Here is a 144,179-nt window from a genome sequence, read left to right on the forward strand (position 1 = left end):
TGCTTGCCACACAACAGGCCAATAAATTGAGAGACAAGGGGTTGGGGCAAGGAATAGTGATCTTATTTGGAAAACCAGGAGACCAAGAAGATCGTGGACTACTGTCCCCAAAACCCATCTCACTGGAGTTAGAGTTCAGACTTCTTTTATACTAAAAAGGGAGGGGTTGTGGCTGGTTGTTGCCAACTTCTTAGCGCTGGCCAGACCCTGGGAAGGGTGTGATGATCCTTTGTTCTTACAGCTATCTATATAGGTCTGCTAACAAAGTTCCTGAAAACCTCCAACAAGACAAATGTTCTCTGTTCCATGACTTTTTATCTCTATATGAATGAAAAGTGTGATACCTTTAAAGGCCTGGGAGGAAGAGCCTTGAGTATGGGCTATTATGTATATTTCAGGCTATGATAGGAAGCATTCCTTTACAAAGCTGCAGAACCAGCATGACTAAGCACAGGCAACAGAACAAGAAGGTTAGAGCTAAAGGACTAGATCCAATGTGGAGTCAGGTTTGTTCTTTGTTAGAGAATTATAAATGGTTCAGACACTTTGGAAAACAGTTTGGCAGTTCTTCAAAATGTTAAACACAGAGTTACTATATGACTTAACAATTCCTCTCCTAGGTATGTACCCAAGAGAACTGAAAACATGCAACCACACGAAAACCTATACATGAGTGCTCATAGCAGTATCATTCAGCCAAACAGTAGAAACAACCCAAATATCCGTCAACTGATTGGATAAACAAAATGTGGAATGTCCATATACTAGAATATTACTCAGCCATAAAAAGGAATGAAGTGCTGGTATATGCTACAGCATGGATGAACCTTAGAAACATTATGCAAACTGAAAGAAGCCAGTCACAAAAGACCACATGGCATATGATTGTATTTATATGAAATATCCAGAAAAGACAAATTCGCACAGATAGGAAGTAGACTAGTGGTTGCCATGAGCTGGAGGGAGATGAGGGAGAATGAGGAATGACTGCTATTGGTACAAGGTTTCTTTTCGGGGTGATATAACTTTAATCCCCTCAACCACCTACGAGGTAGATACCACTGTTATCCCCATTTTACTGATGAGAAAATTGAAGTAGAGAGAGATGGAGCTGATATTTAAATATAAACCTAAGTATTATCCTTTGATAACACTTTATAACTTTTCAAAGCTCTTTCATGAAAATGGAATAATATACGCAGAAGTGCTTTGTGGATGATAAAGTACTATGCAAATGAAAGTAATTATAACTATTTTAATGTAATCTGATTTGACCTCCATGGTATTGCTGTGAGAGAGATAAGGTGTGTAATATTATAACATTCTGTAGACAAAAGCAAACACATGCAATTGTGAAGTGCAAAGTAAAGTGACTTGCCCAAGGTCACGAAGTTAGTAATGGTATATTCAGAACTGGTACCCACATTTTTAAAGTTTTGTACTTTTTTTAGGATGATAAATTCTGTAAGTATTTTTCTTGCCAAGCGTATTAATAACTAGATTAATTATTAGAGTTAAAAACAGGTTAGTGCTCATAAATAAATCTTCAAATTGTCCCTTCTTCTGTATTTTCAATTCCACTCACTCCAGAGGTACCTTCCTTCTCCTCCCCATTCTTTCCCTATTCTCTAACTCCCAGTCACTAATAGACCTTCATATTCACACTCCAGGAATCAGGGAGGAGCCATCAGCCTTCAGATCCCTCTTAGTTAACACAGGGAAGAGATATTCATCAACTTAACAGAATGAGACCAGATCTTAGCTCTTAAGATAGAGTCAGAGTGCAGTTACTAGGAGAAAGATGAATGTCTTAAGGTGACTACACAGCATTTGAAAATCACTATTCAAGGTGATTAAATGTACTTGATTTTAGATGCTAGAGATCAGAAGGGATTAGCAATGTCCCCAAATGTAAGACCCATTAAGTACAGATGAGGGAATTCCCTGGTGGTCCAGTGGTTAGGACTCCATGCTTTCACTGCTAAGGGCACGGGTTCAATCCCTGGTCAGGGAACTAACATCCCGTGAGTGGCGCACCCCCAAAAACAAAAAAAAACCCAAAAATCTAAGCCCCCCGCCCCAAGCACACACACACATAAATGATAGCATTTATTCTTCCCTTCATCCATGAGACCAGAGTTGACCCTTCACTGGCCATTGAGCACCAAAGCTAGAGGCTATGAGACTGTAAGATTTCAGAAAACCCTGCAGTGGGGATTTGGTTTGTGAATGCTGCCTGGGGGCAAAGTGTTTGGTTAGGGAACTGAGGATAGGTACCTTAACTACACTCCTCCCTAACTCCCATCCTCTGTAAAGCTTGGTTCTGGACTTCTCTCCTGGACCTTTGAGTAAACTATTGCCTAAACCTTCTGTAGGGATTGGAGATAAGGCTGTATCTAAAACTGAGGGGCCCCTGCTTGTAGGCATGGGAAGTTCATGGCTGACCAGGAGGGGCCCAGCCCCAGAGGAGATCAGCAGGGGTGATTTATATAATGTTCCACCCAGAAGAGCAGCTAGAAACATCTTATGAGGGATAGAAAACAGAGGGACTGAGAGCATGTCATATAAACATGGCAAAGTCATCCATGTTTAAAAAGAAAAAAACCTCAGCAATTGGTTCTCGCTCAGTCTCTCATTCCCGGTCCATGCCCCTTCTTCCAGCTTTCGTTCCTATTCTTTCCCCTCCTGACAGAACAGTGCAGATGCTTGTCTCTGTCTTTCCTTTTCCTTCTAGTCATTACACACTGGCTTCTCCCCTCCCAACTACTCCATTGCAACTACTCTTGATAAAGTAATCCATCGGTGGCAACCATTTTGCTAAAACTACTAGACCAGCATTTCCCAAAGTGCATTTCTGTAGACCCTTGTCATGCCTATTTTTTAAAAGGAGACAATGGTCAAATAATTTGAGAAGCCTCATCTTAGAGATTTACATTCTTATTCACAGACCAAAGATTTTGGGGTGTACTACAATCCCCTCTCTTCTCCGAGTTTTCTCTCCCTGCCTGATTCCAGTTTAGGACATCTTTATCTGACACCTTCAAGTGAGGGGTGAATCACAGCAGCTCTCACATTGTATTAGTTAATCCGACCGTCCAGCAACTCTTCACTTGTTCTTACGTTCATTTATTGGAGATGGAACTCTCTCTGAAGCACCTGGGGTTGCCCTCATCGCTGGTGTTGGAACACATAGCATTGACAGCCTGAGCAAACTGACCTGAAATTAAATCTTTTCTTCCTTTTCCCCTTTTTTATCCTCCTCACGCTCTGTCCATTTTATTAGTGATATAGTCATAGAATTTGCCCATAGATTCAAGTCCAGATTCCTTATTCTGATTTGATCTTCAAACCCTTTACAAACTGGCTCCATCATTATCATCTTAATTCCATAACTGGGTGACTTTGCTGGGCCAGAGGTGAGAGTCAGATACTCTAGGAGAAGGAAGCCTGGTGACCCTCTTCACCTTGTAGCTATTTGCATTCACTGACATGCATCACAACTGGGGAGCCCTCTGGGCAAAGTACTTGAACCCTGTCCACAACTGGGGCTAAGACATATACAGACATGTCTAATTAACTGGGGGTTCCAGGTAGAAGCTAGGTTTCTGGGAAAGCACACTGGTAAGTAAGAGGAATCTGGTGCAGGGAGCAGGATAGGGATTGGAGGCAAAGAGGAACATCTCTGTCCTGGAGTCAGACTGCTTGGCTGACTGCTGACCACTTGTGTGTCCCTGGGCATATTTCTTTATCTGTTTAAGCCTCCCTTTTCCTCATGTGGAAAATGGGAGCACTGCTAGTCCCTACTTCATAGGGCTGTTTGAGAATGAAATGAGCTAAAGTATGTAAAGCACTTAGTGAATATTCCTGTTGTCAGCCGTAAGGCTTTAGCATTAAGGAACCAGTAGTGAGCAGTTCTGGATAGAGCGGTGGTTGACCCTGGAACTTCCACTTCATTTGTGTGCTCTGGGGACAAGGTGCCTATGTGTGTGGACTCAAGGTTCTGTGATCCTTTGGCGCTCAAGAATCCTTCCTGTGGACCGCTCCACTTGTTCCTCTATCCCCACTCTAACTTCAGAGAACTCTACTGCCATCACCAAATCCTGGACAAACAACATAGTAATACTAGGATATATTCTTTTTGCAAAAGCAATGGCATGGATTTCAACAATCAGATGCCCAGGATCTAGCATTTAGGCAATGACAGCAGTGGTGGTGAGGGCTGGGCAGTGGCCTCTCTGGGTTCTGTTGTAGTCTAAACCTGCAGGGTTGTAACCTAATGAGCCATGGCGGAGAGCAATGAGCAAGTCCAAACTGGTCACACGAGAGAGCTCCCTCTTTTGCATGAGGCTGGATTCCCTACGGCCTGCCAAGCAGGGACGAAGAGCCGTCAAGACTGGGTGAATGATATAAATGAACTTATTTACAAACCAGATACAGACTCACAGATTTTGAAAACAAGCTTATGGTGATCAAAGGGGAAACATGGCGGGGGAGAGGTATAAATTAGGAACTTGGGATTAACATACACCCACTACTATACATAAAATAGATAACCAGCAAGGACCTACTCTGTAGCACAGGGAACTCTACTCAATATTCTGAAAAAAATCTGAAAAAGAGTGAATATTCTATGTATAACTGAATCACTATGCTGTACACCTGAAACTAACACATTATAAATCAACTATACTCCAATAAAATTAAAAAAAAAAAGATTGGATGAATGAACCCAAATCTGGTGAAGCCCTGCACACTTGGGCTACAGTTGTATAGTTGTAACAATCATTTGTTGAAGACCTACGGTTGCCAGGCCCTGGGCCGGGCAACCTGTAATTTACTAAGCACACACACACAAAGTCCTTTGTATTTCACAGATGAAATTAAGCCATTTCCCTAAGGTTACATAGGTAGTAAGTGGTAGAGCCAGGATTTAAATTTTAAGCTGATTTGGAAACCCAAGCTCTTACCTTCTATGCTACCCTGCTTTTCTCCATCTACACCCTGGCCATATTTTTCAGTATTGGACACAATCTTTAGTTGAACTTTGACTATCTCAAATCTGTCTCATCAGATTTGGTCTGCAGTTCTTTCCGCCTGTGTTGCCTCAAACACCATTAATTATTTATTTATTTTTTTGCGGTACGCGGGCCTCTCACTGTTGTGGCCTCCCCTGTTGCGGAGCACAGGCTCCGGACGCGCAGGCTCAGCGGCCACGGCTCACGGGCCCAGCCGCTCCGCGGCATGTGGGATCTTCCCAGACCAGGGCACGAACCCATGTCCCCTGCATCGGCAGGCGAACTCTCAACCACTGCGCCACCAGGGAAGCCCCTCAAACACCATTTTTACGATGTTCACTAAGCTTTGTTGTGCCCTGCCTACATGAGAGTCACAGTCAACTGTCCCTTCTATCTTAGTTTATTTGCCATAGCTATATATACTCCTGCTTTTATTTATTGACACTAGATTTGGGGGACGATCTACAGCTTTGCTACTCCAAGTGTAGTTTGTGGTCCAGTAGCATAGGCATTACCTGGAGCTTGTTAGAAATGTGCACGCAAAGATCACACTCTGGACTTACTGAATTAGAACCTTCATTTTATTAAGATTCTCCATGCGATTCAAATGTGCATTGAAATCTGAGAGGCACTAGTCCAAATCTTTGAGCAGAATCCCTGAAGCCACCAAGCTTTGGGGTAGTTCCTGATCTAGTCCAGAGCTTTCAAAAACTAATAGGCTGCTGGCGTCAGTAGAACAAGAGCACTCAAGATCACCTGATAATACTTCACCTGCCCCAATACTTAAGTCCCCAATATTTAAACAGGATGTAGTTTTTCATGATGATGGAAAGCAACTGCAATAGGAAGAGACTGTGAAAAGTGCTTCAGTATGAAGAGGGGTTTAACTTACATAAATGATTGTACTGGTTTTAAAATTTGGCTGCCAATTGGACTCACGAGGGAGATAGGAAGGAAAATTCTGATATAATTGATATAGGGAATGACCTAGGCATTGGAAATCCCAAGTGGTTCTTACACGCAGCAAAGTTTGAGGACCACTTACCTACTGTGAATACCTTCTTCTTTCAGTTAATATAATTCTAGGGTCTATACTGTATTCAAAGATAGTTTTATTTTATTTTTTTAAAATTTGTATTGGAGTATAGCTGATTTGCAATGTTGTGTGAGTTTCTGTGGCACAGCAAAGTGAATCAGTTATACATATACGTATATCCACTCCTTTTTAGATTCTTTTCCCATATAGGTCATCACAGAGTATTGAGTAGAGTTCCCTGTGTTATACAGTAGGTCCTTATTAGTTATCTATTTTATATGTAATAGTGTGTTTTAAAACGAGGTTTCCCATACTTCTTTGATTTTAGGACTCACCTGGAGTAATTGCTAAAAATATAACAACCATGCTTCCTCCCCAGCTAACTGTGTCAGAATCGCCAAGGGCCTGGGAGCTATAATTTTAACTAGCACCTGGGTTCTCTGCTCCTCCTCAGAGAGGAGGTTTGGAAAACACTGCCTTCAAAGACCAGTGAATCAGGAGCACTAAAACTTGCAACAGCTGCCTGATTTTGTCATCTTCCTGTTTCTGGAAGGGCACCTGATCCTCACCCATCAGGAACAAAATGGTTATAAAAGAACAGAAAAAGGGACTCAGCATCATTCCACAGCTTTTATTTTTAAATTTAAAAAAAAATTTTGGCTGTGTCGGGTCTTCATTGCTGTGCACGGGCTTTCTCTCGTTGCAGCAAGCGGGGTTGAGCAGGGTCTACTCTTCGTTGAGGTTTGTGGGCTTCTCATTGCGGTGGCTTCTCTTGTTGCAGAACACAGGCTCTAGGCACGTGGACTTCAGTAGTTGTGGCACATGGGCTTCAGTAGTTGTGGCTCGTGGGCTCTAGAGTGCAGGCTCAGGAGTTGTGGCGCATGGGCTTAGTGGCTTCGTGGCATGTGGGATCTTCCCGGACCAGGGATCGAACATGTGTCCCCTGCATTGGCAGGCGGATTCTTAACCATTGTGCCGCTAGGGAAGTCCCCATTCTACAGCTTTCTGAAGGGAACTGTTTTCTTATAAAATGCTCAGGCGGATGGTAATCTAAAGCCTAGCACAGATCTTGGCACAGGGTCACAAATATTTGTGAAATAAATGAATGAGTGGTTAAATAACTCTGGAAAGGAGCACCAGAGGGCTGGAGGAAGGAATCAGCAAACAGATGGTCTCCCTTAACTCCTGACTTTTGACCTTCTGCTCAGACACAAATTATAGTCACACACATCTAACCACTACAACATATGTTGCTTCAGTAAACTCAACATATGACAAACAGACAAATTGGGAAGTGGTTAGTCATTGTGCAAAAGGATGATTTGATTTATAAAAATGATTCACTAAAACAGTGTGGTTTCCAGACTAGCAGCTTCAGCATCACCTGGGAACTTGTGAGAAATGCAAATTTTCAGGCTGCCCTTTACCACAGCCTGATTCAGAAACTCTGGGGGTGAGGCCCAGCATTCTGAGCTTTAATGAGCCTTCTAGGTGATTCTCCTGCAACTAAAGTTTGAGAACTACTGTGCTAGAGCATTTCTTTAAATGAGAAGCTCCCCACCTGGTAAAAGAATGTTCAAGAACATACTTACTGTCAAAGGAGACCTTATCAGTATTCTATGATTGAGCTTTTCTATGCATCTTCAGAAATCTTCCAGACCGTAGTTCAGTGTTTCTTTCTTTCTTTCTTTTTTTTTTTTTTGGCGGTACGCGGGCCTCTCACTGTTGTGGCCTCTCCCGTTGCGGAGCACAGGCTCCGGACCCACAGGCTCAGCGGCCATGGCTCACGGGCCTAGACGCTCCACAGCATGTGGGATCTTCCTGGACCGGGGCACGAACCCATGTCCCCTGAATCGGCAGGAGGACTCTTAACCACTGCGCCACCAGGGAAGCCCCAGTGTTTCTTTAATAAAGCATTTCACACATAAGTATAATTTATTACATATACATTTAATATGAATAAATGTATAGTGTACGATAGAAAAATATCACACCACATTGCACATGGTGAGGGTTAAGTATTCTTTTATGACACTTGTACTGAGCCATAACGTAAAATATATCTCTTGCTACGAATAATGGTCAAAAACAATTTTAAAAGCACATATGGCACAAAGTTTGGTAGTTCTTATCCGTACGAACAGGTGAATAGGCATACAGAAGGGCTAATTATAAGGATCAAATTGGTAATCCCTGCTAAGGAAGAGCATTCCTTAGATTCTAAAAAGGCTTTTTATTTCTGTGGTCCTGTCTCAGACTCAGGCAGTGAGTTTGATTTCATAGGCTGGTTGGTTGGCTGTTTTTTCCTCAGTGTCTAGGTTTTAGTGGGAGTAGAGGTAGGCACTTGGCAAATCATGAAGATGTCTATGCTAGACTACTACTATGTGTGTAATACTATGTATACCTAACAACTGTTAAAAGCAATTCATTTAGTATTTACATAATGTGGAAATAAGTGAAGGTCTTCCAAATGAGAATAAACAAAGGCTGTTTATTCAGACCTTGCTATAGCAAAAGTTTCTGCCACCATTGCTTGGGTTTGGCAGAGACTCGAAGCCAGGCAGGGGAGTGGGGAAGATTTACGGTGAAAAAAGGGAAGGCTTCGGTGTGCTTTGATGGAGAAGCTAGAGACAGGCTGACTAGGAGTTGGGTATCCTGCATGACTGATTAAGGCAGCACATTTGGCTGGTTGATCCTAATTAGCAAATGGGGGCAAAAAATTGGGAAGCTAGTCCTGGTGCTCTGGGCCAATTGCTGAAAAGGTTGTGTTTTGGCTTCCTGGATTGCTTGCTGTAAGCGTTGTGGGTTAGAGTTCTATTGTCAGATTGGTCTGGCCATTGTCTCACTACCCATAAAGCAAGGCAACTACTGAACCTGGAAGACAAGTTTATTCATGTATTTAATATTTATGGTCTCTAGCCAACCTGTCCAGTGAATCAGAGATTAAAATGAGGGTTGAATCTAGTCAGCCTGTAGGTCAAAGTTTCCCTTCCTTGATCTGATTATTTAACATTGGCAGGGAGGGCACACACCAAACTTTTGGTGAACTGGAAATGCTTGCTGTTGCTGACACCTCCTCACTGGCTATCAGTCGGCTCTAGGATGGCTACTCTGAGTCCGTGCTAATCTGACTGAGCCATGAGAGCTGAGGACCCCACAGTGACCATAACAACTCAGCCCTGTGCAGGCCAGCAGTGAAGTGTAAATGGGTCTTGTCTCTACTGTTTTTGCAGCTTCTTGTGAATCTATAATTATTTCAAAATAGAAAGTTAAAAGAAGAAAAGGATCCCTGGCTGCTGTGTAGAGAACAGATGTGAGGCAGGAGAGAGGTGGGAAAGCAGGATTGGAAGTAGAGAGTGAACACGATGTGAAATATAGGAGCCAGCAGAGTGAGGTAAGGTATGTCAAAGAAATCTTTTTGGGGACATAACTATTGTATTAGATCTTCAGATTTGATTGATATCAAAGAGTGGAAACTATATGCTGGGTAAAGGAGGAAGAAGAAAATAGTAGAAATCATGACCTAGTTCACCCTCTTGTTTTCTGCAGGCCCTTACTTAAACCATGCTAGTTAAAACCATTTCTTTTTTTCTCTCTCTTTTTTTTAAGGTATCTAAAGGAGACTGCAATATCTCCCACTTACGGACTCCTTTAACAAAGCTCCTTAAATGGCAATACTGCTAACATGTTGCCTGTAACCTGGAAGCTGGACTTAAAAAGTATTTTCCCACTTCTGTGATTGCCATTTACAACCAGACTGGACTTCATGCTATTCTTCAAATGTTCTCTGAGCTGATTCCACCTGGAATTTTTCCTTCAATTTCTATTTAAGTTTCGAGGCCTAGCTCAATTACCACCTCATCCTTGAAGCCTTCTGATTCTCTCTGCCAAGAGAAAGGACTCTTTCCTATGAACCTGCAAATAACTTTATTTGTATATTCCTTACAGCATTTATCAATTCCTTCCTCTGGTTTTTGTTACTTATTGAAAAAAGTATGCCCTTCTCATTAGACTGTAGGCAAGTTTCCAGAGGTCAGAGACCCTGTCTTAAACATTCCTGTGCTCCCCACCCTCGCTAATAGTATATGTGATTTCAATGAATGTTAAATGTTGAATGACTGATTTTCTTCCTTATAATAATCTGTATATTTGAAAGTAAGGGGATACATTCATTTTGGAGCTAGGGTGATATTTTTATGTAGTTCACAGTTACTTCTGTGTATAGTTGTTAGCGCTTCCAGGAATACTTCTTCCACCTCTACCCCTGGGGCAAACTTACTGAGCATGAAAGAGTGCAACATGAAAGAGTGATACATCTTGATTCATGATATGAATATATTCCACTAGGCCTGGTACCTGAAGTATGTAGGTAATAGAGGAGAAATATTGTTTGAAACGTACAGAGTCAGAAACTACTCTGTGGAAAATTCTTCCACTCATGAGATGTTAAAATTGTAAGCAGAGAATTTGGTTGTCATTGAGCCTTGTCAAAAAGGAAAAATCTCTCTCAGTAGAAATATATTCAATATACAGTTTATACAATTGTAAATGTTACCATATTAAAAAGAATCCTGATGGAAATCATGCAAAAATAGAATTTATCAGAATTCTTTTGTTTGTAGAACACAAACCTATAGCAATTATAATTATTATAAATATTAGCTTTTTTTTTTTTTGCAGTACGCGGGCCTCTCACTGTTGTGGCCTCTTCCATTGCGGAGCACAGGCTCCGGAGGCGCAGGCTCATCGGCCATGGCTCACGGGCCCAGCCGCTCCGCGTCATGTGGGATCTTCCCAGACCGGGTCACGAACCTGTGTTCCCTGCATCGGCAGGTGGACTCTCAACCATTGTGCCACCAGGGAAGCCCAATATTAGCTATTTTTTAGTAGACTTTCTTTAGAGCAGATTTAGGTTCACAGCAAAACAGAGTGGAAGGTACAGAGATTTCTCATATATTTCCCACTCTCTCCCTCTCCTGGCCCCAGAGCCTCCTCCATTTTCAACATCCCCCACTAGAGTGGTACATTTGTTACAAATGATGAACCTACCTTGACACATCATTATCACCAGAGTTCATAGTGAATATGAACTTTTGTACCTAATTTTATAATCATAATTTTATATTTTTTATTAATTAAGGCTCCCCAATTTTATAAACTTCAGGATCCACAAATATTTGTTTTTCAACAAGATGATTTATGTTTTCCCTTAAGTTCTAATCTCTGTTGAGATTTTTTTTTTCTCCTTACGCAAATATACAAACTTGAAATTGCCCATAGTGATCTCTCCTGTTTATTTATGGCCACTCTTACAAATTATATTTCAATCTGGGCGGAAAATTTCATTAAGTGCTATTTTATGGCTCACTGTGAAATGTCAATCATTTTTTCTTTAAGCAGTTTAGTTATGTTGGTAATGCATAAAATTAATTCATAAAGGAATAACCTAAGTTTGTTGATACATCATTGACAACTGGTTTTAGTACAATAATTCTCAGCTTTGTAATCACAAAAGTAGGTATAGAACAAGAACAATATTTACAAGTCCAACATACTCATGAAAAGAGAGGAGCCCAAATGCAAACCTGATCCCAACACTAAAGAAAACCACAGCCCTCAATTCCTCTTTTAACATTGTTTTCATGATTTCAGAGTGGAGCATAATCCAGTTCCAATGTCTTTGTAACCCGTACCTCCCTTCACATTCTCTCCAAGTGTAAGACTGGGGTTTCATTGGGTCATAAGGGCCTTAGGAAGCTAGGGAATGAAAGGATTGCAATGGGTTAGTACCTTTTACCTAGTCAAAGTTCCAACATGTGGGTCGTGCTTTGAAATTTCAACTGGAATAATGCTGAGGAAGTTTTTTGTAAATAATAAATGTTGTACAAAGGTTACTTTGTTGATGTTACTGTTGTCATTATGATGGGCATAACTTTTCATTTCTGTAAGATCAAATAAAAAGAATTGTTCATTTTGTATCAGAAGAGATTTAGCTCTTAATGGAGAAAATCCTGGCACTGAAACAAAGTAATAAGAGGCATAACATTAAAGATGATTTGCTAGGCTTTGACAGTGAAGGTTATTGTAGGGTAGAGAGAGGGGGAAAAGACTGGAAATAATTGCATGTACCTACTTATTTATTTGGTTCTTTCCAGTCTCTTTGAGGCTAACTACAAAAAGCAGAAAATTAAATCATGTTGACTATAGCTACACAAATGTATTTTGGTATGTATAAATGTTAAGTCAACACCAGTAGTTACAAGCATGACTTGCAAGGAAGGAAAGATTCACTTTAAGGAAAAAGCAAATTATTAGGAGGAACCAAAAAATCGTCAGGTTTTCTACACTTGAGAGGAAATATCTACCTAGAAATTAAAATGAAATTGATTAAAATAATCCTTTACAGACACATATAGAGAAAATACAAAAATGTCTTTTAACATGTCCTATCAGACTAAACAAAATGTGTTTGTAGCTCTGGTTCTACCATATTCACTCAGTACTATTAAATATTTCACTGAAATGATATCTTAAAAGAAACAACTGTTTAAAAAGCAATTAAAAAAATCAGTCAGAAAAAATTGTGATTAATTAAAGGTATGATTCAGATTTGCTTTGGGGAATATTTGGGTGATCTGAGTTTATCTATGATGAATAGCATTAAGTTCTAAGACAGACTGTGTTTATACATTTTCAAATCTTTAATCGTTTAATTTGGTTAAAAATTCATATTTTAGATAGGTATGGAGTTTAGCAAATAAATGAGATTTGTTCAAAATTTGGTTTCATGGTTCAGTTCTGTACAAACCACTCATATGCATGACCTCAAACTGCAGGGAAAAGATTACTCCTGCAGAAAAAAAAGTCAGAAGGGGAATATTTATCATGAATAATTTATATTGACACAAGGTTATAAAACTGATGTATTATCTTTATCCAAATGCAGAGTAAAATGTATAATCAGGGTAATAAAAAACAACCAGTTCAGCATTATTGAAACAAGACTTAATAACAAATTCAGCATAAACAAAAGGAACTTCAGGATCCTACGCACTGCAGTTGAGCCAATTTTATGACAGACTTGTTTCTGAAGCAAGTCATATTGTTTTGGGCATATCAGCCTTGGGTGATCACAGTGCTGTGCTGACTTCATTGTCCAATCCTCTCCCCCTCACCTCTCTGTTTTATTTCTTCCCCTCTAATATAGTCTTTGAAAACTTCACACAGAAAAAAGTGAGGAGGGGAATGCTGAGCAAATGATTTTCTGAAATTTCCTTTCAAAATGGGTAGTTAGGACATTTGAGAGGGAAGACAGAATACATGTGAATATAATCTATTATGAAGGAAGTCGTCACTGATTATGATAAATAATATTTTTGAGGACATGAAATAAAAGATGACATGTGACCAGAGTTCTCTTCCAACACTGGAAGGCATATTGAAAGGAACCTAGTAAATAGACTATATAGCCTTAAAATGAGTTTTTAAAAATACAGTGTAATATTTGTTTATTGCATTGGTTTTCCAGTTTTCACTATAACTCCCTTTAATCTTCACAACGACTCTGTGAGGTGACTCGGGTGGGCCTTTCCTTTTGGTCCCCTGAGGGGAGGTGGAGATGCTGGGATAGGCTCCAGCCAGGGCTGCCGCGGGACCGTGGGGGTCATTCACGGATCAGGGCACCAGCCCCCTCAGCTCCCAGCTTAGCTGACACCAGCCTCTGGGATCTCACAGCTGGCGAGGGCAGAGGCCGCGGAGAGCGACTGCTCCCCCAGCCGTCTCTCCTCGCAGCGCGGATTCCTGCCCACACTCCGCACGCGAGGGCCGGCCGCTCTCAGGGAAATGCGAAGGTCGGCGACGAGGCGGTGGTCAGCGCACTGGCTTTGTGGCGTCAGCGTGATCTGGGTTTAAATCCCCAGACGTTTCTTTATTGTGCTTCACTTTAGGCAATCTCTCTGAGCCTCCATTTCCCCATCTGGAGAGCGGGCATGCTTTGATTCATTCCAAGGGGTTCGCAGACCATTGAATGATTTAAAGCAATAAAAGTCTTTGCCTACTGCCTGTGTCGAAGAAAATGCTATAAATATTATTAGCTCTGGGATAGGTAGGTGACCATCTCTACCGGCTTGGGGAATCTCCATCTGCAAAATGGGCGCAATGTAGATTGCAGTCTCTTAATAGCAAACGTTGCTTTGCCAGAAAACCCCTACAGCCAAACCCCTCACCATCCCTCCCCACCGCCCTGCTCCCGCGCCCTATTCTGACCGACCAGTGTTTCCAAACTGGAGGAGCGGATCCGGAATTTAAGGAAACATTCTTATCAACCAGGGAAATTGAAAAGTGAGAGTGCAGGACAGGGTGGGTAGGGATGGGAGACAGGGGAGGCAAGGAAGCCTCACCGGTGCTTCGAATGGGTGCGAACCCGGTCGCAGTCAGGTGAACCGCCCGCGCCCACTGCTCGGCCGGGAAGCCTCGGCTGGGACCCTGTAAACCGACCCTCAGGACCCGGAGCTGGACCCTGGGAAAGGAAACTGAAGAGGGAGGGGGAGGGACTTTAGGGGTAGGGGCGGGGCCTTCAGGGAGGGTCTACCAGAGCTTGAGGGGCGGAGCTAAGGCTAAGCGGGCAGGGCTAAGGGCGGGAGCTCGCAGAATTCTTCGGCTGCGCGCGCCACGTCTCTCTCTGCGAGCTGGTTGGGGAGCGGCGGGGGGCAGAGGAGGGAAAAACCGCGCGGGGAGGGAGCTATCTCTTCTCGCGAGAGCTGGGACCGCAGCGGCGGTGGCGGCGGCGGGTCCGTGAGAGTAGCGTGGGGGCGGGGAGGAGAGGCGGCGGCGGCGGCGGCGTAGGAGCTACGCCACACGCGGCCGGGGCGCTGGGAGCTCGAAAGCAGAGCGGGGTCGTGGCGGCGGTGGTGAGACGAGGGAGGCGGAGGAGGGGGTGCCATGGCGGGGCAGCAGTTCCAGTACGATGACAGCGGGAACACCTTCTTCTACTTCCTCACCTCCTTCGTGGGGCTCATCGTGATCCCGGCCACATACTACCTCTGGCCCCGAGATCAGAATGCCGGTGAGTCCTGCCGGCAGCAGCCCGTGGACACGCGCAGGCTCCGCCGGCCCCACCGGGCCGCGCCGTTCCCACCCGCTCTTGCCCAGCCCGCCGCGCCCGGGGTGATACCGCCCGCGCGGCCGGGCCTCAAGTCCAGGCGTCCGCCGCTGGCGGGGCCCGAACTCGGCGGTGTTTCCCTCTGTGCCTCTCCGGGTTCCTCTCCACCCCCTTCATTGTCCTCCTCGGGAGTTTCGCTTTGCACCCTGTCCCCCATTGTTCTGGACGCTCCTTGCAGCCTCGTTTTGCCTCTTTGTCTTCTCTGCCTCCAGTTTTATTGGGTATTTTTCTTTACGGAGGGAGCAGGGTGGGATAGGGAGGATGGGAATTGGGAGGTGAGAGAAGAGTTGGCCAAGGAGGAAGCCGAGCGTGCAGGCTCCACTCTGAGCCCCCAGGCCACGGTCTTCTTACCCCCACAGCCCAGTTTCCCTGTTGCAGCGGTCGTTACAGATGTTTCGGGCACCGTGTGAGCTGGGTGGCAGGTATAGGACTCCATCTGAGCTCGCCAACCGCCCCTCCCCCCGTGCCTTTCCCCCGTTGCTTTTTCATTTGTTCACTCACACTGGGGGGGGGGGTTGGAAGCAATGCCGTTATTCCCCTTAGGAAAAATTAGGCTTTTCTCTCTATTTCCGTTTCTTTGGAGTTTCCTGTTGTTTATGGCGGAAAAAGTGCAAGTATGAAGGAAGGATTAAGTCTTCTAGGTAGTCCGGTTGTGAGGTAGCTGGTACGTTTGCTTTTAGTTCTGAATCTTTTCACATTAAACAACGTCGGATTAGAACACAGAATTATTTAGATTCTTTGCAAGGCATTTTATGTTTGGGTTTTGGATTCCGTTTGTTGCACTCTACTAGGATATATGGCAGGTGATATTCTTAAAACCGATAGAACTGCAAGGCCTTAGTAGGTTGTTTGTGGTAGCGTTAACAGTAACAAGTAGCTTTTGAGTAAGAACATTTAGGGAAGGCTTTCTGTTTCACAAGAGCTATGCTAACGTGAGTAAACAGATTCTCTCAAGTTGGGTGTGGTGGGAGTCTGGGTTGTCCAGGTGGTATACTGTACTTTGGGGACACTGTTACCAGTGAAGCATGGAATCAAATCGGAACTTGTTATGCTTTAAGACTGATTCAGTGCTTTTAGCTACTTACAGTTTCACAGGAAAACTAAGTAAGCTTCAAAAATCAAATATTAAAATATCCTGTTGTGTTATTCAAAATTACTACTACAGATCCACATGCTTTATTCAAAACGCTTGAGGACAGGTATGCTACAGAGTTTTTCAAATTTTAGAAAGATAGTACCTACCCTAACAAGCCTTTAAGGGTCTAAAACAGCACCAATAATCAAATTAATATCCCAGCAGCAAAATATGACTATGAATAAAGGTTATAAGTAGCCTTCTATCAGTCCAAGTCACCAAATTATGTTCCTGCAAACATCTAGGCATGTAATTTTGAATTTCAGAGTTCTTATGGCAATATTGACTTTTCAGGGGTGTCTTCTATATGAAAGCATAAAAAGATTTACCCAGCAATTGTACAATATTAAAGTTGAGTTTAATCTTTGTTTAGCTTTTTTAAAAGATGACACATTTGGGGGCTTTCAGTTTCAAGGTGACAGTTGTTTCAGTGTTGCTCTTTTGGAATTTTTGGGCTCTTGAGTCCATCAGAAAGCATGGCGTCATTTCAGATTGGAAAATGTAGGGTTTGACAAATAGAAATAGCTTGGTCATTGGCATATTTGACGTGTTAATTGAAGTTACTCTGTTATCCAAAACATTATCATTGGAATCCTTTTGCCTTGATTTTTGTCTAATCCGTTGGGCTAAGTGTGCTTATAATTAATACCCCTTTTAGTAGTTGAAGGGTCCTATTTATCTCACTCTCTTGGTTGTTTGCAAATTGGCTGAATAAGATGACTGAATACTTTTTCAGACCTTTATGGGCAAAAGCTCTGTGTGAAGTAATAATATGGAGGGTTTGGATTTCCTTAGAATAGTGGTTCTTAAACCTGACTACTCATTAGAATCACTTGGGGGACCTTTTAAAAACACTTAGACCCATCACCAGATATTGTGATTTAGTTGGTCTGGAGTGGGTGCTATGTATTGGTTTTTTAAAAGTCCCTATGTAATTGTAAATTGTAACTAGGTTTGAGTAGTGTTGCTAAGGTAGGTAGTGGTCTTTTGTTGGAGTTGTCATTTTGGGAGGTGGTGTATTTCTTTTGATATGTGCACTTTCCTGAAAACAAAAAAACCTCTAATGTCTTAGCTTTTTTATTTTACAAAGCTAAGAAGTACTTACTGTAGAATAGGGCTGTAAAATTCTTGTAGTTGAAAGTAGAATATTTTTGTTAAAGCAACTTTAATAGGTTTATAGTGATATTTGACAAGAGAAAATAACTGTTTCTAATTATTAGAAATTCAAATAATCCAGAGAGGGCTTTTATTCTTTCCATAAGTTAAGGATTATAGATCCTTTGAATTGAGATAAAATATATCACTGCTTTCCCCAGATTTTGGAGGTTTTTTTCTTTGACTCCTTGATCTTACTTTTTCAAAACTGCCTAGTTTTGAAACCTGGATCTGCCAATTACTGTGTTATCTTAGGCAAGTGATTTAATTTCTGTGTTTTAGTTTACTCATTTGTGAACTAGAGACAGTAGTTATCTGTTTTATAGAATTAAATTAATAAAATAGGTATATGTAAAATGTTTAGAACAGTGTCTGGCACATATTGGGGCTCTTAGCTCCTGCTGTTTTTGCTGGTTACTTAGACTTTGTGGAACAGTTTGATTTGGTACACTTATGTACTCAGATTTTTTCCCCCATTGTTTGAAAGGATTAATGAAACTTTTAAAAAAAAAGTTACATTCCTTTATTCTTCTTTGCTTGCGCCCTCTCAAATAGTGTACAAGTGATTTAGCTCTCTGACTTGGGAATGTGAGTAGGAGTTCACTTTTAGTGTTTAGTAGTAAAGTAAAAAACGCTGTATTTGAAGTTAGAAGTTTTGGTTTTAAGTTCCAGTCTAGTCCCTGTTTAGTTGTTTCTGAACTCTCATCCTCATTTTCTAGGGGTGATAATAATAACCTGCCCTACCTACCCAAGAAGTGATTATGAGAAGCAAAGAAATAAATGCATATAAACATGCTTGCTTGTAAAACTAAATATGCTGTAGAATTTTCTTCATTTTGCAAGTATTTATAGAGCATAATACTTTGTGCTAGATGCTGCTTCTAGGTGATGGATCAGATTTTTTTTTTTTAAAGCTTTCTTTTTATATTTATTTTTTTATTTGGGGCAGCATTGGGTCTTCGTTGCTGCACGTGGGCTTTCTTTAGTTGTGGCGAGCCGGGGCTACTCTTCGTTGCGGTGCGTGGGCTTCTCACTGTGGTGGCCTCTGTTGTTATGGAGCACAGGCTCTAGGCACACGGGCTTCAGTAGTTGCAGCACGCAGGCTCAGTAGTTGTGGCTCGCGGGCTCTAGAGCATAGGCTCGGTAGCTGTGGCACACAGGGCTTAGTTGCTCCGTGGTACGTGGGATCTTCCCGGACCAGGGATTGAACCTGTGTCCCCTGCATTGGCAGGTGGATTCTCAACCACTGCGCCACGAGGGAAGGCCGATGGATCAGGTATTTAAGGGCTTATAGCTTTTTTCTTAGTAAGTTGCATATACTCAGTGCAGAAAAGATCAAAGGAACAGAACAAAAATTGCTTGTAATTCCATCACCCAAATCACCCAGAAGTGATTAAACATTTTGGTGTGTGCATCCCCTTGGGATGACTTTAGACATAGTCCCTTTTCTTGTTGGGGGGAGACCCCACATCCTCCTCCAGTCTTAGACAGATAATTGTGATCCTCACCTCAGCTTTGCTGCTGTTCATTGAATGTTGACTAGCCTCAAGGATGGGTAGTGCTGAATGCACTCACTATAGCACTTTAAACTAGACTCAAGTGTTATCCCAATTTTATTAATGAGAAAATTGAGCCCTAGAGGAGGTAACCAACTTGTCTGAAGCTATATTGCTACTAGGTGGAAGATTGAGTGTTGGACCCAAATCCATCTTATGCCAAAGCTTCTCTTGTTAGCCACTACCTTATACTCTCTCCTGTAATTACTATAACACATTATAATAAGTATTAAAATGATAAGTGGAAAGTGCTGTGGGAGCACAGAGGAAGGAGAGAATAATTCTGTTTGGGGATTTGGTGTTTAATGTAGAGGAGTTGATTTGAGATAGGTCTTAAAAGTTAAATGGGAGAAGTGCATTCCAGTTGTAGGGGAAAGCATATGCAAAAGCGTGGAGATGTTCAGTAAGTGGTAAAGATTTAATGTGATTGGCACTTAGGAGCAAATCAACCATTTTATACTTCATCCTATAAGTTATTGGGTAAATAATGGAGGTTTTTAAGTAGGATAATTTACATGGTCAGTTTTGCTTTTGTGGAGCTTTGAGTGGAGAATGGTTTGGTGGGAGGTGGTGGTGTCTGGGTGGGGAAAAACTAGATGGAGAAGGAATCCATTTCAGAGGCTTGTTAGTCCTTTGAGATGTCAGCATATAGGGGAATGAGCAGGTTAGAAAGAGAATTCTAAGATAGCATGGGCTGTTTGTGGAATATAAGTACCGTGGAGGGAATGAGAGAGTGGAGTGCAGATTTTGTTTTTTGTGTTTTTTTTGCGGTACACGGGCCTCTCACTGTTGTGTGGCCTCTCCCGTTGCGGAGCACAGGCTCCGGACACACAGGCTCAGCGGCCATGGCTCACGGGCCTAGCCGCTCTGCGGCATGTGGGATCTTCCCGGACCGGGGCATGAACCCGTGTCCCCTGCATCGGCAGGTGGACTCTCTACCACTGTGCCACCAGGGAAGCCCTGGAGTGCAGATTTTGAATTTTTCATTCATTTCTGTTTTGTTTCTCTTCCTCTTAAAAGCTGTTTGGTGATTGGTCCAATAATAACATATTAACTTTTATCAGTTTTAGGGTTGAGTGCAGGGAAAAGGATGGGATGAACATTTTTATTTAAAATGAAATGTTGGCTTTATCTATTGATTTATCTAGATAATTTGTAATTACAGTAGAGTTATCTCAATCTCTTGTTGAGTGGATTTTTTAACAGAAAAAACTAGCTAGTTATCAGTTTTGTGTTCAAAGGAGTATATTTTATGAATGTTCATATTCCACTTAGAACATATAGTCTTCCTAAGATTTTAGATTTTGAAGGGGTATTAGAGATCTGAGAAGTTTGAGTCATTTTAAAGTAGTCATTCCCTCTGGGTTCTGTCTGGACAGAAAAGGTATCAGACGTGAGCATATACACATTTAAGTCCCACGTCATAGAGGAAACTTGGCAGTCTGAATTATAGTACAACATTTAGGTTTTATAAATTCGGTGACAGACATTGGATTAGTAAATGCATTTATAAAATTGTTTTTAAAGGCTATCTTGCATTCTTGCTTGATCTTGGAGAACCTGAAAGACAAAGATAGGCTTACTTTCATATAAAATAAAATTTTCAGATGTTCATTCCCTTAATTATACTTTACAGGTCATAACAAATATATCCATATTGTACTCAGACTTCCTTTTAAAAAAACGTCCCATTACCAGACTCTGTTCATGACAAATGTTGTTACACCATCTCACCGTCACATTGTTGAAAGGCATTATTGTTCATTCTCTTAATAAGCGAAACCAAGTCCCCCTAAACCCCGAGTTCCTCTGCCGAGTTTATGATTAACCTATCTATTCAAAACGTTATTCCCTTTCTTGTCCCATATCTGTTCCCCTCAAGATTGAGGAGTATCAAAGGAAAGGGGGATTGAAACCAAGCAGGACCCTGCCAGGTACAAAAGCCCCTCCATGTCCCCCATTTCTTGTTTGTAGAAAAAGACTTTAGTCTCCTAGGCCTTCCTTGAGTTCCAAAGAGTAGGCATAGGTAGCTACTAAGTAGGGAAGTGAGGGAATGCAGAAACAAAGGAAAAGCAGTTAAACAAGAAAAGTAATGACAATAGTTCAGGGATAAAACAGAGTCCTAGTTCCTCCTCAAGGGTTATACAGAACTATCTGAAGGATCTCTTGGAGTTGTTCTTCAGGAACTAAGACCTGTCCCCCGCCCCCAACCCTGTGGTGACTTGCAGCCCTCACCCCCAGATGCTGCCTTTAAAAACCCTTGCCTGAAAACAGTTGGGGAGTTTGGGTCTTTTGAGCATAAACTACCCTACTCCTTGCTTGGCACCTGCAGTAAATGCTGTACTTTCCTTCACCACAACCCAGCGTCAGTAAATTGGCTTTGCTGTGGCAGGTGAGCAAACCCAAACTTGGGTTTGGTAACATAAGGTGTTCCTTACATTTTGGAATTATATTTGTCAGTATGGATGAAGGAATTTTCTTGTGTAGATTCCAGATGTTTTTCACTTTAGATTTTTGCCTCTTTAGTTAAATCTAGTAGTTATTGATTGAGCATTCACTGTTTGCCTGTACTAGGAGCAGCAGATGGTACAAAGACGAATGCAGTGTAAATATAGTCTTTTGATAGAGTTTATAATCTGGATGGGGTGGGAGAATTAGGATTAGACAGATACACAAATTATTATATCCAAAGCACAACAAAGAAAGTGTAAGAGAAGTGAAAGCAAGTGCTATGGAAGTTAGTTGGATAAAGTATTTGCATCTAGTTGGGGGTGGTAGTGGGTATCTAGAGGTGAGAAAAGGCTCTTCAGAGTAAGTTGATTTTGACTGGACTGTTAAAGGATGAGAAGGATTTAATGGGTGGAGTGGAGGGAGGAGGTGCAAAGAAGAAGTCACATGAGCAAAAGTGTAGAGCCTGGAAAGCATGAAACATGTTTAAAGTACAGATCAAACCAGTTGCAGCAGAGTTCCCAGAGTGAAAAAGTGTGAGAAAAGGCCAGAAAACTTGATTAAGTCATATAGAAAACCTTGTATGTTCAGCTGAAGAGTGTATATGTCATTTGGTTGACAGTGTGTCATTTTGAACATTTTAGAACACTTTTGCAACTGTGCTATATGCCAGTTAATGTAATAACATCTCATAGGATGAGACAGTATAGAGATCGAGAAGCAGACAAGAAATAATATGGGCCCAAACAATGGTGGTAGCAATAGGAAGGTAAGGGACATACTTGAGATATTACTTGATATATTACTTTTCTTTTAAAATTTTTATTGTGGTAGTATGTATATAAAACATAAAATTTGTAGTTTTAACCATTTAAAATGTACAGTTCATTAGCATTAATTACATTCACAATGTTGTGCAGCCATCATCTTTCCAAAATTTTTCGTCATCCCAAATAAAACTGTGTACCTGTTGAGCAATAACTTCTCATTCTCTCTTTCCTTCAGCCCCTGGTAAACTCTAAGCTACTTTTTGTCTCTGTAAATTTGCCTATTCTAGATATTTCATATAAGTGGAATCATACAATATTTGTCCTTTTGTGTTTAGCTTATTTCATTTAGCATAATGTTTTCTAGATTCATCCATGTTGTAGCATGTATCAGAACTTCATTCTTTTTATGGCTGAATAATATTCCGTTGTACAGATATACCACATTTTTATTCACTCATCTGTTGATGAACACATGGGTTGTTTCTGTTCTTTGTCTTTTGTGAATAATGCTGCAGTGAACATTGGCATTCAAATGTCTGAGTTCTTATTTTCAGTTCTTTGGGGTATATTCCTAGGGGTGGAAATCCATTTGTTCAAGCAGTATTTGTTGAAGAGACTGTTCATTTTTCATTGAATGAACAATAGCCTTTTCAAAAATCAGTTGGCTCTAGACATGTGGGTAGTCTCTATTTTTGTGGGATAATTTATTGAGCATAGTTTACTAGTGAGGACCTCTTAATTTTAGAATACCTCAAGGCTGAGTCCTTGACTTCTTTTCCATCCACACTTATTCCTATGGTGATCTCATCTGGTCTCATGGCTTTAAATATCAGCTGTGTGACTCATAAAAACTTATATTTCCAGTCTAGAACTCTTTCCTTGAACTCCAGCCTTCTGTATATGTAAGTTCCGAGTCCACATTTCCATTTGCATATCTAATGGACATCTTAATATGCAAAATACTGATGTGATTTCTGTCTCCCCTCTCCCCAACCTTCTTGACTTATAGTCTTCTCCATCTCAGTTAATCACATCTGTTTTTTCAACTGTTCTGGCAAGAAGCCTTAGAGTTATTCTTGGTTCATCTCTTTGTCTCATATGTCACTTCCAGACTTTTAGTGTGTCCTGTTGGCTCTACCTTCAAATTATTATATCTAGTCTGACCATTTCTTACTGCTCCACCACCACCACCACCCCGTTTTATTGCCTGGATTATCATTAGCCTTCCAACTAGTCTCATTGTTTCTACCCTTACTCCTTGCAGTCTTTTCTCAAAATAGTAGCAGAGTGATCCTTTTAGAACTGAAGCTGGCCCATGTCACTCTTCTGCTCAGAACCATTTAAGCCTCTCCCATCTCAATCAGAGTAGAAGCTAAAGTCATTAGAGTGGCCTGTGAAGTCCTTCATGAGCTTTTTGACTTCATTTCTTAATTTTTTTTTTTTTTTTTTTTTTTTTGCGGTACGCGGGCCTCTCACTGTTGTGGCCTCTCCCGTTGCGGAGCACAGGCTCCGGACACGCAGGCTCAGCAGCCATGGCTCACGGGCCCAGCCACTCCGTGGCATGTGGGATCTTCCCGGACCGGGGCACGAACCCGCGTCCCCTGCATCTGCAGGCGGACCCTCAACCACTGCGCCACCAGGGAAGCCCGACTTCATTTCTTATACTTTCTCTCTTGTTTCTTCCATTCCAGTCATACTAGCCGCTCTGCTGTTCTTAGGGCACATGAGGCACACTTCTTTTGAACCGTTATAGTTGCTGCTCCCTATGCCTGGAATGCTTTTTCTCTAGGAGCCACATTACGACCTCCCCCATCTCCATTATGTCCTTGCTCAAACACCATCTTCTCAGTGTTGCCTTCTTTGAGCACCTTATTTAAAATTCTTAAGTTTTTTTCTACCTTCAAAGAAGCTCTTCCCTTTTTCTGTTTTATTTCTCTTCATAACACTTATCATCTTCTAATATACTATATAGTTTACTTAATTTGTTTATTGCTTTCTCCTCTGCTAGAAAGTATGGTGTGTGAGAGCAGGGGTTTTTGTTTTGTTTTCTGCTGTATCAGCGTCCAGAAACATCCAGGCACATAGTAGGTACCCACCAATATTTATTTAATAAAGGTGTTCTCTACATTCTATACAAATATTTATGTAGTGCTTGCTATATTCTTGGCAACTGGAAAGGGCAGGGCTGATTATGTATATGACAACAATGTCTGCCTTCAAGAGTTTGAGTACAGGTTAGTAAAAATTGGATTTAATACTGGCTGCTGAAGAATGGTGGTGCCATTCATGCCAACTGCTGAAAAGAATGTATAGTCCTACTTCCTTTTTTAGAAGAAAGCTATAAAAATGTTAAAAATTTTAAATTTAGTAATTCCACTTCTGGGACACTGTTCTAAGGATATAGTTCTAAATACTCATAGGACCAAAGAAAGATACTGTGATATTGTGACTTATAAAAATATATTTTGGTCATCTGAATGACCAGATGTATGGTTCTTGTATATATTTGGTCTTTGTCCACAGTTCCTGCTCACAACTTCCAAAATCCTTGGAATTTCCTAAGTGTTAAGAGTGATACAGGTATCTTTTGTTATGTGAATGAGGTGACTTTTGGAAGCACTGAAAAGGGACCCTGCTGGTCACCAGGAGAACCAACCATGTGATTAGGGGGTTGGAACTTTCAGTCCTACCCCTGATCTCCAGGGATGGTAGAGGGGCTAGGGATTGAGCTCAAATGCCAATGGCCAGTGATTTAATCAACCGTGCCTATATGAAGCCTCTATAAAACCCCAAAAGGATAGGGTTCAGAGAGGCTTCTGGCTTGGTGAACACATGGAGATTTTGGGGGAGAGGTGCACCTAGAGAGGGCATGGAAGCTCCTCACCCTTTCCCCAAACCTTGCTCTATGCATCTGTTCCATTTGGCTTTTCCTCAGTTGTATCCTTTTTTAGTAAACCGGTGATATAGTAAGTGAAATGTTTCTCTGAGTTCTGTGAGCCACTTTAGCAAATTAATCAAACCAAAGGAGGAGGTGGTTGGAATCCCCCAGTCTATAACCTGGGCTTGCGACTGGCATCTAAAGTAGGGGGGCATGGATGTACAGTCTTGTGGGACTGAGCCCTCAACCTGTGGAGTCTGATGCTAACTCTGGGTAGATAGTGTCAGAACTGAGTTGAATTTTCGGACACCTAGCTGGTATTCCAAGAATTACTTGTCGAAGGTGTGGGGACCCTCCCCACCCCTACGTTGGAAATTGAGTCTCAGAACATCGTATTTAAATGCCCATAATACCAAAAAATCAGAAACAGTTTGTATGTCGAATTATAGGATGGTAGGTATATTATGGTGTCAATTCATTTGGTTATTAGTAGTCATTAAATGATGTTTACATTGAGTTTCTAAACACGGGAGATATTTAGAAATTAAAAATTACAGGTAATGTGATTTTAACACAAACTTTAGCTTTATGTGTTTGTGTCTGTCAGTTTGTACGCTGGTACATTATAGAGTGCTGCCCTTAAATTAGCATTTGTATGTCCTGCTTGTTCTTCTGTCTGAGAAACTATCTCTTGGGCATCTGCTGCACTGGGGAGAAGTAGTAGATGTCATCATTACTGCAGAAGTGTTCTTGAGGGCCTTGATTGAAGCAGCCCCACAGCCCTCTGATTGAGGGAAGCACATTGCCCCTAGAAATTAGTTGCTGGAATTATCTTGTTCATAGAGAAGTCTTTCCTGAGTATGTAACTTCAACCTTGCCAACTTTCCTTTCTTCCTTCCTCCTTCCCAGATGTTCTCTGAAAGAGGACTACAAAGGAAACACATTAAAATGTTATTATTGATTATTATCTGGGTGTCAGAATGGTGAATACTTTCTTCCTTCTGCTCTTATGTATATGTTCAGTTTACTGTATGAATTTGTATTAATGTCTAAAAGCTTATTCAAAGAATCTTTGGCTAGATTGGCTATGATGGAATGAGCCAATCATAGCCATAGAAGGAGGAAGACATTCTCTGTACCTCTTATGTCTGCAGGCCCTTTCAGCTCAGTGAATTGTCTTTACTTTGGGGTATGTAGTGTTTAAGGTCCCAGTGGGACATACATCCTTGTGTGTTTTTTTTTTTAAATTAATTAATTAATTTTATTTTTATTTTTGGCTGTGTCGCGTCTTTGTTGCTGCGTGCGGGCTTTCTCTAGCTGCGGTGAGTGGGGGCCACTCTTCGTTGCAGTATGCGGGCTTCTCATTGCAGTGGCTTCTCTTGTTGCAGAGCACAGGCTGTAGGTGCACAGGCTTCAGTAGTTCTAGAGCGCAGGCTCAGTGGTTGTGGTGCACGAGCTTAGTTGCTCCGCGGCAGGTGGTATCTTCCCGGACCAGGGCTTGAAGCCTGTGTCCCCTGCATTGGCAGGCGGGTTCTTAACCACTGCCCCACCAGGGAAGCCCCATCCTTGTGTTTTAAATTGCCATTTTTTTTTTAAAGCTAGTATTTCTTTACTGTAACAGTATTTGAGTTTCTCTATTTCTTTTTCTCTTGTTTTGTCTTAGAAATAATTAACCTTTGACTTGGGCTATGGATTATCACTTGAGATAAAGGTGAAAAGAAAAATAGATTGGTAATGGTAGAGGAATGGATGAAAAGTAAGGTAGCTAAGAGAGTAGCTGTGCTGTTGGCTGATGAGATGGCAGGGTAGAGGGGACCCTTTAATAGGGTCTTGGGTCATGTTTGAGAGTATGCTAAGGAGACATAGCATCCTTCTCGGGGACCCACTTGCAGCACACTATAGTTCGTTTAGAATTCTCCACTATCTTGCACCTCTAGTTCAGTTTAAGAAATGTAATTTGAGGGACTTCCTTGGTGGTCCAGTGGTAAAGAATCTCCCCTGCAATGCAGGGGACGCGGGTTTGAGATCCCTGGTCGGGAAACTAAGATCCCACATGCTGTGGGGCAACTAAGCCTGCGCGCCACAACTACTGAGCCCGTGCACCTCAACTAGAGAGCCTGCGTGCCACAAACTATATAGCCCACGAGCTGTGGAGCCCGCGCCACAACTAGAGAAGAGAAAACCTGCACGCCACAAAAAGCCCATGTGCCGAAGCAAAAGATCCTGCATGCTGCAACTAAGACCTGATGCAGCCTAACTAAATAAATAAAATCTGTTAAAAAAAAAAAAAGAAATGTAGCTTGAAATGAATCGTTCCTGCAGTTGAGACTCCCCTTCTTTCCTTAGTATTATCTTCTGGCTTAGAGACAAATGGCTCACAAAAACCCCTGTGTCCTACAGATATGAGGGATGGTTTGCTTTTCTTTTGGATCGTGACACTTCTGTAGCAAATTGAGCTAAAACAAACAAAAAAGAACTGGTTTACCATCCCCTCCCCCTCAAATTTATGTGCTACATTGCCTTGTCCCACACTCTTTAATACTGAAGTCCTTGTGGCGGTTTTATTTGTAGTACTTTTTTTTTTTTTTTTTTTTTTTGCGGTATGCGGGCCTCTCACTGTTGTGGCCTCTCCCGTCGCGGAGCACAGGCTCTGGACGCGCAGGCTCAGCGGCCATGGCTCACGGGCCTAGCCGTTCCGCGACATGTGGGATCTTCCCAGACCGGGGCACGAACCCGTGTCCCCCGCATCGGCAGGCAGACTCTCAACCACTGCGCCACCAGGAAAGCCCTGTAGTACTTTTTTTTTAAAATAAATTTTTATTGTTTTTTTTTTTGTTGTTGTTTGTTTGTTTTGGGCCATGCTGCACGGCTTGCGGGGTCTTAGTTCCTCCACCAGGGATTGAACCCGGGCCACGGCAGTGAAAGCGCCGAGTCCTAACCACTGGACCGCCAGGGAATCCCTGGTCTGTAAACTTCTGTTTCAGAAGTTTAGAGGTGTCATCTAATCAGTTGTTTTTAGCTACTCCTTGTTCTTAAATATTTTGACTTGAATTTCTTCGTATGACATTTTCTGCTTCGGAGATACAGTCTTGTCTGGTTAAGTTAATGAGAATAGAGACATAATATATTTTAGCTGCTTTTGAGAATTGTCAAGGCAATCTAACTATTCTTTGATTAGGAAAGACAGTTAAAGTGATTATGTGCACAGGCCTATGAATTTAAACCTGGACACAAGTCTCATCTGTATTCTTTAGTGGTTATTTGCAATTCCTTTGGTACCGTCTGTAACTTTGGGCAAGTTACTTAACCTCACTGAGCCTCAGGTTTTTTTGTTTTGTTTTGAAGTACAATCATCCATCCATACATACGTACCCCCAGGGTGGTTGGGAGGTCTAAATGAAGTAATTAAAACATTCAACAAATATTTGTTAAGCACCTACTATTTGCCAGGCATTATGTTAGGCAATGGAATATGGGAGTGAACAATATAGACAGGATCCCTGCTCTCTTGAAGCTTACATCTTAGTGTGGGGGAGATGATTGACATCTAAACAAATAAACAAACAAAATCAGACAGTGATAAATACTGTGTGGAGAAGTAGAATATTCAGAGAAAATTTTCCTGAGAAAGTTTCTTCAAGCTGAGTGACAAAAGGGAGCCAGCCATTCAAAGATCTGATTTGAGTGGAAAAGCCTGTTTCAGGCTGGGGAAACAGTGTTCAAAGTCTTCAAGGGAAGAAAGAGTTGGACATATTCCAGGAACAGAGAAGACCAAAGTGGCAAGAGTGTGGCAGGTGAGGAAAAGAATCAGGGATAAAGTCAGAGAGGGAGCTGGGATGCTGATAACGTCTGTAAGCCTGGTACGAAGCTTAGATTTTATTTTAGGTGCAGTTGGAAGCTATTGGAAGTTTCTAAGCAGAGAAGTTGACAAGGTCTCCTATTTCTTAATGAGGTGAAAAAAGTTTTTTGCCCAGCATGGATATATACCCTTTAAAGGATGAAGTCGTATCTACTTAAAATATTTAAAAATCATATACTGTAAAATATAGTACTTAAAAATACAATTTTATCCCCTTACATTTCAGGAAACAATTATTTTCAAACTCCTCATGTATTCAACCTCAGTGTCTTTGTGATCACCAGAGCTATTTTAGGAGTCATCTAACAGTTTTTCAGAATGTATATGTTTCATCTGCGTTTGTGATATAGCACTTTTGGGCTCTGAATATGATACCATCACTGGAAATTTTATTCCAAGCCACAAGTGCAGTATTATATAACATTAGGTGTTTGATCATCCTGTAAGTATATATTTTTAATCTCCATAATGTAGCCACTTGCTAAATTTTTTAAGTGGTCTTTACAAAGGTTGCTTACAATGACAGCTTAACACTTGTAATTGTGAGATATACCCCCAGGGATAATTATGGAATATCTTAATATTTTTGCCTTCAGATGACCTCTGAAGTGTGCTAAACTACTATTAATTGAGATTGTTGTGGGCTTTCTTCCTCCAGCTTTTTTTTTGTTGTCTGGCTTTTTTCTTCTTTTAAAATAATCAAGCTCCCCAACCTCCCCCTCCCTCAAGGTGTTCATAAGTACTCAAATATATAGTGATTCCCTTTGCCTGAAGGATACTTGTAGGGGAATGGAAAAAGAGAATTGTTGCCTTATCACCTCTGTTTATTCTCCCAACCTTTCCTTTCTTCTCCCTGTGTCCCTGGTCTTCAGGCCATATCATTCAGCTGCTTTCCATGACCCCGCTATAGCCATGTGTTTTGGTGTGTGTGTGTTTAATATTGTCTCCAGTGGGGAGGTGCTCTTGGCACCTAGTGGGTAGAGACCATAATGCTGCCAAACATACTCTAATACACAGGGCAGCTCCCCACAACTGTTACCTAGTCCAAAATGTCCATAGTGCTGAGCTGAAAAACTGCTCTATAGTACTCGTTTCAGTACTCTAAAGGGAAAATAAAATTGAGGTGGGTAAGCATATGGTATAGTTGTATGCTGCTGTCCAGTCAAGCACCAGCTGAATCTATTTGAACCACTTGGTTTGTATTGGTTTGCACTTACGTTGCACTTATATAATCCTTAGGCATTCCTGAGGATTATGAACTTTGGTTCTGGTGGGGTGGTTCTACTCTGATCCAAACATTTTCAGCTGCTTTCTGGGTTTCCTTCTCTGTTGCCAGGGTATGCATAGGGGGGTAGGTGGCAACTGAACCCAGGTTTCTGAAATCCTTCCAATTTAGGTAATCTGTGATTGTGTGCACTGGGTGGTAGTGATGGTGAGTAGCGTTAAGTGTCTTATCTATCCCAAATCCAAACAGTTCTGACCTGGCCTTGAGAATGACACACTATGGCTAACTATTCAGATTCAGGTTAAGAGCATAACAGAAGCTTTAGTCTCTGTTAGTCTGTTTTGAGATTAGGGTGACTAGGTAAGCGATAGTTTTGGAGGTCTGGAGCACTGAATTCTGTTTTTCATTTCCAAATGATCATTTTCATGCCTTTTCTATTTTGAAGTATTCTAGGAACCAAACTGCACTATTACAGTGAAACGTGTTTTCCTGTTTTTTTTAAATAAAAGAACAAAATTGTCCCAACAACGAGTGAGCCAGGGTCATCACATTGAGGTAATAATATATTCTCAACTAGCTGCAGAGAGACTTTGGGTAGCTAGAAAACTGATATATAATGTATTCTAGACTTTTTGGGGTATTGAATATAACCTTTTGATTCTTGGTACTATTTTCTTGGACCCCTTAAGGGATTTAGGAATAGTTTTTAGGAGTCACTGAATTTTAGAAAGAAGTGTGGTACATTTTTTTCTTTTAAGTAAATTATGTTATCTCTATATCATTTAGCTTTATTAATTTTAGTAATCTATTTTGCAAGGTATATTCTAAAATTTATTTCTCAGTGATTTTTATAATCCTCAAAATATATTGATATATTTATTTGAACTGAAAAATGAAGTCAGACTTTTTGGACCAAGTTTGGTTTGCCTGATTGGTTTAACAGTGAGGACTGCCTTTGTCAGTTAGGTTATGGAGCATGTTTTTTCTATAAATTGAATAACTGAAGATAATCTGCAACTTCCAAGTTTTGAAAAAACATACTTAAAGTAAAAGATAAAGCTATTTTACCTAACATTGTGCCATATTGACAACAGTGTACTTTTTATTTTTAAAACTAAGTTTCAGTGTTTAGACTTTCAACTCTTTGAACATATGGGATATTTACAAGTTGCTTATAAGTGAAAGCGTAACGGATATTTTACTCTTATTTTAGTAGTTTATCAATTTGTAATATTTATGTTGCCTTGATAACACACACACACATACGGATAAAAGTAGCAGCAGAAATTTTAGCACATAAAAAACCTTACGGATGTGTTAAACTTCACTGTGGTAAAATTACTGATGTTCTTTGGTCATGCGTGCCAAAGCATTTGGAAGTGAAGTGTCTTGATGTCTGCAACTTATTCTAAAAAAAGGGGAGAGGGAGGGAAAGAAGGAACTAGAGATAAAGCCAAGAGTTGCAGGATGTTAATAGTTGGTGGGTTTAGGTGAAGGGTATTGTTCATTGTAATATTCTTTCAACTTTTCTGAAGGCTTGAAAATTTTCAATATAAAAATTTGGGAAAAATAGTCACAGGGAATAAAACAAATTAACTTGAAGAAGTATGTGTCAGTATTATAAGAAATGACTTACCAGGATAAAAATATATTACATTAGGATAAAATTATGTGGGGGAAGTAGAATGAAGAGCTTGTTCATAAATTTCTGTAAATGGATGATGGTGGATATGAAATTGCCATTATGATTTTTAGATTTCATTGGTACATTTAAAAGCAATGAAACTATTTTATTTTAAAATATCAACTTATGTCAGAAACAACATCTTTTGCAACTCTTCAAACTTACGATGAAAATTTTAGATGTCAAATTAGAACTCTACAAGAGGGTAGATGATTTTTTTTTTTTTTTTTTTTTTTTTTGCGGTATGCGGGCCTCTCACTGTTGTGGCCTCTCCCGTTGCGGAGCACAGGCTCTGGACGGCGCAGGCTCAGCGGCAATGGCTCACGGGCCTAGCCACTCCGCGGCATGTGGGATCTTCCTGGACCGGGGCACGAACCCGTGTCCCCTGCATCGGCAGGCAGACTCTCAACCACTGTGCCACCAGGGAAGCCCGAGGGTACATGATTTTTAAAAAATTCTTTTGTAGTAAGCAGGCACACAGGTTTGAAGACCGGATCTGGCTCGCATTCTTTCAGCTCTTTAGGTTCTAGGAATATGGTGCTAAGGGGGGTTCACTCAGTTATATTACAGACTGACAGATCATTCTGCATGACAGGTGGATATGACTGTTTTAGCAAAGGCACTGTATAGCTTGTGAAGCACAACCATAATAACCTGCCCCCAAGCCTGGACTACTCCCGTGGACATACAAATTTCATGATTGCTGAGAGCAATCATCATATGTTGTTATTTTTTTTTAAATCACAGAATTGTTTTATGACCTTGTAATTTCCCTTTTCTATAAATGTGAATAATTTCTTTAAAAACTATATTATAAGTTAATGACATTACTTAGGTAATTTTTGCTGGCCATGAAACTAGTAATTCTATAAACTAGAAGTTGATAAATGAATTTCTTTTTATTCTAAGTGCCTTTAAAAAACTCTCAAAGTACTTTACTTTTTTTTTCTTTTCCATTATGGTTTATTACAGGATATTAAATATAGTGCCCTGTGCTACACAATAGGACCTTGTTGTTTATTCTATATATAATAGTTTGTATCTGCTGTTCCCAAAGTCCCAATCCATCCCTCCTTGTGGAAGGACTTTACTTTTTTTTTTTGTGGTACACGGGCCTCTCACTGTTGTGGCCTCTCCCGTTGCGGAGTACAGGCTCCAGACGTGCAGGCTCAGCGGCCATGGCTCACGGGCCCAGCCACTCCGCGGCATGTGGGATCTTCCCGGACTGGGGCACGAACTCGTGTCCTCCGCATCGGCAGGTGGACTCTCAACCACTGCGCCACCAGGGAAGCCCAAAGGACTTTACTTTTGATAGTTACTTTGACTTGAGGTCATTAGTATAGAATTTTGTAATGTGTACTATGAATATTGAGTGGTGCTGGATATTACTGTGTTACTGTGTAAACTATACCCCATAGTACTTACTGATTATTTAAATATTCTGCTAAAAGGTTAAGATATAAATTTTGGATTGGAAGAGTGAGGCATACAAGGTGCGTGTATACGTCGTGCAAGACTTTGGGGGCTGAAAACCATGTGTACTTTCTCTTGGACAGAAACGTTGGGAGAATATTATTCCTTTGACTAGATCAAGCCTTGTGGTTAATAGAGACTTCAGCATGTTCTTATAACATGTTTCCTTGGTTTCATACTTAAAATGGGAGACTTAATTTAATGAAATCCAGATTAAAAAATCACCTGTGGTGTTTTCAGAAGTGTCCATAATTTAACTGTGAAAATCAGAAAATTTACATTACTACCATTTCATCACGACATGTTTCTTTAGTCTCCTTCAGTCTGGAACAGTTCTTTAGTTTCTCCTTGACTTTAAAGATCATAGGCCAATTATTTTGTAGAATGGACCTGAATTTTGGTTGTCTGGTATTTTCTCATTATTAGATTCAGGTTATGTATCTTAGAGAAGAATTTCACAAAACTGATTCTGTGTTCTTCTCATTGCATTCTGTTAGATGGTATATGATTGCACTTTGTCTCATTGCTGGTGATGTTCACCGATCACCTGATAAGATGTTGTCCACCAGATTTTTTGTATTAGTTTCCTATCATTGCTGTAACAAACCACAACCTTAGTGGCTTAATATTACACAAATTTATAGTTTTGGAGGCCAGACTTCCAAGGGTGGTTTTACTGGGCTAGTGATTGTGTTGGCAGGGCAGGTTCTTTCTGCAGGGTTTAGAATAGAATCCTTGCCTTTTCCAGCTTCTGGAGACAGCCTGTATTCTTTGGTTTGTGACCTCTCCTTCCATCTTCAAAGAACATCACTCCAACCTCTGCTTGCATTGTTATATCATCTTCTCTTTGACCCTCCTGCTTCCTTATAAGGACCCCTGTGATTATATTGGGACCACCCAGATAATATAGGATAATCTTCCCATCTCAAATCTTTAATTTAGTCACATCTGTGAAGTCCCTTTTGCCATGTAAGATAATATATTCACTGGTTCTGGGTTTTAGGATGTGGTGGACATCTTGACAGGGGGCAATTATTCAGCCTATCACACTTCCCCACTGTAAAATCATTCTTTCCCTTTTGTAATATTTTGTGGGAAGATACTTGGATCTCTGGTTCCCATTAGCAGAGAATGCTATTTAGAAATCAAGATCTGGGTGCTAGGTGTGCTCACTGCTATTGAGATGTCATTGTTCCTAGGCTCACTTAATAGAGTTAGAGAATGTGTATGTATGTGTATAGATCTACATCTATATTTCTATATTAAAAGATATTAACTAGTTCTTACTCATATCTTCAGTTCCACTCTAATACCACAGAGTTACTTCATGTTTTCTAATTTTTCACATATGTAACTCCCTTCTCTGACAGTGAAAAACTGACTGCAGTTATCCTTAATATATTAACTTACTTGATAATTCTCCCTGCATATTACCAGTCTCCTTTTCTGCCACCACCCCTCCCCCTACATGGATCCCTCTTCACCACACCTGTTTCTGATACCTCCTGCCACATAGCTCTCTCATGTGGATTCTTTCCTGGAAGCATGGTGATAACAGGGTTGGTGGGCTTCTTATATGGCAGCTTTGGAACATTCTATTATATGCAAAGTTCTTTTACTTACCTGAGATCTCATTTAAGGACTTTGGTTTTGTAGTTTTTTAATATTGTGAAAAAATTTTTATTTAGTATTAAGCAGCTGGACTCAGTTGAGATGATCTCAGTTTTGTTGGCAACATCCAAAGCATCATAGTCAGTAGCCAGTCGAACATACCTTCTTCTCTCCATCAGCCCTGATCAGGGTGTTGACCTTGGCCATGTCAATGTTGTAGAGCTTCTTCATAGACAGTTTGATCTGGTGCTTGTTGGCTTTGACATTCATAATGAACCCAGGTGTATTGCTGTCTTCTATCTTCTTCATGACCAACTCCCTGCTCAAGGGGAACTTAATGATGACATAGTGGTTAAGCTTGTCGCTCTTCCAAGGATAAACGGGCTGCCTTCGGGGTGTCTTGAGCCACCCAGAAAGTGGGTAACATGCAGTCTTCTTGTTTTGTGTGTGTGGATATGGATGCTTTCTAGCACTGCCTTCTTGGCCTTCCAAGCTTTTGTTTTTGTCTTTGGCTTTGGAGTGGCATGGGCTTCTTTCTTTGCTTTCTATATGCCATCTTCATGAAAAGGTAGATTTTTATTTTAAAACTTACCTAATTTTTTTTTAAACTTGGGAGAGTTATTCAAACCAAGTGATTGTGGTGAGCTTAGTAAAACAGTATATGATATGTTGGCTTTGGTTTAATTCCTTTTTAATTGAATTGCAGATTTTTCCTGGGGACTAAAATAATACCTTTTGTTATAACTCTTATATAAACCTATTTTAACTTCTTAAGGGTTTGGGTGACTTTTCTCATTTAACATAATTATTTTCATATTTGAAGACTATCATTTCTGCTTGGCTTCCTTAATAAAGTGCACGTCCCAACTATTTTGCACTTTTTGTTACTTTTATAGCAGAAGGGAAAGGAGGAGAGAATTTCTCAGAAATTACTGATTATATAACTAAATATTTCGGGTTCAAGTCAGTTTTTAATTTTTTCAGTTAGAAGTTAAGTCTCACATGAAAAATGATTGCCTGGTAGTTGAATAAAATTTTCCAGATAGATCATTTGTTCTAAGTGGTAGAAAATTTAGCCTATCTTGTGAATTTTTCTTAAAGGTTTAAGTAGAGAGTACTTTGTTCCAATATAATATTAGCATGATAATGAAGGTTAGTATGGTTTTAACTCTGGTTTTGCCTTCACTGTGGAAATCGTTGAACTTATCACCTTATTTTTCTTTCTTTTGACAGAGCAAAATCGATTAAAGAATATCAGAAAAGTATATGGAAGATGTATGTGGTATCGTTTACGGTTATTAAAACCTCAGCCAAATATTATTCCTACAGTAAAGTAAGTAATTGATTTCAATAAAAAACATACTTAGTGCTTACTCTTTGCTAGGTATCATATAAAATAGGGGTATAATGATGAATAAAAACGTGTTTGTAAAGAAATTGTAACCTTAGTAGGGGTAAGATGTGATTAGTAAATTTGAGAACAGTCTGAACAGAGAATGGTTTAGAAGTTCAAAGGAGAGAGAGTGTACTTCTGACTTGGGGGAGGAGGGGAGAAAGAGAAGTCAAATCTTGAAGGAAGATCTTGTATACCTTGTGTCAGGATTTGAATTTTGTCTTAAAGACTATGGAGGAATCTTTAAAAGGTTATCGAAAGCATGGAGGTGACAGGGTCAAGTTTGCATTTCATGGTGATTGAAGTTTTTGAGCACATACTGTGTGCCAGGTGCTGTGCTAGGATTTTATATTTTATCTCATTAGTTTTATGTTAACTTTAAGGTAGATATTTTTGCTTTTTCTCAGATGAGGAAACTGAGACTAAGAAGATGAGGTAACTTGACCAAGTTCCTCAGCAAGAGGTGGTGGAGTAGGGACCTAGTTACCCTTTATTTTTGCAGGGCCATCTGCTTAAACAGGCCATTAGCATGTTTAATTAGAGTAGGTGTCTGATTTTTTGAGGCTGTCGGGTATGCTGGTTAGCCTGGGCTTTGGACCTTCACCCTAAGTCATCAATTTACAGGTAACAGATGAAACTGAGGGGAAGCGAAAGAGCTGCCATTATTGGAGGACTGTATCCTGTGAATTACCTACGTATATCTATCCAGTAGATAGGAGGGCAAGACCTAGCAGAGGATATTAGTAAAAGTGGGTCCAGTTATTTTTAAAAATTGGTTTAGGGCTTCCTTGGTGGCGCAGTGGTTGAGAGTTCGCCTGCCGATGCAGGGGACACGGGTTCATGCCCCGGTCCGGGAAGATCCCACATACCGTGGAGTGGCTGGGCCCGTGAGCCATGGCCGCTGAGCCTGCGCGTCCGGAGCCTGTGCTCCTCAACGGGAAGAGGCCACAACAGTGAGAGGCCCGCGTACTGCAAAAAAAAAAAAAAAAGAAAAATTGGTTTAAATGATGATGATAGTTTTCAACATATGTGCCTGGATTAGTTCTTTTGTAGAGGGAGGGAAATCTTAGCTTTGGTGTTAAGAGTTCTTCAATGGTGTGAAACTAAAAGGCAAAATTAGTGTTTACAAGAGTAGTTTCATGTTCACTATGTATTCCTTGCTATTCTCATTTTTTGTTTTGTTTTTTTAATTTATTTATTTTGGCTGCATTAGGTCATCATTGCTCACGCGGGCTTTTCTCTAGTTGCGGCAAGCAGGGGCTACTACTTGTCGTTGCAGTGCGTGGGCTACTCGTCGTTGCGGTGCGTGGGCTTCTCATTCAGTGGCTTCTCTTGTTGTGGAGCATGGGCTCTAGGCACGCGGGCTTTAGTAGTTGTGGCCCGTGGGCACAGTAGTTGTGGGTCGCGGGCTCTAGAGCACAGGCTCAGTGGTTGTGGTGCATGGGCTTAGTTGCTCCGTGGCATGTGGATCTTCCCGGACCAGGGCTCGAACCCATGTGCTGTGCATTGGCAGGTGGATTCTTAACCACTGCGCCACCAGGGAAGTCCTTGCTTCTCGTTTTAAATTAAACTTTTATGAGGCAGCAGGCAGATATTTTTGGCTTTCCAGTCTCTTCTGTTTTGGGCCTTGGTCAACACATTGTGGGTATCTGAACCTCAGTTTTCAAGAAAAAAAACCCAACTTTGTGATGTTCTCTTTAATAATTAGTAAAGAGATTTACTTAAATAGAAGTACAGATTAATGCATGTTTAAACAAGGAAGAATTAAATAATACTGGTAAAATTTTAGATAAGGTCAGGAACCATCAAAACCTTTTTGCTACTTAACCTTGAAGCATTCTTTCAAAATTAAGTAGTCATTGTGTAATACTCTAATTTCTGGAAGTTGCTTAAAAGAAAAAACACAAGACCTCAACTTAATTACTGAAGCCATATGTAGGGAAAATGTTTGTCTTTTAAGAGAAACCAAACATGTTTTTAAAAAATTGGGCACAGAGTATGATGTAATCTGTTATGTTTCTACCTTTGGTATGGCTCTCAGGAAATTAGAGCGTGGTTTTATTGGTTGTGGTAGTTTTCATCAGCCTGGGGATTCTGTCATTAACCTCTTCTCTCTTCCCTTTATTCTTTGGCTCAGAGAGCTAGATGCTACATGAAGAGCATCTAACACAGGGTGTAGTGTATTTTAGGTGTTTTGTTCCCTTTCTCTTCTACCCTTGTTTGCTTTAAAATTTTACTTTAGTGGTTTTCAATTTTACTTTTATCATTGTTTTTTGAGCTTTGTAGCCTTTTGGGGAAGTTCACAAAACAAAATGTGGAGTTACTAAGTTTGTGTGGAAATAAAATATATTTTCAAGTGTTCTTTAGCATATTGAGGGTATTAGCAAACTTTGGGTTTGAGTCAAAAGTTACTGTTTTAAATTATTTTCATTATTCATAAAATAAGTAGTTACTGTGTGCTATGTATGTGTCAGGTATTATACTAGGCGCTGATATACCTGAGTAACTAACAAGTAAACAAGTGATGATAATAGAGTTTAGTAAGGGTTGTAAGGGACGGGAAGGGTGTGCCATGAAAGAACAGAGGGAGGGCTCTTAATTGGCATGAGATAGAGAAGATTTCCTTGTAAGTGAGGTCCTAGTTGAAAGCTGAGACTTGGGTTAGAGTTACTAATAACAGCAAATAGCTACCATGAATTGGTTGTTTACTATCTGTGAGGCACCTTTTAGGGGCTTTACATACCTAATCTTATTTAATTCTCAGACCCACCCTAAAAGTTGGAAGTTGAATTGTAAAAGGCTAAGCAGCTTGCCAAGATCTCTAAGTTAATAAGTGGTAAAGTTGGGATTTGACTTCAGGTAGTTTTTGCTCCAGAGCCTATGTTCTTAACTACCTCTCCCTAGATAGCCAGGTAAAAGTGGGAGTATTCCAGGTAGGCCTCCCTCTTCGTCTTTGGGCATACAGATAGTATGGAAAGCAGCTTGCAGTATTATGCCCTTAATAAGGTTTAGAGCATTAATTTGGTCAGATAGAAAGATATTTGCATCTGAGTGCCATCTCTGTTTGTTACTCTGAGGTTAGTCAGAACTGAATAGGATCCTGTCCACGTGCTCAAGGAGTTTGCAACGAGTCAGAGGAGGAAGGTCATGGTTTGTGCTTCTTTGTGACTGTAACCATGATCTCCCCATTGATCATCTTAACAAGGGTTAAGGATTGCTTCTTGGAGGATACATAATTTGAGTTGAGTCTTGAAGGATGAATATAGTTTGGATACGCAGCAATGGGGAATGGGAATTCTAGGTTGAAAGACCCAAGAGAGCAAAAGCATAATGGTGGGAAAAGCTTAGGGGACTGTGGGATATGGGGATTTATTTTGTTTGAAATACTAGGGTGATAAAAGTAAGGAGGTAGGTTGGAAATGGATCCTGGAAACTCCAAATAAACACATTTAAGCTAGGTTCCTATCAAGAGAGCTTAAACACACGGAATGCTTTCTTTCTGTATTTGAAAATAGGTCACTTCAGTTTTGTTTGATTAGGTCTCCTATGATTCATTTATGTCTTTGTTTAACAGTTCCTACCTAATGTAACAAATTGTGATACAAAAGGTATAAAAAAATTATTCAATCTCATCATTAAAGGTAACCACCATTAAGATGATTTACCTTATTAGATAACTCCCTAACACCATACACAAAAATAAGCTCAGAATGGATTAGAGACCTAAATGTAAGGACAGAAACTATCAAACTGTTAGAGGAAAACATAGGCAGAACACTCTTATGACATAAATCACAGCAAGATCCTTTTTGACCCAGAGAAATGGAAATAAAAACAAAAATAAACAAATGGGACCTAATGAAACTGCAAAGCTTTTGCACAGCAAAGGAAACCATAAACAAGACCAAAAGACAACCCTCAGAATGGGAGAAAATATTTGCAAATGAAGCAACTGACAAAGGATTAATCTCCAAAATTTATAAGCAGCTCATGCAGCTTAATAACAAAAAAAAACCCAATCCAAAAATGGGCAGAAGACCTAAATAGACATTTCTCCAAAGAAGATATACAGACTGCCAACAAACACATGTAAGAATGCTCAACATCATTAATCATTAGAGAAATGCAAATCAAAACTACAACGAGATATCATCTCACACCAGTCAGAATGGCCATCATCAAAAAATCTAGAAACAAATGCTGGAGAGGGTGTGGAGAAAAGGGAACACTCTTGCACTGCTGGTGGGAATGTGAATTGGTGCAGCCACTATGGAGAACAGTATGGAGGTTCCTTAAAAAACTACAAATAGAACTACCATATGACCCAGCAATCCCACTACTGGGCATACACCCTGAGAAAACCATAATTCAAAAAGAGTCATGTACCAAAATGTTCATTGCGGCTCTATTTACAATAGCCAGGAGACGGAAACAACCTAAGTGTCCATCATGGGATGAATGGATAAAGAAGATGTGGCACATATATACAATGGAATATTACTCAGCCATAAAAAGAAACGAAATTGAGCTATTTGTAATGAGGTGGATGTGGATGGACCTAGAGTCTGTCATACAGAGTGAAGTAAGTCAGAAAGAGAAAGACAAATACCGTATGCTAACACATATATATGGAATTTAAGAAAAAAAAATGTCACGAAGAACCTAGGGGTAAGACAGGAATGAAGACACAGACCTACTAGAGAATGGACTTGAGGATATGGGGAGGGGGTAGGGTAAGCTGTGACAAAGCGAGAGAGTGGCATGGACATATATACACTACCAAATGTAAAATAGATAGCTAGTGGGAAGCAGCCACATAGCACAGGGAGATCAGCTCCAGCTCGGTGCTTTGTGACCACCTAGAGGGGTGGGATAGGGAGGGTGGGAGGGAGGGAGACGCAAGAGGGAAGAGATATGGGAACATATGTATATGTATAACTGATTCACTTTGTTATAAAGCAGAAACTAACACACCATTGTAAAGCAATTATACTCCAATAAAGATGTTAAAAAAAAGATGATTTACCTTCTATATTTTTACTTATAATAAACTTTTATTTACAAAGAATAGGATTATATTATACATACAGCTTTGAAAGCTGTTTTTCTAATTTAACAGTACAAGGTAGATAATCTTCCGCAGCAAATATTTTTAGTGTCTAGATAGTATCTCTCTATGGATGTACTGTTATTTATCTTTTCAGTACTCTATTGGTGGACATTTATGTGTGTATGTTTTCAGCTATGAATTATACCTGTAACCACTCTTTTTATACTTTATAAACTTAATTTTAGTTTATTTCCTTCTAAATTTCTTGAAGTGGAATAGATGATAGTTAAAAAGGTATATACTTCTTTAGGGCTTTTGATAACCTTATTGCCAGATATTCCTTTAGAGTGTAGAATGTATGAGAGTTCCTTTTTACCTTAGCCTCTCCAACACTGATAATATCAATCTTTTAAATATTTTTACTAAATAGAACATATTGAGGAGAAATTAGTTTTTTTCAAACTATATGTTCTTTTATATCTTTTTTTAACCTGTTATGCACGTCTTTCTATATCTGTTAGCTAAAAATGTTCTATTGTGTGGCTATATCTTGGTTTATTTAATTAGTCTCCTATAAATGGTTTATTTAATTAGTTCCTTATAAATGGACATTTAAGGTTGTTTCCAAATTTTTACTGTTATAAACAAGGCTACTTATTCATCTTTGCACAATTGACCCATTATTTTTCATAGTTTATCTTACTAAAAGTGTAATTACAAGGTCAAGAGCAATTCTTTTTTACATTAAATGGTTAACTGAATACTAAGTATTAATATATTTTGATCTAATGGAATGGGTCCAATAAGTTAATGAGTACATTAACTTCTTACTTAAAATTCTGCAAATAGTAACTGAGAGAATATTATATGCCAGGCACTGCTAGGTTCTAGAGAATTCAAAGGTGAAAAAAGATGCAGTCCTTATTGTGTCTTACAACCCAGTGGTTATAGAATTTGAGTCAATAGCACAGTGACATGAGACTACTTAAGATCGTTTTATGCCTTGCCATAGTGTCTTTAGAATCTTAAAGGAAAACCATATAGTTGTATTTATTTATACTTCACTTATCTTTTTTCTAAACAGGAAAATAGTTCTGCTTGCAGGATGGGCATTGTTATTATTCCTTACATACAAAGTTTCCAAAACAGACCGAGAATATCAAGAATACAATCCTTATGAAGTATTAAATTTGGATCCCGTAAGTAGTATTTTATGTAGTCCCTTGAAAATACTCTGGGCCCACAGCCTAAAAGAAATCGAGCTGTGCCTAAAGAAATCAGACTCTGGTCAGTTAAAAAAGATACCTAATCCATTATTATTCTAATGCATATATGTTTTTTTTTGTTGTTTTTTCTTTGTGGTACGCGGGCCTCTCACTGTTGTGGCCTCTCCCATTGCGGAGCACAGGCTCCGGACGCGCAGGCTCAGTGGCCGTGGCTCACAGGCCCAGCCGCTCCGCGGCATGTGGGATCCTCCCGGACCGGGGCACGAACCCATGTCCCCTGCATCGGCAGGCGGACTCTCAACCACTGCACCACCAGGGAAGCCCCAGCATATGTTTTTTAAGCCACAGATGTTGATTGCCATCCTATTAAGAGTTGGTTTGTAATTGCTAAAAGTAAAAATATCTGAAGATGAGATGAGAAGTTAGTATATTTTTAAAAGACATTTCTAAGGTTGGTTTAATGCAAAGTTAGAAGCAGGAGGTTTATTTATGTTAGTTGGATGGGACCCTGTGTTAGTTGACACTAAGGCAGTGTGTTGGTGTCTTTGTCATAGAAATTCAGGTTAATCTTGAGTGTACCTGTTAGCTGACTTTCTTGATTGAACTTGAGTGATGGGTCCCAGTAGAAAATTGGTCTTTTAAGTTAATCAGTGGAAAGTTAGAACAGAAATGAATGCTAGAGATCATCTACCCTTTTTTTCTCATGGAGAAAATGAGGCCTGGAAAATTTGTGTTTTGTCTGGGGTCCCATAACTTCTTAGTAACCAAGGTGAATCTAGTGCCCTTTCCATTTTTTCTGCCATACTACTTTTTTTTTTTTACTTCTAGTCTCTCCTCAGTAGATGGCTTGATCCAGAGACTCATATGATACACAGTAAGGAGTGTGTTAATCTTGTAGTTTTCTGCTTTGTAGAAGAAAAGTTTGCATATCATCTGAGTTTTCTTATTGTGATGATCATGGTTATCAAGAGAGATTTTTTAAGATTAAAAGGTTTGGGGGCAATTTAATGCCATAAAAAATCAATGTGAAAAATTTATTCATAGAAATTGAATCTAATTAGGAAACAACTAAGGTAAACTTATTAAGTATTTACTTAACATTAAAATATTGACAGGCAGGTGAAACCAGAAATTCTTCAGATTTTTTTCTTAGAAAGGAAGTTAACCTTTGATTTGAGTTTTTTTTCAGCCAGACTTAATTTACTGTGATCATTCTTTGGTATTTAAATGTCACTATCATTTTATTTTATTTAAATGGCATTATATAGTATCAGTCTAAAATTGTCGGTGCCTAGGGTACTGCGTGGCACGTACTAGGTGCTCAATAAAATAAAATATCTTGGCCAAAATGAATATTTTTATTTTAAAAATATGTGGGTGAAATTTATAGGACAAGGTATATATAGGATGAAAACTTCATTTTCTGTTTCTGAAAATATTGAGTAGTTCAATATTTTAAGTTCAAAGTGGGATGGATTATGTTTTTACAGCATTGTGCTTATTTTTACTAAAACAAAGCCTTTTCTTTTAGGGGGCGACAGTAGCAGAAATTAAGAAACAGTATCGTTTGCTGTCACTTAAGTATCATCCAGATAAAGGAGGTGATGAAGTTATGTTCATGAGGATAGCAAAAGCTTATGCAGCGTAAGTATTATAGGACCCGTTACACATTTTTAAGAGTGGTAAAGATAGTTTTCTATTTGAATAAAGTAGTAATAAAATAGTTGTCATACACTTTTATTAAGTGCCTCATATGTTGAGTCTATCATTTATGGAACTACCTGGCAACCCTGAAGTGTTAATTTAGCCAAACCTTAATTTTAAATAACTTACAGTAGTGCTTTTGCCATGTAAGTTGGTTAAATTAAGTAATAAGTGATGTGTTAATTGAGCTATTTTCAAAGCATCCTGATTAGAAGAGATATACTTGCACCTTGTTTTCATTTCTAGGCTTTTTGTTAGGCTAGATCTATTTCTTTTATTTTGGCTTATAGCTTGTCTCATTTAAACTATAAACTAAAGATGAGTTTAATTTTGGGGAAACAGGATAGGGTATATAAAATTTGAAGTAATTCCTTGAGTATTAATATTACAAGAGTTAAAAAGTTAGCTGGACTCTTCAGGAATCATAGATATATCCCACACAGCTCTTATGTTGAATTAAAGAGTAAAATACAGACAAGATGTTATCTGTTTTTTGAGGACTCGGTGATGTATATAATTTTGTAAGCTAACTTAAAAAATATAAGTAAATAATAGGATATGCAGATATAATAGCAGGCTGTGAAAGTGGAATGTGAATGACAAAAGTTTGGGAAATATCATCTTACGCATTTTTGTGCATAATAAAAGTATATTGACTGTGTCTCCTCTCTGCCTAGCCCGCCCCCCCTTTGTGGATTGCTTGTTATCTATGTGAATATGATTCTGTAATAAAGCAATACTTTCAGGAGCTTCTGAAGTGTATACTACATTTTCTTTTCTATGCAGCAGATGTCCTCCAGATTGCTGTCTTTCAGTTGGTGTCTCCTTTTCCCCTTTTTTCAGTGTCTCCTTTAAGCATTTACCCTTGTTGCACAAGTATTGCAGTGCCTTAGTTGCTGTCTTCAGGTAATTTAAGAACTGAAGATTTCCAGAGGAAGTCAGAGAGCCTTGGTTTCCCTGTACAATTGTCCACCCCACCCAGAGCTTTAGCTATTGTTTCTTTCAACTTTCTGTCTCCTAATCAGATTCTTTTCCCCAAAATAATTAGTAGTTTTAATTTTAGTGCTTTTGGTACAGTTATTTTTTCCCCCCCCCCTGAGTTTTCAGGTATTGTAACACTTTCAAGTTCATGATTTTGTTCTCAGGTTACTGGAAATCTGACTCTATGATGTATTGTCACTATTCTAAGAAGTACAGAAGAATAATATATGGCCTTTGGTTTTAACTCAGTTACATGTTCAAGATGTAGAATGTTTTGTATGTAAAATGTCTTAAATAGTTGATGGTCTATCAGACAAGTGAAGAAGTAAAATGATTATGGGACCCAGAACTTTGAGTTATTGTAACTTGTACAGTATAATTAGATTAGTTAAAAGGGTGCATTTTACTGAATATAGGTTCTGAGTGATTGAAGCTGCTATCTTATGTATGTATAACTCTACCAGCCTAAGTTATGTAATTCAAGCAACGTGTAGAATGCAGTTATAAAAAACTGCATGATCTACAAAGTTTTTCAGAATTTGCCTTGTTTATTCAGGCTGGTTTCTCTTCCCTTATTCACTCATTATAATAAACAAGCTGGGTCATTCCTATTTCTTCAGACCAGATTGTAACTTAAAGGAAAGGAGGTATGGTTATTTTTGAGGAGTTAGACCAACTATTGATATCTGATTCATTCTTCTGGATATAGTTGGGATTTTGCTTTTGGGTGTAAAATCTATGTTTAAACTACTTTGTAACAAGTGGGCAGCGTGATTTACATCCTTAAAGATATTTTGATTTTTAAAAAGTATGTTTTCATGTGTTCTTACATATGAATATGTAACTTAGCTCTACATAGCCAACTCAGGCCCTTCGCATATAATTTAGTGAAAACATTCTCTGGGTTAGGATTTATAAACTGAGGTCCCTGAAACTGTATACAGAATTTATGTGTGTTTGTAAATGTGCATTTTTTTCCAGGGCAGGAGGGGCATAGGTTTCATTAGATTCCTAATAGGATCTATGATATAACCTCCCACCCCCAAAGTCAAGGGGTATAATCATGTTTAGGAAGCTTTATACTCATTGAATTAAAAAAAATTATGTTAGCACCATTGGTGTTGTTTAAGCTTGTTATATATAAATTATACTGAAATCACATAGCTTTTAAGTACCTTAAGTCTTAGGAATGGATACTGAAGCACTAATAAGTAGCCCAAAATCAGTTGCTTTCTTACACTGACTTTTTAAAAAATGGATAATTCCTTTGAGTATACAGGATGGTTACACAACAGTTGTACAGATGGTTTAATGAATGAGTTAATGGAATTTTAATCAGGTGTGTATGCAGGTTGAAAAATCAAGTGCTTCTCTGATGAGAGCTGTGCTTTGTTTTGCAAAACCTAAGGGCATTGTATAGAGAACAGAACAGTTTATGGTGCTGCCATCATTAGAAAGTCAGGAGGGGACAGAGATAATTATTTTGGGGAAAAGACACTGATTAGGAGACAGAAAATTGAAAGAAACAATAGCTAAAGCTCTGGGTGGGGTGGACAATTGTACAGGGAAACAAAGGCAAAAGTTTTTGAAAAACATCCCTCCCTTAGCAGAAAGGAATCTTAGCACCACTTCTTATTAACTTGCAGTCTCTCTAATAATGCCTTTCATTGGCTCCTGTATTTTACTGCGGCCTTAGATCAAACAGTGTAAGTGGAGTTATAGTTGAATAAGGACTAAAGACATCAAGGCTCTTGTTTTCATAAATGACCAAATTGATAAGTTTAAAAATATTTTCAAATCATTGAAAAATTTTGCAATTTTATGAAGGTTCTTCTGCATTCGCTCTCTCAATTGGAGCTTTGTTGAATAGAAAATTCATTGTATCTTAAGTGCATATGTTCTGGGAAATAGAAATATGGCTAAAATTAGATTTGGACATAAACATAATCTTTTGCCAATAGGTCTGCAAGAATGCCTTCCTTATTATGTTATTGGTCATTTTGTGTGTATGTGTCTGCCTTGTCTCCTTAACAGCATTGTAAAGTTTTTGAAGGAATTGAAAATTTCTTTTAATGTTTTTTTTTTTTTTAACATCTATGCTGGGACCTGGAATAAAACTACTCTTACCCTGTGCCTTGAGCCATTGCCCAGGTCAGGGGTTATATTCATGTTAGGTGTTTAAAAAATCACTGTCACTTTCATATTGCTTGGGTTAAGAAGCTGTTGCTTTAGCAGGTATTTTCTTAGTCTTGCTGGAAGTTGGCTTAGGAGAAAATTGTGATCTTAGCACAATGCAAATGACCTTTTCCAAAGCAGTGGAATTTTATAGGTGTTATTATTTTTTTCTTTGAGAATGTGGTGCCAGTTTTGGAGGGATTATTATTAATCATGTATTAAGTTTATATTTAAAAAATAGATATATATCATTATTAAAGTAAAAACATGAACATTGAAGAAATTTTGGGAAATATCTGAGTGTATAAGATTTTTAAAAGTAACATATAATCCTCCCTGCCTCCTTAGAAAATGTAGTAGCCTTTAAAGTTGCATCTTCTGGCTTGAACTGGCTAAACCTGAGAACCCATGGGCCAACTAGGAATTTGTATCTGGGCTCAATAGTTAGCATTTTCTGTTAATGCTGAATTTCTTATTTTCCTCTCCCCCTTTTTTTCTGATTTCAGAGAGTTCTTTTCTTGATTCTCTGAAATTATCTTTAGGAAGTGAGTTGGTTAGTTAATGGAGTTTGTGTATACGAGTACTTATTTTTCAGATGTGTCTTTCTAATTTTGCACCTTTGTTCCTTTTATGCTAGTTTAACTGATGAAGAGTCCCGGAAAAATTGGGAAGAGTTTGGAAATCCAGATGGGCCTCAAGGTGTGGTAAATGATGATTAAAAAATACTGGGGTTATGATATGTGTATATTATAAAAATGTTAAACTAGATTGAAAAGAATGTTTTGATTTTCTTAGTTTGTGAATAGGAAAATTACAACCACAAGGAGTTAAACAAATATGTAAATTGAGTTCCCTTCAATTTTTACTTTATTCTTCTTTCTAGAGATTGGTTTGAAAGATAGAACTTTGATTGATTTGATGAGGAAAGTAGTCACTGTCATTATTCTTCATTTCCAGTTAGTAGTTGATAAAAATTGGATGAATAAAATCTGTTTTTCTTTACTGACTAAAACATTTTCTCATATATTCATAGTGTTTACATAAACTCAGGACATATAAAAGAATTTAAGTGTTCTGGGAAGAAGGAATTCACATACTTAGAATTTTTTTTTCTTCTGGAAAAATTTTAAGTTTCAAATATAAACCATGTCCATCAACTTTTGTGTAATGGAAACACATAATAAGATAATCTTAAAGCTTTTTTGGAGGGGCTGGGGGAGACAGAATTTGGGGATATAAAGAAATAAAACTGGAAATTGAGACTCTTCAAAAATATTCTTCCTATTTTAGCCACAAGCTTTGGAATTGCCCTGCCAGCTTGGATAGTTGACCAGAAAAATTCAATTTTGGTGAGTACATTTAAATAAGACACTATAATGTGTTCGATATATCTTGGTAATATATAGAGAGCTTTACAAAGAAAATACTGGTGTGCTGTTTTCAATTTAACTGTGTATTGTGAAAACTGTTTTTGCATAATGGAGAAAAGAATCGGTTCCTATTATTAGGTTGTTGGTTTGGGGCAGTGTGTTCTAGTGTAGGGTCCCCCCCCCCCCCCCCCCGCACTGTTTAAGGAATTCCTTACAGTTGTGGCAATTTCTTGTGGAGGTGGTTTCAGATTGGGTCCTACTCTTGGTTTAGGGAACCACTGTTTTTTTATGGTATCTACATTTATCTTACGTAGCGCTCAAAATTTAAGTTATCTTTTATTTCACATTTACCCAGGCTAAATTAATTTTAATGTGTGCTAACATAATGATATATATTATATGTGGCACTTCAGGAGACAGTAGGATATCAGACTTCAGTCTGTAATATAGAGGCTGCAACTCCTAAAACATCAGGAATTATCCTAACCTGTTGTTCAGGAATTCCCTACTTCTCCTTTCTTGAAAATTCTTATCTAGGAGCTATCTTTGAAGCAATAAAAAAATCCATGTTTTGTTTTGAAAATGGCTATTCAGTGTTATTTTATGGCTGTTTATTTACATGTTATTTTCCAGGGTATATAGTTGCTGTATATAAGCATGTTTATTATGCTTGGGGTTATTCAGGGAATACTAGAGAAGAGAAAAGATAGTTAGCTACCAGATTTGGGATCAAGCAGTAGGACAGAAATCTAAGACCAATAGATAGAAATTACTTGCAAACAGAACATTATGTGTTCTGTTTGATATTTAGGCAAAGAAACCAGCTTCTACCATTTATTTGGAAGGCACTAACTACTTGCCAAGGTGTGGATATATAATACAGTTGACCCTTGGACAACCGGGGCTTGAACTGTGTGGGTCCACTTAATACGTGGATTTTTTTGATAAATACGGACTACAGTACTGCACAATCCATGGTTGGTTGAATCTGCGGATGCAGAGCCACAGGTAATGGGGGGCCAGCTCTGAAGTTAGAGTTGGATTTTCCACTGCAAGGAGGTCGGGGAGCCAAGCCCCACATTGTTCAAGGGTCAGCTGAAGTTGGCCCTCCCTTTCGGCATGTTTTGCATCCGTGGGTAAAGAGATCCTACTCTTTTATCACCATTTTATATAAAGGACTTGAGCATCCCTGAATTTTGGTATCCTTGGGGCCTTAAAACCAGTTCCCCATGGATACCGAGGGATGACTATATATGCTGAAGGTTCCCTATCTGCAAAAGGAAAATAATAATGGTACCTTCCTCTTAGAGTTTGAAAATAAGGATTAAATGAAGTACTGCATGAGGAGTGCTTTTAATAGTGCCTCCCCCATGTAAGCCTCAAAATAAGTGTTCATGGATGTTGTCATAATTTACCTGATGAAGGCCATAATTTTTTCTTTCCTTTTCAATTCAAGGTTTTACTTGTATATGGATTGGCATTCATGGTTATCCTTCCAGTTGTTGTGGTAAGTTCCAGCTCTTTTTATTAACATTTTTTAGGGAAGGGAATCGGTGCATGCTTTGGAGTCTCCTTATAAGATTGTAATTTGTATTAGAATATAATCCATTAATTCTTGAATTTTAAGAATCTTATATTCAGTTATACTTTAAAGGTCTTCTAAAGGTGACATCTCTTTAGTATGTTAAAATGAATCTCCTCCTGATCCAAAAATTACACACAGATGAGATAGTACCTATGTATTTAGAATTTAAAATGAAAATCTTCCCTTACCACCTCCCCCAACTCCATTTCTCTGTCAGAGATAATCACTGCTAAGTTTGCTTCCTTTTCAGATATTTTTCTATGCATTATGTATATATACATGTGCACATTTTTTTTAAATGTGATCTTACTATATGTATTGTTCTGTGACTTTTTTTGCTTCATATAGGGGTACAACATGTAGAACGACCTCATTTTTAAAAACAGTTGCATAGTACTGTTTATCGAGGTACCATAAAGTTTATGATTTTATTGTTTATTACTCTTATGACTGGTGGTATTCTTACTGATCTTACAGTTCCTATGGGTCCCATAGTGAGGCTAACAATTAACCTGTCTTGCCTTCTTCATAGGATTGTTGTGTGAGAATCCACTTGTGTGGAATAATGTGAATGAAAGTAGTATATCAACTATAAAATTGCCTCTTCGCTTATTTGTCAAATATTTATTGAAGACATGCTATGTGTGAGGAACCAGCTTGTTGCTTATAGCAGTGGGTTGTTTCATTCCTATTTTGTCTTTAAACAATTTCTAGCTGAAACTTAAATGTTTTAATCATATATATGTAATGAGGTAGGTTGGTGTTTAGGCCTCAGGCAGCATAAATATTTACCAAATAAATCATTTGAAATATGTAACAAAGGCATTTGTTCTAAAGAGCAGGTCTTTTTATTGGTTTATGAACATTTAGAAAATTTGACCATTCTGCATCAAAATTAACATTTATCATGGTTTTTATGCTTTATTTCTGGTTTAATTTTGTGTTTTAGGGCTCTTGGTGGTATCGCTCAATACGCTATAGTGGAGACCAGATTCTAATACGCACAACACAGATTTATACATACTTTGTTTATAAAACCCGAAATATGGATATGAAACGTAAGTAAATTTAAGTAACTGTGATATTAGATTATTTTCTGAGTCATTTATGTAGAGTTGATATATATTCAACTGGAGAAATTCCATTTAATAGTTTTAGGGATATTCAGTTCATTATAGCTAAAGCTGGAGGAAAATGCTAACATCCTTTATGATATGTCTTAATCTGTAGTTCTGTTATTCCCATTTTACTCAGCTATTTTATTACTCAGAAATTTTATGGTAAAACTTCTTGTGGGCTAATTTTGTAATAATACCAGCTAGGATTTCTTGAGTATTTGTCGTTGCCAGGCATTGCTAGCCACTATGCATGTATTAACTCATTTAATCTTTGTATGCTCCCATAAATAAGTGCTGTTTTTAAGCACATTTTATAGATGAAGAAACTGAGCCCAAGGATACACAGTAAGTGACAGAGCTAGGATGGAACTCAGGTAATGTGGTTCCTAAGCCCTAAACCAGTACATACATAAAGCTTTGTTTAGCTGGTGGGTTTGCTTATATATCCTTGGTTTTAGCATTGGCACCATTTATATAGCTGTTGTTTTCATTCAGACATTTGAGGGTAGTAATAGTACTAGCTCACACACATTACTATGCTGACTGTGTGTCAGGCACATATGAAGAAACCAAGGCCCACAGAGAGGTGAAGAATATTGTTCTAGGTCATTCAGCTACGCACTTAACCTCTTTACCGTCCTGCATTTTGTGAGGATGTTGCATGTATTTTCTGCTGTAAGCTAAGATTGATGACTATAGTGCCAGTCATTAAAGAACTTGTATAGGCCAACGAGGGTAACGCTAATATATGTGACCTCACATCATGTGTATTTCAAGGAACACTATTCCTACAAAACCCTCCAGAGTTCCATAATAAAAATTTCTGCAAATTACAATATATTGTAGTTTACTTAAGGCTCTGAGGAGTCATGAAGTGAAGAAACCTGAAACTCTTTTTAACTCTTATTTCTCAGCTTTATTTAGCCATGGAGTCCCCGCCCCCCCCTTTTTTTTTTTTTACAAAGCAGTTAGTAACATCACATAGAATACTTCCTACTATAAATTTCTGTGGAACACATGCTTAGGTCTAGAAACAGATGCTATTTGTAGTGATTTTAATGTACCTAGTTGCTTCTGGGCCCTTAATTTGATGTGTATTTCTATTTACTTGTGATAGGTAATATTGCACACATTTTAAAAAGTGAGATGTTGCTTTTGTTATGAGAGAGATTAATGCTTATTGATAGTGGAGTTCAGATGATTTTAGCATTGTGTGTGATTGGAAAACTGCCTCACTCTAGGATTGATCAAGTATCATGGGAGGCGGATTAATGGGTGAGCAAATTTATTTTTCTTCATATTTCTTTTGTTTTCTTAGGTCTTATCATGGTCTTGGCTGGAGCCTCTGAATTTGATCCTCAGTATAACAAGGATGCCACAAGCAGACCAACAGATAATATTCTAATACCTCAGGTTAGGCCTGTCTCCCAAATTCCTTGATAAACATTTAAGTATATAAGGTTAATGCTTTTTTAAGTATACATTTTAAAATAATTATTTTATTTACTCTAGCTAATCAGAGAAATTGGCAGCATTAATTTAAAGAAGAATGAGCCGCCACTTACCTGCCCATATAGCCTGAAGGCCAGAGTTCTTTTACTGTCTCATCTTGCTAGAATGAAAATTCCTGAGACCCTTGAAGAAGGTATTTGTGATTCTAATATCTGTAGGGTTTTAGTGGTACAGAAGAGGTGGATTTAATTAGACCTCGTGGTGCAGTGTTTTTTTGTCACTGTTCTTTTTTGCTCAATCAGATAATTACTCAAGGACCTTTTAAAAACAAATCTATATGCTACGTACATAATTCACAAATTCTTTGAAGGTATTAGTAAGTCAGATGTTTTGGCAAATGTTAAAATGTTGTATTTCAAGGTGAGAGAATACTCTCTATGAAAAATGTTAAGTCAGTTGCAGATTATACAGTAATTCCTGATGGCTTTTAAAAAAGGATTTTGTAAGCCTTTCGGGGCAAGGAAAAAATGGATTTTCCCAACAGATGTCTCAGTCACTGCCACCAGTACCACCATCATACTCCAGCAGTAGTTACCAATGAAGTGTCTGTTTAATCTTTATTTAAAGCTTCAGAAGTACTTGAAGCCATCTATTCTACTTAAAAGAAAAGCAGTGGATTGGGACAATAGTATTTCCAGGGATGTCATGAATTTGAGTGTCATCTCTTTTCACTTGCATTATTTCAATTGGAAGTTCTAAAAGAAAGTTATTATCCTTAGGGAATTTTCTTTCTGAGTGAACCAACCCTCCCCCCACCACTTTAAGCCAATAATGCAATCAAATGCCTTTGAAAACAAGGTCAGTTGATGCTCAGTGATTAATGATAGGATAGGCTGCTTATGATGGAATCAAGGAGCGCTATTTAGGCATTGTTTATTGAAGTTGCAAGTTAACTAGTAATTCTGTTCCTAATGTTCTGTACAGATATGAAACCATCTCCATTTTTACCAGTTATCTTAGAATCAGGGAACAGATTTTTTTTAGGTTGAGTACCAACCCCAATGGATGATCTTAATGGTTAACTCTTATATGCAGTATAAATGAAAGTGTCTGTCTCCCTCCTCCTCCTCCTCTCCTCCTCTCTCCATTTGGTTGACATTTATTCTCAGTCTTAGTCTTTGGACTTATCCATAATTATAGGAATTTAGGTACACAGGAAGAAGAATTTTGAAGTTCTTAAATTAGTAAGATTATGATTAAATTTAAGATTAAGGCTATTTCCAAAAAAAAAGGTAGGGAGTAATTTATAAAGCCCAAGACCATAATATTAAAAGTTTGCCTTTGAAACATCTAATTTGAGGTAGGGTTTTCTGATTGATTTTTGACATAGTGCTGCCGAGGAGAAACTATTGTAATATTCTGTAATGTTCTGAGGTCATGTGAAAAATGTGTGTGACAGCTTAAATTTAGCATTCGTCTTGGACTACAGGTGATAAAGGTGTTTTAATCATAAAAGAAGAATGATTTGTTTCAGGTGTTTTATTGTTTTGCAGATCAGCAATTTATGCTGAAAAAATGCCCTGCCCTACTTCAAGAAATGGTTAATGTAATCTGCCAACTAATAATAATGGCCCGGAGCCGTGAAGGTGAGGAGGAAGCATAATTATGTTGTACTTTTTCTTGCAAGCACATACAGATTACACTTCATAGTTTTAAGATTTTTGGGTGCTTAGTATAATTCTGTCTGTAAGGTGAATCAGTTTTCCCAGTTTTGTTCATGGTTTTTCTTATTTCTTTCCTGTGTTTTTTATTATGTAAAGTATGGTGACTTATGTTCTTTGAATTTAATTTTTCATTGTTTTATTGTTATTTATTGTTTGCAGAGATTTAAAATACCCTTTTCCTTCCTCTGAGTAGTTTTAGAATTAGGTTAACAATGAGTTTGAAGTAATTCTTTAAGTGATGTGATGATGATTCATCTGACATGTAGTGTTTTTTACATAATGGAAAAAAGAACTAGGGAGTTTATTTATGGTCAGTAATGGAAAGAGAGACCCTTAAAAAAGAGATACTGGTTGTGTTTTGTTGTTATGGATGATGTCAGTTTTTGGCATGACATCAGTATGTGCATTTGACCAAGTTTGTGTATTTTCTGTGTCTTACCCAGTAACTTTTAAAGGAAATTCAACACTATGATCGTAAAATTTGAGGTGTTAAGGATGTTCACATGAATTTGTTTTTGTGATGAATTGTGTACTCCTGAACATATAAAAAGTCCAGACCTGTTTTTGCTTTTCTTCTATTCTTTCTAAGAAAGGGAGTTTCGTGCTCCAACTTTGGCATCCCTGGAAAACTGCATGAAGCTTTCCCAGATGGCTGTGCAAGGCCTTCAGCAGTTTAAGTCTCCCCTTCTGCAGCTCCCTCACATTGAAGAAGACAATCTTAGAAGGGTTTCTAATCATAAAAAGGTAATTTGCTACTTTAAAATTAGTTTTAAGCAGTTTGTCCTGTCACTTAAAGGTAACATGAATGAAAATTTTTCTAGAAATGGTTACTGTGAACTCCTTAGATTTATAATGTTTTAAACATTCTAAAACTATCCCTCAAGTGATTCTGTTAATACTTTCTTGATTAGGTAGCTGTTTTATAATATTTTACTACTGTAGTGGTTTACTTTGGGGGTCAGTGCATTTTAGCAGTCAACACTTTCTTTTTTCTTTATGTTGCCAAAAATAAGCGTACTAAGTAAAAATGCACTGTATACTTTGCATTTATTTCATTCGTGGCTTAAAGGTTGGGCAATAGTTTATTGGTTGAGTCTGAACAAAAAAAATCAAGCATTCAAAAAATAAGTAGATCAAATACAGATAATTCTTATTTAGAAAATACAATCTATATATAGATTATGATAATGAATCTTAAGATATTTCAGAAATGTAATATAAATGAAAACTTGAGGAAATACAAGAAAAAGTGGAATGAAATTGTAAGTTTGGTAGATTTTAAACATTACTTTGTATGTATTGATATTAGACAAAGTAGGCAGAAGATAGACATTGGATTTGATAGTGTTAAGGCAGAACTAATAAATACATATTAGAAATTTGCATCAGAGTTCTCTCCTTTCGAGGAAGTGTGTTACTCTTATAAATTTGATCACATTTTAAGTCATAATTATAAACTTCAGAATTCAAAAGCAGGTATTTCACATGCCTCATGAGCTAATCCCTATCGGTGAAAGTAAAAATTAATAACTGGCACCAAATACTCAGAAATTAAAAAACCCTCTCCTGAGTATCCACTTAGCCAGGCTGGGTTTTGCTGCAATAACAGATAGCTGTATTTAGAAAATAACAAAAATGAGAGTATTGCATAGTAAAACTTAAGGGTGCATACAGCTATTACTTGGACATAAATTCATACTCTTAAAGGTTTTTATCATTAAAGTTAAAAATAAAGGTCTGCAAACTGAACAAATCAAATGACAGTCATTCTTGCTTGGGTCAAGAGTTTATATGAATGTTATTATTTTTTTCCTCTAACTTTATTTTTTTCTAATTAAAAACAAGTAGCTGTGTATTAACTTTGTAATAAAAAAAATTCTTAAATTTCCTTGGAGAAAAAGGCCATGAAATACAGTGAAGTTGTATTTTCTGCTTTGAAATGTATATAATCTTAACATTTTTCTAAAAGTTTTTGGATTTTGTTTTGGTAAACATGCTAATAATTTTCCTTTTATGTAAAGTTATATGACTTCGGGATTTATTTTCTTTCTCTCTCTTTTTAAATTTAGTACAAAATTAAGACTATCCAGGATTTGGTGAGTTTAAAAGAATCAGATCGTCACAATCTATTGCACTTCCTTGAAGATGAAAAGTATGAAGAGGTTATGGCTGTCCTTGGGAGTTTCCCATATGTGACCATGGACATAAAATCACAGGGTAAGTGGGAGGTTTCCCATTGCTTCCCTTTTGATAGATTGGCTTTTGTTTATTTGGCTCAAGGCCCTCAAAACACTTCATTTAATAACTTTTAATTAGACTTTGCAGAACTGTAGTTTACCTGTCAGATTTGCTGTGATGGAAGATGTTGTATACTTATTAGTTTTGAGAACCCTACCTTTATTATCCTCCTAATGGGCTTAGGTTTGAGGATGCTTCTGTTCTGTAGTTCAGCTTTCAAGAAGATCTTAACTTTTCAAAGAATGAAAGAGATTTCTAGATGTAATGAAGGATATTTGAAATATATCTATTGTTAGTATAAGATACCTGCTTAGTTCTAAAATTAATTTTTAAAAAACCTAATTTGTTTATATTAATTAAATCTTGAAAATCACCATGCTCTGTGCCACATTTCATGTGTTCTTCTTGACTTACTTCTGTCTTTGTCTGCTTGGAGTGAAAAAAAATAGAGATTATTTTTCTACCTACATAATTGTCCTGTGAGTTCCCATTTTAGAGCCGAATATAGTATCTTAGTATGGTGACAGAATTAGAGATTATTCTGCTCCATTCCTTCATTGTGACATTGTTCTGAGCTTTGACATTTGCTAAGTTGCCATTGTGAAAACATTCTTGTGGGACCAAGAATACAAGGATGTGTTAGGAATGGTTTCTGTTTTTAAAGGACTTGTAGTTAAGTTTATTTTATTGTTAGACTTTTGGGGTTGTGTGTGGCAAATGTGGTTTTAAAAAATTAAACAATTGCAAAAAATGTTTTTAAAGTGTTTTTTAATATAAACAATATTTTCAAGTGCTTGCCTTAAAATATCTTTACTGTTGCTCAGAATGCTAGTTTTAATTATTTTATTCTTACAGGCACGCATTTGTTCATATAGGTAAGATCTTGTGAGTATAAAGTTTGCACAATTTAATAGAGTGACACAATCCTATTTTTATATCACTGTGAGAGAAAGCTGTTGTAGTCCTAACATACTCTGTTTTAAAAGGCTTGGGTTTGAAACTTGGCAGCGTCGATATAGCCATTTTGTGACCTTGGGCATTTTACTTTATTTCTGAACCTCAGTATCTTCTTTAAATAAATAATAATAATGCTTCATAGAGCTGATTTAAGGATTAAATGGGTACATTGTTGAAGGCATCTACTAGAGAGCTTTTTACAGAGTACATAGTCAATAAATTATTTTTTATTTAGTAGGTTTAAAACTCTGTATGTTTGAAATACTGAAATACCAGATTGATTTGAATAAGTTGTTTTGCTGTTTGCCTTGACATAGAGCTTGATTTTTATTTATTTGTTTTTCTTTTATCTTATAGTATTGGATGATGAAGATAGCAACAACATCACAGTAGGATCCTTAGTTACAGTGTTGGTTAAATTGACAAGGCAAACAATGGCAGTAAGTAGTCTGTAGTTTTATGCTTTAAGAGTTATGTGTTAAGGCTTTTATATTCTCTCACTCTAAGTTATACATTCTCAAAGTCAAAACCGTTGTAGATTTGCAAATGTAATTTTGCAGGTTCTGTTAGCTGTTTTGAAATTTTAAATTAATTTTTATAGTTTTCACATTAGTTTTTCACACACACACAGTTGAAAAATACATTAATTCTTCCTCTGATGATTTGTTAATTCCCTATAAGACATTATAATTACAAGGTCGTGTGGGTATCATTCTTAAATAGTAAAGTGTTATACAGAGATTGATTATTGTTGAGAATTTCATTACCTCCTTTTTTTTGAATTTTATTTTTTTATACAGCAGGTTCTTATTAGTTATCTGTTTTATACATATTAGTGTATATATGTGAATCCCAATCTCCCAGTTCATCCCACCACCACCAGCACCCCCCCCCCCCGCCACTTTCCCCCACTTGGTGTCCATACGTTTGTTCTCTACATCTGTGTCTCTATTTCTGCCCTGCAAACCAGTTCATCTGTACCATTATTCTAGGTTCCACATATATGCATTAATATACGATATTTGTTTTTCTCTTTCTGACTTACTTCACTCTGTATGACACTCTCTAGATCCATCCACGTCTCAAAAATGACCCAATTTCGTTCCTTTTTATGGCTGAGTAATATTCCATTGTATATATGTGCCACATCTTATTTATCCATTCATCTGTTGATGGGCATTTAGGTTGCTTCCATGTGGCTATTGTAAATAGTGCTGCAATGAACATTGGGGTGGATGTATCTTTTTGAATTATGGTTTTCTCTGGGTATATGCCCAGTGGTGGGATTGCTGGGTCATATGGTGATTCTATTTTTAGTTTTTTAAGGAACCTCCATACTGTTCTCCATAGTGGCTGTATCAATTTACACTCCCACCAAGAGTACAAGAGTGTTCCCTTTTCTCAACACCCTCTCCTGCATTTGTTGTTTGTAGATTTTCTGATAATGCCCATTCTTACTGGTGTGAGGTAATACCTCACTGTAGTTTTGATTTGCATTTCTCTAATGATGTTGAGCATGTTTTAATGTGCTTCTTAGCCATCTGTATGTTTTCTTTGGAGAAATGTCTGTTTAGGTCTTCTGCCCTTTTTTTTGGCGGTACGCGGGCCTCTCACTGTTGTGGCCTCTCCTGTTGCGGAGCATAGGCTCCGGATGCGCAGGCTTAGCGACCATGGCTCACGGGCCTAGCCGCTCCGCGGCATGTGGGATCTTCCCGGACCGGGGCACGAACCCGTGTCCCCTGCATCAGCAGGCGGACTCTCAACCACTGTGCTACCAGGGAAGCCCCTGCACATTTTTTGATTGGGTTGTTTGTTTTTTAATATTGAGCTGCATGAGCTGTTTATATATTTTGGAGATTAATCCTTTGTCCGTTGATTCATTTGCAAATATTTTCTCCCATTCTGAGGGTTGTCTTTTTGTCTTGTTTGTCATTTCCTTTGCTTTGCAAAAGCTTTTAAGTTTCATTAGGTCCCATTTGTTTATTTTTGTTTTTATTTCCATTACTCTAGGAGGTGAATCAGAAAAGATCTTGCTGTGATTTATGTCAGAGTGTTCTTCCTATGTTTTCCTCTAAGAGTTTTATAGTGTCCGGTCTTGCATTTAGGTCTCGAATCGATTTTGAGTTTATTTTTGTGTATGGTGTTGGGGAGTGTTCTAATTTCATTCTTTTATGTGTAGCTGTCCAGTTTTCCCAGCACCACTTATTGAAGAGACTGTCTTTTCTCCATTGTATATCCTTGCCTCGTTTGTCATAGATCAGTTGACTATAGGTGCGTGGGTTTATCTCTGGGCTTTCTATCCTGTTCTATTGATATATATTTCTGTTTTTGTGCCAGTACCATATTGTCTTGATTACTGTAGCTTTGTAGTACAGTCTGAAGTCAGGGAGTCTGAATCCTCCAGCTCCGTTTTTTTCCCTCAAGACTGCTCTGGCTATTTGGGGTCTTTTGTGTCTCCATACAAATTTTAAGATTTTTTGTTCTAGTTCTGTAAAAAATGTCACTGGTAATTTAATAGGGATTACATTGAATCTGTAGATTGCTTTGGGGAGTATAGTCATTTTCACAGTATTGATTCTTCCAATCCAAGAACATGCTATCTCTCTCCATCTGACTGTGTCATCTTTGATTTCTTTCATCAGTGTCTTATAGTTTTCTGAGTACAGGTACAGGTCTTTTGTCTCCCTAGGTAGGTTTATTCCTTGGTATTTTATTCTTTTTGTTGCAGTGGTGAATGGGATTGTTTCCTTAATTTCTCTTTCTGATCTTTTGTTATTAGTGTATAGGAATGCAAGAGATTTCTGTGCATTAATTTTGTATCCTGCAGCTTTACCAAATTCATTGATTAGCTCTAGCAGTTTTCTGGTGGCATCTTTAGGATTCTCTATGTATAGTATATCATGTCATCTGCAAATAGTGACAGTTTTACTTCTTCTTTTCCCATTTGTATTCCTTTTATTCCTTTTTCTTCTCTGATTGCCGTGGCTAGGACTTCCAAAACTATTTTGAATAATAGTGGTGAGAGTGGACATCCTTGTCTCGTTCATGATCTTAGAGGAAATGCTTTCAGATTTTCAGCATTGAGAATGATGTTTGCTGTGGGTTTGTCGTATATGGCCTTTATTATGTTGAGGTAGGTTCCCTCTATGCCCACTTTCTGGAGAGTTTTTATCATAAATGGGTGTTGAATTTTGTCAAAAGCTTTTTCTGCATCTATTGAGATGATCATATGGTTTTTAGTCTTCAGTTTGTTAATATGATGTATCACATTGATTGATTTGCATATATTGAAGAATCCTTGCATCCCTGGGATAAATCCCACTTGATCATGGTGTATGATCCTTTTAATGTGTTGTTGGATTCTGTTTGCCAGTATTTTGTTGAGGATTTTTACATCTATATTCACCAGTTATACTGGTCTGTAATTTTCTTTTTTTGTAGTATCTTTGTCTGGTTTTGGTATCAGGGTGATGGTGGCCTCATAGAATGAGTTTGGGAATGTTCCTTCCTCTGCAATTTTTTGGAAGAGTTTGAGAAGGATGGGTGTTTAGCTGTTCTCTAACTAAATGTTTAATAGAATTCACCTGTGAAGCCATCTGGTCCTGGACTTTTGTTTGTTGGAAGATTTTTAATCACAGTTTCCATTTCATTACTTATGATTGGTATGTTCATATTTTCTATTTCTTCCTGGTTCAGTCTTGCAAGATTATACCTTTCTAAGAATTTGTCCATTTCTTCCAGGTTGTCCATTTTATTGGCATAGAGTTGCTTGTAGTAGTTTCTTAGGATGCTTTGTATTTATGCGGTGTCTGTTGTAACTTCTCCTTTTTCATTTGTAATTTTACTGATTTGAGTCCTCTCCCTCTTTTTCTTGATGAGTCTGGCTAATGGTGTATCAATTTTGTTTACTTTCTCAAAGAACCAGCTTTTAGTTTTATTGATCTTTGCTATTGTTTTCTTTGTTTCTATTTCAGTTATTTCTGCTCCGATCTTTATGATTTCTTTCCTTCTACTAACTTTGGGTTTTCTTTGTTCTTCTTTCTCTAGTTCCTTTAGGTGTAAGGTTAGATTGTTTATTTGAGATTTTTCTTGTTTCTTGAGGTAGGCTTGTATAGCTATAAACTTCTCTCTTAGAACTGCTTTTGCTGCATCCCATAGGTTTTGGATCATCGTGTTTTCATTGTCATTTTTCTCTAGGTATTTTTTGATTGCCTCTTTGATTTCTTCGGTGATCTCTTGGTTATTTAGTAATGTATTGTTTAACCTCTACGTGTTTGTGTTTTTTCCGTTTTTTTCCGTTATGGATTTCTAATCTCAAAGCATTGTGGTCAGAAAAGATGCTTGATATGATTTCAATTTTCTTAAATTTCCTGAGGCTTGATTTATGACCCAGGATGTGATCTATCCTGGAGAATGTTCCGTGTGCACTTGAGAAGAAAGTGTAATCTGCTGTTTTTGGATGGAATGTCCTATAAATATCAATTAAATCTATCTGGTCTATTGTGTCATTTAAAGCTTGTGTTTCCTTATTAATTTTCTGTTTGGATGATCTGTCCATTGGTGTAAGTGAGGTGTTAAAGTCCCCCACTGTTACTGTCGATTTCCTCTTCTATAGCTGTTAGCAGTTGCCTTATGTATTGAGGTGCTCCTGTGTTGGATGCATATATAATTGTTATATCTTCTTCTTGGATTGATCCCTTGATCATTATGTAGTGTCCTTCCTTGTCTCTTGTGACATTGTTTATTTTAAAGTCTATTTTATCTGATATGAGTATTGCTACTCCAGCTTTCTTTTTTTTTTTTTCCCCGTACGTGGGCCTCTCACTGCTGTGGCCTCTCCCGCTGCCGGAGCACAGGCTCCGGACGCGCAGGCCCAGCGGCCATGGCTCACGGGCCCGGCCGCTCCGCGGCATGTGGGATCCTCCCGGACCGGGGCACGAACCTGCATCCCCTGCATCAGCAGGCGAACTCTCAACCACTGTGCCACCAGGGAAGCCCTCCAGCTTTCTTTTGATTTCTGTTTGCTTATCTTTTTCCATCCTCTCATTTTCAGTCTGTATGCGTCCCTAGGTCTGAAGTGGGTCTCTTGTAGACCGCACATTTATGAGTCCTGTTTTTGTATACATTCAGCGAGCCTGTGTCTTTTGGTTGGAGCATTTAGTCCATTCACGTTTAAGGTAATTATCGATATGTATGTTCCTCTGACCATTTTCTTAAATGTTTTGGGTTTGTTTCTTCTCTTGTGTTTCCCACTTAGGGAAGTTCCTTTAGCATTTGTTGTAGAGATGGTTTGGTGGTGCTGAATTCTCTTAGCTTTTGCTTGTCTGTAAAGCTTTTGATTTCTCTGTCGAATCTGAATGAGATCCTTGCTGGGTAGAGTCATCTTGGTTTTAAGTTCTTCCCGTTTATCACTTTAAATATATCATGGCACTCCCTTCTGGCTTGTAGAGTTTCTGCTGAGAGATCAGCTGTTAACCTTATGGGAGTTCCCTTGTATGTTGTCATTTTTCCCTTGTTGCTTTCAGTAATTTTTCTTTGTCTTTCATTTTTGTCAATTTGATTACTTTGTGTCTCGGCATGTTTCTCCTTGGGTTTATCCTGCCTGGGACTCTCTGCACTTCCTGGACTTGGGTGGCTATTTCCTTTCCCACGTTAGGGAAGTTTTCAACTATAATCTGTTCAAATATTTTCTCGAGTCCTTTCTCTCTCTCTTCTCCTTCTGGGACCCCTGTAATGCGAATGTTGTCCCATTTAATGTTGTCCCACAGGTCTCTTAGGCTGTCTTCATTTCTTTTCATTCTTTTTTCTTTATTCTGTTCTGCTGCAGTGAATTCCACCATTCTGTCTTCCAGGTCACTTATGCGTTCTTCTGCCTCAGTTATTCTGCTATTGATTCCTTCAAGTGTATTCTTCATTTTAGTTATTGTACTGTTCATCTCTGTTTGTTCTTTAATTCTTCTAGGTGTTTGTTCTTTAGTTCTTCTAGGTCTTTGTTAAACATTTCTTGCATCTGCTCAATCTTTGCCTCCATTCTTTGTCCGAGGTCCTGGATCATCTTCACTATCATTCTGAATTCTTTTTCTGGAAGGTTGCCTTATCTCCACTTTATTTAGTTGTTTTTCTGGGGTTTAATCTTGTTCCTTCATGTGGTACAAAGGCCTCTACCTTTTCATTTTGTCTGTCTTACTGTGAATGTGGTTTTCCTTCCACAGGCTGCAGGATTGTAGTTCTTCTTGCTTCTGCTGTCTGCCTCTACCTGCTTCTTTTTAGTCAGTTCTTGAGAATGTACTCCCTTTTATTTTTATTTTAAAAAGTACAGTAAAATTAGCTTTTTTTCCCTAATTATGTGAAAAATTCATGCTGTGTGGGGAAAAAAATTTAGGCAATGCAGAAAAGTATAGGAAGAAATTAAAATCACCTAAAATTCTACCATTCTGAGATCATCAGTTTTGAAGCTCATACCTTTAGCTAGCCTAAAGCATGAATACCCACAGAGTTAAATGATATTTTTATCATGGATCCCTTATCTCACTCCTGCTGCCTCAGGAAACCTCCTTGTCATACCCAGATGAACAGAATTCAGTCTTGTGTAAATCTTTTTGTATCTTTCTCCATGCTCATGTTTACTATCTGGACCTTTTCAGTGCATATATGTACATGCATGTATATGTATACTGGTAGTTTTCTCATTCTTTTTCATTAAATCCAGTCATAATGTATATGTTTCCTGCATCTTGTTTTTCTCAGTGTCTGTTACATATTTATATTACCTCCCAAGCCAAGTATAACTCCCAAGTTTGAACTACAGTCGTTAACTCATTTTTAATAGACTGTAGTATTTCAGCTCAGTTTTATTCAGCCAGTGGTAGATTTTAGCCTATTCTACTCTGAGATCTATTGGCATCTGTAGGAAACCTATGCTACCTTCTTTTTTGTTTTGTTTTGTTTTTGTTTTGTTTTGTGTGTGTTTTTTTGCGGTACGCGGGCCTCTCACCACTGTGGCCTCTCCCGCTGCGGAGTACAGGCTCCAGATGCACAGGCCCAGTGGCCATGGCTCACGGGCCCAGCCGCTCCACGGCATGTGGGATCCTCCCGGACCGGGTCACGAACCTGTGTCCCCTGCATCGGCAGGCGGACTCTCAACCACTGTGCCACCAGGGAAGCCCGCCTATGCTACCTTTAAAACCCATGTCTAGAACCTCTGGTAGGAAAAGCATATTTTGTAGTAGGACATATCAAATCAAAGATACTGATTTTATGGTAGCAAGTGGTAAGGAAGCATTTGTATCATGGACTCTGGATGAGAGGTGCCTCCTGGGAGAAGAGGAAGCTCTAAGCCAGTGGCCAGGATTGGGTTTAGAATCTAGACTTACACTGCCTACAGGCTTTGAAATTCCCAGCCTGAGAAATGAGCACAAAATTGGCCTTGGGCTGTTGACACTTCTCAGGTAATTAGTAAAAGAAAAAGCAAAAGTGCCCTGGAGGAAGGGAAAGAATCAAGTATTTATCTTTCAGTTCTTGTATCAGTTGTATCTCAGCATAATTAAGCATTAGAACCCAACTAATAAGTGAAGAAATGAAGTAGAGATAATAGAATTAGGCTAGAGGCTGGCAGACTTTTTCCATAAAGGTCCAGTTATTAAATAATATGTTCAGGACTTCCCTGGTGGCGTAGTGGTTAAGAATCCACCTGGTAGTGCAGGGGAAATGGGTTCGAGCCCTGGTCCAGGAAGATCCCACATGCTGCGAAGCAAATAAGCCCGTGAGCCACAACTACTGAGCCTGCACTCTAGAGCCTGCGAGCCACAACTACTGAAGCCCGCGCGCCTCGAACCCATGGTCCATAACAAAAGAAGCCACAGGAATGAGAAGCCCGCGCACCAAAACAAAGAGGAGCCCCCACCCACCGCATCTAGAGGAAGCCTGCGCATAGCAACGAAGACCCGACGCAGCCAAAAATAAATTAATTAATTTAAAAAAATTGATATGTTCGGTTTTTACAGGCCATACAGTCTCTGTAGCAACTGCTGAACTCACAAATGGGCATAGTTGTGTTCTAATAAAACTTTGTTTAAAAAGCAGACAGTGAGCCATAGTTTGCTGACTGATGCATTAGGCCAACAGTTTGAGCCCAACAGTTATTGTTTTCACTTGTTAGTTTTAATAATTCTAGGGAGTTTATGAAACACAACCCATATCACTTGTCATCTTCTAGTATAGATTCTTGCTAAATTCTTACTGGATTTCAAATCCTAAATTTATAGCTTCTGCACTGATTCTAAATGGATTATTTGGTGGGTGGGTATGTCTTTAGGATATGTAGATTTGGTGTTCCACTTCTTAGTTATATCTAAGTTATATCAGTTATATCAACAATATCACTTAAAATCATAAATAAACTAATATTGGTCTCGTGAAGTTTCAATGTTAGAGAATAATGTAATATATTCAAATTCTTATAACTTTAAAATAGTCATGTCTTATTACTATTAGAATAAAAATAAAAATTTAAATTATGAAATATGACTGACTTATGAGTTTACATATTTTAAGGCATTGCATTTATAAATTTAAGTAGAATGTACTTCTCAAAATATATTCAAGACAGATGTGAGATATTTCAGAAGGTAACTTCTAAAGCATCATTTAGTGATTGCTAAATTTGCACACATACATCATTTAGTAATTGCTTCGAGTCTCCTGTCTATCCATGGTTTTGTCCCCACCCCCTGCAATTGTCAGCAGTTAAAAAACTTACTGATAACATATATTGAAAGATTGCTTTATCGGAAAGATAAATATAGGTTGACAGACTTTGTATTTTTCTTCTCGCTACCTGTAGGAAGTATTTGAAAAGGAGCAGTCCATCTGTGCTGCAGAGGAACAGCCAGCAGAAGATGGGGTAAAAACTTCAGTTTTCCTATCTATCTTTCATGGTGAAATAACTGTTTTGTTTAGTTCTCTGATTGATTTATATTGCTGTGGGAGAGTAATTCACTTTACTACAACATTTATTAGTTTAGTCATTTCCATCTAAAATTTACTATGACTTCCAAATGAAACTAGTGCTACAACTTCTGAGTGTGCATGTGTGTTGTGATTTACAGCAAGGTGATACTAACAAGAACAGAACAAAAGGAGGATGGCAACAGAAGAGTAAAGGACCCAAGAAAACTGCTAAATCAAAAAAAAAGAAACCTTTAAAAAAAAAACCTACACCTGTGCCCTTATCACAACCAAAGCAACAGAAACAAAAGCAGGCTAATGGAGTCGTTGGGAGTGTAAGTTTATTATCTTATGTAAAGATTATTGTTATTATCATCTTTATTGAGGTCTAACATACACTAAAATGTTCAAATCTTTTTTTTTTTTTTTTTGCGTGGTACGTGGGCCTCTCACTGTTGTGGCCTCTCCCGTTGCGGAGCACAGGCTCCGGACACGCAGGCTCAGCGGCCATGGCTCACGGGCCCAGCCGCTCCGCGGCATGTGGGATCTTCCCAGACTGGGGCACGAACCCGTGTCCCCTGCACTGGCAGGCGGACTCTCAACCACTGCCCCACCAGGGAAGCCCCTAAAATGTTCAAATCTTATGTGTACAGCTCCTGAAGTTTTACAATTGTGTGTACCCATGATACCCAGATCAAGATATAAAACCTTACCAGCACCCTAAAAGGCTCTCTTGTACCCTTCTCAGTCAGTGACCCCTCCATCCACCCCCACGGCCTTCCCCACTATTCTGACTGTTAGGACCATAGATTAGTTTTGCCTGTTCTTAAAATTCCTGTAAGTGGAATTGTTTGGCTGCTTTCATTCAACATAGTGTCTTTGACATTCATCTGTACAGTGTGTAGCAGCAGCTGTGTGTGTGTGTGTGTGTGTGTGTGTGTGTGTGAGAGAGAGAGAGAGAGAGATTCCATTATATGAATATACCACAATTTATCTGTTCTGTGATTGGTGGACATTATGGGTTTTTCTAGTTTTTGCCTATTCTGAATAAAGATGTTCTGCTTTTGTACATGTCATTTTGTGGACATTCATTTTTCTTGGGTATGTACCTAGCAGTGGAATTGCTGGGTTGTAAAATAGGTGTGTGTTTAACTTGTTGAAAGAGCCCATTTTCTAAAGTTGTACCATTTTTTGGTCCTACCAGCAAAATATGAGTCCCGTTCCACCCTCACCAATACTTGGTTTTACCGTTCTTTTTTATTTTAGCCACTGTGATGGATTTGTGGTGGTATCTGTGTGTGTGTGTGTGTGTGTGTGTGTGTGTGTTTCCTGTGTGCGGTTTTATTTACCTGATGACTAATGATATTGAGCACCTTTTCATGTACATACTGGCCATTTGGATATCCTCTTTTATTTTGGGGTTGTTTTTCTTCTTATGGATTTGTAGGATTCCTTTATGTATCCTGGATATGAGTCCCTTTTAGCTCTCTTAATGGAGCTTTTGATGGTTCTTAATTTTAATAAAGTCTGTTTCATCAGTCTTTATGGTTAGTGCTTTTGTGTCCTGTTAGAGACATCTTTGCCTATCCCAAGGACACAAGGAACGGAAGATATTTTTGTTTTCTTCTATGAGTATTATTATTTTACTTGTTAAATTTAGCTCTGTGTTATATCTTAAATTTTTGTGAATAGTGTGAGATTGGGATTATGGACCACTTATTTTAGCACCATTTATTGGAAAGATCATTCTTTCCTCTCTGAATTGCAATAGTGATTTGTTGTAAAAAAGTTGCCATTAAGTGTATATGTGCAAATCTGTTTATGGACTTTCTAGTCCATTCCACTGATTATTTGTCTCTTTTTGTGCCAGTACCACACTGTCTTAATTATTGTGGCTTTATTTTAACTCTTAAAATATGGTCATGTAAGTCCTCAAATTCTTATTTTACTTCTTCAAAATTGTCTTGACTATTTTAGGTCCTTTGCATTTCCAGCTAAAATTTTAGAATAAGCTTGAGAATTTCCACCCAAAAAAAGCTGCTGGAATTCAGATTGGTATTGTGTTTACTCTGTGGTTCAGTATGGGAAGAATTCACAGGTTAACAGTATTGACTCTTTTTATTCATAATTATGCTTTATCTTTATTACTGGATCTTCCTTAATTTTTCTCAGCGGTGTTTTGTGATTTCCATTGGCAGAGGATATGACACATCTTTCATTAGATTTACTCCTGTGTGTTTGATCCTTTCTAGTGCTATTGCAAATAACATTAAAAAAAATTCATTCTTCAGTGTTTATTGCTGGTGTATAGAAGTGTAGTTGCCTTCTAAATATTACCTTATATCAAGGATTCTTGATGAATTGACAGTAATTCTAACTATTTGTAGATATTTAAAGAAAAAGATTTTCTACATACACAATCATGCCATCTGGGAATAAAGACAGCTTTACTTTAATCTTTATGTGGTTTCTTCCTTTCTGCCTTACTGTACTGGCTAGAACTTTCAATGTAATATTGATTAGAAGTAGAAGTGAAGATGGCAGTCACCCTTTTCTTATTGTTGATCTCATGGAGAAAGCAAAGATTATTTCACCACTAAGTATGACATTAGGTATAGGGTTTTTATAGATATTCTCTATCAGGTTAAGGAGGTGATCCCTCTATTCCCAGTTTGGTTTTTTATCATGAGATGATTGTATGATTTTTCTCCTTTCTGTTAATGTGACTAATTATACTGATGAATTAAAAAAATTTAAACTGTCCTTGTATTCCTGGAACAAATCTCATTTGCTCATAACATAGTATTTTTAAAATATTTATCTGGATTTAGTAATATTTTGTTTAGGATTCCTGCATCTGTTTTTTTTTTTTTTTTTTTTTTGCGGTACGCGGGCCTCTCACTTTTGCGGCCTCTCCCGTTGCGGAGAACAGGCTCCGGAACGCGCAGGCTCAGCGGCCATGGCTCACGGGCCCAGCCGCTCCGCGGCATGTGGGATCTTCCCGGACCGGGGCACGAACCCGTGTCCCCTGCATCGGCAGGCGGACTCTCAACCACTGCGCCACCAGGGAAGCCCCCCTGCATCTGTTTTTATGAGAGAATATTGGTTTGTCATTCTTCTTTCTTGTAATATTCTTGTGAGGTTTTGGATCACGTTTATGCTGGCCTCATTAAACAAGTTAGGGATTATTCTCTCTTTTTTTTTCCTGGAAGGGTGTATAAGATTGGGTTGTTTCTTATTTGGAAGAATTACCTAGAGAAGCCATATGGGCTTGGAGTTTGAAAAAGGATTTAATTGTAGAGTCCATTTATTTAACATATTCCACTTCTTTTCTTATATCAGTTTTAGTAAATTGTTTTTTTCAAGGACTTTGTCCATTTCATCTAAGTTGTCAAATTTATTGACAAATTTGATAATATCCTTATTTTTAATGTCTTTTGGATCTGTAGTTATGTCTCTTTTATTCCTAATGTTGGTAATCTGTATTGTCTCTTTTTTTCTTTGATCAGTCTTGCCTAATTTATCAATTTTATTAATCTTTTTAAAGAACCAATGTTTGGTTTTGTTTGGATTTCCCTTTTGCATATCTGCTTTCTCTTTAATTGATTTCTGATCTGTATTATTCACTACTACTTTCTTTGCATTTAATTTGCTATTCTTTTTCTTGCTTCTTGAAATGGATTTTGTCTGGGACAGTGACTTTCCTTACTGCATTATACTCCTTATTGAAGATGATATTAAATTCCCAAAGCAGTACTATAAACTTCTCATTTCTCCTTCTCAAATAAAATATATTGTATAATTGGTGTTTGTGAAAGATGAGCCATCTTAGCCATTGTGGTAGTATATTTTGTGAATAGAAATAAAATATTTTTGTTTTACAAACTATGAAGCTGAATAAAATAACTGACAAAAAGACAGATAAGCCAAATGTTAAAAGTCTTCAGTCTGACTCCCACATATTTATACATAAAAATGTTTATAGTTCTCTAAAATTCTGCACGAATAGTGAAATTGTAATCTTGAGCCAGTTTAATTATAATGATAGTAAATTAGTTTCAGGGACTCAGAATGGTATATTCATTGAGATATTCAGAGCTTTTGTGGTTGCTTTTTCCTTTTAGGAAGCTGCAGTAAAGGAAGATGAAGAAGAAGTTTCTGACAAAGGCAGTGACTCTGAGGAAGAAGAAACCAATAGAGACTCTCAAAGTGAAAAAGATGATGGTAGTGACAGAGACTCTGATAGAGAGCAAGATGAAAAACAAAACAAGGATGATGAAGCAGTAAGACTTATAAGTTTAAATAATTGGAATTATACCTCTGATGATAGTTTTGGTTTCTGTTGTTGTTTTTCCTTTGCTTGCTTACTTTTTTTGCTTGTCTTAAGCAATACCAGTATATTTTATAATCTTATATTACTTTTACAGAATGTTTTTGAGGGATGGTAGTTGTAATTATAAAGAAAAATTATTTCTAACAAGATTGGAAATCTTAATTTTCTTAAATCTTAAATTGTTAGATGAGATAGGACCTGGGTCTGAGGTAAAGTCAGTTTGTTCTCTTAAGGCAGTTTTCTGTGTTATCTGGAAATATGAGTAAGGAAAGGTGGATTATGAAATAGGTAGCAGTTACTTGGAAGAGGATCTCAAAAGTTCCAGGAAATGTTTAGGGTGAAGAAACATTACTGTGGGCTGTAACGCCGAGAAGTTGGTTAAGGTAAAAGCTAACATTTACGGAATGCCACCTCGTTTCAAGAGGCATATAAGGCATTAAGGAAAGGGCTGCCGCTAAGGAATTAAGATTGTGAGGGTAAAGGGAATAGAAAAAAATCTCGTGGCATGGCATTAAGTTGCACATGATTTATGAGAAAGCTGTAGAAAAGAATAGTTGGTGGACAAATAATGGTCCTTAGGGGCTAACTGTAAATTAACTGTAACCTGATCAGCCATTTTCTTTATGTTTGTGGTGTTCTTGACTGGGCCATTGATCAAAAGTAACCCTTATGGTTTAGGAATTTAAAAGAGATTCCCTGAACAGCCTCTGAAGCAAAAGCAGAGGCCAAAAAAAGGAAAAAGTAAAAGGGCAAAGGATAAAGGTATACAGAAATAATGTACTTGCCCTTGGGAATGGTGGGAGAAAAATAAGGATGACTGTTTTTAGCAGTTGCTGGCCCTTGAGTGTTTTTGTACTTTGATAATTAAGTTGATTGCCAGGAAATTAAAACCTATCAAAGAAATTATTCCCCCACCCTTGTTTTGAGAAAGAGTTGACATATTTCTTTCTGACTGTATTAGGGTTAGTAGAGGTGACTAGGTTAGTAGGGTTTTGATAAACTAGTTTCTTCAGATGACCAAAAAATACGTTCATTCAATTGACAAATAATTATACAAATAATTACTCATTATCTGTCACACTGCAAGCACTGTGTTAGATGATAGGAATGCACAGCCAAATGTGCAATAGTTTCTGCCCTTGAATGATAGTAGCCTGATGGAGAAGGCAGACTTGTAAGTAAGCATTATAGTACCAAAGAGACTATGCATGTTGTGCAAGGGGCAGTGATGCCACAAAGGAAGGAGTGATCAACTCAGCTCTGGGGTAGAGGACGATCTGTGGGACTCAGGAACTCATACTTTAGACTTTAGCTGCTCCTGAAAGAATAATGAGTAGGAATTTAACAGGTAGAGAAAAAAGAAAACAAAAATCTAAACAGGGTTTAGGAGGAGTGAAATAGCTGGTGAGGTCAGAGAAGGCTAGGCGGTTGGAAATGACTAGAAGAAAAAGTGCAGGGAGGAAAACAGTGACAGGAGACTGGAGAGACAGGTCCAGATCAGGTCATGATTGGCTGTGTAGTTCATACTAGACGGGTTAGAGTTGATTTATGAAAAGAAGCATTGTAAGTCTGGGGCAGGGAAATGATCAGATTTGTGGGTCTGAACTCAGTAGTAGTTAGCATTGTCAGGAATAACATCGGGAAGAAGACGGACACCCCTCAAAATGATTGAAAACGTGCTTGATTTCAAAGATTTAATTTTCACTTTACAGGAGTGGCAAGAATTACAACAAAGTATACAGCGAAAGGAGAGAGCTCTGCTGGAAACCAAATCGAAGATAACACATCCTGTTTATAGTCTTTACTTTCCTGAGGTGAGTTATACACAGCCTAGTGTTTTCCTTATTCTCTGCAGATATTTCTTATTTGCTTTTTATCTCTCTGTGGTGTGTATTGGCTCAAATGTGCTGAATGTGGTCTATTCTTGATAGACCACATTTTTGAAGGCTATATTTCAACGTAAATCATTTTTAGTGAATGTGTTGTTTAAAAGGAGGGTTGTTAACTTTTTAAGTACTTCCTGTCTTTTCTGCGCCCAGATTACTGAGAGTTGTGCTTAATGATGATTTTTCATTAGCAGTTCAGGCAGTCCTAGTTGGACAAACGCATATTTTGCCTATGACTGTATGGCTGTTATGAATCTCACAATTCTGTCATGTTTTAAATAGGATGAAAATGTTCTTAAATTTTCCCCATGGTTTTTCTCTGAGGGTTCTCTACTGGCCACCTGTAGCCACTAGACTTGCTCCGATAATTGCCCTGGTCCATGGGAAGAGGCAAGCCCATGGCTGAGGGACCCACGAAGTTCAGTAGGAGCCGAGCCCCAAGCTCAGCACAGATCATGGCAGTGCTGTTTGTTCCCTTGTGCTTGTTTATGTTGTGACTGTGGCCTGTTCAACTTTTGATCTCTTTGATACGCTATGTTGTTTGTCTTTCAGATGAATTTGGGATCTGCTTGATGTATTGCATTTGTGGATGATTTTGTCTGTGGCTAGAGATCAAGGACTGGTTGCCTCTTAGTTTAGCGAAGCTGTTCTGTAGACTGCCTTGCAGCTTTGCCACAGAACCTTGTGCTTACCACTCATGTTTGGCAGGTGATTTCATGTATAAATCTGCTTTCTGCTCTAGAACATCAATCTCTAGTTGTTGGGGGCTGCTGAAGGCAAATTCCTAAGTGATTTGGCTCTCCTAATAATAAATGAGTGGCTCTGCACAGACTTTTGTTTTGACTTGGAGAGAAGTCAGCCCAGGATTCCATCTTACTGTGTGCACTGATCTTCTGGCATGTCCTGAGCTGTAGCCCATCTGTTAGGGGCATTTTGCCCATTGCAGTGTAGTCTGCCAACACCAAAGCTCCTGAAATCAAGCGAATAAATTCCACTCATTGATTGGTTTTAAAAGTACCATGGGGGCTTCCCTGGTGGCGCAGTGGTTGAGAGTCTGCCTGCCGATGCTGGGGACACGGGTTCGTGCCCCAGTCTGGGAAGATCCCACATGCCGCGGAGCAGCTGGGCCCGTGAGCCATGGCCGCTGAGCCTGCGCGTCCGGAGCCTGTGCTCCGCAACGGGAGAGGCCACAACAGTGAGAGGCCCGCGTACCGCAAAAAAAAAAAGGTACCATGGGATGCTGTAAGCTGCATAATTTGTACCCTTATAATAGACAGCTTCATTTTAGACCATGCTTAGTTAATAAGCAAAGCATTCATTTACTCCCTTAGAACATTTTAGCAGTAAAAATGCCTTCTTGTAATTTCATCTACATGGTAAATATCTCAAAGTGTCATTTATCAGATAAACTTTATTTAGGATTTTCCTAACATCTACCTGTCTACCTTCCCATGTACCTACCTAACCACCATACTACCCACTTAAATTACTTAAAGTTTTATGTTAATAATTGACTTACATGTTAATTGCAGCTCATATGTTTAATAAGTTAAGAATGGTTGGGAATCTCACACAACAGAAACAGTTTTGTTTAAAGTGCAAATAACTCAGTAGAACATCTTTTCCACTTTCACCATGTGCATCAAGAGAGTGTAGGTGCAGTGCCATAGATTGATAGTCACTAGCTTCTTTTTCTTTTTTTTACACAACAAATCTGCTCTTTTTTTTTTTTAATTTTCTTTTATTTATTTATTTATTTATTTAGGCTGCATTGGGTCTTTGTTGCTGTACGCGGGCTTTCTCTAGTTGCCGCGAGCAGGGACTACTCTCTGTTGAGTTGGGCTTCTCATTGCTTTGACTTCCCTTGATGCGGAGAACGAGCTTTAGACACGTGGGCCTCAGTAGTTGTGGCTCGCAGGCTCTAGAGTGCAGGCTCAGTAGTTGTGGCACATGGGCTTAGTTGCTCCACCGCATGTGGGATTTTCCCAGACCAGGGCTCAAACCTGTGTCCCCTGCACTGGCAGGTGGATTCTTAACCACTGCGCCACCAGGGAAGTCCCAGATAGTCACTAGCTTCTTAATAAATAGTATTCTTGAGTGAATCTCATTTTAATCAAATAGCGTGCGTGGGGGGTGGAGGGTGGGAGGCATTCTCTAAGTGGAGATAAAGAATAAATGCACATTTTGAATATACCCCTCTGCTTCTCATATCAATACATGTTCTGGTAATGATATTTCTGATAATGAAATGTCAGACCACTTAAATAGTAGAGATGTTTACCTCATTTCATTAATAATCATAACTTTAAAAATTATTATTGATATATAGTTGAAATACAACATCACATTAGTTTCAGGTATACCATATAGTGAGTTGACATTTGCATTCATTATGAAATGGTCACCACAATAAGTCTAGTAACCATCTGTTCCCATACAGAGTTATTCCAATATTATTGATCATATTCCTTATGCTGTATATTACATCCCCATGGCTTATTTATTTTATAACTAGAGGTTTGTACTTCTTAATCTCCTTCACTTATTTCTCCCGCTACCCCCACCCCTCTGGCAACTACCGGTTTGTTGTCTATATCTGTGAGTCTGTTTTCATTTTGTTTTGTTTTTTAGATTCTACAAATAAGTGAGATCGTATGGTATTTGTCTTTCTCTCACTTCACTTAACATGATATCCTCTAGGTCCATCCACATTGTTTCAAATGTCAAGATTTCGATTCTTTTTTTATGGCTAAGTAATATTCCATTGTATATATGTACCACATCTTCTTTGTCCATTCATCCATCAATGGATACTTCAGTTGCTACCATATCTTGACTACTGTAAATAATGATGAGGTGAATTGCTGTGTACATACCTTTTCAAATTAGCAACTTTGTTTTCTTGGGGTAAATTGCCAGAAGTGAAATTGCTGAATCATATGGTAGTTGTATTTTTAATTTTTTGAGGATCCTCCGTACTGTTTTCCATAGTGGCTATATAAATGTAACTGTAATTTTATTGTGCTCTGTGTCCTAGGCAGTTTAACAGATATTTTATTTGTATTATCTCGGTTTATCTTCACAACACAGTGTGAGGTAGGCATTCATTACTTAACAGAAAAAAGTGAGGTTTAGAGAAGTGAAATAATCAGGTCTGGATGGCTTTAAAACAGGCATTGGCAAACTACTGTCTACAGACAAATCTGCCTCCTGGCCTGTTTTGTAAATGAAGTTTTATTGGAACAGAGTCACACTCATTCCTTTTGCAATACAGTGGCAGAGTTGAGTAGTTGCAGCAGAGACTCTGGCTCACAAAGGCCAGATGTTTATACAGTTGGCCCTCGGTGTCTGTGGGTTCTGCATCTGCAGATACAGAGGGCCAACTGTACAATGACACTTTATGTAAGAGACTTTAGCATCTATGAATTTTGGTATCCTGGAGGTGGCGTGGTCCTGGAACCAATCTCCTGTGAGGTACAACTGAACTCTATTTTGAGTCTGTTACGTTTTACCCATTTTGTGTGTGCAAAACACTCATAGACGAACATATATATACACATATACCTGTTGTGGTAGTCTTAACCCTTGGGTTGAGCAGAAGTTGGGTTAATCATGCACTTGTGATCTGTTATTCTGCTTATTAATGTTGCAGTGCCTTGTAGTTTAAGGCATTTAAACAAAAACTTTTAGCTGAACTTAGTGTAGCATTATTAGAAAGATAATAAAACAAATTTTAATATCTTAGGATTGAAATGCAATAGAAAGTGCAAGTGTTTTTGGCTTAGAAACAAACATTTTTCCTACGAAACTATTTTCAGTAAAAGTTATTTTTTTTAACCTTCTTTTGGATAATTGAGACTTTAGAATAGTCTATTGTTTTTTTTTGGTTGATTATTTGGAATATCCTAGAGTTTATTTTTAGCTACAAAGCTTTTTTTTTTTAAAAGCCATTTTAGAAAGATATTGTCTCTATCCAGTTCTTAAACAGTGGATGCGAAGAAGATGACTGTTTAGTTACGGACCTGTGCTGTAATACAGTGATAGTTGCTGGGCACACTGAAGTTTTGTACTTCCAGACTAGTCTTCTAATTTTTGTTTTAATAGATTTTTGTCTCCTGTCAGTGCTCTCTGCTACCATTGTGCATTCTGGTGGCAATTTTTTTACCCAGCTCTTTTTCTGGTCCTAATCTTTTATGAAGTACAACTAAAAATGCTGAGCTTATTAAAATCATGTGCAGTAAAAGGTATAAACAGGCGCTTAGAATCTGAGATGCTCTCTTATGAGTAATGTGTTTTAATATATTAATTTCTGATATTGTTGTAAGTCCGTTCCATTCCTACTTTCTGGCTTTTGCTTATTACTAGGTAACATTACTAAGATTATTTGCTAAACGATATTGTAATAGTTCATACTGTTTTCTTTTTTAGCATATCTTTTGTCATTTACAATTAATCGGGCTTTTAATACAGAGGTTCATCAATAGCGTTTAAGGGGCCATTTGAAACACCAAAATTACATACAAAAGTGTTGTGGAGAGCAGATCTACAAATAGTTAAGAACAATTTATTCATTCAGTAAATATTTATTGACATCTATTTTGTACCAGGCACTGAGTCTGTGCTGGGGATACAGCAACGAATAAAACAAGGAAAATACAGTTGGCCCTCTGCATCTGTGGGTTTTGCATCCATGAATTTGACCAACTATGGATTGAAAATGTTAGGGGGGTACATTCCAGAAAGTTCCAAAAGGCAAAACTTGAATTTGCTGGGTACTGGCATAGCATTTACGTTGTATTAGATATTGTAAGTAATCTAGAGATGAAACAAATCATATGCAAATACGACACCAGTTTATATAAAGGCTGTGAGCATTCATGGATTTTGGTGTCCACATTGTGGGTGTGGGGGGGCGTGTCTGGAACCAGTCCCCCTCAGGTACCAAGGGATAACCATACTGCTAAAATGAGACAAGGCAAAATTGTATTTCTCTAACTCTTTTTGGTTATTTATATTTATTTTTCTTTGCAGGAAAAACAAGAATGGTGGTGGCTTTATATCGCAGATAGGAAGGAACAGACATTAATATCTATGCCATATCATGTGTGCACACTAAAAGATATGGAAGAGGTAATTATCCAACAACATTATTTAAATATAGAAAACAGTGTAGAAATCAGTTTATCATATTTGGCTTATTACATTTTATTTAAGACACATTTTATAACTATTCTCTGACATATTTTGGAGGGAGCTCATTGGAAATTTATAAAGTACTGAACTACAACTTGGTAGTCTTCTAAAACCTTGTTCTCAACTTATTTTGGGGAGTTTTCACTGTTACTATCTAAGAACACATGCCTTACCTTATCTCCAGAATTTAATTATGTTTTACAAAAATTTATTATTTTTATCCTCTTTGGGTTAGTGCTCAGATATATACCTTTTGTCTTAAAAAACAAATATAAGAACTGGTGATTCGTTTTTTAGAGTGGAATTTTTTGTTACATTGCTTTGTCCGCTGTCAGTGACATCAGTAATATAGCTTTGTGACGAACATATTTTGCCCTTGGATTTTCTTGTTTTTCTTCTTGATTTTTTATGTTATTTTTCTAGGAAGAAGTTCTGTCTACCCAGACTTGGTGGACAAGAGCAAGGCTTTGAATTTCAAGATCTATGATGATGATTTTTAATCCAAAAAGTTTTTTCCCACCTTTCTAACCAAGTAGTACATGTATGAAGTAGTTTCTTGTTTATTTGACACTTAGAGTTGGTACCAACTTAAGGGTATTTTTGAGAGTAATTTTAACATTTTTTTTGTGTGTGTGCGGTATGTGGGCCTCTCACTGTTGGGGCCTCTCCCGTTGCGGAGCACAGGCTCCGGACGCACAGGCTCAGCGGCCATGGCTCACAGGCCCAGCTGCTCCGTGGCATGTGGGATCTTCCCGGACCAGGGCTCGAACCCGTGTCCCCTGCATTGGCAGGCAGACTCCCAACCACTGCGCCACCAGGGAAGTCCCAGCCATTGATATTTTTGAAGAGTCCAGGCAAGGTATTTTATAGAATATCTCTTAATCTGAATTTGTCTTATTGGTTACTCACGCTTATAGTCTTCTCAAATATTTTTGGCAAAAATACTGCGTAGGTGATGTAATAACCTTCTTAGTGCATCACATCAGGGGCACATTATATTAGTTTGCCTGATATTGGTGATATATTATGGTTGATCATTTAGTTAAGTCTTTTCTCTGTTGTAAAAAGTATGTCTTCCTCCAATCTGTGGGGTGATACTTGGACACTCTGTGAATACCCTGTTCTCCAACAGTCTTTAACCCACTCATTTTAGCATATGTTGATGATTCTTGCCTGAATCAATTTTTACTATGCTGGCTGTATTCAGTGTAGTTTAATTTTATATTTCTCTTAAGAGGGAAACTGTACATCTTTCAGTGTATTTGAATCATATTTCTTTGTGTGTCTGTTTGTGACCATCGTTCATTTTTGTTGGGTTATATTGGTCTTTTAAATTGGTTTTGGGACTTTATTTTTGTTTAAATATTATGAAATCAGCCATTTGTGATGTGTGTTGCAGATATTTCTCCCCAGTTTGTCGTACTATTGTGGCTGTTTTTATCAAGCAAAAATAGAAATATTTACTCATTTGTTTATCCATTGGTTTATTTGGGTGTTTGGTGGTATGATTTAGTAGTCTTTTTCTTTTATGATTTGTAGGTTTGATGTTAGAGGGGCCAAACTTTGAGATTAATTAAAAAAAAATTCTCCCATGATGTTTTCTAGCTTGTTTGTTTTTTTTTATAAATTTATTTATTTTATTTATTTATTTTTGGCTGTGTTGGGTCTTCGTTGCTGGGCGCGGGCTTTCTCTAGTTGCGGTGAACGGGAGCTACTCTCCGTTGTGGTCACGGGCTTCTCATTGTGGTGGCTTCTCTTGTTGCGGAGCATGGGCTCTAGGCACACGGGCTTCAGTAGTTGTGGCATGCGGGCTCAGTAGTTGTGGCTTGCGGGCTCTAGAGCGCAGGCTCAGTAGTTCTGGCGCACGGGCTTAGTTGCTCCGCAGCATGTAGGATCTTCCCGGACCAGGGTTTGAACCCGTGTCCCCTGCATTGGCAGGCGGATTCTTAACCACTGCGCCACCAAGGAAGCCCTAGCTTGTTTGTTTTAATGGCAAATTTTAATATATAATCTTGCCAACAAAACCTGGATGTTGGAAAGTGGAGGCAGATTACCAGAACATCTAAATGTCATCATAAAAATGTATTCTTCCTTTGTCCAAGTGGATTAGAAACTTCTAAGAGTTCGTAAATATTTGTATTTGAAGTTCATTAGTATATGATAGGAAATAACGTATCTTTTTGACCTTGTAAGGCATTGGACATCTGTAAAGAAAAAAACGTACTTCTCCCATGTGTTTCTCCTTTACTCTAACACTACTGCCACACTCTCAACACTTCTGATACCAGTTTGTGGGCTTTTCCCCACACCAAGCAATTCGCTGTGACACCAGCTGAGTGTCCTGTAGTTTAACTCAGTGCTGACACTGTCTACCTGGATATCTACCTCAGGTTAAGGGTTCAGTCCCACAAGACTGCTGTTCCCCCGCTCTCCATCTTTAGATGCTAGTCACAAGTCCCAGGTTGTCACCTATACTTTTGACCAACTGGCTGTAAATCGTGGTTCCCATGATCCCCCTCCTTGGGTTCAATAATTTGCTAGAATGGCTCACAGAATTCAGGGAAACATATTTACCAGTTTATTATGAAAATAATATGATAAAGGATATAGATGAATATCCAGATGGAAGAAATACCTAGGGCAGGGTATGTGGGAAGGGGCATGGAGCTTCCATGCTCTTTCTGAGCAATCCACTCTCCCAGCACTTGCACATGTTCACCAACTCGGAAGCTTCCAGAACCCCTACTTCAGGGATTTTTATGGAGGCTTTATCACAAAGGCGTAATTGATCATTAATTCAGTTTCCAGCCCTTCTCTGGAGACTGGGGGCGTGGGACTAAAAGTTCTAAGCCTCTCATCATGGTTTGGGCTTTCTGGTGACCAGTCCTCATCTAGGAGCCCACCAAGAGCCACCTCATTAGAAGAGAACTCATTCTTATCCAGGAAATTCCAAGGGATTTATAAGGTCAGTGTCAGGAACCAGAGTCAAAGACCAAATATTAGAACGAAAGATGCTCCTTGTGCTCTTATCACTTAGGAAATTACAGGGGTTTGAGGAGCTCTTTACCTGGAACTGAGGGCAGAGACCAATGTATATATTTTCTATTATCTCACAGCGTTTGTCGTAGAAATAAGAAAATTTGGCAAGAACTCTTTCCTCTCTGGTGAAGTCTATTTTAGTCCATTTCATTTATTTTACTTCTATACCCAACTTAATTTCTTCAAGTTGTCAAGATGTGATGGTCAACATAGAACTTGGTTGCTTTAAATATGCTTTCTTGAATTGTGGAGATAGAAATTAACCCCATCAATTCTGCCTCTTTTTGTTTTCTTTTTGTATAGTATATATATGACATAAACGTCATATATGTGTGTATTTGTTGTTGTTAGAACTTTTGTAACATTTATTAGGACCTCCTGTGTCATCTGAGTAAACCCTAGCTATTAAATACTCTGGTCTAAATATTTTAGGAGTGAGCTGTTGTTTCTTCCACTCCTCAAAATATAGATTTTAAGTGCTGATTTTATATTCTAGGTAGAACTGAAGTTTCCTGCACCAGGAAAGCCTGGAAATTATCAATATACAGTGTTTCTAAGATCAGACTCCTATATGGGTTTGGATCAGATTAAACCATTGAAGGTAAGAATAATGACTATGCATTGCATATGGTTGTCTATTTGAATAAGTGCTTAATATACTGGGGAAGGTTTTCTAGTTTTGAAATGTAGAATAATAGAAAAAGAGGTCATCTCATACTTTTAGGTAATATACTTGATGGACTACTCTTTCAATAATAAACTTAAGTTGTATTAACAGAGTGTAATGATTTAGAACCTTGAGTATAACTTACGTGATACATTTTAATGTGCTGTAATATGCTGTAACTTTACAGGGCCTCACCAAATGGGTTCTGTTTTCTTTAAAAAGCACATGTGTTTTCCCACAGATTCCATTGTAGTGTTTATTGATTTCCAAAACTAATTTGTTTTTGATCATTTTAGAGTATACATTTGTGTATCATTTGAAGCACACTCCCATCAGTGTTTACTGTTTCACTTGAGCTTTTTATAAGAGGCATGCTATTGTGTTAGAGAGATTGTGCTGAAGAAATATTGTTGCACTGTATACTGGAGACCTAAGAGAAGGGAGCCAGCAAAGGCATACCTTTTTTTCCCCCACGAGAATACTGCATTTCTTTCCATTGGCTGTAGAATGTTACTTCATGAGTCTGGAGGCTGCAAATATCTCTTTGGAAGTCACACTTGAGTTTTTCTTCATCAGCAGAAGACTTATTAAGACATTACTCAGTGTTCTCACTCAAGAATCACAATTATTCATCTTTCATGCCACAGGATAAATAGTATAAGCTCCTAAAATCAAACTACATTAGAAATTTAACTATACTTATGTGTTAGTAGATTCACCTTTTTATTTCTGGGATGAATATCTGTTCTAAGTATGTTAAATTTAGAGTTAAAAGCATAGAATCTATTTCTTTATAATTGCTGCAGTCAAAGAAACCTTTTCTTTACCAGGTATTTCTCCCATTATTCCTCCCCAAGTTTCTGAAGTCTACATTTAATTCTTTTTTATAGTTGGAAGTTCATGAGGCTAAGCCTGTGCCAGAAAATCACCCACAGTGGGATACAGCAGTAGAGGGGGATGAAGACCAGGAGGACAGCGAGGGCTTTGAAGATAGCTTTGAGGAAGAGGAAGAAGAGGAGGAAGATGATGACTAAGCAGTACTATGAATGGACCACAGTATTTGCACATATTTGCAAATTTTTGCTGTTTTGGAAGTGTGTAATAAACCAGAAACAGTGCAGAACTGATGTTGAAGGAGGTGTTAGTTCTTTACTAGAAATTGGTGCATAATATAACTAGGCAGTGGTGGTGCCTTGGTACAGTCTGAAAAATGCTTAAGGCTTGTGAAAGCCTTTCAAGTATGGGATGGTGCATTTATTTCATCTGCAAATGATAATAAACCCTTTGTTATAACTGTCCAGAAGTGTGGGCTATGTATTATCTGATCATTTATGGTCCCAGTGAAAGTAAAGGTACATGAAAAACAGTCTATAAATGAGCGACTTTTCTTTGTTTAGCTTTAGTTTTAACAAACGTTAAAGTATGGTAAACACCACAAATGTTTTAAGTAACATCTGCTCAAGTTTTAATCTCTTGGTAAGCTCTATTCACTTATTGACATTTTGCAGTGATACAAGAGTATTTATAACAGCTCCATTCATAGCTTTAAACATTTTATTTTTGCCTATCTTGGTCGTAAGTTGGCATTCTGTCACATTCCACATAATATAGAGGGCTACATTTTGGGATTTTCCTTCTTTTAATTGCCCAGAGTTATCAGATTATAAAAATGGCTTTTAATGGCTTAAAACATTTTTAAGCCTCTATTTTAGCAGATCAATACAGGATCTAATTCTTTTTATAAGCTGTAGATCTAAAAATGATTGTGGGACCATATGTTCTCTGATATTGGTGACTTATGTTATTAAACCTTTTTTAAAAGGTTCATTATAAAAGCTGAAATACATTCTTAGCTTTTAATCTACCTGACTCTATCAGAAGCCTTTTAAGGAAAAATATAACATGCAAACGAGGCATTTTTTTGTATTCATTTTGGACTCCTGTCAATAAAATAGAAGTTTGACTCATTTTACGTTTGTAATGGTGTGTCTTTTTACTCCCAGAAAGGGATATGATAGGATAACTCATTCTTTTATTTTTCAACTAAAAATTTAATAATAATGTACATGACTGCTGATGTGATTGCTATTTCTGTATACTATAGAAAAACCCATGATTGGGAAGAATTTTCCCCTCACACTCTCACACAGTACAACCTGGAAGGGAGTGCGTATAAAGAGCAGAAATGTGTACATGCTGAGTTATTGAGGTATTACTAGATACGGAGGAAGCATGTCTCTATTATAGGACTGATTGTAATAATCCTCTCCTATCAAAATCTCCACAGACCAAAGTACTCTTGGAATACTAATTTGTGACCTTCTTTACTTAGAAGGTTGTCACTTTCCATGCAGAATTACCACTGGCATTTTGTTACTGCAGTAGTTGGAAATAAAATTTGAAACTTAACCAAAAACATGAATGGGGGGTTTTTGGGTTCTAAATTTAGGATGTAATACTTCCTATAATACGGTCAAAGCAATTTTTTCACTGGAACCTCCATCACCTATTTTTCTTTTAAAGGTGTTAGTGAGACCCTTCCTTGGGAAGCAGAAGTGCCACTGAGGATTTGTTTCATTTTATAAGTAGAGGGTGGGTTTAATTTTCGAGTCAGGTTTTGCTGGGAAGCTGCTGGCCACCTAAGTGAGGTGGAAGGGAGTGAGCCAGCCTGTAGCATCCAGTGAAAGGAGAGTTTAGAGAAAACGCAGGTGGCATGAAGGCAAGGAAAGCGAGCAAATGAAACAATGTGTAGTATGCGCACTCCTGGTTTTCTTGAAAGATACTTTTCAAGAAAAGTATTTCTATTCTAGTGGCTATTTTGTCTTAAAGAGGCTTTGTAAGTTATTCAAACTGGCTTCTTTCTGATTTTAAGGCTAGAGGATGGTTTTACAACCCAGTAACTCATCACAGTGCTTAAAAAAAACAGCATCACCTCATTAGGAAACCCTACTAGCCTGTTTTCCTTTGCCATTTGTGTGATATATGTGTACTTCCTAACCAAATAATACATTTTCTTCTAATGAGCGCTTTCCATATTGCAATAGTGAAAGAACTGAGCCTTCATTTTATAGTTCTCATCTTTCCAGCAAGTCTCTGAATTCTACATCCCTTCTTTCTTTCTCTATTATTGAGATTTAATAACTAATTTACTCTGGTTTGCATTTAATCAAATGGAAACTTTCACTGAGTGCAGTTTCAGTTTTGTTCCCATCAAGAAACACTGACGTTTTGTCAACAGAATAGATGAATATATAGGCGAAAACATTCAGTGTGCATATACAAAGTGAAACTGGTTATTTATGAAATTAAGCTACTTAAATTGTATAATATTTTTCTCTTTAAATTGGTAAAGTACCTATTAAAACAAAAGGTACTCGTCCAGAGGAGACCACAATTGAAAGTCTTTCAGTTGTAAATTTTTGTGTTATGAAACTTGATTTAGGCCCCATGTGCATATCTCAATCTTGAAGTCAGGTGTTCATGTCCTTTAAAATTAAAAAAAAAAGTTTGTGAATATTTTTTAAAAATTGAGTACATTGAATAAGGTTTTCTGTGTAGAACATTACTGTATTTCTCCCAGCTTGCACTGAGGGGTGCAGAAGGATGCTGAGCCTGTCTGGCTGCAGGGCTCCACTGCGAGGTGGAAGCTCAGGCCCTGGGTGGAAACAGAGTGGGTGGACACCAATGGACTGATGTGGAAAAAGGGAGCAAGGGTGTTGAGGAATGTAATGAGGTTCTCTGAGCATATAATTCTCAACCATAATATTTATCCAGTTATTCACTTCAGCCAATCAAAACCAGATACTGGAGTGGCCTTTAGCAACAATTGTTACTTCAAATGCAATTCAGCAAGCACTTCGCATATTTTTTGAGGGGTTGTTCATCATCACATATTTACTGAGTTTCAGTGTGGCTGGGTCTGTGATTGGACACTGGGGCTGTAAAAATCAAAGAATTTGTGTCCTTAATGACTCATAGGTATTAGGGCAGGCAGATTTGTGGCAGTCTGTTTTAATCCATTTGCATTGGCTGATGACCATTGTTTGGAATGCCTTTTTTAGTTTGTCTTTCCACTGTAGGCAGAGGAGTTTTTTAAGGTGCTAGCTACTTGTTGGCTTAAAAAAAGAAAAAGGCAAACCTTCATCCTTTATTATTAAGTGTTTCTTTAAAGCATTTTCCTCCCCAAATATTCTTATTCAACTCCATGAAATCCCCTATTTAATCTGCCTTATAGTAACTGAAACAGCTATCAGTGAACCATAATGTGACATTTTACCTACCAGCTGTGCAGTGATTAGCCCAAATATGTCTTAAAAAGTTAGCATCAAGCATCTTCACACATTCAAACTTGATGCTAGAGCTATTTTGCAAAACTAAAATAAAAGCTGTGATCTTGTACATTTTTCTGTAACTTGAGCTAAAAATTCAAGTCTAGCAATCATTGGCCTGCTTTAGGGCTGTGGCTTCAGGTGGGGGCGTGTACCTCCCAGGAATATGCAGGTAATCAGTCCACTGGGAAAATGTTAAAGCAGTTGTTTGTATTTAATCTCAGCCTTTTAAATTTCTATTTTTGTGTGTTTTATAATGTACATAATATATTGTACAATTGTACACTTCTATAATTTGTAAATAAATAATACATTTATTGGTGCATTATACATTCTTTTCTGATTTCAATGCATGATCAAAATATTTGCATAGGCTGCTTTGAAGTGTTGATATACCGCCATTTAAGCAAAAGTGAAGGTTTGGACCTTTGGCACTCACCATTTGAGTTCACAAAATGATGCTACTCTGCTGGAATTGAAGGGTTGGCATTCACTGTGTAGCAAAGTGATATTTTTTGAGGTGGGACTGAGTAGGTTTGGTGATGGGGTTAATAGATGAGGGGAGGGTTCTAAGCAGCTGTTGTCCATGGAAAGAAAGTGTGACAGGTGAGGGCAGAAGTGCTAGGTGTGGCTTCCAGGGACTTCCAGCAAAGTCTACAGCTCTGTTAGTGGTCCCTGCAGTCAGTGGCTGCTACAAATTACAGGTGAGCATGAGAAGGACTGTCCACTCTTTTCGGCACTAGATGGTCCAGCATTAACCTGCCAGGCTGGGTTACTGGAAACCTGAAGTGTACACTTTAAAATCTGGATAATTATGAGCAGATTCCATAAAGAACTTTAAAACTATTTCCCTGTAGTTTCTAGCCTGGTTCCGGTAGAGGGCGATAGGGCTATAATTTTCTTTAGCAAAGAATGGTTTAGTTTGTGACACAAAGAACCAAAATTAAAGACATGACTGTGTAATTTATTTCTATCGCCACCTTCTAGGCTTACCTCCTTCCCTTTAATGTTTTGTATTCCTGTCTAACCCTAGCCTTTATTACATGTGTCCTTGAATATATTAAATTTACTTCTCGGTTTTCTGGCTAGAAACATTAAGCCCCTTTGCAACAAACTCCCAAAGACAATCCACGTCTGTTAATACAAATGTATTAGATTGCTTGAGAGAGGTGGGAAGTCAGGTAGGACAAAAAAAATCCTTTTATTCTACAAAATTAATTTTTGGATGGTAGGTGTCAAAAACTATTGAAGGGTCTGAGATTTTTACTGTGTGTGCAAGCTAACAAGTTAACCTGCCACAGTGCCATGGATGCTGGCAGAAGACAGGAGACTCCCAAGTCAGAGGCACTGGAGGCTGCGTGAGCTTCCTGTTCCCCATCTACTCCTCTGTCTCCCAAGTTCCATGGGGCTGATTGGAGTAGCTCAGGTGGATGCTGCACATGCTGAGGAATTGAAACCTACTCTTTGAGTATGCAAGCAGGGCTTCCCTGGTGGCGCAGTGGTTGAGAGTCCGCCTGCCGATGCGGGGGCACGGGTTCATGCCCCGGTCCGGGAAGATCCCACATACCGTGGAGCAGCTGAGCCCGTGAGCCATGGCCACTGAGCCTGCGGGTCTGGAGCCTATGCTCCGCAACGGGAGAGGCCACAACAGTGAGAGGCCCGCGTACCGCAAAAAAAAAAAAAAAAAAAAAAAGAGTATGCAAGCAAAGCTGCCCAAGAGGGAGATACTCTTTCTTCCGAGGCTGTTTCCTATGCACACATAAAAAGATAGTCTGGAACAAAAGCAGTGTGCCTCTGCTCACAAGGTTTGCAGAAACATGAGATATTCATAGAAAATTGTCTCTCAAAAGTTGGAATTCAAAATATATAGTAACTTCTATTTACAAAGAGGTATAGAGTACTTATTTTCAAAGAGAATGAGTTCTATTTAGTGACCGTTAGGACCAGTGAGGCCATGTTCCTTGAGAATAGTGTGCATTTAAACTTCTTGCAAATGTTTTATTGTCAAAGATAGTTTTATGTTACAGTTGAAGACCGTTCACTTAACATGTGCACCAACTAAAAAAAATACAGAATTTTCCAAATTGAATCCAGAGCAGTGTGATAGTGCAAACAGGGTGTCTAAAAATGAACACTATAGCTGTTATATATTATAACCATAAAAGATTTTGATAATTGCCTCTGTACCTTTGCCCAAAACCTCAACCCAAAACGTGTCCTGCCCCCCGCCCCCAAAATCCCACTCTTCCCAACAAACTGAACATGTGCCTCCAAGTGAGTGGATCCTTGTAGAACAGCTGCCCTTCCTTTAGTGGTGCCCTTTTTCCTAAGATGCTATCCAAGTCCAGGGAGTCTTTGGAGTGTCTTTGGTTGAAATAATTGAGGAACTGCTGAAATATTCTTCTGAACAGTCGTGCTGGCATCTGACCATCCTTTGAGAGAATATTTATTATTTTTTTTTACTGTGAAAAGTCATTTAGAGATGATGAATTGGGAGGGTAGTCAAATTTGCTGATATTTCGATGAAAAATTAAGCATGTGACTAAAATTCAATGGGTGCCTTTTTAAAAATCATGATTTTTATTTAAAGTGCATCTGAGAACTCCCAAGGAGACATTCAGTAATATTACTGGGATAACTCTAGCCTCCCTCATTTATATGGATTACTCTGCATCTATATCTTTGTAAAAATTAGTCTACTTGCTTTATAATCACATCCAAAGTTTCTCCAGCTTTTTATTTTTATTTTATTTTTTAATTAATTAATTAATTTTTGCGTTACGCGGGCCTTTCACCGCTGTGGCTTCTCCCGTTGCAGAGCACAGGCTCCGGACGCACAGGCTTAGCGGCCATGGCTCATGGGCCCAGCTGCTCCGCGGCCTGTGGGATCTTCCCGGACCGGGGCACGAACCCGCGTCCCCTGCATCGGCAGGCGGACTCTCAACCACTGCGCCACCAGGAAAGCCCTCTCCAGCTTTTTATAATTTCTTGATTCTCTGCCACATTCCTGGGACTCCTGTTGCTGGCTGTGCTGTACATCAAATTTCCAAAATTTTCCAGAGCCTCCTCTTCTTGATGTGACAACACATATATGAGAGAGAGAAGGGAGAGCACCAGAAAAGGTACCCCAAGTTGAAGGGAAGCAGGGCATCCCTTCCAAATGTCTCGGAGTTGCTGTTTTCCCCACAACCAACTCCTGGTTTCGGACTCTGCAGCTGCTCTTTCTCCACCATCCTGAGATCCTGCTCCAGCTTCCCTACCCCACTCACAAAATGCTGATCCGGGCCCATTATCATGCAAATTATGAGGATTACTGTGATTTTCCGAATAGTGCTTTTGAGAATTGGAGATGAAACTAGTGTTATGACTCACAGTATTATTTCTTTATACACTGAACCTCCACATCTTTCAAGTCTGCTGACTTGATGACAGGGTATCGCTCCGAGCGTCAGGAATGACACAAATGGGGCAGCGCACTTTAGATGATTTTAGGTTTGCTAATACTAAAACTGAGTTTTGAGTAGAATTGTGACTGTTTCAGTGTGTTGAATAATTTGTAGAGCGAGAAAAAAAAGTCTTTAAAAAAAAGCCTTCCTCCATCTCCCTCTGTATGATTCGTAAAATTTTCTTTGCATTTAGTGCTAGGTACTTATAATCTGATTGAACCGAGTGCCTGTCCCCCAATCTCTCCACAGCCTAATATAAGCAGGCAGAATGTAGGTACGGGAACAGAATCCATGGATTTTAGTCTTGGTGCTACCTCCATGGAGGGGCATTACCGTGGGGAGTTCATGACAGCGTGTATGCAAGTGCTGAGAACCTGGGAGGCCCCTTCTCAGCAGCTCTGGTTTGAAGTAGATCACACTTCCAGCTGCGCCCACAGAGGGCCAGGCATTGACGTGAGGGAGAGACATGGAAACAAAGACTCAGATAAGAGAAGTGACTTGTCACAGTTGGTGACGGAGCTGGAGCTGGGACCCAGGCACCTTCCTCCACAGGGGCTGCACTGTACAACCCACGTGTCTTTACTTGCACCACTGCTTCCGACAGCAGGGCTACCCCGGAAGACCATCACTGACGGGTTCCTCATGGGCTCCAGGTGCAGGGACCTGAGGCCGAGGGGAGGGGCGGAGGACAAAGCTAACAGTAGACTGTGCTTGGGATACAAAGAAAACAGAAAAGAACAAAAGCAAATAAAGACCCCTGCTGTACATTCTAAAAGAGGAGAAAAAGAATGAACAATAAACATAATTGATAAGTAATTTAAATAGTATAATTGAAGGTGATAAGAGTGATGGAAAAAAGAAAGTAGAGAAAAACAAGTCAGGCAGATGGAGGACAGGTTTCACTTTTTGTGGTCAAGACAAGTCTCATCTCAAGCTGACATTTGGGCCAAGGCTTGCAGGAGTGAAGAAGTTAGCCGTGCAGATATTTGGGGAAAGAGTGTTCCAGACAGAGGGCAAAGCTGACACACAGGCTGTAAGACAGGAGTGGCTGGCAAGTGCGGGGAACATCAAAGAGGCCATCAAAGTGGCTGGATCGGCTGGAGCAGAGTGAGCGAGGGGAGAGCAGCAAGAGATGAGCTCAGAGAGATATTGAAGGTCAAGGTCGCAGAAGGCAGGGCCTTTCAGGTTGTTTAAGGACTTCGGCTTCTACTCTGAGTGAAGGGGGAGCCACTGCTGGGTTTTGAGCAGAGGAGTGACAGGGTTTTGATCTTTTTATGTCTTAAAAGGATACTTCTGGCTATTATGTTAAAAAAAAAAAAAAGACTAAGGAGAGAGGGGTTGAAGTAGGAAGACCAATTAGAAGGTTACTGCAGAATTCTCCCTGGAATTTTTACATGTGTTATAAGGCAATAGATGCTATACAGGTGTACCTCAGAGATGTTGCAGGCTCTGTTCCAGACCAGCGCAATAAAGTGAATATTGCAATGAAGTGAGTCATAAGAGTTTTTTGGTTTCCCAGGGCATATAAAAGTTATGCTTGCACTATACTGTAGTCTATTAAGTGTGCAATAGCATTATGTCTAAAAAACCATACATAATTTAAAAATACTTTATTGCTAAAAAGCAGATCATCATCTGAGCCTTCAGCGAGTCATAATCTTTTTGCAATAGTAACATCAAAGGTCACTGTCACAGATCACTGTAACAAATATCATAGTGAAAAAGTTTGAAATATTGTAAGAAATGCCAAAGAGTGACACAAAGACACATGAGCAAATTCTATGGGGAAAATGGCTTTGATAGACTTTCTTGACACAGAGTTGCCACAAACCTTCAATTTGTGGGGGAAAAAAAATCTGTGAAGCACCATAAAACGAGGTATGCCTGTATAGCTATCCCTTTGTCCTCATGGAGGCTTCGATGGGGCGGCAGCCATGGAGGTGGGGTGCAGTGGATTTGGGATGTGCATATCTTGAAGGTAAATCCAGCAGGATTTCCTAATGAAGTGAATGTGCTGTTATGAGGGAAAGAGAGGAGTAAAGATCCTTCTACGGTTTTCGCCTGAGCAACTAGGAGGATGGAGTTGCTGTCAGCAAGACGTGGAACATATTCGGGGGAAAAGATTAGAAGTTCTGTGTTGGATATGTTAGTTTGAGATTCTTCAAATGAAAAGTTAGGTGGGCAGCTGAGTGTGTAAGTCCAGAGCTTAAGAACAAGGTCCACCTCAAAATAGAAATTTGTGTTGAAACGGCACTTACTCACTGAATGAGATCAACAAAGAAATAAGTGAGAGACGTCTGGGCCCTGAGGAGGGGTAACGCTATCAGGCTGGAGTGAGGACGAGATGGCGGAGGAGACAGAGAAGGAGCACACCGTGTGTTGGGAGGAAAACCAAGAGTGTGGCGTTCCGGCAGACGCTGTCAAGGAGAAGGAGGTATCATCATTGGTGTCAACTGCACTGAGAAGACAAGAAAGGGGAGAACTGAGAATTGACCCCTGGATTAACCAGGAGGAAGTATTGCTGATTTTCATAAGAACCATTTCAGTGGAACAACTGGAGACAACAACCCCACTCCAAGCAGCTTTGAAATTCAGAAGGGGAATTATGACAGTGTGGTATTGGGACAAGAGCAGACAAGGAGGCCAATGATACAGAATGGGAATCCAAAAACAGCCCCCCACGTGTGGATGGACTCACGCACTTGATATATGTGACAAGTTGGTGCTGCAGAGCAGTGGGGGAAAGGAAGGCATTTTCAAAATATGATGCTGGGACAATAGGATATCCATTTGGGAAAAAAGAAAACAAAGATACATGGCTTCTGTCTCATGCTTTATACAACAATTAATTTCAGGTGGCATATAAGTCTAAAATTGAAAGGCAAAACAATAAAAGCTTTTGGAATATAGGAGAATATATTTATGACCTTAGGGTAGGATACAAAGAGCATGTGTAAAAAGGAAAAAAAATTGAGAAACTGAATTACATCCAAATGAAGGACTTCTGTCCAAAGACACAATAAGGAAATGAAGAAAGCAAGCCCCAGAGTGGGAGAAGATATTTGCCATACATGCAATTAACAAAGGAGTTGTATCCATACTAAACAAAAAGCACCAACAAATTGGTAAGAAAAAAAAAGGCAGACACCTCAACAGGAAAATGGGCAATAGGCTTAAAAAGACGCTTTGTGTCATGGATTGGGTTCTTCAGAAGCAGACCCTGAGAAGGAGTTTGTGGTGCAAGATGCTTATTAAGAATCAAGATGCTTATTGTGAACAAAAGGGGGAAGGAGCAGGTTCGGGCAGAGAAAAGAGATGAACTTCGATGTAGGCCCAGCAAAGCCCAGGCTAACTTGGTGGAGGGTGCTCATTAATGTGTCCTGTGTGCCGTGTCAGGCTGGTACGGCTGTACCTTTAGAGTCTGCCTTGCTCAGTCAGAGAATGGGCTCCCCAGGAAGAGCGTGACCTTGGACAAGGTGGTTCTCTACAGCCGAGGCTGACCCTGAAGGAGCCACTGGCTGGAGGCTGTCTGGGGACCACTCAGCTGCTGGGCAGCAAGTCCTTCCTGGAAGGAGGAGATGAGTGCCATGTCTCCACATCTACTACAGTTCACAAAACACTATATCCCAAGGTCCTAACACATACATTAAAAAAAGCTGTTCAAGCTCTTTATCCATCAGGGAAATGCAAATGAAAGCCACAATGAGATATCACTACATGCTCATGAGAATGGCAGAATTTGAAGAGATTGACAATACCAAGTGGTATTGAGGACATGCAGCAACTGGAAATCACATCTACTCCTGGTAGGGTTGTAACTTTGTAGATCACTTCCTAAAACTGTTTGCCATTAGTTACTAAACTTGACCTTATGCATAGGCAGTGACCTAGCAATTACTCTTCTAGGTATCTATCCAGCAGAAATGCATGCACATATACACCAATAGACATGTACAAGAATGTTCATAACAGCCCCCAAATAAAAGTAATCCAAATATTGATTGATTATAGAAAGGATAAAGTTTTCTATGTTTATACAAAGGTTGTGATGGGGAGCCGCCAAGATGGTCCCCAGTGATCTCTAACTCTTGGTGCTCATGTCCTTGGGTGGTCCCTTCCCACACTGGACCAGGATGGTCTGTGTGATCAATAGCAAACAGCAGCACTGACAGTGTGTCACTTCTGAGATTAGGTTATAAAAAACATTGCAGCTTCCATCTTGGGAGCGCCTTCACTCACATTTTTCCTCTTGGACTATTTGCTCTGGGGAATCTATGTCATGAGCAGACCTATGGAGAGGCCCAAGTCTTGTCAACAGCCCTGTGAGTGAATTTGGAAGTGGATCTTCCAGCCCTAGTTAAGTCTTCAGAGATTATAGCCTTAGGCGACAGCTTGACTGCAACTACACGAGACACCCAAAGTCAGAACACCCAGCTAAGCCACAAATGATCCCTGACTCTCAGGACATAGGTGATATAATTAATGTTAGTTTTAACCTGCTAAATCTTGGGATAATTTGTTACACAGCAATAGATAACTAGTGCAATGGGATTCTATAAAGTAATGAAAATAAATGAAATGCAGTTACATTTGTCAACATGGGTGAATTTTGCCAACATGATATTGCATGAAAGAAGCCAGCCACAGAAGACATTTTTTTTATCCTATTATTTAAAGTTCTAGAAACAGGTAAAACTAAAGTACAGTGTTGAGGGATGCATGCCTAGAAGGTAAAGCAATAAAATAAATCAAGGAAGTGATGATCATAAAAATTAGGATGGTGGCTACCTTTGGGGGCAGATGGGCAGGAAGTGGAAGAAAGCATAAGGAAGACTTCTGTGCTCTTGCTAATGTGCTATTTTTCTTGACCTAGATGGTGGTAGCAAGGGTATTTGTTTTGGATAAATCATTAAGCTGTATGGTTCTGTTTTTACCCTCCACTCCCCCCTTTTTTGGTATATGTGTTGTATTTCACAATAAAAAAGGCAAACAAAGAGAATGGGAGGAGAGAATTGGAGACAGAGAGCACACACAACTCTTTAGAGGAATGTTGTTACAAAGATGACCAAAGAAAGAGAGTAGCAGCTGGAAGAGAAATAAAATCAAGATTTTTTTTAAAAAAGATGAGAGCAATAACAGTATGTTTTATGCAGAAGGAAATCGTCTACTGGAGAGGAAAAACTTATAAGGCAAGAGAGGGGTATTGCTGGAGCCAAGTTCTGGAGTAGGTGAGAGGGATGGGTCTGGGCTGAGCAGGGTGCCAGCCAGATATAGATATGTCTATATCTATGTATGAGAGAGAAAGGGAGAGAAAGAGGTGTTTTAAGGAACTGGCTCACACGATTGTAGAGGCTGGGCTGGTCCAGAATCTGCAGAGTGGGCTGCTGGCAGGCTGGGAGACAGGGAAAAGTTGATGCAGTCTTGAGTCCAAAGGCAGTCTGGAGGCAGAATTCCTTCCTTCCTTGGGGGAAGTGAATCTTTTTCCTTTTGAGGCCTTCAACTGATTGGATGAGACCTGCTCACATTATGGAGGATAATCTACTTAAAGTCTACTGATTGAAATGTTATTCTCGTTTAAAAAAATACCTTCGCAGCAACATCCAGTGTTTGACCAAAATATCAGAGTACCTTGGCCAAGCCAAGTGGACACATAAAAAAACCACCCACCATGAAGACCTTGACAGTATTTGTCAGTTAACTTGCTTTGGGTGGAGAAGGAGGGCAAGAGACAGTCATTTGGCGGTTAGGACATGTCTTGCCCTTGGTTTTCACTTGGAACATCTGTCTCTTGATTTTTTTGTCTGCCTAGAGAACGTCTGTACAGCATTGTGAGAAGGGGAGAGGATGGAATCATTGTGTGAGTAAGGTAAAACAAGACACGAGACCTTCATCTTTTTGTTTTGCGTTTGCAGCAAAAGATACTACTAATTTTGACTGAGCAAGATGTCTACTGGTATTTTTCTTACAGTTTGGCAAGTCTTGTAGTTAAAAAGATGGATTCCCTATCACACTTACTCAAGGTGGTCTAAGTGATGGGGCCAGCGGAGCATTAAGCTACCTAATACCTGTGGAAGACGAGGGCAAAGATGCTCTCAGGAGCAGTGCGATTGTCCCTAGGAGACTTCCTACCAGGAGCTCAGGTCTTCCCTTGTCTCTGAAGACCTTGAAAGAGGTGTCTTCGGTGGAAACGGTCACTTTCTTCTGCCCTGCCCCACGAAGCACTAGTTTCCCCAGGACTCTCCACCTCCAGTGCAGGTGCTCCGTGCACGTGTTGGGATTCAGGCGGGAACGGGCTCAGCGAGTGAGCGGCGTGTCCAGATGCCGCCGCCAGGGGGCGCGAGGCGGCCGAGGAGGCCGGGAGCAGGCCGTCAGGAGCCGGGACATCCGGGGCGCCTTCCTGTGAGCCCGCGGCGCGAGCTCCTGTGGCCGGAGCCACGCCCGAGCTACGGGAGAACAGGAGTCCCGACCATGTCCGCTTTGCCCACTCCCAGGACCGAGCTGCTTCTCCTCGGACCCCTGGAGGCCAAAGGGAGTCACTGCCGCTTTCGTTGTTCGTCTCTCGGGCGGATAGACCTGGCGCCCCGTCCTCGGGGCGGGAGGCTTCCCCACTGTCCTCAGGATTCAGCCCCGAAACTCCACCCTGGGGGCCGACAGCTACCCACGGTCATTGCCTCGGAGGGGTAACCCCGTGAACTTCAGGGCCTCTCGCTAGAGCAGGGAGGAAGTACAGCCACCCCACTGGATAAATATAATCCTCATTAGGACTCACCGCCACACCTTCCATCGGAGCTGTCAGGGGCCTGGCTTTGGGGCCAGGAGCAGGGTTGCCAGATTTAGCACACACACAAAGGATGCCCAGGTAAATTTGAATTTCAGATAGACAACAGATTATTTTTTAGTATTTAAGTGTGTTTCATGCAATATTTGGTATATACTTATACTAAAATGTATATTAAATATATTTTTATATTATATAGTTAGGAAATTATATATTACATAATATATATAAATCTATTTATTAATAAATATGCATATATGTGTAAGGTATATACATTTGGTATACTAAATGTATGTTTGTGTATGTGTGTGTGTTCCTTGTTTATCTGAAATTCGAATTTGACTGAGTGTCCTGTATTTTTTCTGGCAACTCTAGCCAGGAATGAATTTATGTGGAGGGAGGAATGGAAAGGTGTGGGCGAATGAAAGAATGCGTGAAGCTCTCATTGTGAGAGAGATTCATTTCTGTTTTGTCTTTTGAATGTCTTCTTATCTATATATTTTAAATTCCATTTATAAAAACCTGGCTGGTTTTTAAAAAAAATCCAATCTCTGCTTTGTTTCAGTTAAACTCAAGTACAACCTTGTCTGTGACTTTTTTCCCAAGCCATCAGCGTTCTTGACAGATTTTAAGAAGAAGCAACCAGTCATTTAGATCATGAAATTCAGCTAAAGCTGCTGCTCTTTATGTCTATGGAAACTTCTTTTCGAGAAGCTTAATATTTTTACATTAATTTATTTTAATAGACAAATCTGTATTTTGCTATTTTGGCAGAGAGGTTTACTTTCTTTTAATATATAAATTTATTTATTTATTTTTGGCTGCATTGGGCCTTCGTTGCTGTGCGTGGGCTTCCTCTAGTTGCAGCGAGCGGGAGCTACTCTTCATTGCAGTGTGCGGGCTTCTCATTGCGGTGGCTTCTCTTGTTGTGGAGCACGGGCTCTAGGTGCACAGGCTTCAGTAGTTGTGGCACGCAGGCTTCAGTAGTTGTGGCTCGCAGGCTTAGTTTCTCCGTGGCATGTGGGATCTTCCCAGACCAGGGCTCGAACCCGTGTCCCCTGCATTGGCAGGCAGATTCTTAGAGAGGTTTACTTTCTGACTGAAGACCATGCTGGATAGGAACTGTTGGGTAGGGCAGAAATATGGAAGTCATGATACCACCTGTGCACCACCCTGAACAAAGCCTGGTGGGAGCCTTCTGGGGACCTCACTTCTGGATAACCATTTTGCACCCACTGTCCTATGGGACACACACACACACACACAGTCTATGTGTCCATTACATTTAGATTTTGGGTCAAAGGACTCAATCCCCTATGAGGGACCAGATCCCTTATAATATTCCTAATAACACTGCTTGGCCCTTGTTGAGCTTGTTTCCTTCACTCCACTGTTGAATCCCATCCAAAATAGGACTGACTCAGATGTAGATATGCTCCCCCTTGCTCCTGACCTGCTTAGTCTTGGAGGAGAGAAAGCCAAGTGTGTTAGTTTCCTAGGGTTGCTATAACAAAGTACCACAAACTGGGTGGCTTAAACAACAGAAATGTATTGTCTCCGTTCTGGAGGCTAGATTTTCAAAATCAAGCTGTCAGTAGGGTTGGTTCCTTCTGAGGGCTGTGAGGAAAGGATCATTCCAGGATCTGTGTTTGGCTTGTAGATGGCATCTTTCCTCTGTGTCACGGTGGCATTCGTACTTTTGCTTTTAATTAATTTATTTATTTTTGCTGTGTTGGGTCTTCGTTTCTGTGCGAGGGCTTTCTCTAGTTGTGGCAAGCGGGGGCCACTCTTCATTGCGGTGCGCGGGCCTCTTACTATTGCGGCCTCTCTTGTTGCGGAGCACAGGCTCCAGACACGCAGGCTCAGTAGTTGTGGCTCACGGGCCTAGTTGCTCCGTGGCATGTGGGATCCTCCCAGACCAGGGCTCGAACCCGTGTCCCCTACATTAGCAGGCAGATTCTCAACCACTACGCCACCAGGGAAGCCCCAAAGTTCTCCTTTTTATAAGGACACCAGTCATATTGGATTAGAGCACACCCTAATGACCTCACTTTACCCTGATCCCCTCCGTAAAGACCCTATCTCAATTAAGATCATGTTCTGAGGAACTGGGGGTTAGGATTTCATCATATTTTGTGAGGGACACAATTCAACCCATAACACCAAGGAAACCCTGATAAATGAAAGCGCAGTACATTGGTGCCTGAGAGATGACTCTTTTGGCGGGGGGGAGGGCTCCCATCAGCACCTTGACAGACAGGGGGTTGGCCGCCAGGCTGGAGCTTTGGTCAGGAAGCTCCTAGAACCCAGGAAGTGCTGACTTCCAGGGACAGCACATTGTTCCTGTCAGACACTTAAACTTGGTCTGAGAGATCAGCTGAGCTCCTGGCAGGAGAGGCGCTTTCCTCTCCACAGTGAACCTTTCCATGGTAGAGATGCTTGCCTCAGGGAGCGGTCCTTGTCTTCCCCAGGGCAGAGGCCCACTTGTCTCCTCTCACTGCAGGTGGGAAGAGGACCCTGAGCAGAGCATCCTCCACGGATTTGTCCAGCACGTGTGGCACCCAAGTTCACCAAGGAGCTGGGAATTGGTCCAGGAAAGGAAAACAAGGGCAAGCATTCGGAGGATGTGAGGTAAAAATTTAATAATGTGTGGTACATGTTCATAGCAATCTGGGTCTCATAAAACCCAACCTCCCCGGACTGTATCCTCTTACTCTGATGATAAAACTCTAATGCAACTCCATGTTCTGTCACACACAATTGAAATATGAGGATTCAAAATAATGCCTTGCCTAATTCTTTTTTTTTTTAAGAAGATGTTGGGGGTAGGAGTTTATTAATTAATTAATTTTATTTTTGCTGTATTGGGTCTTCGTTTCTGTGAGAGGGCTTTCTCTAGTTGTGGCAAGCGGGGGCCATTCTTCATCGTGGTGCGCGGGTCTGTCACTATCGCGGCCTCTCTCATTGCGGAGCGCAGGCTCCAGACGCGCAGGCTCAGTAGTTGTGGCTCACGGGCCTAGCCGCTCCATGGCATGCGGGATCCTCCCAGACCAGGGCCTGAACCCGTGTCGCCTGCATTAGCAGGCAGACTCTCAACCACTGTGCCACCAGGGAAGCCCACCTAATTCTTTCTAAGTGAATATAGTCACTGCAGAGTTTCGAACTCAGACTTTGGTCACCCTTTTGTTCCATAAGATTTTAATATTCTAATTAGTAACAGGAAATCATGCAAAGGAGAGAATCCCATTTCCTCCACTGGTTTATGGAGACAAAAAGAATCCAGTCAACTATTCTGTAATTTCCAGAGAACCATCACCTTTCTAGTAGCTGCTAAGTCCAGTGTGAAAACAGGCTAATAGCACGTGCAATTTTCCATCATTACTGGTCCCCCTGGGAGAGTCTCCAGGCTCCAGCAATGCTAACTTAGTAGTCAGGGCCATCACAACCTGCTGCATTAGGACAGATTTTTTCATAACTCATCCCCCCCAGGCATAATTTCAAACGGTCCTTTTTGCCAAAATGAGATCCTTTGTCTCACTATGTTGGGGATATGAATTTTTAATCTCCCTAAAATATAATGTATTGGAGGCGCAAAATTTGGCATCTGAGCAAATGGGATGGAGAATTGGCCTCAGGGAGGGAGTCCCCTTGCTGTGACGGCCATCGCCATTTGGGGCTCCGGAGGTAGTTGTTTGGAAAATGAACTGGATTCTGTCCTTAAAAATAAAGTTATTTGGAAAAAAAAAAAAAGTTATTTGGCAAAGTGAGGAAGCCTGGGTCCAGCTGAGAGGCCAGAAGCAGTTGGGGGCTTAACACCCTTCTGCACACCTTTAAGACTCGTGGCTGCTAATTAGTACCTACTAATCATTTAAATCATCAGTTTCTTGATCCACTGTGAGCACATTAATAATTTTTCTCAATACATTTGAGGTAAAAAGAGATTGCGGGTAGAAGACTAATTCAATCACTTGCATACAAGGGTACCAACACCACTTTTCCTGCCTTCCCTCCTTGGCAGCCTCCTTCAACAACACATATCCCCATGCTGTTATGAGTCAACCCTGCTCCAGAAGACCCACTCACCCTTCTATAGCCAACATGTGCCTTCTTCCTGTCAGTCTCTTCATTTCTTTTTCTCCTTCCGACACACATTCACATCTGTTTCCCATCACTTAATTGTTCTGTATCATGGTGTACATTTTATTTTTCTATTTTCCTGTCTATCATGTTACATCTAACTTTAGCAAACACATACTCATTTCATTCTGATACCGTATCCTTGATTGTTTCCCCTACTCAGTTTGTGATTATTATAATTTTTCTTTGTCTCTTTTTTTCTGTTGCTTTGTTTTTTTTCTCTCAGGGGTATGGAAACCAGACACCAGGTGCTGAAACTGGTCAACATCACCAGCAGCCCTGGTGCCAGCAGCCCCGGTGCCATACCTTCCAGTCTCTTCACCAGTGGGCTCTCTAATTCTTGTGAGAGTAGGTGTGGTAAACCCCCTTCCCGCCCCCTCCAGTCTGTTTCGGGAAGTTTGGGTGGGTCATTCCCACCTGGCAATATGTTTAGTCTCCTTCCCTGAAGCTGAATGTGCCTACAGATGTCCTGCTCTTCTACGGTCCCCCTCTATAGGGCCTGTCGGGGGAACAGCTCAGAAGTCACTAGCAGAGTTGGTGGGCAGAGCAGGCAGGTTGATGAAGAAGCTGGTAATGGAAGTGTACAGTGTGTGGGGACTTGTTTTCCTGGATTACTTTGAATAAGGCGCTTCTCTAATGTGCTCAAAAGGCATGTTACTAGAAGTTTTAAGATTGCTGCAAAACAGATGCTCTAAGTTTGGTGAAGTCAGTTCTGTTTTTTTTTTCTTTTTTTAAAATAATTTTGGATTGATGGCCTTCTAAAGGGGCACTGGAATGATGTTTCTGACTACTCTTTGAGAGTCTCCTGTCCTCCCCAGGGTATGTCATATGCCTTTCTTCTCTGGCTGCCTTTAACATTTCCTTTTCATCTTTTATTTTCAGCAGTTTGAAAATGATATACCTAGGTGTGATGTTTTTGTTTTCTGCTTGATGTTTCTGAGCTTTTGGATTTGTGGTTTGATGTCTGTCATGAATTTTGGAAAAGTCTCAGCCATTAGTTCTTTGAATATTTCTTCTGCCTCATTCTCTCTCTTCTCCTTCTGGTGCTCCAACTGCATATATATTAAACCATTTTATATTGTCTCATTTTAAATATGAAAACATACATATATTGTGAGTAAAGGACAAAAAATAAATATGCAAACACTAAATAAAGCTGGAATAGCTATATTATATTAATATCTGAAAGAGTACACTTCAATATAAGGAATATTACCAGGGATAAATAGTGATGTTACATAATGATAAAGGAGTCAATCCTCCAAGAAGACATAGCAATCCTAAATTTGTACATATCTAACAACAGTGCTTAAAAAGACATGAAGAAAAAACTACTAGAACTGAAAGGAGAAAGAGGCAAATCCATAATTATAGATGGAGACTTCAGGGACTGATAGAAAAAGTAGACAGAAAACAGTAGACAAAGAAGATCTGAATAATATCATTAACCGACTTGACCTAATTGATGTTTATATTGATAGAATACTCAGCAAGATCAGAAAATACATTCTTTTCAATTGCACACAAAACATTCACCAAGGTAAACCATACCTTGGCTCCTAAAGAAAACCTTAACACACTTTTAAAAATGGAAACCTCTTTTTGGTTCCTGGAGCTTTGGCCTATGGACAAGAGTGGTGGTGCTGCCTAGAGAGTGTGCAGGGTGCCTCCGCTGGGCCAGTGGGATAGAGGGCAGGTGGACAGGTTAAAAAAATAAATGAAATCTGACAAAGTATGTTCTTGAAGTATAATGGCATTAAACTAGAAATCAGTAACAATAAGATGTCTGGAAAATCCCCAAATATTTGGCAATTAACACACTTCTATATAACCTATGGGCCTCAAGGAAGCCTCAAGGTAAATTTTAAAATCCTTTGAACAAAATAAAAATGAAAATACATTATATCTAATTTGTGGATTGCAGCAAAAGCAGTGCTTAGAGGAAAATTTATGCATTAAAATGCTTATATTAGGGACTTCTCTGGTGGCACAGTGGTTAAGAATCCTCCTGCTAATGCAGGGGACAAGGGTTCAATCCCTGGTCTGGGAAGATCCCACATGCTGCGGAGCAACTAAGCCCATGCGCCACAACTACTGAGCCTGCGCTCTAGAGCCCGTGAGCCATAACTACTGAGCCAACATGCCACAACTACTGAAGCCTGCACGCCTAGAGCCCATGCTCTGCAACAAGAGAAGTCACTGCAATGAGAAGCCCATGCACCACAACTAAGAGTGGCTCCCGCTCACCACAACTAGAGAAAGACTGTGCACAGCAACAAGGACCCAACGCAGCCAAAAAAAAAAAAAAAAGCTTTTATTAGAAAAGAAACAATGTCTCTGATCAAAAATCTAAGCTCCTACTCTAAGAAACCAGAAAAAGAAGAGCAATTAAACCCAAAGCAACAGAAGGAAAGAAATAATAAAGAGCCTAAATCAATGAAATAGAAAAAAATGGAAAAACTTCCTACCCCCTCCCCCAAAAGAGTCTTTAAGTCCCCATGTACATCAGTGGATGCAAATACAGATGTATGGAGGAAGAGGAATTCATTCACTTATACAAGTTAGACTTGTGAGTGTTGGCTGTCTGTCACCCAGGGTGTCTGTGAAAACTAGATGTCATAAATGTTTTTAAAATTATTATAGGTCATCTATGTCATTTTAAAAGCTAACATCTGTTGAGAGCTTATAACATGCCAGGTATTGTTATAAGCACTTTAAGTGTATTAGTTAGTTCATGGAATCCTTATAAATAACGTATTTTTACCCCCATTTTATAGACGTGGAATCTGAAGCACGCACAAGTTAAGTAATCTGCCAAAGGTTAGTCACCTAATAAGTGACAGAGCCAGGATTTGAATCCAGGCAGCCTGGCCTCAGAGCTCAGATGTAAAGGAGTGTTTTTGCTGGTATTCATGACCATAGGGTCCAGGATAGAAAAGTCTGTATTTGTTTCTCCCGTGCCTTGCACAATATCTGGCAAACGATAGCTCTGGATAAGTGTTAGTTGGCAGATTTACAACTTGAGACCATTTTAGAATAAAAATGGAAAGAATCTTGGCCTATTAGAAAGGTGACTTCAAAGTTGCTAAGAGACTAGGTCTTAAATGTTATCTCCCCCCCAGAATGAATAATAATTATGTGACATGATAGAGGTGTTAGCTAAGGCTACAGTGGTAATCATTTCACAATATATAAATGTATCAAATCAACATGTTATACACCTTAAACTTACACAATGTTTTAAATCAATTATATTTTACACACAAAAAAGGTGATGACTACAAATCTACATTTTAAACTATTTATAAACCTATTTATAAGTTACTGATGCTGGTCAATACAGACTTAATATTGTCTGATGTGATATAATGGGTAAAGGGAGGGAGATGGTGTGTTTGGGGATTGAGCAGATAGATGAGAGTGAGGTTCCTCTGATAACATCACGAAAGTCATAGAAGAGAGCAAAGAATTCAGTCTCGGGAATCTTCATACCCATTCTATGAGTTAGCTGCCATCACTCCCACTCTGAGGGGCCCAGACAGAGGTTAGGTAACTTGCCCAAGGCTGCTCTGCCAACACGCAGTGGGTGAGGGGTCCACAGAGCGGGCTGATACCCCTGCTCACCGTCTTCCCACCATGCACTGTAGTGGAGGGGCTGAGGCTCAGAGGGCTTCCGCTTCACTGCCTTCAGGTCTTAACACACCTTCACCTCCAGGAGACGTGCTCTGCTACTCTGATTTTAATTACAATTCCCTTCCTCCTTACTGCAACCCTGACACTCTTTATCCCCCTTCCCTGCTTAAATGTTCCTCCTTGTCATTCATCACTATTAACATGTACATATTTTATTTATTTATCTTGCTTATTGTCTGTCTCCCTGCAGTAGAAAGTAAGCTCCATGAGGCTAGAGGTTTTGGTCTGTTTGTTAAGCTGAGCCTAGAATAGTGCCTGGAACACAGAAGGCACTCATTACCTATATGTTGAATGAATGAATGAGTAAAGATTCCCTGTCATTTCACTTATCATAAGTTAGGGGAAAGGCATTCAGAAGTTAGGAATCTGTGAGCATCTGATATGCTAGACAGCTCAAAAAGTGCCTATTTAATATAAAATCCCTGTCTATAATAGGGTCATGCTAGACACACAGTGGGTCACATCATTTATCCCAGATCAGGACCCCAAAATAGATCCAACACAGTCTCTGCTTTCAAGGAACTTTCTCCCTCTCATTCAGAGTTCAGTGAACTCTGAATCTAGGAAACTAGATGTTCACAAGTGTTTAATGAATTAATTTCATTCATTCATTCATTCATTCATCATTTAACAAACATTTATGGAGTGCCCACTATGTGTCAGGCACTGTTCTAGGCACAACATTGGTCATTGGATCTCTCCAAGAAAAAAAATTCCAATATCCAACTAGAGAGCGATGGTAGGTATTCTCATAAAGAATCTGTAATAATATGAAATTTTTTATTATGAGTAAAGAAAAAACAGTGTAATTAGATTTACTTTAAAATTTTTGTTTTTAATTTTTATTTTATGATGGAATTTTATTACATATTTTTTTAAATGGCAACTCTTCTTAGGTGAAAAAAATCATGTTCCTAGTATTTGTGAGCTCCTCCACTCTCAGAGGTAGAAGATCAATGGTTTTCTTTTTTTCTACTTTAATGGGCATGCTTAAAATTTTTTATTTAATGCTTTTTATAATTAAAGTTTTATATATATATGTATATATGTATATATCTATTGAGAAAGAGATTAAAAAGGCAAATAATTCTATAAGATTTACATCCAAAATAGTTGTCTCCTGTCCCTACTCTTCAATGATAACCATGTTTTTAGTTGTTGCTTCTGATATTTGCCTAAATTTCTAATTAATCTGCATATAATGCCCTTTTTTGATTATTTTCATTTTAGGTACAGTCTGTTTATCTCTTACTTTGGAAGATGAGGGTTTAGCTTGAAGACCTCATCCCACCTTTTTCTCCTTCCATCCTCCCAATAAATTTATGGCATAATATTTAGTGAAATCAATACTTAGTGATAATATTGTTTTGTAAATGTATATATCATTTAGAATTGAATCATATAATGAACTACAGTTATATTTTCTTTTTCTTTCTCTTTATCTCTCTGAGTTAATAATTCTCTCTTTTTCTCTATTTTTTGTTTGCTTGGTTTTCTAAGTACCTATCACAAATTTATCCCCAAATTGTCTGCCAGCACTGTAACACTTTCATTATGTTTAAGCATTACCTTACCTCCTAGTTTCTTCCCCCCCCCCCCCCCTTTGCTGACATGCCTCCAGGATGGGCAGCTCACGAGATCCGTTGATATTTGTCATTCTGGAATTTCCCATCACCATTATTCTGGAATTAATCACTCTTACCAGCTGCCTCTGGTGATCTGTCCTTCTTCAGACACTCCTGAACCAAGCCTTAGAGGACACTAGGGAAGAATTGAAGATGGGGCAGACTTGACCTCATATTTCATTTATCACCGCTTCTGTTTGCTGCCTGGGGATAAAGGAGGCTGAGTGGTCACCTCTGGGACTCTGGAGGGCCACAAGCCCTGCCCAGGTGGTGGTAAGCCAGCACTAGCCCTTCACTGTTATTTGTGGGGAGAAACTTAAGGAGTCCCTGCTTCTCTCTTAATGATGGTGAGGTTAATCTAGGAAACGTTGGGCTATGATACCAGTTGGAATAAGATTTAAGCCAATCAGGTCGCCTTAGCACTGTGCAGTGCTAATGTAGGGAGCCAGCTATGACTTGAGAGATAATGTAATCATGGCCCTAGTAGGCAGGGCTATGGCGCCCATAGGACGATCAGGGCCTTGATAGAGAGTTGATCTACATCAAGAAAATGCTTAGCAAAAATACCCTTCCAGGTTTGGAAGACCCCTCACTCCATAATCTCTGAAGGATGGGCTATCATAGTATCTGGTGTTAAACCTGACAAGAGTCACAGGCTATCAGTGGCTCTGGGTGATCTGTCCCCAGTGGTCAACCTGATAAATATCATAAACAAAGAGAAAATGTCAGGAAAAACACTCATAATTATGGGATGGGGGCCCAAAACCTTGAACTCACGGGGTGTGGGTTGGAGCACCGTAGGCCTACTAATCTCTGGACATCCAGGGTTGGGGACCACAATGCCCAGAAACTGGTCACCCAGAGCTCATGATTGGCAATCTAACCCTCAGACACCCCAAGATACCCACCCGATAAGGCTGTTCCCTTGTTTAGGGTATACACATTTCATAAGCCCAGGCGGAAGTGGAAGGGCACAGTTCCTGGAACATGTGATGCTTCCTGATGGTTCCATCCTGTCACCTCTCAATGCAGATCCCACGGAGTGGGCTCTGATAATGGGTAAGGAATAGCAGCCTGCCCTTTTTTCTACCTACTGGGCATGTGAGACATCTGTGGATGTTCAATGGCTCCCTGAAGATGGTGGGTGGGGAGGGAAATCAAGACTAGGAATCAAGAACCCAGGATATGCTCCAGAACAGTGTTTTAATATACAAATCCCAATGTATGGAAGGACCAAAACCATATGAGAGACTGGGCATATATCACTGTAAGAATGGTGGCTCTGAGAAATGTGGTGCTCCAAAACTTCACGGCCCTGATCATATCCCAGCTGAAAAGGGAGGAGTATGTGATATTGTGGGGAAGACTGTGGCATTTGTATGCCAGACAACTTCCCAAATATACAGGATTTAGCAAGGCAAGCATATAAAGAAATGGCTAAATTTAGGTGGATTCTGAGTGAGTCCTGGGATATGTGGTCCTGATGATCATTTTTTTGAGAAAGTGGGAGCTTATGTAATACAATGTGTGTTGTGCTTTGTGTTGTACAAATTGGTTGTAGTAAAATATTAACAGATGTCATCACCTGTTTGAGGAGTCAGCACACCTATCTGGGCAATCAAAATTATTAGTGGGAGAGCTACTCCCACCCCTGACTAAAGAATTGGACGATGATGTATGCTGTGGCCAGTGCTTGGGAGGTCCAGAGACAGTGAGGGCACCCCATGTTGTTGGTAAGCCCTGGGTGGAAAGTCCCTAGGTCTTGTGATGTGGTTAGAGGTTTAGCATCTGGAAATCGGACTTTACCTAAAGTGGTACCTGAAGTGTAGTTTTATCAGTTAAGATGTTGATGATGTGGCCTTTGAGTGGGTGAGGGCTAAAACTCTGAGAATAAGGAGACAGGATAACTCTGACCTGCAGGACTCATTTCTGTGCCAGCTCCAGATTCACCTGTATGTCTCTAGAGTACTTCTGCTAAAGTATTTTCAAATGAGAGAGCAACAATATTCCAATTAACATACTTTTCCAAAACAGCATGTTTTTTTTAAAGGATGTATAAATCTGCCTTAAGAAATGTATTCTCTGTTTCTAAAATACATCTTAAAGCACAGGAACAAAAATTGCTGCAATCAAAATTTGCTTAAGATTATTTACGTCAGCACAATGGCCTAGGAAGCTCCAAAACCCTTGTTTTCCCAAGAAGACATCCAAATACAACCAAAAACTAGCTGAAATAAACTTGCAGGAGGGTAAAGCCAGGAGGGACATGCATCTCACTTCTTAGGGGGCATCAGCCTGCCATGCATCTCCTACACTGATCCCCTAATTTCTTCTAGATTCCTTCTTTTAGCTTTTCTCTCTTATCTTGACAAAATCCTTTGATCTTTCTATTACATTTTCCATTTCTACTCTCATATTTTTAATTCCAAGGATCCTCTTTTATCCTTTTAATGTCTTTTTAAAAAAATAGCAACCCATTCTCATGTTATTGATGCAATATGTTGTATTATGTCTTCCAGGACATTAATCATAATTAAAAAAAAATTTTTTTTTCTCCAGATTCCTTTTCTTGCTGTTTGTTGGTTTTAGTCTCCGTCTTTCAGGCCAGAGAATCAAATTTAGTGAGCCCCTTAAAATGTGATTGGAAGCTTTCTGCGTATGGGTAGCCTTGTCACTGGTGGGCTTCACTGAAGGGGGATCTTGCTGGGCCGTTCACGTGAACCCCACCTGTCAGTGTGTGTAGATCTTTTCTCCGTCTGATGTCCTGCCTGGGAGTCTAAGTCTCCCTGCAAACAGTCTGACAGCTGAGTCGTGGCGGGCTCGGTGGGTCCCACGATTAAGGATATGAATTTTTTCTGAATCCTGTTTTGGGGACAGCACCTCTGCCCTCAGGCGGGCCTGTGTCCTCAAGGATAGAGTAATCCTTTGTTTGGTCAGGATTGAGGGGCCGTCACCAGCAGCATAGGGGTGGGGTGGGGGTCTGGTCTTCTTGTTCTTAGTCCCCTCTCACTTCCACTTTTGGAGATTCCTTAAGCCTCCAGTTTCAGAGGCTTTCATGGTGTGAAGTGTGTGCATCCTGGGACCCCTCACTTCAGAATAAAGGTTCAGATATCGTGGGTCCACCAGGTCAGATCCCTCTCGTCCATCAGCCCATTTGCTTTGCAGCTTCTACAATTTTGTTGCTTTTATCCCCCTTTTCTCCTGTTTCTCAAGTATGTTTGTGCCATTTAGATTCCCTTTTCCTTATTATAGCTATTTACGTATTTATTCATTCATTCATTCCGGGCACTATTCTAACAGCTTGACATTTTATCTATTCTAACTCATTTCATCCTCACAACAGTAGTACTATGCCCATTTTACAGACAAGAGAAATTAAATAAAGCACAGAGCAGCTGCGTTTCTTCACCCAAGGCCACAGATGGGGTCAAGCCAGAATACTTGCTCTGAGCCACTGAGCTTCACATAAAACTTGTATGTTTCTTGTTAAATTTTCTTTTCATTTTAGTTTTTGCTATTCCCATCTCCTTTAGTGTTCATATGAATATAACTCCCACAAACCAGGAGAAGATGGGCATCCCTCACTGGAGAGTCCCCCACACTCTCTGGGTTTTGTACTAGTCCAGAGGTTGTTCCTGGTCTCCATCACTGGAAGGTCAGTAAAGGACCCATTCCTAGATGGTGCTGCCACATGTCCTGTCGCTGCCAAAAACAGGTAGTCTCTGAGTCCCTACAGCATCCCTTGAGCCCAAAGCTGTAGGAACTCCTTCAGTTTCCACCTGGCCATTTTCCCGAGGCTTGCCTGCAGCCCCTACATTGTTCAAGAGGATGGAACCGACCCTCCCATTGATTCCCTTCAGTCAGGGCCTGGCTTTTATCTCTCATCTCACAAAACACACGCATGCAGCTTAGGGGTGAACTGTGCAGCTAGATTAAGGTAATCCCAATAGTTCACAACACTCTTCTCAAAGTGTGAGTCATTCAGTCTTGAATAGCTCATCTGGAGAGCACCAATTCCAGTCAAGGATCTCCAGAAGATCCCTCCCCTTTACTTAAGAGTGCAATATAGCTGAATATACACCCAACTTACATGGCTCTAGCCCCTTTGTCAGCTGGCTGCCTTTCTGTCCCTTAAATTCCTGATTTTCACATCCCAGGGAAGTCCAGAGTTCTCCCCATACGGCTTAACAGTTAACTACTTCCCCAGGCTTAACAGTTTTTGAATTCCATTAGTATTTGTCCCTGGCTTCTCATGTGCTCAACATCTTCACCAAAACAGAGCAAAACTCAGCATCTTCACCAATTTCTACAAGAACTTCAACCACATCAAGCACTTCACAATTTCTGTGGTCTTTCCTGAAGATCATGTCTGAGAGTGCTGTAGGAGTGAGAGTCACGTGCGCAGCGCACAGCATCCTGCCATCTCTTTGTCCCCCAACCCACCGAGCTCTTCTCTCCTCCCAGATCTCCCCCTCCCTACCTTCTGCTAATCAGTCGCTTCTTGCTGGTTATGGTCCCTTAGCACCCATTCCTTTTCCTTTTGGCCAAGAGCACTGCAATTATTCAGGTATCCAGCCCTCCCCAGGCAGCTCCTGTCCCTGAGGCAAAGCAGAATCCACCTCCCACCCCCTCCAAAGGTGGGCTTAAGCCAATCAGCATATATTAGTGGCTGTCATTGGTTCAGGGATGGGGCATGGCCCAACTGCAGCCAATGAGATGAGAGAGATGTTAGCAGGTTGCTCTAGGAAAGAAGCTTCCTAGCTCCTCTGTGGAAGGTACCTGGAGAAGCTCTCCTTTGTGTTGCATGTGAACGGGGAAGTATGTGGCCTAGAAGCAAGTGGCAGCCATATTGTGACCATGTGGGAAGCCAGGCATAGGATGATTCAGACTAGGATTTTTGTCATATCATTTAGTTGGGTCAGCCTCACTGAAAGATCACTGGACTCCCTGCAAGTGAACGCTCTGAGTTATTTTTACTGTCAATGCAACCTTACTTCTCTCTTCCTTCCTCTTGGCCCCAGACTCAGTTTTCTGGGTTCAGCTTCTAACCAAGTGGGCTTATTAAAATTGTGGCCCATACTAAAGTTGGTTATCCTTACAGGGAATTCATCAACCGGTTGCTTTTTATTCACCAACCAGCTACTTTTTAATCTAAAGACAGTGAAAAATTTCAGACGGCATCATCTGCATTCAAGTTCTGTTTCAAGGACAATGGTTGTGTTCTTGCCTTCTGGTAACTAAAGGGCCCATCTTGGAGATCTTCCCTCAAATAAAGGGAGATGGAGCTTCAGGTGATCAATGACTTTACTCTAGAAACTGAAACTGCAGGCAACCCCCAACGGGCTATTCTCTAAATGACATTTTTAAAATGTAGAGTTTCTTTTAGCTGAGCCCCCTGGTACGTCCTTCCTACTTAACACACACACACACACACACACACACACACACACACACACACACACACACACATCCCTTTCTATAGAAATTGGGTCCAGAAGAAGTAACTGTTATCAGCTAAATTGCATATACTCCTTTTTTTAAAATTGAAGTATAGTTGATTTACAGTGTTGTGTTAGTTTCAGGTGTACAGCACAGTGATTCAGTTATATGTGTGTGTATATATATGTGTGTGTATATATATATATATATATATATATCAATTCTTTTTCAGATTCTTTTCCCTTATAGTTTATTACAAAATACTGAGTATAGTTCCCTGTGCTATATAGTAGGTCCTTGTTGTTTATCTATTTTATATATAGTAGTGTGTATGTGTTAATCCCAAACTCCTAATTTATCCCTCCTCCTGCCCTTTCTCCTTTGGTAACCATAAGTTTGTATTCCATGTCTGTGGGTCTGTTTCTGTTTTGTAAATAAGTTCATTTGTATCTTTTTTTTTAGATTCTACATATAAGCCATATCATATGATATTTGCCTTTGTCTGGCTTACTTCACTTAGTATGATAATTTCTATGTCCATCCATGTTGCTGCAAATGGCATTATTTCATTCTTTTTTATGGCTGAGTAATATTCCATTGTGTGTTTTGTGTGTGTGTGTGTGTGTGTGTGTGTGTGTGTGTGTGTGTGTGTATACATGACATCTTCTTTGCCCATTCATCTGTCAATGGACATTTAGGTTGCTTCCATGTCTTGGCTATTGTAAATAGTGCTGCAATGAATATTGGGGTGTGTATGTCTTTTCCAATTACAGTTTTCTCTGGATATATGCCTAGGAGCAGGATTGCAGGATCAAATGGCAACTCTATTTTTAGTTTTTTAAAGAAGCTCCATACTGTTTTCCATAGTGGCTGCACCAATTTACATTCCCACCAACAGTGTAGGAGGGTTCCTTTTTCTCCATATCCTCTTCAGCATTTATTATATGTAGTTTTTTGATGGTGGCCGTTCTGACTGGAGTGAGGTGATACCTCATTGTAGTTTGGGTTTGGATTTCTCTAATAATTAGCAATGTTGAGCATTTTTTCATGTGCCTATTGGCCATCTGTATGTCTTCTTTGGAGAAATGTCTATTTAGGTCTTCTGCCCATTTTTTGATTGGGTTGGTTTTTTTTGATATTGAGCTGTATGAGCTGCTTGTATATTTTGGAAATTAATCCCTTGTCAGGTGCATCCTTTGCAAATATTTTCTACCATTCTGTAGGTTGTCTTTTTGTTTTGTTTATGGTTTCTTTTGCTGTGCAAAAGGTTTTAAGTTTAATTAGGTCCCATTTGTTTATTTTTGTTTTTATCTCTGTTACTCTAGGAGATGGATCCAAAAAGATATTGCAGTGATTTATGTCAAAGAGTGTCCTGCCTATGTTTTCCTCTAGGAGTTTTATAGTATCCAGTCTTACCTTTGGGTCTTTAATCCATTTTGAGTTTATTTTTGTATATTGTATTAGGGAATGTTCTAATTTCATTCTTTCACATGTAGCTATTCAGTTTTTCCAGCACCACTTATTGAAGAGACTGTCTTTTCTCCATTGTATAGTCTTGCCTCCCTTGCTGTAGATTGATTGACCATAGGTGTGTGGGTTTATTTCTGGGCTTTCTATCCTTTCCATTGATCTGTGTGTCTTTTTTTGTGCCAGTACCATACTTCTTTGATTACTGTAGCTTTGAGTATAGTCTGAAGTCAGGGAACCTGTTTCTTCCAGCTTCGTTTTTCTTTCTCAAGATTGCTTTGGCTAGTCAGGTTAAAAAAGAGTAAATTGCATATACTCTTTACTTTATTTGAAGTCTCTTTTTCTGTCTCTTTGGAATATACATACAGGTATGGCTGAGGCTCACTTTCTCTAATTCTAGGAGTTTCTCAGCATTCCAACATTGATTGCTCATATTTAACTTGGGGAAAATATTTTAGGAGCTAAAAGGAAACCTATCAAATAGCCAAAAGTATTTGGAGATCACCTTTATGAATGCTGAATAAAAATTCATCAGTTTCAAACAAACATGGCTCAAAGCAGAAGTGATCCCAAGGAGACAGCATTTTTAGAGCATAAAGGTAGAAGGAGATAGGAAATGGAAGTCATCCTTTCAGTTTTAACAGATTAGGATTTTTTTTTTCTGATGGCAGATATCCAAAGTCAGTCACTTTTTGTGAGGGAGAAGGAATCAGGTCTAAAGGCCTATACTAATATTGATTAAGATTAGGTCACCTTTTTAACCCCTAGTTTCTTTTATTCATTAAGCAATAATTATTTGTTGATTTCCTACTACAGACCAGACACATGTTGGGGATTCAGTGGAGAACAAGACTGTTTCCTTGGCAGCTTGGAATCTACACACTAGTTACCAAAGAAAAGTCCTGGCTATTGTCCCCCGCAGCTCTCCTGGCTGTCAGCACATGCCCTCACTGACCAACCTTGTTACCAGACACTGCCCCTGGGATGAGGGTCACTGGACTTGCTACCACCAAAACTGCCAGACCCTGAGACAAATATTTCCACTAAGTCAATCCCTGAATATCAGCCAGGGCCACAGGCCCAGAGCCACAAATACAGTAGGCCCCATCTGAAAGGAACTAAGTTTTAGGCCCAAGAGAATTTTAATGAGTCATTTTTTCCTTGGATGGGAGTGATTTTCACTTCATTCGATCACCTTCTCCCCTCACCAACCCGTTTATCTTTAGAATATGGCTTTACTAAAACAAGACTGAGTATCATCAGGTGTGAAAGGACCCCACAGACCGTGGGAGCCCTTGGGTATAGAAGGATAGGGAGTCTGTCCCTGATTTTGTGTTAGTTGCGCTGAATACGCTGCATGGGCTCAAAGATATTAGGTGATGGTGAAGCCCAGAGTGGAGGACAACAGGATAACTTGAGAGAGTTGGGGAGCAGTCTTCAAGCTTGAAGCACTGGCTAAGGCCATGGCTGAATGTAGCCTACAACCACCAGGCACAGGATTTATTTTTATTTCATTGACGTAAAAGAAATTTGAGGTTTAAGATTTATGAGAATTATAAGCAAATATGTTTGCAGATGTGATAAGAAAAATTGTCACTAATCAATTAACTCACATTAACTTTTTATTACCACATAAAGTAGGTGTTCCTTTATAGGAAATATAAAAAAGAGAGATTAAGAAGGTAAAAATTACTCATAATCCTATCACCAAGGGATCACCACTATTACCATAGCTCCAGTATTTTGCAAATCTTTTTCTATTTTTTCAAAATAAGATTCTATTCTGCATATTCTTTTGTAACCTGCATTTTTTGGCAACTATATATTGAGAACGTTTTTTCGTGTCATGGCTTTCTATGACATCCTTTTTGGTGGTTACATTGTGTATTCTATAGTATGGACACATGATACATTAACTTAAATAATCTCTTTTTATTGGACATTGAGATTGTTTCCCGTTTAACTTCACTACAAAGAACAGTTTTGCTTCTAATTTTGAAAGATTCCTGCTTGTGTAGTTTAAACAAAGATCTGGCCCTGTGGAAGGTAGGGCTTTGGGTTGAAGAAGTGGCAGTTTGGAGGAACTAGGAGATCTGGGTCTACTAATTGTTTACCTCTTGTCTGACTAATCAGGTTCACAATTTTCTGCCTTGATTTCCCCTCTGGCAAAATGGGATCATAAGCCTCATACTTTCCGTAACCCTGAAACTTCTCAAATTTTCAGGAACATTCAGGGAAAAGTCTGTGTTGAATGATGTGGAAGCAGTGTCATGGGGCTTCTTGATTGTGGGAAACTGGTCTCCTTTTGCTACTTCAGGAATGGGATCTTGGCCATTAAAACTTCCCTGTTCCTTCTCTATGCTCTCTCCCCTCTATCTCCATCCCAAATTGACAGTCCAAAGCACTAGTTTATCAGATCTTATTCTAATGAAAGACAGGGTGTTATTTTCCCCCTTAGTAGTCATGGCCATAGCCACAACCATAAGTGAGTTCTCCTCCAACCCAAAGCATTTGCCTGTTCCAGACCAGCAGATAAAGCAATTCATTGGACTGTAGAATGTCAGGACCGCAAGAGACCACAAAGGTGACCTAGTCTTCTACTCCCATCCCCATGTTATAGAAGGGGAGTGTAATAACATTCGACCAATGTTTTTGGGTTAATGGCAGAGCTGGAACAAGGGGCAGTGCCAGGAGGCCATGTGGCCAAATGACTAAGTACTGTGTCTTTGGGGACAAAATGCCTGGGTCAGTCCTGTAGGCAACACTTCTCAGCTGCGTACTTTAAATAAGTATTTAAATAAGTTGCCCAAGCAACTTATTTAAAGTCCTCAAGTCTCAGTTTCATTTTCTGTAAAATGGGGATGGTACTCATAATACTTATTTCATAGGGTTGTTGTAAATGAGATAACATATGAAGAGGGCTGGTACATGATACTTCCCCAGTAAATGTTGGCTATTATTATGATAACAAGTGTTATCATAGCACTGTGCTATGGTTTTTCCCATAGCACTGACTCCTTTGTCCAGGACACAGCCCACTCCACCTGATTCTTGTGTTGGAACCAGAACTCTTTACCAGCAGCTGACATAGGGATTACTCTTCAGAGAGAGGCTACTCTAAGTAGGTTTGCACTTGGGATGCCCCCAAATTAACCTGTTCCCTCTGGCTGCCTCTTGCCAAGCACCAACCCAGTAGCATTTGTGTAGAAAGAGTGGAGCGTGCTGCCTGTGGTCTGCGACAGAAATGTAACCACAGTACCAAAGAAAATGAACAACGTGGCATAGCCTAAGCGTCCTGATCCTAGCCCAGGGATGTATAAAACCTGGAGATACATTAGCTCGGAAGGGCCCCTTGTCTTGTCAACAGACCCCTTAGCTTGTGTGCAGCCATCCCACCAAATTTCCTTTCTCTTACATGTTTAACTTAAATGTTTCTTGGAATTAAAAACATTGAGGATTTTTAAAAACATGAACTTAATTACTTAAGACCCACAGTCATGGTTGTATAAAGAAAGAAATCCCAGTAAAATTACCTACCTATCTATCTATCATCTATCTATCTGTCTATCCATCAAGCATCTATCTACTTTTTAAAAGCAAGTCAGGTTTAGTTAATTTCCATTTTAAGCCTCATTGTGCAATTGACCTGTGATGCCAGTGCCTGCATCCCAGACACACTTGACTTAAGGACGGGTCCTGTGCACCCCAAGGACCAGAATCACAACTTCTCTAGAGCTGGGTAGGAAAACTGAAAACTCCTTTATTTCAGGCAGATCTTGACAAGCCTTTTTCTTCTTTTACAGAAATTGGGAAATATTCTAGATTATCTAGGAAATTTTTGTTTGATTTATCTGAAGAAATATTTTAAAGCAAAGACTGGTCTAGCATCTCAGGCCAAGGTGCTTCACTGAGTGTAGTGTAGGATTGTGTTCAAGGCCATGGGCATAAATACTACCACTGCGGCTGCAGCAGAAATGCTGGCCAAATTGAAATCATCCATTGGGTCCTGTTTTCTTTCCTCCTCGTCTTCCTCTCCCTCCCTCCTCTCCTCCTCCTCCTTTAATGAAATGAACTTATATTAAATGAGCAAAATGAAAAACTACCAAACTTGCCTTTTCCCACACAAAACAAAACAACAAAATTAGATGATTAAGTGGTGAATTTAAGTTCAATAAGTACAATGCTTTGACTTCAAAAAAATTTTAATTTTTTTCTATGTTTATAATTTGAGGAGAGAGATTTCTTATTTCTTTCTTTTGTGACTCTGTATATGTATTTGGAAAAACCTCAAATTGTAATTTCATTTTTTTCATTCTCAGTAACTGTCCAAGTTGTGGCCTAAACCTTAATTATCCCTGGTAGATGTTTAGTCCTGGCTAAATTTGCTTGTTGTTCACCCCCAGGAATAAGCCTGCAGGTGGTCACATATTAAACAGATGTTTCATCTTGTAGGAAATACTTGGGAATAAAATGCCAGAGTGGGGTGAATGAAATGGGCAATTGGGAGCCTTGCTCCACTTTACAAAAAAAAGAAGAAAAAGTCCCTTTACCACTATAAATTGATTTGCCACAGAGAAAACAATAGGGCATGGAGGATGAATAGTAGCCCTTATCCCATGTGAGGACCATTCTGCCTCATGCAGGACCCGACCATGTTTATGAGTGTAAACCATGTTTATGCTTCTGCACTTACACACAGATCTGGAGCCCAAGTCAGTGCCCCGTTTAAAAGAACTAACCATATGTGTTGTATGCAGCTGTAGAGTCAGTACGTATGAGCATGGTGTGCTCACCTGTATAGGCACACTCCTCTGGCAAACGCACAGACTCTCCTGAACAACGACGTCATTAGAATAATTCTTTTTATTTTATTTGTTCAAAGTTAAGCATTCACTCCTTCAGATCACCAGTATCTTATAAGCCCGGTGCTGGCACACTGCTGCAGGACTGGGACAAAGAGATGATGTTACAGTCTGGTTTCTATGGCAACAGAGGAGGGGTAATGAAAACCGAAATGTTGGAAACACCCATTCTGACAATTGTGACATAATTCAGGTTATTACAAGGACGTAACTACCAAAGAAGCAAAAGTGTCATTACCTTGCAGCTCGTGTCAGCAAAAAGCTACACTGCACATTTCTGTTAGTTGGGCTGCTAAGAGGAAGGAAACACACACACACACACACACACACACACACACACACACACACGCACACACACACATACTCGCGCGCCTCGTTTTCTGCATGTAAAATGTGTGTGTTCTTTAAAAGCCAGTGGTTGGCTGGTTTTCTGGACATGATGTGGTTGAAGCTGTCATCGTAATGGAAATTCATTGCTGTAGCTATGGTAAATCGAGTTTTCTGCCTGTGCTGAATGCATTAGTCTAATGAGATGTTTGCAGCCGGAGAGCAGGGCTGCTGGAGACTAACTGTGAGCTATTAACACACGGGTGGAAGATTAGCTTTTGCAATACTCGGTTTGCATGTACTGAAAGTCATCTGTCTTCTGAGTCAACATTCCCGGCCTGGTAAAGATCCTGATCAGGGCTCTGATGAACGACCTGTAGGTAAGGGAGATGCACAATCGGAGGGTGTGCCGTTGACATGGGATCCTTCTCTTTTCACTATAAGCATAACAGATTACCTGTTTCAGTTCTTCTGGATTGCATGCCTACATTTACGGCGATGCACGAGTGTCCTGCACTAAAACCGCTGAGGCAGGCAGGTAAACTTTAGTTCCTCCTACTCAAAATACAGTGTTTGATTTCTTGACCAGATCTCAGAGGGGAAGACATAGTATAGAAGTATATAGTTTATCAATCTGGGGTACATATACTACTCTTTCACTCTGCATTTGAATATGTAGAAAGTTATTTTTTTTCCCAAATGTGCACTCAAATAATTGGTTAGTTTTTTTTTTTTTTGGCATGATGATTTCACTTTGCTTTGTTCTGTTTTTTAATTTAAAAAATTGTAGTATGTCTTGGGATAAAAATATTTACCTAAAATTTAATTTTTATAATCAGTGTGTTGTGAACATGTAAGAGTGGTTTTTAAAATTGGATTTTGTTTTTTATATCCCAGATGGAATATTTTTTATGTCTTTGTACTAGTTTCGCCTAATTTACCAGGATAGATGAGAATACTATTTATTGCTAGTTGCTGGTATTGGTTAGTTTTGGGGATAAAAACCAGGTGACTATGCAGCGTCAGAAGCAGTTTTCCCAAGTTCAAATACAGAGTCACCTCCTTCCCAGGTAGGGCTTTGTGTGACTTGAATCCAGGGGCGTGATTGCTTGCTGAGCAGGATAGGACAGTGGATGAGGGTGAGGTGCAGGCTGCAGGTAGTCATTAGATTGATGGTTGAGGTGCTCAAAAGTTCTTTCCATTACCTGTAATGGTGAAGGAGAGTGAAGGAGAGGAGGCGCTGGATTCTGTGATGATACTCGAGCGGTTCCGACAATCAGTAGCTTCCTGAGAAAGTGGCTTTTTGGTTGGCCTCAGAAATTATGGTATTTGAGAAAGTAATCCAGTCACTTCAGAATCCAGATGTTTGTTGTATACTGTGTTTTTCTTCCTTTTCAACCAGAGGAACCATTTTTGAAGAGTGAGAAACATAGTTGCTTTTTTTTTCCTCAAGACTTAAAAATATATATATATATATATATATATATGTATATATATATATAAGATAGGATATTTGGAGTGAAAGCATAATAATAACTATGAAGGAATTTATAGTGTGGAAAAGTAAACTACCTAGGGGCGCAATATTCATGTGCAGCATTTTTTTGTGTGTTGCTTGGTAGAACTAGCCCGAAAAAATGAAGCAGGTATTTGAGCAACAGCGCTCGGTGAAGATTACCTAGAAAAGCAGTAGTGAATCGTCTAAACTCAGATAAAATGTGAATGTAGCGCCTTCAGTTTTAGGGAAGTTGTCTGGTGGCTTCACAATCTACCTTTCAAACATATTTGTGACAGATATTTAAAAAAAATATGAATGTGTTTTCTTTATCGTTGTGTGTGTGGAGAGGCTGTGTAATATTTTGGTAAATAATTTATGTCTGCTTGATTTGTGGAATTACAAGTGAAAATTCCGCAAACACCCAGTTCTTTTATGTTTAACGTGTTGAAATTTCTTCCCTATGCCACTAAAATGACTTCTGTTTTGCTGCCAAGACCCACCCCCCCAAAACCATGACAACAGCAAGAATAAAAAAAACTGACAAGTAAATGAACAATAATAGAAAGAAAACAATAAGAGATACAAGAGTAAATTGCTTTGGGTCATTTATCTGCTTTTGGTAGTGTGTTTTTGAGGCAAGTGAAACCAGCAGAAGCAGTTTCACTTTCTAGTTCTTGGCTTCTGTGGGCTGGGGTCGCAGGGGCTCCTCCAACAGCAGGTAAGACAAGCAGACCAGCTGTTAGAACACAAGCCAGCCCCAGGTACTGTCTCTGCTGTAAAACTTTTATATTGAAAATTTGAAAGAATAATGACTTTTAAAATGTGAAATAACATTTGCTTATTATAAAATTCAAGCGATGCCCCAGAGTACAAAGATAGAATTTTTAGAAATTTTTAAACTTTAAATGATGTGAAAAATCACAAGCAGAAACCTCTCATATTGTGGCGGCTTTTATGTATTTTTTAATCTAAATTTTGGATCTTAAATATTTAAACAAGTTTAAGGAAACATTGTTGAAGTGCCCTTAAATCAAAACAAGGAATGCTCAGAGAGAAATAATCTTTACGCACACGTGGGAAGTTATAGTTTAGAGTGTTTTGGAGGTCTGCAGTTCGGCGTGGCTGGCTGACACATCACACACATTCACTCGCTCCTGAAGACACTTTAGAGTGAACACGGGGTCCTGGCAGGCAGAGGTGGGGTGGAGCTTGGAACTGGCTCCCTGGGGCCCCGGGCAGGGCTCTGCGGGACGAGGTTCCTCCCGAGTCTGTACCCGTGGAAGTCGCAGCGTCACACTGACGCCAGGTGGCCCGGTGTGCTTATCCCGATCAACACGTCCTGGAGAGCGCAGGAGGCGACACTGCCTGGGAGCTTGACAGCCCAAGCACCTCCAGTTTCTTTCCGTGAGGCTTTTCTTCCACGGAGCCTCTGCTTTTATTTGCAGATGGTGTGGGAGAGAAGGGAAAAGAGATGAGGAAAGACTCTTTTCCCATCAAATTAACAAAGGGCATAAAATTAGGTCTCACAGTTTGGAAATGAAGTTTGTGAAAGCAGTCCCTTTTGGTGTGAGCACATGTGATTCTTAATTTCGGTGGACAAATCTGACATTTCGAGGAGAGAGCTTTGTTTAAGTGTCTCCTGGACATCTTACTTCTTAATCCTGCAATCTCTCAAAAGGCTAGTTTGAGATTTACATGTTTTTAATGTTTTTGTTGCCTTCAAATGCAGACAGGTGAGGAGAGGCGAGGGGGATAAAAAACAGCCCCTGGGAGAAAAATCAAATGGTTTTATACTATATAATGTAACAGAAGCCACCACTGTGTCTAGTAAATTACTCTAAATTTTAATTGAGTCACAAAAGCCACACCATAAGCTTTAAAAATTACCCCTTTATCAATAAGGTGATAATTAACTTTCTCTGGAATTAGCAATTCTCTCAGCCCCGGGCAGTCTGCAGCCTAGTAAGTTCTCTGGAATCTTGCCAATTTTTAACAATTGGTCTTTTGGCAGACCTACTGGATTTTAATTCAAACATCTATTGCGACATTTTCCAATGTGCTTCAAAGACCATTAGGATCACTCAAATTGTAAAATTTCTGAGGTTGAATGAGTGACTCGGAGTGTTTGGATTGCATTTGCATCTGTCGCTTTCTCTTTCTTCATTTTCCTTTTCTACCTTTCCCCCCAAAACCTCTGCATTTGCAGCAGCGCCACACGCTAGTCTCTGCTGTAAATCTCTGCTGTAAATCGCTGTGGCGATACCTGCATTCGTCGGTACGTTCAAGTTCGAGTGTTTGGCTGAGAGCCCACGAGGTTCTAAGTGTTTTTCATTGTTGCGCTCTTCTAGGCTTCAGTTCTGGCAAGGGTTCGTTCCTTAATACGTCTTCAGACTCTCACCCTGGGGTTGTCAGATGCTGAGATTCAGACTGAAGCTCAAAGAAGAGGAGCTGCAGGCCATATGAGACGTGCTCGGGGCTGTTTGCAGTTTGGCTTATTCTGACCTATGTGTATAAATGTCTGAGGAGGTAGAGGAACTCTGGGCACTTCAGAGCAGCCTGCTCCACAGCAAAACCCCCGTGCCCCACTCTCCAGTGCTGTTGGTCACTTGTGGGTGGCATTCAGGGGCAGCCTGAGGAGGGACGCTGCTGTTTGGCCACAGCAGCTGGAAGGCAAGTGGCGATGTGTGCAAATCACTCCTTCCAGGAGTCAGACCTCTCTCTCCACCCTCTGGGTTCTTCAAATGTTAGCGTTGGTGAGCTGTTGCTTCTCTCAGCTAATAGACCTGGAGACAAAACTTCCTGCTGGGTTAACCTGGCAGTTCTGACACAGTCAAGAACATCGCTGCCTTCAGGAGCGGGGGACGGAGACGAACAGCCAGCAGGATTTCTGCATTCTGGAATAAATCAGCATTTTTCAATCTGAAGAGGCACTTTGCCACCACTGAGGAGATAAAACACCTCTTGCTTCTTGAAGTGATTACTTCGTGAACTATCACTGCTTCTTGCAGTGATTATTTGAGGACAGAAAGGAGTTTATTACCCAGTGGCAATCCTCACTTTGCATTAGGCTGAAAAGTCATTCCACTGAGTCTATGTGACACCTGGAGTAACAGGAGTATATTCCGAGATCCACGTCGCGGGCTTCCCTGGGATTGCTCTTGTTACTGTTTGACCAGTTGTGATTTAGAGAGAATCTGGTGGCACCAAACTGTATAAACGCCTCTTTACTCTCCTACAAACTCAGACACGTTCTCCCTAAATTTTTATTTGTGGGGAGGCAGGTGTGCATTCTTTTTCATCAGCTTCATTTATTGATCACATAAATGGAACTTGGTCCCAGTGTTGCTGCTTTTTAGGAAGGATTGCACACTCCTTTGAGCCCTTTGGGGAAGGGGCTGGACTGAGGAGTGGTGGCCTTACTGTCTCCAGAGGGCATTCAGTGCAGAAGCAGAGGAGTGGAGTTGGCTGTTGTGAGAAAATTAATGCGCCAGGGAAAAACAGCGTCAACGCTGTGCTTTGAAAGGTGGTGACGTTGTCTGGTTAGCCCTGTGATGGTGACTCAACTTTTGTGAGCTGAATATTTGGTAACAAAAGACTTTGCCCTTTTTGTCTCTCTGTGCTGACCATTCTAGAGCAAAAGCCCCAGTTCTTTCAAAACACACACATATGGCTGAAATTCATTCTAAAGAAATATACAGCCTTTCATGAAGGTGGGCACTAAACTTGGGAGCAAAGGCTGATCTGGGCAGAGCAAAGAATTACTCTGGTTAGGTCCTAGTCCAGCCCAGGGAAAATGGCACTGAACAAAGATAAAACCCAGAGGAGAGAGCCTATTCCATCCCTCTTCCAATGAGGACTTGGGCATCACCCTCCCTCCTATATCCCCTGGTGCAGTTCAGAAAGGATTCAGTAATAGCCAACAGTAGCACAAGGCTGTCAGCTCACAGAGCTTTATGGGTCGTTCGTTTTCTTTCGGAAGGAGAGATTTTCTATGTTCCCTTTCGCATTTGTCCACAAGTTATCCTGGGACATCATCATTCTGATGAGAAAACCAGGGTGGAACGCCAAGGAGTGTGTTTTTCTCTGGTGTCCGGAGGCAGGCCCTGAGCCCTCTCACCAGACTGATGTTAGCACTTAGAGCGGCCATGTGTGAGGGTCTGCCTTGAACGCTGTCTTTGAGCAGGCCTGGAACTGGCCTCAGGATTTGAATCCCGTTTTGACAGGGCCTTGGTAAAAGAAAAAAAGAAGAATTGAGGAGAAAAACCCAAGGTGAAAACCAACTTCGGGGCATTCACACTTTTTGTTTTGGAGCCAGGATTTGGAGGTTGTGTTACTTAATTCCTTTGGGCCTAGCCATTTCTAAACTATTACAAGCCAATAGGAATCATTCTCATTCTTTGTGGCCTTCCAGAAAAGAGGCTGACCTCTTTCCTTCACAGCCTTTAGGATTCAGTGCTCTCACTATTGGGAAATTATGATGATGCCAAGGCTTAATCAAACAATTAGCTTTTAAGATATGCTATTTACCTAAAGCGAGTAACTCAGAAACATTGGGTGAGGCCTTGGGTTTATTGATCAGGAAAGAACTCCACTGTGGGAATACAGTTTTGTCATTTTTCAGTCCTGAGAAACCTATGGTCAGTGGTTTGATTCATACTGTTGCCCTTGTTGCCTATGCTAGGGGACTTTGCCATGAAATTTGGGAGTCAATCCAATAGCCATCAGTGCATTCCCACTTCTACTGAGAATTCCCCCTTACAGATGCCAAAAGATACTCAAGCATGTTTGATTATATCACTTTAAGACCTCATTTGCAAAGATGCTTCAAGTGGAAAGCTGTAGAAAGCTTTAAATTTTGGTGCACAAATTAAGCATAGAAACAATGAGAAGAAAAAAAAAAAAACTGGCTCTAACGCCTGAAATCACCGCCTACAGTGTGAAAATATAGCCCTTGTATTGAGTGTTTGTAATGTAATTAATACTAAGTATTTAGCACAGTACAAATGTGTATTGTATTAATGAAACCAGGTGAATATAAACTGTCTCCAGGGAACTGAAGTCAGAAACTGAAGTTGGGATGCAATGGTGTGTGACGATGTGTGGAGGCCAAAGATATGCGATGCTATAATGGACTGGTCCTTTCTTTCTATTGCCCTCCTTTTAGTAAGAAGTCTTTTGACGTGAACCTAGTAAAGAATAAAGGGCCTAAAACTTCTCTGATAGCAGAGCAAAGAAAAAGCACATTCAGAAATGTTTGTCTTTTACACACGTTTCCCTGGAAGCAGCCCAAATCTGCTAGGGTCAAGTGTGGAGAAATTGAGTTCTTATTCGTTGGCTTGAGACCAGAGTAGGGTGGAATAAATGGGAAGTATAATCATTTAAAAAATCTATTTCTGTTAGGCCACTGCTTTTATGATTATATTTGGCATTTTCATGCCTGAGGAAAAAATATTTCCATGGGACCAAAGACTTAGGCAGTCTTTGTAGATTTCTAACAGTGGACAGTTACATGGCTTCCTGGGCAAAATTAAGCAGTCCCAGGCTGCCCTTTGGTTGCGATTTCATGTATTCTGCTTGTGTACTTGGTAGACTGATTATCAGTTTCCAGGGGGTTTTGTTTTTCATCCCTGAGAATACGGATTTGGGACAGGATAAGAACAATTTACACTGGGACCATGGATCCACTTAAGTCCCAGACCATTTTCTAGCCAGGTCACCCCTCTGTGGAAGCTGGAAGGTTAAAGTAACAACCTAAATAATGAGGTTAAGGGAAAAACATCTGACATTTGAAGGGAAGAGTTAAAAGTAAAAACCTCTACTCTGAGAAGTGATCTCTAAGTGATTCCCAGATTCTTTAACTGAATGGGTTTTGAAGGCCTCCCTCCCAGGGCAGCCTCAATCTCTCCCCTAGTGTCTGCAAAGGATGCAGCCTACATCCTCAAGGGGCTGCCCCTTCCATTGTTGGAAGCTCCAATTGTTAGCAAGGGAATCTTTCCCCCAGAAGTTCCCTCGGCTTCTTCCTCCAGTAAATTCTTCCTCCTGTGAGGGTGTTCTTTTGTCCTCAGAGCTGCACATAATAAATCTGAATGGAGCAGCATGGATTTTGAGTGGCTACCAGTGTGACCCAGTTCAAGTATCGTGGCAACTCTGGGCCGCCCTGAACGTCCCCTCCTCCCAGGGATGGTATTCCTGTTAGTCCCCACTGCTGAGGCCCAGTGCCTTGAATATGGCAAGTGCTCAATAAATATTTGTTGAATGAATGAATGAATGAGTAAATGAATAATGTCGGCATGGGTGGAAGCAGCATAGTGTTGTGGAAAGGGCATGCACACTCTTTGGTGTTACCCCTACTTTACTAGATCATAGGATATAATATTTCAGAAGTTGGGAAGATTACTTGGGATAATGTATATGAAGTTCAAAGGAGACAGTATATAGAAAAGAGCATTATAAACTGTAAAGTGCTGTATGAACAGTAATGTTACCAACGAGGGTTCTTAGCCTCCTTAATCAATGGAAATTGATCAGAGGCTAGACAAGAAATTCAGGCAAGGCTTTAATTGGAGCCCCTGGTGCAGCAGGAGGGAGCGAGGACAAGTAAGAGTTTCCCTTGCTCACTTGCTCTCTTCCTGAGGGCAAGCCAGCTGGTTCCTTGTATGGGGTGAGGGTAAGGGGTGTGTCCAGGGGTCAGGCTGGAGGGGTAGCTTAGGTGGTTTGCCCACCCCTTTGGTGGTGTTGTGTGCAGGGGGCATGCGCAGTACCCTGCTTTTGCTCCCAACACCTTTCTTTTGCTCCTGGCTCTTCAGAAGTGGCAGTTGGGTTTTTGGTCTTTTGGTCCATGATTTGCCCCAACTGCACATGCACACAGCTATTTTTAGTCCCTTATAGTTTCTTTGTATTTTGTTGCTTCAGGAGACATTTGTCCGGGTGCAAGCACTGCAGCAAAGGGTTCCAGGTCCCAGGTCCCAGCCTGTCTCAGTAATAAATTCATGTTTCCATTTATTGAGCACTGTATGCTCAGGGGTGCTGAGGGAAGCACTAATCATGCTTTATCTCATTTGTTGGATTTAATCCACATAGGAAGTCAATATGGGAGGGGCTATTTTTATCTCCATTACACAGATAAGGAAACTGAGGCTTAACTTGTCGTGTGTCTCATGGCCATGTGAAGTCTGCTGAGTGTTGCCTTAAGTTTTGAAAAGCTGATGAAGCATCCATGTCTTTTCACCTGTGAGGGCTGAAGAGCAAGAGTTCTTTCATGCCTCAATGCCAGCTGCTCCTCCTTGGCCTGGCTGGGCTGCTCCTAGGTCCAGCAGGTTCCAGAAAGGAAATGATTCCTTGGTGTTTCCACTTGGAAAGGCATTTTTGATCCACACAAACTTCTTTTAAAGCAGTGGATTCTCAGGCCTGTCACACTCAACCCTCATTTTTATTACAAATATTTTTAATGCCCTGTTTACAATCCTGAAGTGAATTTCCCACCCACATCCACAATTTAAGAAAAATCAGCATGACGTCATACCTGAGATCCAAAGAGGAACGAAGGCAGCGTAATTTGTAATTACTTCCAGTGCAGGTGCCTGGCTCTGGATGCCAGTGACGTGATCAGGTGCTTGACATTTGCTACCTCCAGTGCAGCTACAACAGGCGAGTGATACTGGAGCCTTGGATAGCACAAGCTTGTGCTGCTGCCAGTGACATGATTTTCCAAAATGGTAAACAACTCTTGGAATTCTGAACAAAATAGAGACAGTCTTTCCTTGGTTTATGTACTAATTGAATTCTTGGAAATATTGTAGCTGAATAGAAATACATTATGTTTATACGCAAAACGAAGTTAGTTCTAGATTCAGAAAAACGAGATCTTCACTTACGTGACTATACGGTGAGCAAGTGCTTCATGATGTGCGACAGCTGCGTGCACCCAGCGTCCCTCGTCTCTGCCCTCCAAGTACAGTAATGCTCACCCTGCCCCCTGCATTGGACCAGCGCATTTCCAAAATGCCCCTCTGCAGGGGTGTGATCACCACACCTGTGGATCAGAGCATGCCAACTGCCATGCATTTCACTCTCTCCTCCCTCCCCAAACACCTGATTAATTATGGCTTAGAAAAAAGATGGTTCTGTTTTGCTAGCTCCCTACATGATTACTAAGCAGAGCCATCTCAAATATCGTGGCAGGAATTTGGGGGTAACTTTGACATTCGGAGAAGATGCTCGCTAGCGAATTTCCTCCCAAAACTGCAGCTTTAAGCTAAGTGAGAAGGCTGTTTGTATCATGTCTCATTCTCCTTCAGTGTATGAATAGGTTTTATCATAAATACAGTATTTTTAAAAATACCTTTGTAAAATCATCAGTTTTTTCTGGGTTTGCTTAAAAGCATTAACTCTTACTGACTAAAGTAAGGCTTATAACTAGGTATCCACAGGATAGCCCTGGAACATACCATTATTCCACTTTACAGACAACACTCCCCCACCCCCGAGATTCAGTGAGTTTAAACTCAAGGTCACCCGGCAAGTGGTATAACTGGTGTCAAAGCTAGGTGTGCCTGACTTCAAACTGATGCCTTTGCTCCCGTGTGACCTGGCTCCTGCCTTAGTTCTTAGACGATACGCTTTTATCCATGATGTGGAAATCCCGTGTTTGAGTACTTTCTCCTTCTTCAGTACATAAGAATGGGGTGAAGGAATAAAGATGGCACAGGTTCTTTGACATTCCTACCGTGGAGCTGTGGAGTCTAATTCCCTCTCTTTGACTCTGGGCTGTCCTAAGGGACTTCCTTGGCTCATAGGATGTGGCGGAAGTCACATTCCAGGACAGACAGCAGGAGCCTCTGGGACTCTCCGAATGCTCGCCCTTGGAGCACTGAGCCGCCACATAAGAAGTGTGACTGCCCCAGGGCTACCAGGCCACGAGAAGTCAAAGCTCTGTGGAGAGGCGCTGGAGGATGAGACACCAAGGGGAGAGAGGAATAGGCATGAAACACGGAGCCGCTAGACATGTGAGTGAAGATACCATCCTGGAAGTGGATCTTCCTGTCTCAGCCTCCCCAGCTGATGCCACAAGGATCAGAGACAAACTGCCCAGTTGAGCCTTTCCTGAATTCCTGACCCACAAAACGGTGAGACCTACATAATAAGCCAAAGCTTGGAGTAGTTGTAAGTGTAGCAACTGATAACTGAAGCACACAGCAGTGGCATTCTCTCTGTTGTATTGTGTATTGAGTATTACTTTTGATGCCTAAGAGGAAAGGATTTTCCACTTGAAAGGAGGGTAAAATTCACTATAAAACATAGCTGATCTCCATTTGCTAGGGACTGAAATGAGAGACAGAAGTTTTGTGCCATATACAGTTACCATCGGAAGTGTGTGTTTTCAGGGGAACTATTATTTTAATAAGTGTGTATTTAATTTTACAGTTAGCTTATATATTTATATTTTTAACAAAAATATTTGGTTTAAACTTGTCAGTATGACAAAGTTTCATTTTAAAATGCATTTATTTAAATAAGCTATTTAAAGATTTAGTAGGTATTAAGTAAATATGGTACAGGAGGTGTATTATTAGGGTTCTCCAGAGAAACAGAACCAATAGTATAGATAGATAGACAGACAGTTAGAGATAGAGATCTATTATAAGATGTCGGCAGGGAATTCCCTGGTGGTCCAGTGGTTAGGACTTGGTGCTTTCACTGCCGAGGGCCCGGTTCAATCCCTGGTTGGGGAACTAAGATTCTGCAAGCCATGTGGAGTGGCCAAAAAAAAAAAAAAAAGGAATTGGCTCCCATGATTACGGAGGCTGAGAAGTTCCACAATCTGTGGTCAGCAATCTGGAGATCCAGGAGAGCCAATGGTGTAGTTCCAGTCTGAAAGCTGGAAGACTTGAGAACCAGGAAGAGTTGATGTTTCAGTTCAAGTGTGAGGGCAGGAATAAAATGATGTCCCAGCTCAAAGACCACCAGGCAGGAGGAGTTCCCTCTTACGCAGCCTTTATGTTCTATTCAGGCCTTCACCTGATTGGTTGAGCCCCACCCACATTAGAGAGGGCAAATCTGCTTTACTCAGTCTACAGAGTCAAATGTTAATCTCATCCAAAAACATCCTCACAGATACACTTAGAATAGAGTTTGACCAAATATCTGGTTACCCCACGGTTCAGTCAAGTTGACACCTAAAATTAACCATCATAGGAGGTGTTCAGACATGACAAATATTGCGAAGGTTGTAGCTAAGGATCCAAAGTTTGCTAAGCGCTCCACTGTGCCCTAGGCCATCCCTGTCTCTGGTCTGAGGGTTTGGAGCTGAAATCCTTGGTGATATTGCTTAGTTCATCCACAGAGACTGCGATCCTCTGAATCCTTCCCATAGTGTCGCCTGGAAGAGTTGTTCTTTGGCTTCAGAGCAGCTTTTAGAGAATGTCCCTGTTGGTGACTCTGCTTCTGGGGAGGTTTGAGCCACCCTTCAGACTTCTGGCTGCCTTCCTGGGAGTGGCCGTTCCCTGCCTCTCCCAGCTGGCTGCCATGTTTGCTGTTGGTGCCTTGGGCTGCCCACAGTTCTGCAGCTGCCGTTCGGGCTCCCTGCCAGCTCCTGCGCAGGATTGTATGTCACAGCAAGCTTGGTCCTCTGGTGAGAGAATGTCTGCCCCAGAAGTCAGGGTCGCTGGACACCCTGTCTCAATATGTAACGTGAAGCCTGGCTCAGTGGTGACAAGGAGCTCAGACGTGATGTATACGATGTGACATCATAGGGGCTGTGATAGGTCCGTGTCTCATGACCATGAAGGGAGCTGAACATTTTCACGTCCCCCTCGGGCTGGGCTCTTTTGGATGATGCCATGTAGCACCATCAATTTCACTTACCCACTGTCCCCTCTCCGTGAATTTGTGTCTAAACTGCCCTTGGAAGTGGAGTAGAAAGTCTTTAGGGCAGCATTTTTCTCTCTTTGACCTCTTTGGCTTAGTGTCATAGCAGAACAGAAAATCAGTGGTGGGCACTTCAGTGGGATTGCAGAAGACACGTCTTTTTCTCCAGGAGGATGCCTTTTCACTGGGGGCATTCTGGGCAGCCCTCATTTACACGAAGTGCTGCAAATCAGCAGAGCCTGTAATTGTCTTCACCCTATCTTCGATGTCTGAGAGAGGGATGGAACTTCCACTCCCTGAAGTGATGAGTTCTGGTCGGACTAGAGAAAGGAGTAGGGGTAGGTTGATTCAGAAGTAACATGAGGAACAACAAGAAGCAAACAGTACAATAAAGAAAACAAGGAAGTTCACAAAAACAAGTTGTATTTATTTTGATTATATATCTATAGGATAAAACAGCAGTGATCTCTTTCTGGTACTAAAGAAGAAAATATTCATAGTGCCTGTGTTAGTCTGCTTGGGCTGTCATAATAAAATACCAGAAACTGAGGGGTTTAAACAACAGAAACTTATGTTCTCACAGTTCTGGAGGCTAGAAGTCCAAGATCAAGGTGTTAGTGGTTTCACTTCTCCTGAAACCTCTTCCCTTGGCTTGTAAATGGCTACCTTTTTGCTGTGTCCTCACACAGCCTTTCCTCTGTGCGTGAGTACCCCTGGTGTCTCTCCCTCTTCTTGTAAGGACATCAGTCCCATTGGATCAGGCTCCCATACTCATGACCTCATTTAATCTTAATTACCTCTTTAAAGGCCCTCTCCAAATATAATCACATTGGGGGTTAAGCCTTTAACATATGAATTTTGGGGGTGTACAGTTCAGTGCACAGCAGTTTTAAGATTTCAACTGACAGTTTTCATCTATTTCCTTGGAAACTATCAATGCTAAATGTGCCTCATGATGGTCTCTCATGACTTAGCAAACACCTACATTTCTTTGAATTTTAGGTCAGTCACATATCTGTCGAACCCACTCCAGATGGCCAGGGGATCTACCTCACAAAGGTTCCAACTCTCTTCTCAGGGCAGAGGAGGTGATCTGATGTCTCCAAATTCTTTTTAAATGTCAACTGGAGTCTCCCCCTCTCTCCTCTTCCCCCAGGGGTGCAAGTTCACTAAGTTCGTGAAGTTGATGGAACTCAGCAAGGAGGGTTGTACTGATAGCGCCTCAGAGTTTATGCTGTGGACGCAGCTCCCACTGTGCATTCTACCTCTCCCAGTAGGATACAAGGCGTCTTAGGATGTCTTAGGAGACATCCTAAGATGCTTTGTGCACCAGTTGGGTGGGGGAGTCTTGAGGATACAGATTCTATTCAAGTGAAAATAATTCATCTAAGTTTCATCCCTTTAACTAGATTTTCTTGAACTCTTCAATCTGGGAGTTCCCTCTTATTCTTGAGAGATTAACCTGTTGAAAATGAATAATAATTATTGTGACCTGAATTTTGACACTGATGTTGGGATGCATGTGCACTGATTAACAAGCTTCGTTGCAAGGAGACTGATGCGCCCTTGCTGCAGGGTCTATGACAGTAGCAGGGTTAGGATGGAGAGCTTGCATTCTTGAATCCCAGGCCAGAGCCACTGTCAACGTTAACCTGTAAAGTTTTCCTAGAATCCCTGATTTGAGGATGGGCAATATGTGATGGTTGTGCATGAAGAAGTTTGAAAATACATTGCTATAACATGTAACTCAAGCACTCTCCTCACTCATATTGGGTGGTGTGAATTGGCTTTGACTGGCCTGTCATGGTTTCGGTTGGTGTCCAGGCATTGAGGGAAAGCGCTGGGATAGCTGCCTTACTTGGGGGCTTTTGGGGTGACTTTATTTATCTGCATACCACTTGATGCCCCTGATTGAAGATTTCCGGTGACTCTTGGCTCCGATGTGGCAGGCAGTGTGAAGAGGGCTGTAGTGAGGGGAGTGAGAATGAGTGCCCTTGTGTTTGAGCTCCTCAGCTGATAGTGGTAGCATCAGGATTATTGTGTGAGCCTCCAGGACAGAGGCCATGCTTGAAGTGGCTAGTGCCTTATCAGCCCAGGAATGGCCTCTCTGTTAGCCGCCCCTTCCCTGGACCACGAGAGCAGCGGGCCTGGCGTGGAGCTGCTCCCTGTGTTTTCCGGAGGGATCGAAGGAGATGTATGGACGGAAAGGGGGATGGGTGGTTACATGAGGGGGTTATGCACCCAAAGACTTGCTTGGCTAGCTTCCCAACTTCCAGGTTGGAATTTCAACTGTTTTAATGGACATCTCCACCTACATGATCCACAGGTACCCTAAACTCAACATTTCCAAAACTGGACTCATTATTTGCTCCCTTCCCCACATCCTCTCCTTCTCCTTTATTCTGACTTCATGAAAGCGATCACTGCTTCCTCAGCTACCCAAGATAACAGTTTCAGAATCCCTAACTCTCCTCACCCCATGCCTTCCAACTAGAAACCAAGTTCTAATTGATGCTACTTCCAAAAGAGTTCCTGCACTTTCAGGTTCTCCCTCCACCCTCTATTGCCCTTGCTCAGGCCCTCACTGTCACCCTTCTCCTGGACCATGGGCTTCAGCCTTGCTCCTCTCCCTAGTTCCTCCTCCCGTCACTCACTTCGTGCATTGCAGCAAGGTTACCTTTGTAACACATGGGTCCACTCTAGTCACTCAGCTGCTTAAACATCTCACATAGACTCCACTGCTTACATCAGTAGGTGCCACATGTTTGGACTGTGTTCTCCATCACAAATAATTCCTTGAGCGCACATTTCCAGTATACGTATAGTCATAGATTATATACATACACGTGTATTAATGCAGTATACATATTATAAAACATATGCAAAAATAGAAATGAAAAAGGCCATATGAGCCTTTTGCCCTTTCCCATACATTCTCAAAGCCTCTGTGTTTTTTCACTTTCTCTTCCCATGTCTTCCCTCACTTCTCCATGTGATGAAATTCTGTGTCTTTTAAGACATTGCTCACATATCACTCCCCTGACCCTGCTTCTCCACACATATTCTCCACACAGACTTTATATATAGTATTTAGATCCTTAACCTTCTCCTGCTGCACGACTTGAGAATATTTTTCTGGTGGGCAAGGAGTTAGAAGGAAGGTATCGGGATATACATCCCTGTTGTGGCCAAGAACAAAACTGTAGTAGTGACATGTCTTTCCTTCCTTGTCAAACATCCCAAAGAGGTTTTTGGTTTTGTTTTTGTTTTCTTTTTTCCTCATCCAACTTCTCTATTATTCTGGGTAAAATACGTCTCCCACAAATGAGTGCGGAAGCAGGCAGCCAGACAGACAAAGCAGGAGGGAGTAATTGAGGGAGATGTGCAAAAGTAAACTGAATTCCGAATATCAAGCAATTGGGCTGGAGTGATTTGGAACAACGTGGTGGGTGATGTTTGTGTTTGTTTTCCCCTCACACTGTAATTAATTCATGGAAGTGCTGTAGGTTGTTAAATTTTAGTAAACAGATAACAGAACTGTTCTTTGAAATAAAAACAATGGCAACAACCTAGTCATCTTACAGTTTCGTGAATGCAAGACAATTACAGTTTGCGAGAACTTCCCCATCCAGTGCAGCAACACCGGCAGGGCAGGGCGGCTTGTCTTTGGCAGGGAGTTGCTGTGAACACAAATTGCAAAGTTGATGTGTGTTCAGGGAAATGGCCAAAATGGCCAAGCACTTCCCCCATCTAGCCAAGGAGAGTGCTTAACTCACTTTTCAGATATTCCAACCAGTGTCCAACAGGGAATTGTGCTAATAAATATGACAATAACATTGTAATGGGACAAGAAAGCCTGACACAGCGTTTAGTTAGTGTTCAGCATTAGCAGGGAGCTTTGCAACCCCTGGGCAATGAAGCAGGAGCATATTGGTTGACTGTAGGCATTTTAATTAGGGGTCTTGGGAATATTTCTGTGCTGTGGCTGCTGAGTGAGACCTGGCCCCACGAAGTTCACCCAAGGTGAGCTTTCCTCCTTGCCCTCAGCAGCCATTAAAAGGTTTTACCCGAAGCAGGGGTCTGGAGGAAGGGAGGAAAAAGTTTCTAAGAAGAGGAGGACTCCTGGTGGGCTGGGGTCCAACACCAATTAGCTACTCGGCTGTCAGCACCCAGAGCCCTTGTTTTAACCAAGTAGTGGCAAAGATTGACATAAATGGCTCGACCCCATGATGGGTCCCAAAGCATTTTTAAAAGGTTCTTTTGAGTCTTGCTACCTTTTCATAATTTGGCATAAATACAGTGCAAGAATACAGACATCATAAATCAAAAGCTGTTAGCGCACATGGCCCCTGAAATTTATGGGTATTAAGTAGAAAAAGCTTAGGAACATTTCACCAAATAATTTTCCAATCCCCTAAGACTCATTTAAATTTCCCTCCTCTCCCTCCCCTGTTGCTGATGTACGTTCTCTGGCTGCCAGCGATTTATCGATTATCACACAGGAGCACCTGAGCCCTAAGCCGGGGGAAGCCAGTTCTTTGCCATCAGACAGGCTGGAGGATTCTTACAGGGCGGAGCTCAAGGCTTCGTCCAGCTACCAGCACCACATGGGCAAAGAGCCAGGAACCAAGAGAAAGATATGGCAACTGCCCTCAGGTCAGAGATTTGGCCTTGGAGATGGCTGAATCAGAGGTGAGAAGAGGCAGTGGCAGGGCTGGGATTCAAACCCTGTCCTGTTCAGACACCAGTGCTGCATCACAGAGCCTCGAGTGCGAGGCAGCAGCTGTCCTCAGAGTTTGCCCTAAGCGAGGAGAAGACATAATTGTGTGTGCGTGCGCGCACGTGCGCGCACACACACACACAGAATAGATAATCTCCGACCTAAGGGAGCAGGTGATTGAGGTGCAGACCTGAATGGCCCTCTAAGAGAAAGAACAAGAACTGGAGGAAGACAGGGAGGCTTCCTGGAGGAGGTGGTCCTTGAAGGGCAGGAGACCCACTTCTGGTGCTAGTGGACCTGACTTTGTCTATCTGCATGGCCAGAGTAAGTTACTCCATGTGTCTCACCCATCAGAGGGGCTCAATAATTATTTGACAAGTTCACTGATTACAAACAAACGTAACATCACTAATTGGTTTCTACTTCTCCACTAGCAGTGAGACCCAGTAACCACCATTCAGGGCACAGCTGGGTGGGTCTGCTCCTTAATATTGACCTCTAGTGGGCCCGCTGCTCTACAGACATGAACACCTATATCACAGGTAGCTATGGGGAGCAAATGAGGTAAGATGGGTATAACACTTAGCATATTGCCTGGCCACAGGGAGTGTGCAATAAATTGAAGCTGATATGATACTGTCATTTAGCACATGGATTGTCAACTGAGCCCCTGTTCACTGTCTATTAGGACAAAATCTCTTTTTGATTGTTTGTCCTTCTGAGTTGACAAGGGGCCCTCTAAGCTGAAAGCTGCCCGGGAGAAGTAGAGAAGGTGTAGGCATAGGACTCTCTGTAGTATCACCTGGCCCCGTGATAACTCTTATTTTATTCAATGAGGAAGGAAAAGAAAAGGAATGTCTCCTTAGACATTCTTCTGAGGCTGACAGAAATCTATAGATCAAGAACTCATAACCGTGGCCTTCTCCACGTGAATCCCTGGGTTCTCATGCTCTCTGACCCCCTGCCAATCCTGGTTCTCCTCGGAGATAACGTCTGTCCATTTCAATGCCGTTGTTCTTATTATAATTAGGAATATCATATTTCAGAACCAGGCTGATTTCTCATCAGGTCTGATTGCGAATATTATAGCTACCATGTGCTCTTAGATCTGAGGGCCTATAAAACAGCTCACCACATATGGGAAACTTTACATCACTCATTCCCAGGCACTTAGAGGCCAGCTGTAAGAGGAATTCCCACAAAGCGCCATGGGTCCTCACTGTTGGACAGGGTAGGGAGTCTTGCCAAGAAAATGCCCTTGGAACCATCTGGAAGGATGACTTTGAGTGTGCCAGACAGAGAAGGGAGGTGGGAAGGGATTCCAGCAGGCTGAACAGTATGTGCAAGACAGTCTGTCTGTGGATTAGGGGGAGCCTGTCCTGGATCTGGAATGGAGAGAGGCAAGATGAGAAAGGCAGGCTGAAGGTGTGAGTCTCACCATGATCCTCCAGAAACATAAAGAATTAGTCTTCCGTATGGAGGGGAAAGTGGCCTTCCCCATGTAAATCCAGACATAGAACTAGGGCCGGGGAGAGAAGTTTCTGGGAGGCAAGGTTGAGCTCAAGATTAGGAAGAATTTGCAGTCAGTCATGTCCAGCAGTGGAGCAGGCTTCGTCCTGCTTGCTTGCACGCCTCGCATGTGTGCCAGCAAGAGCCAGGGCATGTGAGGGCAGCAAGTACGGGCGTGCGGTTCGTCTGGCAAACGTAGAAGGCATTCGTGAATGGGATGAGGGGGAGAGATGAACTTGAGCCCCACCCCACTCAGATGACCGGTGCTGGTCTCACGCCTCAGGCCGGGATGAGAGCAGGGCCTCTTCCCAGGTAAGGGCCGCGTATCCAGCTCGGCTCTGGGCTGCCTCGACAACCCCAGTTTTTTCACACTTTTTCCTTTCAAGGGCTGCAAAAAAATTGGGACAACTGGATAATATCCTCTGCTAGCAGGAGAAATTTGGAGGGCTAGCCAATTCTTAACATTAAAGGTTGTATGTGTCTGTGTGTGTGCACACACGTATACATAGGTATAAAATACTGTGTTTGGATTCCAATATTAGGCCTACTTGGATGCTTAAACAACATATTGCAATCTGAATCTGGCCCCCATTTTCTCTGTCTACTCTGGACTCCCCTCTGGGTGTCCTGCATCTGTAAGGCTGAAATGAAACTTGAGAAGCAAAGCCCTGGACCCCATCTTGCCTTCTCAGGGGGCCTGACCTCAAGCAATGGTGGGCCTTTCTGCCAGGACTTAACTTTGTAGCAGGCTGTTGAGGGTTATTTACTTATTTTAAATTATTTTTTCAAGATATACAAGTTGAACACACGCACGTTCATGTTTAAAATGAAAATTAGTAAATTGGTACAGAATTCACATAGCTGTGCTCTCCACAGCAGCCGGAGCGAGTCACATTATTTCTCTGGCTTGGAAACGTCTGGTGGTTCTGCATCTCAGAGAAAGAACCAACACTCATAAGTGGCCTACGGGGTACTACAGTCTCTGGCCCCTTATTCTCTCTCTCACCTCATCTCCCATCCCTCCCCTCAGACAGTCTACGCCCAATATCCTGGCCTCCATACTGTCCTGGAACACCCAAGTACATACCCACCACAGGGCTTGGAATTTGCTGTTTTCTCTGCTTGGAACCCTCTTCATTCACATATCCCCATGGCTCATTCTCCAGGTTCCCTGAGGTCTCTGCTCAAGTATCCCTTGATGAGAGAGGCCTTCCCAGGCTATCAATATAAAAAAGCACCCTCATTGCCATCAGGCTTTATCCCCCTTAACCTAATTTATTCTTATAGCATTTATCATCACTTAGCTTATAACATATTTGTTTATTTGTTTGTTTATTGCCTGTCTCTCCCCATTAGAATATAAGTTCCATGAGAGCAGTGACTTTGTTGTTGTTCATACTATATCCTTAGTGCCCAGAACACTGGCATATAGTAGGTGCTCAATAAACAGTTGCTGACTAAACGAATGAATTAACAAAGATCATAGTAAAAAGTAAAAATGTCTCTCTTTACCCACTTATGTGCTCACTCTCATTCCACACTTCTCAGTCTTTAGCCTTGTAATAGCATATACTTCTGGAAACTGTCTTTGCATGTGCAAGAATACCTAGAGGCTTCTACTTCCAGTTAGGATGTAAAAAAATGTGAAATATTTTTGGACATGGGAAGCAACAAGAAAAACTTAGAAAAATAAAACCCATACTTTTCAATGGGACTAGCAAAAAATGATAGATGCAAAGAAACCTTGATGAGCTATATTCCAGAGAGAAATGAGCCCTTCCTAGGTGTAGCAGAGAACTCTAGCTTCCATACCTAGGGAGTGAGCAGGTATAGGTAGATGTAGGAACGGGGAGTTTCCTCAAGGAGATGCCCTCTGAGCCATCTGGAAGGATGACTTTGAGTGCACCATGCCAGGGAGGGAGGTGGGGAAACATCAAAAACCAAAATATACTTAATGATAAATTTAACAAAATGTGTGAATGATATCTACACCAAAAACTACAAAAACATTTCTGAGAAAACCAAAGAAGTCATAAATAAATGGAGAGGTATACTACGTGTAAGGATTGTAAGACTCCATACTGGTAAAATTTCAATTCTTCCCAATTGATTTATAGTTTCAATGCAATCCCATTCAAAATGCCAGTAGGTTTTTTTTTTTTGTACTTATGTGGAAATTCAAATGTAAGTTATGAAATAATCTTGAAAAAGGAAAATGAAGTTGGAGCACTTACATTACCTGATTTTAAGACTTACTATAAAGTTATAGTAAGCAAAAGAGTTTGGCATTGGCATAAGGATAGACAGATATGTCAGTGACAAAGAATAAATAGCCCAAGAAATACACTCAAATTCATACGGTTAATTGATTTTTGACAAAGGCACCAAAGCAATTCAATGGAGAGAGAAAAGCCTTTTCAACAAATTGTGTTGGGGGTGACTTGCTAACTATGTGTGGGAATGAATGAATCCTGAACATTATCCCACACCAAACACAATAGTTAATTTGAGATGAATCATAGACCTTAAACTGTAATAAGTAAAAATCACAAAGCTCCTAAATTAGAAGAAAACAGGAGAATATTTTCATGATCTTGGGGTGGGAAAACTTTCCTTGGAGAGGGCACAAAACCCACTAATCAATAAGATGTTGCTATACTGGACTTCACAGAAAAAAAAAACCAACCCAAACTTCTGTTCATTAAAAGACACTATTCAGAGGGAGGCAAGCCGCAGGCAGGGAGAGAAGTTTTGTAGTACAGATATTTGACAAAGGACTTGTATCCAAAATATATAAAGAACTCCTACAGCTCAATAATTTAAAAGGCAAACAACCCAATAAATATTTGGGCAAGAGACTTGAACAGGTACATTAAATAGAGGATACGTGAATGGCCATTACACACATAAAAAATGTGCTCAACGTCTCTACTCATCTAGGAAATACAAATTAAATTCTCACACTAGAATGGCTAAAATGAAAGACTGACAGCACTGATATAGGTGAGGATATGGATAAGCTGGGCTCTTTCACACTGCTGGTGGAGTGAAGACGGTGCAACCATTGGAAAATCGTTGCGCAGTTCCTTGTAAAGTTCAACATAAACCTACCCCATGACCCAGAGATTCCACTCCTAGGTATTTACCTTAGAAAATGAAAACATATGTCCACAAAGGACTTGTACATGAATGTTTCCAGCAGATCTGTTCAAATACCTTGAAAACAGAAACAATCTAAATGTCTATCAACAGGTGAATAGCTTAACAGGTTGTGGTATATTCATATAACAGGATACTATTCAGCAGTAAAAAGAAATGAATTATTGATATGTGCCAAAATATGTTTATGAACTAAAGAAGCCAGATACAAAAGAATACATACTGTATAATTCCATTTAAATGAAACTCAAGAACAGACAAAACTAATCTATGGTGATAGAAATCAGAATAGTGGTTGGCTTTGGAAGAGTGAGGTTGACTGGAAAGAGACATAAAGGAACGTTCTGAGGTGAAGAAAATGCTCTAAATTTTGACTGGGATATGAATTACATTGGCGTATTCATTTGTCAAAACTCATTAAACTGTACCTTTAAGACCTGTGCATTTCACTGTATGTAATTGTGTATCAACTAAAACAAATATTTTTATCTGGAAAATGTAAATTTAAGTGGAAAACTTTACTTGCACAAATTAGCTTGAAGGTAAAGAAAATTATGGTTAAATTACAAGAAGGGCTATCAGATTTTCTTCATCTTCCTAGGGGATGTAGGAAGAAAAATGCCTTAAATTATAGCAAAAGACTTCTACAGAAATTCATATTCTAGTTAACATACCACCACAGATGGTAAGATAAAGACAGTATTTCCCCCAAATGAAAGGTCGATACATACTACTTGTACTGGCCTGGATAGTGTCCCCCCAAATTTCACATCCATCCAGAATCTTGGAATGTGATATTATTTGGAAATAGGATCTTTGTAGATGAAATTGGTTAAGCTGATGTCTAACTGGATTAGGATGGGCTGTAAATCCAATGCTAGTGTCATTACAACAAGGCCATGTGGAGGTACAGAGACACACAGAGAGGGATGAAGGCCACGTGACCATGGAGAAAAAGACTGAAGTGATGTACTTGCTGGCCAAGGAATGCTAAATATTGCTGGTGACCACCAGAAGCCAGGAGAGAGCCATGGAACAGACTCTCAGATTCTCCCTGAGGACCCTAAGAAGGGACTAAACCATGCTTGGCACCTTGATTTCAGACTTCTGGCCTCCTGAACTGTGAGAGAGTAAATTTCTGTTGTTCTAAGCCACCAGGATTGTGGTAATTAATTATGACAGCGCTAGGAAACTAATTCACTACTCAACTAGGTTATCAAAGAACAAAGTTTAAGTATTGGAACATTTGTTTGGTACACTCAAGTAGATTTTAATCAATAAAGTAAACAAAATGTGCTCTGAAAAGTGTATATACGCCTTTTCTTGTATAAAACAAATGAGATAAGTGTACGTGCTAACATACTCTTTGGCTACTTCTTATTGTTGTTTTCTAACGGAACAGTAAATCCTGGAGACATTTCCCTGTTAGTACACAGAGAGATGCCTGAATGTGCCCCTCTGGGCTGTTCTGGGGCCAGGGAATTAGTCTTTCTAAAGACTGCACCGTGTTCCAGGATATGGATTTCCCATGATTTATTTTGCCAGCCCAGCTCAGTTAGATGACGGTTTCTTAAATGCCTCATCCTGAGTGCTTCTATTTAAATCTGTTCAATTCAATCCAGCGTAGTGCAAACCAACTCAGTAAGCATCTATGGAGAGCACCTTCCTTGTGCCAGCAACTCTGCTGTGATCACATCTTTGGTTTCATCTTAATTGACTACCTCTGCCCCTCAGGTCTCATAGCAAACAAAGATTCTTCTTGAAAGTCTATTATGAAATATAATATGAGACTGATAATAAGACCAGAGTAAAAGAGTCTGATGTTTGGAATGGGTACAATATTTTTCTTTTCCTATACTGACCTTCTTGTTTTAATAGGCTCTAATGTCCTTACTTAACTGGGCTTCTTAGAATTTGGGATTTGCCCCAGATAGAGAGGTGCAACTCAGCCTATAAAGAAGTGACAGAAGAGATGAAAGCAGAAAGAATGTGAGTCCACCTGAGTCAGAGTGAGACGGATGCCTGCCCAGAAGCAGTGAGGAGGAAGCCAATGTCCTGTCCTGTTCAGCTTGTGTTAAGTATTTTTTTGTCTGGTATGATTCCCAGTTATTGGTTCTGTGTTTCACGTGCATGCAGGGGCTTCCTGCCCCATAGAATAAATACCCACTGGCAGTAATACATAGTATCTCACTCAGTTCTTCTTGCTGCTGATGTAAGGAAGCACATTAACTACTGCTTTCCCACTTTTGAGTTAGACTGGGTCTTAGATTATGAGAATCCTGAGTAATCAATGTTTCCATTAATAATTTAATTTAAATTCTTGACACAGTGTGGGAGTGGAGATGGGGATCATTGGGGGCCATTTTGGAGACTGCCTATTATATTCTGGTTCTGACTCGTTGTGCCACATGGAATAATCAATCTCTTCTCCAAGCTAAGGGTCCTCAGTTATTTCAACTGTTCCACAGAGGAAAGTTTCCATAAGCCATTTCCCCCTCCTTTTGGATATAATATTTCCTTTAATTTTTTGCCCCCAGAAACAAGTGTAAAACTCTAGATGTTCTGCAGACAATGAGGTTGTTTCCTTTGATCTGGACACTATACATAATCTATAATCTTGTGAGCTTTTTAATAAAATAGCCCACACCATAGTCTAAAAAAGACTTGTCATTAACTAAAATTCCTAGATCTTTTTCACACAGGGAGCCTTCCTGTCAAATCTCTCCTGTACATCTGTGAAAGAGGATTTTAAGTATTTTGTCTTTTAAAATTTCTATTTGATTGATTTGGTTTACTGGGTTAAAATTTTTTTTAATCTTAATTCTGTAACCTGGAGCATTAGCTGTCCCTCCCAGACTTGTGTTATCCACTTTTATTTGATAGGCCTGCTTTCCAAATCTTCATCCACGTCATCAGGGAGATAGTAACTTACACTAGAGACCTGTGGCATGCCACCAGAGACAACCTGCAGATCGGTGTTGTCATTAGTTATGCAACTTAGAACCTAGGTGGTGTGTCATTAGTTACAATTCTACCCAAAAGTATTATCCTTCTACTCACATGTACTATGTTGATCCATGAAATAATCTTGGGAAATTTTGCCAAACACTTTGTGGTAATCAAGACAACCCGTGGTTATAGCATTCCTGATTTCCAACCTAATCCCTGCTTCCCCACCCACCCCCTCGTCCCACCAATAAATCTAGTTAGGTTAACCCTTAAACTTTAAGGGAATTTGCTCTTAGTGAGCCAATGTGCCAATATTAGTGATGGCCACATTCTTTTATAAGAGTTTACCAATATGTTTAAATATCAGTTCTGTAATGGCTTATTCACATCCAGAATTCAACCTGTTTCGAAAATTGGGATAAAATATGCCCCTCTGCTCTTCTAGTACTTCTGCACTTTCCATGATTTCTCAGAAATTTCCAGCAGCAGCTCTGAGACCCTATGTGTAAACTCCTGCTGCCCTGGAGGAAGGGTTTGTCTGAGTCTGGAGAGACTGAGCTCACTGAAGTGATGAACCGTTACCAATTTTTCTGTCCCGTCCCAGGGCAGCCGACCTCTTTCTCACCCTGTGTTCTGCTGCCTCCACTTTGAGATCCTTCCCCTTCCCGTACTAAACAGGAACAAATAGTCCCCGAGCCTTTTGGCAGCTCCCTGTCACCTGCGAACTCTCCAGTCTATTTTAAGCAGTAGGCTAATTCCATCCTTGTTCTTCTTGCTTTGAAAAATAAAAGCTAACCCAATGGCACATCCCTGTATTCTTTAGTGCTTTTTGTCACTCTCGGCTCCTTCTGTGCTTTGACCTCTGCTGAGACTTTTCTGCCTGCCTCTTGCAGTAAGTTTGCAAGGTTCGTCCCAGACCAGGCAAGCCTGCCGCTGCAGAAACTTTTCTGCTTGCATGCTTGTCCTGATGCCCCTTTGTATCTCCAGGGCCTGGCACACGTGCCTTGCACCTAGTAAGTGGTAAGTGTTCAATAAATATTCATATAGGTATAGATTTTCAAAAGGTAAATGTTGAAAGCTAATTAAGAATTGATTTAACTGCTGTTGCATAGCCTCAGGAGACCTCTGAGAAGGGGAGAAGATGTAGAAAATTATCCAGGAAGCCCCTGTTTGCTGACTGCTAACCCATTGGAGAGAGACCAGGACGAGAGAGTCATTATTTTTTCCTTTTTTGACCTTTTCTTTCACAACCAAGCAGTAGAAGTGCACAGCTGTGTTGTTCTATGCTCCCCTCCCTCCCTTTCTTTTTATGAGTCAATCAAATCATATTTGCT

General features: G+C 40.1%; 1 protein-coding gene across 1 annotated transcript; it reads left to right on the plus strand.

Moving 5' to 3' along the window:
* The first annotated feature begins 14,929 nt into the window (after nucleotides 1–14,929).
* SEC63 (SEC63 homolog, protein translocation regulator) lies at nucleotides 14,930–84,009 on the plus strand. The gene is made up of 21 exons (XM_082856014.1): nucleotides 14,930–15,115; nucleotides 36,239–36,338; nucleotides 42,533–42,647; nucleotides 44,206–44,318; nucleotides 48,172–48,233; nucleotides 48,825–48,883; nucleotides 50,361–50,411; nucleotides 51,439–51,547; nucleotides 52,926–53,020; nucleotides 53,120–53,252; nucleotides 54,613–54,705; nucleotides 55,373–55,527; nucleotides 56,853–57,000; nucleotides 58,336–58,418; nucleotides 66,821–66,880; nucleotides 67,086–67,259; nucleotides 71,049–71,207; nucleotides 72,970–73,071; nucleotides 78,175–78,273; nucleotides 81,872–81,976; nucleotides 82,933–84,009. The coding sequence occupies exons 1-21, from the start codon at nucleotides 14,992–14,994 to the stop codon at nucleotides 83,074–83,076; spliced, it is 2,283 nt and encodes a 760-aa protein (XP_082712140.1). The 5' UTR covers nucleotides 14,930–14,991; the 3' UTR covers nucleotides 83,077–84,009.
* The last annotated feature ends 60,170 nt before the right edge of the window (nucleotides 84,010–144,179 follow it).

This window comes from Leucopleurus acutus (assembly GCF_964270905.1).
Source record: "Leucopleurus acutus genome assembly, chromosome: 15".
In the NCBI taxonomy this organism is placed as follows: domain Eukaryota; kingdom Metazoa; phylum Chordata; class Mammalia; order Artiodactyla; family Delphinidae; genus Leucopleurus; species Leucopleurus acutus.

Bases quoted from the DNA above. Each gene is read 5' to 3' on its own strand.
- SEC63 (XM_082856014.1), top strand. From the start codon at position 14,992: ATGGCGGGGCAGCAGTTCCAGTACGATGACAGCGGGAACACCTTCTTC. The intron at 66,881-67,085 runs GTAAAAACTTCA...TGTGATTTACAG, and splicing joins AACAGCCAGCAGAAGATGGG to CAAGGTGATACTAACAAGAA. The intron at 78,274-81,871 runs GTAATTATCCAA...TTTATATTCTAG, and splicing joins CACTAAAAGATATGGAAGAG to GTAGAACTGAAGTTTCCTGC.